General features: G+C 42.3%; 5 protein-coding genes across 9 annotated transcripts; 1 reads left to right on the forward strand and 4 right to left on the reverse strand.

The window, feature by feature from the left end:
• Window positions 1-2,418: 2,418 nt before the first annotated feature.
• Window positions 2,419-4,751, reverse strand: Nhlrc1 (NHL repeat containing E3 ubiquitin protein ligase 1). The gene has a single exon (XM_021224944.2). The coding sequence runs from the start codon at window positions 4,610-4,612 to the stop codon at window positions 3,425-3,427; it is 1,188 nt and encodes a 395-aa protein (XP_021080603.1). The 5' UTR covers window positions 4,613-4,751; the 3' UTR covers window positions 2,419-3,424.
• A 5,447-nt stretch (window positions 4,752-10,198) lies between these two features.
• On the reverse strand, window positions 10,199-28,130 carry Tpmt (thiopurine S-methyltransferase). Of its 2 annotated transcripts, XM_040755936.1 has the most exons (10): window positions 27,806-28,130; window positions 27,135-27,215; window positions 25,314-25,494; window positions 24,032-24,124; window positions 19,770-19,902; window positions 19,049-19,101; window positions 17,136-17,210; window positions 12,531-12,616; window positions 11,680-11,724; window positions 10,199-10,427 (listed from the first exon to the last, which is right to left on the reverse strand). In XM_040755936.1, the coding sequence occupies exons 3-10, from the start codon at window positions 25,448-25,450 to the stop codon at window positions 10,315-10,317; spliced, it is 735 nt and encodes a 244-aa protein (XP_040611870.1). In that variant the 5' UTR covers window positions 25,451-25,494; window positions 27,135-27,215; window positions 27,806-28,130; the 3' UTR covers window positions 10,199-10,314. The 2 variants fall into 2 exon arrangements, with proteins under 2 accessions (XP_040611870.1, XP_040611869.1); XM_040755935.1 differs by lacking the exon at window positions 27,135-27,215 and having other exon boundaries at window positions 27,806-28,127.
• A 116-nt stretch (window positions 28,131-28,246) lies between these two features.
• Window positions 28,247-70,936, forward strand: Kdm1b (lysine demethylase 1B). 4 transcript variants are annotated; one of them, XM_040755932.1, is made up of 22 exons: window positions 28,285-28,395; window positions 30,077-30,229; window positions 32,685-32,784; window positions 33,943-34,070; window positions 35,448-35,537; window positions 36,601-36,712; window positions 38,542-38,658; window positions 43,840-43,878; window positions 45,789-46,005; window positions 48,088-48,272; window positions 49,279-49,455; window positions 49,781-49,855; window positions 53,213-53,350; window positions 54,264-54,435; window positions 57,600-57,727; window positions 59,977-60,108; window positions 60,709-60,783; window positions 63,458-63,574; window positions 64,330-64,455; window positions 65,272-65,391; window positions 66,677-66,829; window positions 69,129-70,936. In XM_040755932.1, the coding sequence occupies exons 3-22, from the start codon at window positions 32,698-32,700 to the stop codon at window positions 69,210-69,212; spliced, it is 2,472 nt and encodes an 823-aa protein (XP_040611866.1). In that variant the 5' UTR covers window positions 28,285-28,395; window positions 30,077-30,229; window positions 32,685-32,697; the 3' UTR covers window positions 69,213-70,936. The 4 variants fall into 4 exon arrangements, with proteins under 4 accessions (XP_040611864.1, XP_040611865.1, XP_040611866.1 ...); XM_040755930.1 differs by lacking the exon at window positions 30,077-30,229 and having other exon boundaries at window positions 28,247-28,395; XM_040755931.1 differs by lacking the exon at window positions 30,077-30,229 and having other exon boundaries at window positions 28,248-28,395; window positions 65,275-65,391.
• On the reverse strand, window positions 28,338-29,186 carry LOC110340204 (collagen alpha-1(III) chain-like). The gene has a single exon (XM_021224898.2). The coding sequence runs from the start codon at window positions 29,184-29,186 to the stop codon at window positions 28,338-28,340; it is 849 nt and encodes a 282-aa protein (XP_021080557.2).
• A 161-nt stretch (window positions 70,937-71,097) lies between the features above and the next one.
• Window positions 71,098-99,143, reverse strand: Dek (DEK proto-oncogene). Its single transcript, XM_040755934.1, has 11 exons — window positions 99,033-99,143; window positions 98,507-98,663; window positions 94,965-95,066; window positions 94,631-94,740; window positions 94,141-94,235; window positions 93,296-93,416; window positions 88,601-88,789; window positions 76,176-76,314; window positions 75,721-75,869; window positions 72,835-72,903; window positions 71,098-72,488 (listed from the first exon to the last, which is right to left on the reverse strand). Exons 2-11 carry the CDS (start codon window positions 98,652-98,654, stop codon window positions 72,477-72,479), a joined length of 1,134 nt encoding a protein of 377 aa, XP_040611868.1. The 5' UTR covers window positions 98,655-98,663; window positions 99,033-99,143; the 3' UTR covers window positions 71,098-72,476.
• Window positions 99,144-112,648: the final 13,505 nt, after the last annotated feature.

Below are 112,648 nucleotides of genomic sequence, written 5' to 3' on the forward strand. Positions count from 1 at the left end.
CTAGAGACTTCTCACTGTGATCTGGCTTGTCCCTGGGATGCATTTCTTTTGTCTGTACCAAGCATAAGGAACATTAAATCTGAGATCATCAATGGTTCTTGCTCATTTTTCGGGGGTATATGGGATTACACTTCTTCCTCAAAAGGTTCATAGAGTTAATCTCCAGAGGGGTCTGCATCCCTTCCAAGTGGATCCACAACAGCTCTAAACAAGGACCTGCCAAGTTTGAGGTTTAAGCTCTTGGCACCAAAGCTAGGGTTGCTAGAAGAGAGGGTTAAGATTCTGAACCATCCTTAGAAAAATGCCAAAGGCAAAAGATGAGGAAAACCAGGTCTAAAGAGCAGAGTGAGGTCAAAGTCAGCTTTCAGTGCCAGAGGGGAAAAGGAGGAAGGTGATGTGAGAATACGCATTGGCACTGTGTTTGCTTCTGTGGTCTCACAAGATGGCATATGGCTGGTGTCCTGCAAGAGTTTGTTTCTTCCACTCTTTACACCTGGTCATATTTCTGCCCTCCTCCATCACATCGGCACCCTATATGGTCTTCCCAGACCATTTCTTCTTGATTATCTGAGAAGTCTTCAACCATCATCTTTAACCACCTGGACTTCAGCTTGCTTTAAAGAACACAGCATAGAAGACAAAATTTAGATCTATATCACAAGTTGGTGACAAGAGTCCCTCAGCCAGGGATGCTTGGAGATGAACGATCAAACTGCTCCATATCACACCGACTCACAGGAAGATATGCCCTAGATACTTTTTTGCTGTGTACTCTGATGCACCCTACTCCCAAGAAAGAGTACCAGTTACAGTCACCGCATCTCCAGGGTATTCCGGCACCGTGTCACAAACCCACACCTGATTCTCCACCTGGTGCCAAGCAACTCCTCACAGGCCTCCCTGTGTGCCCAAAAAGACACACAGAATATAGACTAAAAGATGTGATTGATAAGTTTTTAAAAAAATCTTGCTGGGCGTTGGTGGCACATGCCTTTAATCCCAGCACTTGGGAGGCAGAGACAGGCAGATCTCTGTGAGTTCGAGACCAGCCTGGTCTATGAGAGCTAGTTCCAGGATAGCCTCCAAAGCCACAGAGAAACCCTGTCTCAAAAAACAAACAAACAAAAAACCCATTTGAGTTGGGTCAATAAACATTAACATTATTAAAAATGCCATAGTTCTGAAGGAAAACATAAAATCAATCCATAGTTACCCTCCTTGCCATTGAACTCATCTTTTGCTGTGGACGCTTTTCTGGTACACATTAAAAGCAGTGGTGAAGTCACTGGTCCACTGGTGATAATTTGTTTCATTTGTTTGTTTGTTTGTTTGAGGCAGGGTCTTGCTGTGTAGCCCAAGCTGGTCTCAGCTTACTAAGTGCTAGGATTATAGGTATGCCACCATACCCAGCTGAAGGCTATGTGAGAGGGGAGAAGAAACCAGCCACTGGAGTTCCTATTAGAGGACCAATGGTGCTATGGGGCGCCCAAGATGTTACTATTGGTGTCATGTCATGTAATCAGTGAAAGCAATGGGCAGAGGGGGAGAGGAGGAAGATGATTAGTGGGTAAAGGTGCTTGCCACCAAGCCTGATCACCGGGGACCCGATGGTAGCAGAAGAGAACAGACTCACTCAAGTTGTCCTCTGACCTCCACACACATGATGGCATGTGCACCGACACACATACACATTAATGTACACACACAAATAGTAAATAGATATCATAGCTTTTTTTTAAAAAAAAAGCAACATGGACTTCTATGGATTGGCAAGGGAACTAGGTTTCACTTTGGGCTCCTAATGTCAGCTTCCAAATTTTTAGGAGGAGATCTTACTCATACTTTTGAGTCAGTCTTCAGTGGATACATCTCTCTTAAAACTCTTCATAGGGCTAGGATGTAACTCAGTTGGTAGAGGGCTTGCTTAGCATGTAGGAAGCCCTGGGTTCTCTCTACCTCCGGCACTACAGAACCCTGGCCATTTCGATGCAAGCCCATAATCTGAAACTTGGGAGATGGACACAGGAGGATCAGAAGTTGAAGGTCATCGTTGGCTACAGAACAAGTCCAAGGCCAACTTAAGATGTTCAAGACCTTGTCTCAAAAACAGTCTCCTTGTATAAAGGAATACTATTTGCTGACATAGCATCCACTATTGTCTACAGCAAACTGTCACCTTCTGAGAGCATCCCCCAGAAAACATTTCCCTGCTACTTTAGAGGTTTACGTCATTCGGTATAATTTCAGCAGCCCCAAACATGAAGACTTTTACACTTGCTTAGAAATAGATACATAAAACATACAGAGGATCAGCACTTTACCCCAAATTCCCTCCTATTCCTTCCCTTAATTGCAGCATTAAGGAACCCTTACATGGGCCAAGGTTATGCTTCAGTGCAAGACATGTTTACAGAGCTCTAAAAAGACAAGGGAACTGTTTATTGAGTAGACAGTGTTTGACTGCTATTTCAAAGTGCACAGAGAAAACTTCCATCACAAAGCGCATTAGACAGCACAGATTACCACAGAGCAAACAAATTCATTCCTGGCATGAATGTGCCGGGGCAACATCTCCTAACTAACACAGGTCTCATCTGTCCATGCCACTAGCAGCACTAGCAGGCAGAGGCTCCACAGGCTTTGCTCAGACCACTCAGGGATGTCCCCCGTGCCTGTAGAGAAGGAAACACTGACACCAATTTACAAAAAAAAAAAATTGTCGACATTGTCATTTAGCCCTAGCTTCAAACTAGGTAGCTGTAGATAGGATTGAACTCCAGACCTTCCCGAGTGCTGAGATTATTGGCATATACTACCAACCAGGCAACCTTTGCCTTATAAGGAAAGAGCTCAACTGTGTTTCTTGTTCAAGTCTTGGCATCGGTAACAATCCATCTATTCTGCCATTGGGGGAGCTCCCAGATGATACCCACACAAAATCCTTTTTCTCCTGAAAACTCCACGGAGACCCATTTCTTTTGTTTCTTTATGCACTTAACCAGTTGTTAAGTTACTTGTAGGGAGAGCATACCTAAGACATGCTCACTTTTTAAAACATCTGGCATCATATTTAAGAGCAAGGGGTTTGAAGTCAGAATTGAGTTTAATTGTGACTGTCCCAGTAACTATGCCTCGAGGAAATCATATTAAATTCTCTGCATCTGCTTTCTCATCTCTAAAATGGGACTAATAATAGAAATTACATCACTGTGTGTTAGGGGGCAAATGAGCTAAGCTTTGCAAAGTTCTTAACATTGGGAATAGACATCCACTAAAGGACAGATTTAATGATTAGTCTTTTATAACCGCCTCACATCCAGTACTTCTGTCAGGCAGATACCATTCCTCCTGCCTGGGTGGATGAGTGATGGTGACCCATCCAGGGTGCAATTCACTCCTGATGACACCCGGCCCCGGGACCCCATCACCCTCCGTTACCCTCCATCCCTTTAAAGACTTTTATAGAGTGGGATGCGGTGTCCAGCACAAGAAGAGACTTCTCCTTGGTGAAGGTCAGGGCCACGGGACGAGAGAGACCATGAGTGACCATGGGTTTCAAGGCTGGAAACTCCTCAGGTTTCCCCAAGCATATGATGGCTGGCCCAGAGGTGTCTGCTACAATCACATTTCCTTGGTGGTCGAAGGCCACCGCTGAGACAGTTATTTTAGAAGGAAAGAGGAGGTTCAGCCCGAAGCTATCCACCTGGCCAATCAGCTGCATGGCAGAGTTGAACACCTTCACCCTTGTGTTGTCACCTGCTGTCCCCAAGGGCCAGGGGTGTTCTAGGATCGCGATGGCCCCGGTGAGCCAAGACACGGCCACCCCACGGGGATTGCAAAGCTGAGCCTGCAACCTCTCAGTCCTCCGAAGGACCCCTTCGGGGAAATCTACTTCCAGCAGGTGTAAGGTCCCTGCCTCTGCGTCAGTCACCAGGGCCAGGTTCTGAGGGGTGACCTCCACACCCCAAGGCAGGGAAAACTGCTTTCCCACAACCAGCTTGATCTGGCCGAAGAAATCAAACACTTTGAGGGACCGGTCGCCAGCGTCGGTGACAATCACGTGGCAGTCGTTGGTGACGGCGACATCCAGTGGGTACTTCACGTCATGAGCTGCATCCCCCTTCTCTCCAAACTGGTGTGCACCTCCTCCTCCGGAGTCAAAGATCTTGACCCGCCTCTTACCGTCGTGCACGACCACGACTCGTCCGGTCTTGGGGCACAGTGCAAGCCCCGTGGGGTTCACCAGGGTCCCCCACCCTCCGAAGGCGTGCTGACAGGTGAGCACCCCGGGCGCGCAGGGGGCAGCGCTGAGGGCGGCCTGGGACGCGTGAAGAGTGGAGCCCAGGAGCTCCAGAAGGTGCAACACCGGCAGGCAATCGCTGGTGTCACAGGCTCGGCAGGCCCGCCGGCAGAAGGGACATTCGAGGGCCAGCGATCGCGGGTGCGCGAGGGCGGCCACGCAGGCCAAGCAGACCACGTGGCCACAGGGCAGGTTGCGCGGGCGCCGCTGCTGCCGGTGGCCGAACCTCTCGAAGCACACCTTGCACTCTAGCAGGCTGACCTCCGCCTCGCGCACCAGCTCGGGCCGCACCCCCGCCGCTTCCTCCCCCATCGCTCCTGCCGTGCTGCCGCAGCCCTGGCGCAGCCCTCGGTCACGGTCACGGTCACGGGGCGGGGCATCCGCTCTGACGTGGGGCTCAGCGCCTGGCCCGGTACGCGCTGCTGGTACGCGCTGCTGCTCCCTGGCGGGCGCACGCCGCAGTGGTTCGCATGCGCCGTGCGCAGACCTGGAATCATCATATCACGTCACCGGTGAGAGATGCCGGCTTTCCGTTCCCTGTTAACCTGTGAGTGGCAAGGCGAGCACCGAACCTAGTCTCCCAATGCTGATACCCAGCAGAGCTGCTCGTCAGCTGCGCTGGGTGCTGGTTAGCAGGGCTGGGCAGGAATAAGACAGGCTCCCAGTATGGGTCAACTAAGGAGAGTGATACAGGAAGGAAGATAACTTCAAGTGGGTGAGTCAGGTGTGCATACTTCTTTGGTGTGTTTTATCACACTTGTGAGAAGGTAGACACCCAACATTCGCAGCGCCTCTGGGTGTGGTAGCTGAAATCCCAGCACTGAGGAGGCAGACACTAGTGGTTAGAGGTCAGCCTAAGGCTATTTACAGTGTCTCAACCCTCCCATAACCCCGCCCCCCCCACACACACGAAAACAAACGAAAGAATACGTGGGAAATGGGTTTGTTTGGAAGGAATATTTAAAAGCTGTTAGTGCCTGGAATGGTGGCCTACATAGCGAGTTCCAGGCCAGACAGACAGACAGACAGACAGAGCTAGGTAGTGAGGCCCTGTCTCAAGCAAACAAACAAGCAACAGCAACAACAAAACAGTTAATAGCAATATCTATCAATATCTATAGAACGTATGTATCTGCCTTCTTTGCAGTGGTCTCATGCATTGTTTTAGTCAAGCCTCTTGACAACTGGAGTGGCTTGGATGAAAAACGGCTAGGCAGTGATTGGAAGCCAGGCAGTTTGACTACAGGACCTCTATCTTGCACTGATCCTCAAATATGGTTCTATATGACAAATGCTTGAGTCTCCTTGCCAAAGGCCTCATGGTCCTCCTGGGTGAGGGCTGGGCTGCAGGGAGCTGTGAAGGGTAAATTTGAGCCAGCGATTCCTTCCGTGTCTTCCAGACTCAGGCAAGATTGAAAGTAAAGGGACAGAAGAGATGGCTCTGTGGTAAAGAGGACTTGCTGCCCTTGTAGAGGACATGAGTTCAGTTCCCAGCACCCACACTGGGTGGTTCACAACCACCTGTAACTCCAGCTCCAGGAATTCCAGTGTCCCCTGCTGGTCTACATGTACTTGCACATATGTGCATGCATTCACACAAACATACACACATGCATATAAATAATTATAAGAAATATTTAAAATTGAAAACTTGAAAGTAAAGGTTATCTACATATATTGGAACAACCTTAAAGTTATGGTCACTATAATCTACAGGAATCCATTATGATGTTCAGATCTTCATATTTAGCTTATTATTCCTGCTCGTTTACAAGTTGGGATCATGATTGTTCACCCTCTTGTTCCATAGACTTCCAAGAAAATGGAGGACTCAACCCTTTGCTAATACTGAGCAAAGAAAAGCGTTTTATCAAGAGTTACATATCTCAGAGATCGAGATTAGACCAGAATAGCCAAGCTGATGCTATGGGTTCAGAGTGCATCTCCAGTCTAAGTAAGAAACCAATTAAAGCATATCGAATAGAAATACTACTTTTAAAAAGACTTATTTTTAATTGTGTTGTGCATGCATCTGAGTGTGAGTCCTTGGAGTTCAGAAGAGGGTGTTAGATATCTGGGAGCTGAAATTATAGGCAGTTTTGAGCCACTTGATGAGGGGTGATGGGATCCAAATGCAGGGCCTCAGGATTGAGCAATGAGTGTGTTTAACTACTGAGCAGTCTCTCCAGCCCCTCAGAAGTAATGGAAAATATTTATTTTATGGTTTTGTTTTTTGAGACAGGGTTTCTCTGTATTGTTTTGGAGCCTGCCCTGGAACTCCCTCAGTAGACTGGGCTGGCCTTGAACTCACAGAGATTCACCTGTCTCTGGCTTCCAAGTCCTGGGATTAAAGGCATGTACCACCAATGCCTGGTGGAAAAATATTTATTTTATATGTATAAGTGTTTTCTCCACCGTATGTATATGTACCACATACATGCTTGGTGCCCGAGGACTGGTGTTATGGATGGCTGTGAGCCACTATATGGGAACTGGCAATCGAACCCACAAGGGCTTCTCACTGATGGGCCCTCTCCAGCTCCTCAGAAATACATTTAAATCGGGAAATACATTCAGGATACAAAAACTGGACTGTTTTTAGAACCAGTCTTGTCCAACAGAAATATAATGAAACCCATGTTTTAAAATAATTTCCTTGTACCTCCATTTTTTTAAGTTAAAAGAAAACGAAATTAATTTAGTTGGACTTGTAATTACTTGAAAGTATGAAAGAGATATTTTGTACTCATTTTATGTGCTAAGTAAAATCACTTACTTGTGTCTAACTCAACCCCAATTCTGCTGACTATAGCCAAGCTTGTGTTCCCCAGAAATAACCAACAGCTAGCTCCCTGCTAAGCCTACCTTTTCTGCCTTCTCAGACCTTTGCTGCCTCCGTGAGGCCACTGGCAGAACTACACCACTAGCATGTTTGGGCAGCTTTGCAACATTGGACACACAATCTACTCCTATCAAGCACCCAACAATGAGTTTGATTTTTGTTTTGGTTTGTTTGAGACAAGGTCTCATGTAGCTTATGCTGGATTCACACTGGTTATGGGGCTGAGATTGGCCTTGAGCTCAGGGGCCTCCTGCCTCTACCACCCCAGTGCAGGGGTCACAGGTGTTTGTATGCCAGGTCCAAAATAGCAAATTAAAAAGTATGGCATTTGATTTTTAATATGGCATTTGGTTGGCAGTTAACGTTTTCTCAATTATTCAAGGCTTTAAGCTTCAGACATGGGGAAAAAACACCAAGATTTGAGTCTTTCACAGTTTACAGAATCATCAACTTCATAGTTTGCCTTTACCCCGTGGAATCCACCAGTTCCTAGTCCGGTGCACACGAGCACACACACATAAACACACATACGCACCCTAGTTACTTTTCTTACTGCTGTGATGAAATACTAGACATCAAGTTAAGGAAGAAAGGGGGGTCTGTTGGCCATGGTTTGAAGGACTACAGTCCATGGTGGTGGGGAAGACATGGTGGAAGACTTGGATGGAGGCAGCTGGAATGTCCTGCATTTGACTCTTCACTGGCACAAAAAGCAAACACGGAGAACCAGGGCCAGAACCAGGCCTGACTATAAGCCATTACCACCTGCCCCCAGTGACCTACTTCTTTCCGCTGGCCCCACCCCCTAAAGGCTCGAACCTTCCAAAACAGTGCCACCAGCTGGAGACCAAGTGTTCAGACTGTGATGGACAGTTCTCATCCAAAGCATGACATGCATGCATAAATACACATCGAAAATTGCTTCCTTTATGAAATAAAACAACAACCACAAATGTACCGTGGTAGTGAGTGGGCAAACTAATGTCTCTGTGAGCTAGTTTCCATTCAATCATGAGTTAGTTCCCTAACATCGGAGGCCACCTTCTGTGGTCCCAACCATGAGTCCCTTCCAGGACTAATCACCAGTCAGTCAGTGTAAGGTGTGGTTGCATTCCTTTCTGTGCTCTTTCCTTGATGTGGAATAAGACTTCTGTACACCGTGAAGATGTGCTGCTCTCCTTGTTAATAAAAAACAAAGCAAGCAAACAAAAAAAGGCATTTTTGGAAAATCCTAAGAATAATTCAGCCCCGGTAACAATGTATATGGAGTGTGTTTTAAATCTCAAGGCTTTTAAATTCAGGACACCCCCAGTGAGGACATATTTTACACTAAAGATTGATGACATAAAGTTATCTCACTTGTATCATGTAAGACTTTCTGGGTTTGAGCTATGGAAACAATTCTAGCTACTGCATGAGCAGGGAAGTCTATCATACAACATGAGACTCTCTTCCTCAGGCTGGGTATCAGGGCTTCTGGAAGGGTAAATTGGGAGACCAGAACACTGGTGGCTCCTCTACTGTTTGTGTCTCCACTTCTCATCTCTGTGGTAGCCATGGCAACTTGAGAGATCCTGCTATGCCCATTCGTTTTTGCCCCCTGAGCAGCTAACTTGTCTTTCCAGATTTGAGCTTTAAAAGAAAACTCTAAAGAGAATTGGATTGGCTCAGGTCAGTGGTCCAATACTGTCCGTTCAGCTGGATACAAAGGTGAGGTCAGATGCTCATGGCCTCTAGAAGTTCACTCTGTATACTGAGGCAGGTGTCAGAAAAGCAAGTCTGAACAGGATACTTGAATAGGTCAGTGGCAGAAGATACCCAAGGACAGCTGTTGGAGAGGACATTAAGTCAACATTGAACATTAAAGGAGTTCACACAAAGTTAAGTCTTTAAAATATACTTTCTATGTGATGAGTATTTTGCCTGAATGTATATATTGCACTACATGCACAGCTGGTGCCCACCATGGACAGAAGAAAGTGTTGTGTCCCCTGGAGGTAGTTATAGACAGCAGTGAACCCCCACATGAGTGCTGGGAACCAAACCCCTGTCCTTGGAAGAGCAACAAGTGCTCGTAACCACTGAGCCTTCTCTCTAGCCCCAAGTTTAACTGTTAAAAGATAATCTCCATGGAGAACATATACAGCTTTCATCAATATTAATGGTGTTCCTAATAACAGCCATTACCTTAGTACATGCACAAATATTCCCATATATACACAGTAACCTATTTTTAAAAATACACATTACTGTATTAACATGAGTTAAAAATATAAACCACTTTAGATGTTAGGACGTGTGGAGTTACAGATTGACATCTGATTAAGCAAAATGTGATTGTTATAAGAGCTAACAAATTCTGAGCCTAAGCTTTCACAAAAAACAGCCTTGAACCACTCATCTAAGTAAAACTAAATTAAAAGAAACAAAAAAAAATTTGCCATACTCAGAAAAAAATATTTCTTACAGGTTTTATTCTTACAGTTTGCAGAAAAAACTTTTTCCATATAGATTGGTTTAAAATTTTTTGTTTCTTAATTCTGCTAAATATAAAATTATACAAGAGAAAAAATAAGTAAAGATGGGGTCCCAGCACCTAAGTAGATTAAGATTTATAGTAAAGTATAATTAAAAATAATTTAGACTGCCCCTAACTCTATTAAAATCTTACAATTCCTCAGTGATTCTAATTCTCATACATACTATTTTTTGTTATTTGTTGTATAAAGTAACAAGCATTACATTTTTGTTTTTTAGTTATAGGAGAAATTCATGCTGACTATGAAAAAGACACACGATATTTAATGTTTGGCTACCAATCACACATTCTTCAAAGGATTGACTTGCAACATTTTAATGTGTGATTTCGTTTAAAAAGTTATGAGCAAAGGTAAGTATGTTGTATAAGAAAAAATTCAAATGATTATGTTTTCAAGCCTTAACATAATTTTTAATTTTTAAAAAACCCACACAGGAATTGACTGTTTTTGTTTTGTCTGGTTTTTCCAAGACAGATTTTCTCTGTGTAGCCCTGGAACTTGCTGTGTACATCAGGCTGGCCTCACACTCACAGAGTTCCACCTGCCCCTCCCTCCCAAGTGCAGGGATTAAAGGCATGCGCACCGCCACCACCGCCACCACCGCCAGCAGCAGCAGCAGCAGCAGCACTTTTTTACTTTTCTGTAAGGAGATACAATTTCTCCAAAATGGAGTCAATCCCCCAGGCTTTATGTCTTTCTTCAAAAACGTCAACCTCTTCAAGGCAGCGGATGCTGCACTTTGTACCTGAAGTAAGAAAGTAACAAGTTAGAACATTGTGAAGGACTTCTGGGTTGCCCTAGAAATGCTCTTAAGGATTCTGTGGCTAAAAATCTTCATTGTGTGTGTGTGTGTGTTTAGGAGGGGGGCGCTAATAGTTGGCATCTTCTGTATCACGCTCTGTGGTGATACATTATTTTTCATGTTACAACTCTCTAATTTATCTTTTAGACAGGATCTCTCACTAATCCCAGAGCTTGTAATGGGCCAGCTCTGGAATCTGCCTGTGCCCCCTCCACCGCAGCTGCTGGGGTCACAGTCATGAGCAACTAGGTCTGGCTTTGATGTGGCTGCTCCGTACTTGCATGTCAGGCACTTCACAGACTGTGTTATGTTCCCAGTGCTCCCCCTCCTGCTTTCTAAGATTTGGATCTCATGCAAACTAAGCTGGCCTTCAATTCATTATGTAGTGAAGGATGACCTTGAACTTCTGATCTTCCAACCCGTCTCCCAAATATTAGGACTACAGGTGGTGCCTTTATTATAAAGCACAGGATAAAAAGGCACACTGTGGAAACTAGTCCCTTTTCTAGGATAAAAGTCTTCCATAACATGGTCTCTACTTTTTACATTACATATACTTTAATTGCATGTACTAATAGTTCACTAGCAGCTGAACAGTTAACTGTTTTCTTTCTTGGTTTATTTTTATTTAATTCTATTTTTCAGACAGGCTTTTCTCTTTGGTCCAGACTCAGATTGGCCTGGAACTTTCTTTTCTCTTGATTCAGCTCCTGAGATCTGGGATTACAGTTGTGTCCATCATGCTTGATTTACTGACTTTATTTTAAAAGAACATAATTGGGCTGGGAGACAGCTCAGCAGTTAAAGAGCTTACCTCTCTGGCAGAAGACCCCAGTTTGCTCACAACTGCCTATTCCTCTGATTCTTGGAGCTCTGTTGCCTCTGGCCTCTAGATACATGTGCACATACCCATACAGACACATATACATACATATATAATTAAAATAATAAAAATACATCTCTTTTTTTAAAAGAGTGCACCATGCCTTTAATCCCAGCACTCAGGAGGAAGAGGCAGGTGGAGCTCTATGAGTTCAAGGCCAACCTGGTCTACAGTGTGAGTTCTAGGACAGGCAGGGCTACACAGAAACCCTGTCTCAAACACACCACACACACACACACACACACACACACACACACACACACACACACACACGCGCGCGCGTGCGAATATCAAAAAGGAATGTTAACTTACCAAATAACCTTTTAAGTTCAGTATCTGGAACATAAAATGGTGGGCCTAAGAAAAAAGAAGTGTGGTGAAGAATAGTTTATGGTTCCAACTCTAATTGAGAAAGCAAACAAATTCTTGGGGTTCACCTCTCAGCTTAATTTTGGTGATGTTATGGATACTTATTATATAGACTACTCAGGAATTCAGAGAGGTAAATATATAGCATGCCTTTCGTGTGTGTGTGTGTGTGTGTGTGTTAAAGATACGGTCTTAAGTAGTTCAGGCTGGCCTCAAACTAACTATATAGCTAAGGATGACCTTGAACTAGGGACCCCCTGCTTCTATCTCTCCCCCAAGTACTGAGATTATAGGCATGCACTGCCATATATGGTTTACAAAGAGCTAGGGATCAACCCAGAGTCTTTCTGCATGCTAGGCAAGAACTGTACCAACTGAGCTACATCCCTGGCCCCCCAGCCTTACTTTAGAATATCTCATATCAGAGATCAGAGTGGAGCCCATTGACAGGTTCCTCTGGGGTGTCCTTCATCTTCTAGCCACACAATGCCCATTGCAGGGCAACCACATTTCTTCCTCCTACTCTAGGGCTCTCAGGACACCTCTTCACATAAGGTCATCCATTTCCCTTCCTACAGTTGGAACTATGACTGATGACCAAAGCAGGAAAGGAATAAGAAAATGTATGTAAGAGCACAAAGGTCTGCTGTTCTCATTAGCCCAGAATTATCTTCATGCATATAAGCAGTGCACATCCTATGAGATAAGACAGGGGAAAAATAATCCTCACACGTACATAGAATTAAATCAGGAAAGTAGGCAAACAAACAAACAAAACAAAAAACACATGTTACCTGCATGTTTTGTTGGATCATAAGAAAGGATAGCCACAAGGTAATGAAACTCTTCTGTCAGTAGGGAGAGTATTATATCTGCATAGCTAGAAAGAACACAAAAAGTATGTTTCATTTCTCTTATACAGACAGAGGCAATGAAGGAAGCCAGCATTTACTATATATTACTATCTGCAGTGAAACTCTTCTAGTACCCATATAAGTCTGTGTGGTGGTTTGAATGAGAATGCCCCCCATGGACTCACAGATTTGAAGACTGGTCCCCAGTTGGTGGAATTATTTGGGAAGCATTAGGAGGTGTGGCCTTGTCGAGGAGCTGTGTCACTGTGGATGGGCTTTGAGGTTTCAAAAGTCCATTCCAGGCACAGGTAGGTTCAGTCTCTCTCTCTCTCCCTCTCTCTCTCTCTCTCTCTCTCTCTCTCTCTCTCTCTCTCTCTCTCTCTCTCTCTCTCTCTCTCTCTCTCTCTCTCTCTCTCTCTCTCTCTTCCCCCCCCTTCTGCAGATGCAGATCAGGATGTGAGCTGTGAGCTCTCAGCTACTGCTCCAGTGCTATGCCTGTCTACCTGCTGCCAAGTTCCTTACCATGATGGTCATAGACTCAGCCTCTGAAACTGTAAGCAAGCCCCCAATTGAATGCTTTCTTTTGTAAGCTGCCTCACTCATGGTGTCTTGTCACAGCAGCAGAACAGTAAATAAGATGATCTGGTTCTTGTGTTCCACTGCATTCACTGTGTAGCCGAGGTTGACCTTGACTTTCTGATCCTCCTGCCTCCACTTCCTAAGTGCTGGGATTATAGGCATGCAACACCACATATGTTTATGGCATGCTAAGGGTGGGAACATGGGCTTTTGTGAATGTTTTTTATTATTTCTGATGTGTGTGGGTGTTTTATCTGCATGGATGTCTGTGCACCACCGCATACATGCAGCTATGCAGGGGTTCTTCTTTTAGAAATTTGTTATTTTAATTATGTACAATTGTATGTCTGTGTGTTTGGGAAAGGGTGTATGTGTACATGAGTGCTGGTGTCCAGAGTGGCCAGAGGCTCTGATCCCCCTGGAGTTGGAGTTATGGGCAATTGTGAAACTCCTGACATGGGTGCTGGGAGGTGAGCTTAGGTCCTCTAGAAGAGCAGTATGTGCTCCGAATTCAGCTACATCTCCAGCCTCCAGGGGCTCTTATTTAAAAGCAAGAAATGCATGGAATAAATTATGTCCTCTGGCTCCCCACCCAAAGCTGGGAAACAGTAAAGAGAAGAATGAAGTTGAAGCCTTCTCCCAGGGTAGGTCAGACATGAAGACACCACAGGACAGACAGAGGCTGATGGGGTCCTAAGGGGTCTGGTTGACCTTGTCGGAATGCTTCCTGAAGGATCACTAGTCTACTGTGTGCTCAGGGGCCGGGGCTCCCAGGGCAGGTTGGGTATCAGAAGCACCAAGACACATGTTAGAAGCAAAGATGCTTGAGCTCTGCCCACAGACTGACTCGGTAGGTCTGCTGTTGGGCTGGGATGCTGACAGTTAAGTATCCTGTGTGACAAGGACATCCCTAAAGGCACACATGTGAGAAGGGACAGCAGAATCCCTTTCATCTGGTTTGACAGAGGTGAGACTAGTGTGCAGGTAAGTTTGGGGTGACAGACAAAGTTCTATAAATACGGCATTAACCACCAGTGCTGTGGATGACCCGTTAGTGGGCGCCCCAAAGAGTGAGTGACACAGCTTTCCAGCCATGTTGGTTCAGAAGTGGGTGTGACTATGATAAAACACTAAGACTGATCAGGAAGTGACCCACCTGATGGCTGTACTTGCACACCAAGTAAGTAGAGAGAGGGACTGACCGTGGTTGCTATAGTGAAAGCTGCAGTATCTGTGTTGAGTGATGCGGAGTGCTGTCAGTGACTCAGATGTGTGGGAAGAGAAATGACAGAAGCATGCTATGGGTGGTACACACCCACAATCTTAGCAGCTGGGAGGCTGAGGCAGGAGCACCTGAAATTCCAGGTCAGCCTGGGCTACATATGAGTTTGAGGATAGCCTTTGTTTCATCTTGAGACTCTATCTTCAAAATTAAAAAAAATAAAAGAAAAAGAAAGAATAAAGTAATCTTTTGAGCAGAATCCTTCACTTATTGACTTTTTGACACCCCCACCCCCAATGTAGCCTGTAGTCCAGACTGGCCAGGAACTCACCATGTAGTTTTATGCTGGCATCAGATTGAAAGCAATCCTTCTCCCTGAGCCTCTCAAGTGCTAGGATTACAGATGTGAGCCACCACAGCTCGTGTGACTCTTGTTCTTAAGAGTGGTGCGAAGAAACTTGTCCCTAGGATGGTGATCCACCAGAGTGGCTCAGCCATGTCTCCTGGAACTGGCAGCCACCAATTCCCTTGGAATGTGAACTTTCAATCAAACTCAAAAAAAAAAAAATCCAGAGGGCAAGGCCGGAGAGACAGCTCAGTGAGAGCACAGACTGCTCACATTGGTTGGCTCACAACCGCCTGCATCTTCAGCAACAGGGTATCTCATGCCTTCTTCCGACCTTGATGGCAGCCCACCATGTCTGCACACACATATACACGTGTGCATGCACATCCACATAAATACAAAATAAGTTAAAATCTCAAAGAAATTACTTCTGATAACAATATCCAACATGCTCGTGAGTGTGTTTACCCTGTGACCACAGACACACACATGCAGAGAGGGAGGCGGGGCAGGAAGAGGCAGAACAGGAGAACAGGGAGGATCATGACTCTCTGGCCAAGCTAAAGCTTCATTTTCCGTGGAAGCTTCCCCTTGGGTGTCACTTGCCTTGTTAGCCATGAGCAAGGGTGTCAGAGTCAACTAGGGTGTCCTTCGAAGCTAAGGACGGAGGATGTGATGCCGCAAGGACAGGGGAGCAGAGGCAGGAGATGGTGCGTTTGTCTTGCCTGATATACAGCTTGACTTTCTTCCTTTGGTCACAATGATCACAGAGGCCTTACCTGCACTAAATGTGAATCAACTCCTATACTGATGGAACAGCGGAGCCCAGTGGGCCTGCTTCCCCTTGGGTCTCAACTCAACATCCTGCTCTCTCCCTGACAGCCTGTAGATTTTTATAGAGCACTGAGTGTGCTCCACAAATACAGTGTGTTATGAAGGTGCAGGCGTTTGAGGCAATGCCTCGAGCGGATGAAGGGCAAACACTATGGGGAAATGCAGAGCATGCGCTGGAAATGTGATGTGGATGCCTGGAAGAGCTGAGTGACAGAACCGTCATGGCAAAAGCCATGCCCACCTTCCCAGCGCTGCACGTAGCTTACATCTAAAGATCCAACGGGAACATAATAAATAGCTATTGGGAAGCTGAATGCAAGGAACAGAACTCAACTGATCATTTAGGAACAAGCGTTGCAGAGACAAACCCAGATGAGGGTGCAGGGTGGGGTAGGAAAAATGAGAGGGAGAGGAGAGGAGAGAGAGAAATTATCAGTGAAGGAAAGAAAATATGTATACATCTGGTGTGGAATGTTATGGTTTTCAAAGATTAGGTTTGGCAATAGTCTTGCATATGAAGCAACTGATTTGTCTTTTTAAATGTGTTGCTGACATGGAGTTTGAACTTTTTGGCCATGTATGAAGAGTCTGCCTCTGTGTAATGAGTAATTCAGTATCTAACCTGCCAAATCCAAGGAGACACATTTGTGGAATTATTTACACAAGAAAATGGGATTGTACTTACCTCACATGCTTTCTTAATTTTACTTTCTTGTAAGGCTAGGTATAAACACGATCACCCAAAGTATCAACAAGTGCGTTTGTAACAACAGTCGGTTTTTTGGTGTCTTGTTTGTTTGTTTTGGTTTTTCGAGACAGGGTTTCTCTGTATTGTTTTGGAGTCTGTCCTGGAACTCACTCTGTAGACCAGCCTGGCCTCAGACTCACAGAGATCCACCTGCCTCTGCCTCCCCAGTGCTGGGATTAAAGGCATGTGCCTCCAATGCCTGGCAACAGTCAGCATTTTATAGTTCATTGGAGTTAATAACACATTTCTCACAGATTTCATTGTTCTTTTATTTAGGAGACAGAGTCTGGTGGTCTCATTATGGCCCAGGTTTGCCTCAGACTCCCGAGTGCTGGGATTACAGCTGTGTGCTGCCACACCTGGCTGACATATTTCTTTTCTTCCAATTCCCACAGCTCCTTGAGGTCATGTGATGTGGAGCTCTGAGCAAACTCAGCAGGTTAGAATTTCAAATGCCATGTGCCAGCTGTCTAACTTGGGACACAGCTCTTTGACCTTACATTTCTCATGTGCAAACTGGAATCAAGACAGCATCTCTGTCATAGGGCTGTCAGACTAGTTAAATGTGTTAGCACACACCGAATATTCCAAACAATGCCAGGACAAGAATCCCACAGCTGTCAGCAACAGTGATGGTGCTAGCAGAGGTCATCTAAGGTTGCAGAGGAGTGACCTGGGGCTTGGAGAATCACAGTACTTGGGTCAAGGCAGCAGAGCTTGCAAAGTGGCCAAACCACTGGCATCATACACACTTCAGCTTTCCTCAAACCCAGCTAAGCACAAAGAAAACCAAAGCAACTGAAGAAACCAACTTACCGCTCACGGTCACCTGGGTTGATAGCCACTAATGATCCTCTATCCCAAATCCTGTCAAACTTGCCAATATTCGCTCTGCTCAAGAGAGAGGGGAAAGGCTGTTACATTTTGTCTGAAGAAAGATTAAATCTCAAACAAGATATCTAGTGTTCCCCAGGGGACATGTTGGGACCTCACCCATCATCAAGGTATCAGGGTCTCATGTTGACTTTCCTTTATAGACTTTAGAGGGATGTACTGACCCAGTGTGGGGACTGTCCACTTCCTAACTCCTGCAGCAACCTCCTTGTTTTTCTGTGACTTGGGAAAAGGAGAGAGGGCAGAGGGTAGTTGTAGCAAGCTTTTTCATCGGCTACCACCTCACAAATAATGACATAGAAACTTATTATTTATTATGAAATCTCGGTCTTTAGCTTAGGCTTGTCTCAACTAGCTCCTACAACTTATATTAACTCATTTACCTTAATTTACATTCTGCCACAGGGTGTTAGCTCTCTTCTATCTTGCACCTACTGTTTCCTCTCTGGGTCTCGCTGGCGACTCTGCCTTTCTTCTTCCCAGAGTTCTCTCTCTGCCTGGAAGTCCCGCCTATACTCTCCTGCCTAGCTATTGGCCATTTAGCTTTTTATTACACCTATCAGTGCAATACATCTTCACACAGTGTACAAATATCCCGCAACAGGCAGTGAGTGACAGCTCTGTCCCCTGCCCCTTGCTCAGGCATCAGGCTCTGTCAGTTACTATATTGCCTCCTACACTTTGTAACTCATTTGGTTACAGGCTCAGGTGCCAGGTGGAAGACTCAGTTTTCCTCTCCCTGCCTTTAAATTGCTGCAGATTGTCATAATGAGTTTGAAAGTTTGGGATCTATCCCTATGAAGTGGAAAGATGGGGCTTTGGTAAGAACAACTGCAGAACAATAATTCTCATTGCTACGGAAGTGGACAGGAGTGGCGAACAGATCCCCCACCACACCCCAGCACTGCCAGCAAGGCCCACCCTCATTGTTACTCTGTGTGTGTGTGTGTGTTCGTGCACATGCAAGCACATGTATTCTAAGGTGTGCATATGAAGGTCAGAGTTAGTTCTTTCCTTCTACCATGGGTTTGGGGAAGTGAACTTAGGTCATCAGGCTTGAATGACAAGCATCTTTACCCTCTGAGCCATCCTCCTGGACCATGAACATCATCCCCCCTTGTTTTTAAGGCAGCATTTCATCATATAGCCCTGGCTGGCCTAGAACTTGCTATCTAGACCAGGTTGGCCTCCAACTCAGAGATCTGCCTGTTTCAAGCACTGTGTTCAGGCGTGTGCCACCATCCCTTTTTAAACGAACAAATGGGTGGTTCAGTGGGTGAAGCACTCACCATAGAAGCACAAGGACCTGAGTTCTGACAGCTAGAACCCATGTAAAAGCAAGACATAGTTGTAATACCGTGTAATATGGTGAGACGGAGGTGGAGCCAGGAGAATCCCCACAAGTGTGGAGGCCGGCTAGTCTGGAGTTCACAGTGGCCATGAAATCCTGTCTCAAACAGGTGGTAGACAAGGACTGGCATCTAAGGTTGTCCCCTTATGCCACTCATATGCCACAGCTGTACACACCCAAACATATACTCACACTCGCACACACTCACATGCAAAATGGGGCAGATAGAGCACTCAGTCACACTAACATTCACACACGCATGTGCTGACACACATTTACACATATACTCACACACCCCACTTAGGATTTCACGCACACTCACACACTCACATTTACATATACACACTAATTCACTCTCTCGAACACACATACTCACACAATGGTGCAAAGGGTTTTTACTCAGTCACACCCACACTCACACACCCACTCATTCATACTCACTCACACACTCATGTGATGGTGCAGGCAGAGTTCTCAGTCTTACCTGGGAAGATCAAAAATGCTGCAGCAGTACAGTGAAATATTCCCTGAAGAACTCTGTAGCAAAACAATATAAAACACTTATTTTTAAATGGTCAAAGAAAGGAAAACAGAGTTGAGACAAAGCCAAGGAGATAGAGAGACCGCACACTAAGCATAACAACTTTATTGGAGTTTAACATGTTTTCTTTTAAAAACCTGGATGGGGGCCAGCCAGACGGCTCAGAGGGTAAGGCTGCAGCCAAGCCTGACAACCTGGGTTTAATCCCTGGCCCTACATGAAGGAAGGAGAGGACTGACTCTCATATGCAACATGACATATGCATATATACATACATATATATATATTCTACTATCTATATATCTATTCCTAATATTAGTTTAGCTGTTATTTATCATATATGTGTTAAACTATCATCTGTATGTTTAGCCCTAATTCTATCATTTATGTTTACTACTTATCTATCATCTTTTGTTTTGAGACAAAAGTCTCACTCTGTAGCCTAGCCTAGCCTTGAACTCATGATCCTTCTGGCTCCACCCTCTGAGTGCTGAGCTGCCATCTGTACGCTGAAGCCGTAGCTCACTGAAGCAGATAACATGTATGTAATTGGTGGTAAAGAACACCCATTTGACACTTGTTTAACATCTTAAGTACTCATGGGGGGAAAACATCATTTTCTGGTGAGGCACGGGAATAATTAGTTACCACAATCAATACAAACCTTAAACACTTTGGCGCCAGCAATTTCGTTGAACGGTTCCTCTGTATATGAAAGATTCTGCTCTGCGAAAAATTCCCGAATCCCAATTTCACTGATCTCTACACCAACTACAGTGTGGCCCCGCTCTGCAAACCTGCAGGAAAACACAGTTACACTTCAGCTCTCCTTCACATACAGCACTGGATAAAAACCATAGTAAACACACAGCCCCTCTGGCTGGAAACAGTAACCAGAATTCCCACCATGCCTAAGGCCCTATGTTAAAAATGTATCATGAGAAGAAAGGAAATGACAAAAGAAAACAACTCTATCTTTTCCTTAATTTGAAGGGATTCACAGCTTTGTAGGCATTCCTATGAATGTGTTTGACCAGAGAAAATGCCTGTCAGTTCTCCAAATCAGCACTGGCTCTGATCCATTCTCTGTGATGATGGATATGCCCATCTCTGTTCTGTACCAAACAGAGCCACTAGACACACTGGTTACTATGCATCTAGGATGTGGCCAGTCCCATAGAAATGATTTTAAATTTTTAATTGGCTTATATTCAAATATGCAAATCTGGCATGATGTTATACCACCAATTCCATTATTGAGAAGACCGAAGATCTTAAATTTGAGGCCACACTGGACTATACAGCAAGAGTCTGTTTCAAAATTGGAAAGCATATCATTTAAATGAATTTTTAAAAATTGCCACATGTGACTAGTAGTTGCCATACTAGAATGCAAACTTGAAGTAATCTGTGCATTTTTGGTAACAAACCTATAATTTCCATTTATTAACAATAAGCATGATTGGGAAAATGAATCATTATCATATGCAAATAGTAACTTTTCCTAACAAGGTCTATAGTTACAGATTTCTGAGGATCTTAAACAGTAGCAGAAATCTTACTCAGAAAGAAAACAATAGCAGGTGCACAAATATTGAGACAAAGAAGTGAATTTATATCAAACTACATAAAAACTAGTCAGTTCTTCTATAATGCAACACAAGCCTAGCTAACTGTTACTATGCTATGAAGAGCCATGCATAGAAATCACAAGGCTGATGGGAAACTGATGCTTAGTAAACAATATGAAAACCTTTGTGAGCTGGGCATGGGGGCACAGGCTTGTAATCCCAGCACTTGGGAAATGGAGGCAAGAGGATCAGGAGTTCAAGGTCAGCCACAGCCATATAACGAGTTTGAGACTAGTTTGAGCTACAGGAGACTCTGTCTCAAAGACCCACAAAGGGGGCTGGAGAAATAACACAGTGGTTAAGAGCACTTGCTGCCCTTGCAGAAGACCCAAGTTCAGTTCCCAGCACCTGTATCAGGTGACTCACAATGGCCTATAACTCCGGCTCCCAGGGATCCGATGTACACACCAGCCAACAGATACTTAAGTCTTTAAAAAACACTACAAAACCAAAAGCTAGGAATGAGGCAAGGGCTCAATGGGTGAAGTGCTTGCTACAGAAGCAGGAGGACCTGAGTTCGGATCCCCAGCATCCATGGAGAGAGTCGGGCATGGCAGCCTGTACCTGCAATGCTGACAGGCAAAGACAAGAGGATCCCTGGGGCCTGTCAGCAGACTCCAGTTCAGTGAGAGATCCCGTCTTTAAAAAGACAGTGCAGATCAATAAAGGAAGATGCCTTGTGTGGACTTTGGATTGCACACATGTGTATCTGCACATATAACTACACACACACACACACCTGTCAGTGTCACAACTGCATAAATGGGAAAATGGGGCACTGCCCTCTGATGGAGACCCGGAGGTAGAAGGTGGGTGTCAGAAAATGTTCTGTTTGAACTGCTGTGAAGCGGTGGGGTGAGGGAAACTGAATGGGAAGTTTCTAACACCGAGTGTACAGAGGAAAGGCTGGGCCCAGGGTAAACTGAGGTAGCAGAGCACTGTTTGAACAGCAGCTTAACTAACCGTGGCAGAGATTGGTGTTTAGCTGATGGCTTGTGCAGATGAAACCGCAGGTGACTAAAGGTGAACGTCACATGGTGTTCCAACCATTCTCTCATATATTATGAGAATAGAAGGCACATTTCAAAACAAGAACAGGATGGACTGTGCCTATTATCCACGAAAGAGTGCATGTTCCCAATGTGGGCAGAGCATGGGCTATTTATAGTTCTAAAATGAAATGTACTAATAACGTGTCTTTCATACTGCCCAGAGAATTGTACTCTAGCATACAGAGGCTATTTCTTTCATTCTTCATATGTGGTTTTGAAGTTACAAAATATATGCAAAGGAGTTATCCAAACTGGCTGCATGTATTTGTATTTCCCAGTCAACACATACAGCATCTCCTAGAATACAAATAGGGCAAAAGTGATACCATAAAATAACTTTCCTATTTCATTTTAATGTTTTTTTGGCCCTGTTCCTAGTTAGTTCATCTGCTCATGTCTAATGCCTATACATACATAGATCAGTCACACGACTGAAAATTTCTCTAATATGATAACTTACATGAAATTATAGTAGCTTTTATTTCAATTTTTATTATTTGCAGATTTGGGGAATGAAGCCTGTGGGTGCTAGACAAGTATCCTCCCACTGAATTACATTCCCAAACCTCAATTTTTTTTGTTGCAAATGGATTGAGATCTCCAAAATATCCAATAACCCCCCCCCAGGCTAGCTAGCTATACAGTTTCAATAAAGTTGCTTAAAATCTCTGCTCCAGTCACAGAATTACCATTTCTGCTCATAGAGCTGTTTTCTCATAGGCAGTTTGCAAAGTCACTCTCTTCTTTGGTGAGATCCCATTAAAGCATTGTCTAGTAGGAAATACAATTCCTAATTTCATGGCCACACTTGAATCTCAGGTTATAACAGCCATTTAAAATTTTTATTTGTTATTTTTTTATTTATGTGTATGTCTCTGTATGTATGGTGTGTGTGTGTGTGTGTGCGTGTGTCCACAGAGGCCAGAAGAGGGTGTCACTAGTGGTTGTGAGTCACCTGATGTGGATGCTGGGAATTCAACATGAGTTCTCTGAAAGAACAGCGAGTGCTCTTAACCACAAAGCCATTTGTCTTGCCCCCTAACAGCCACTTAATATATGCTCTTAGCTACAAGTTGAGACAGTGTGGACTGCAAAAATTTTACTCTCTCTACTGGAGAATAGAATCAAATGCATATGTTTTGTGGGTAAATCATTGGTATTTACATGGGGGGGAGGCAAGATGATTTTAAAGTGAGTCTATTTACTAGACTTTTCCACCAATCTTTTGTTCTTTCCAGTCTAATGATAGATAGATGCTCCCAATATTTATATTTTTAAGGCAAATTCACATCTTGGAGGATGTATTTGTGCCTGTGCATTATCATGACAACAGTGTTTTGTGCAAAAAAACAATTTCTGGAGTTGTGACTCAGGGTAGCCGTGTAGTAATGGTGGCTTGCTAACTAGAGTGAATTCTTCTTGTAGAGGACTGCTTACAAGAGTTACTCTTCCTACCACTGGTTTTTATAACAGTGACTCACAACAACAAAAAGTCCTATTTGTTCGTGGGAGGAAAGGAGAGTTGAGCTGCACTATAAACACTACCCTGCTGAAAGCTTGTATTACAGTTTGTGTTTTTCTGTTGCCTTCCATTTCAAACATCCATAGTTATTGAAATTTCTAAGCTACTTATAGACATTAAATCCCATACAAAGATCCAGGAGATATGAAAAAGGAGGCTAGTGTTTCCCTATTGTTAGTTACAAATTAATTCACCCAATTGCCAACATCATAGGTATGTACCACCACCCTTGTTTTAAGCAATGTCGGATATGGAACACAGGGTCTCATGCCTGCTAGGTAAGTACTCTCCTAACTGTACTAAATCCTCAGGCCCCCAAACTATTTTTTTTTTTGGCCTAGGAAACAAAATGCAGAAAAACAAGATCATGCCTGACTCAGTTTGCACTCCTTTTGCTTGGAAATAGTATCTTTAATTTAATAACTATCACAGACTCTGTCTAAAAATAAAGACACTCTTGAATTTGAGAATGGAATTTTGTTGTTGATCTTTGTATGTTTGTTTGACTGGGTTTTTGAAACAGGGTCTCACCTAGCTAAGCAGCCCTTGAACTTGAATGTAGCCAAGTCTGGCCTTGAATTCCTGGTCCTCCTGCTGCCACCTCCCAACTATTATTATGGGTGTGTCCTGCCACACTTCATTCTGAGAGTGTGTTTCTTCTTTTTTTTTTTAACCTATATATATCTTGTTAGATATTTACCCCAAATACTACTCTGCTTACCATTTCATCTCAACTGCTTTTCCACACAGGGGGAATAACACTCTCAATCCACTCTGGCCTTTAAGAAATGTATCCAAATACTTCTTTAATAGCCTGGGGAGAAAAAGAAAAGTTTCCAAATGCTTGTTTTAACTAGCCCAATACAAAGGAGCTGGGAAGTAGCATCAATGAGACTAAGAACTTCTCATGTAGTATCTCAATGCTCCCAACAATGTAACAACAACATAATGTTACAACAATGTAATGTTACTTATTACAACCTCTGGTTTACACTTAAAGAAACAGGCCAGCTAAGGAACTTGTTTCATTACATAGCTACTTAGTATTAAATATGACTAACACAGAGTTTTCATGAATAGGAAGTAACTTCTTGTGCTTCCTTGAGTGATACATTTGGAAAAGCCTGTATTATTCACCACATTTAACTCTTATTTTAGTTGTTTCAAAAGTGATGCTAAGAAGGTGCTCTCTGAACGTATACATTTTCAGTACTTCACAGAATGACCTCTTTAAATGGCCTCTTCAATGAGCTTAACTCTTTAAATTTTAATTAATTTAGTGTGTGTGTACACATCTGTGTCATGGTACAGGTCTGGAGGTCAGAGAACAACTTCCAAGAGTCAGTTCTCACTTTCCATCATGTGGTGCTTAGGGACAGAATGCTGAGTGTTGGAATTGGTGGCAAGTGGCTTCCTCTGCTGAGCCAGTTTGCTGGCCCTCACCCTTGCTTTTGAACATTGGGAGACACAAGCTTACATGTTGCTTTAGCATTTGTTGCATGTATAAGCACCGTAACCAAAGCATGGGTGGTTTTTAAAAAGAAGAGACATTTCATTAATCGAAGATGCCACCATCCGTCAGTCATATCATATACAATGAAAGGAAAAAGTGATTTGTTAATTACTGTATGACGTGCTATGGATGCTTTCTGATTTCTGAGAGGCTGCATAGCATGAAATGATTACAGCGAAAATAAATCCAAAAAATGTGTATTTGTATATTACTTTTAAAGCCAGTTTCTTTCTTTTTCCTTTTCCTTTTCCTTTTCATGGAGCCAAGCACTGGCCTCAAGCTCACATATGTAGCTTCAACTTGTGATCCTCCTGCCCCAATTTCTCAAAAGCTATTACAGGCAAACACCACCATGCCCAATTGTGTTCCATGCTGCAGATCAAACCAAGAGGTTCTTGCATTCTAAGAGAGCTCTCTACCAACTGAGGCACACCCCCCCCCAGTCCATTTCTGATAAAGCATTCTCTGTCAGAGACCAAACATGTCTCACTGGTGTCCTTGTTCCTGATGAAATCCGATTTTTCGGGTCACCCATTTATCTTGCCATTCTCCCAGGCTTAGTACTCGGTTCTTCTGTACTTCAGTGTCAAAGTGGTCTTTCACATCAAGTGGAGTTGTATCATCCATAGTTTGTAGGCAATTTTTGTCCCAGAGGCTGCTGTCTCCAGTGCCTAAATGGAAAAATATATGCCATCATGTCACTCAGGAACTGTGACTCTATTGATGAACTATACAAAACCCCTTTACCTTTGGCAATAGCTTTTTAAAAATATATCAACATCAAAGCCAGGAGTGGTGTCACATGCCCCCAATACTTGGGAGACAGAGGCAAGAGGGTTGTTGCAAATACCAGGCCAGCTTGGTCTATATAGTGGATTCCAGGCCAGCCAACCTATATAGCAGGACCCTGTCTCAAAAACAAACAAGTGAGGTATGGTGGCATGTATCTTTAATCCTAGCACTAGGGAGGCAGAAGCAAGAGGCTCTCTGTATTCAAGGCCAGCCTGGTTTACATAGTAAGTTCTAGGCCAGTCAGGGCTACACAGTGAGACATTGTATCAAAACAAACAAACAAACAAAAAACCAAAACCAGCCAAGCAAAAACAAAACCCAGTTTTCAACACCCAATAAACCATACCAAAAATTAGACTTCAGTGAGTCTAGGACTAAGAACACTTCATTGTTATATATCAGGAAAGATGTCTTTAGGGAACAACCTGTACCCCACCCTACAAACTTGCAGATGTAAAGAGGAGTAGAAACCCTGCTGTAAGAAGGTAACAAAAGGAGCCTGCGATTTTAGCCTTTTCTGAACCAGAAATTCAAGCAACCAATGCCCTGGTTTCAGTCCTTCTCCCACTTCTGGGAGTAGGATCGTTAAAGTAGGAAGGTCCAGGGATTCTGAACTGCCACTAGTCATCCATTGGTTGGCTCCTTGGCTAGATCAGAATTCAGCTTGTTGGACCTGTGAAGTCTTTAACCAGCAGTCCTCCGATTTCTGGGCCCTTATATGTCCTTCCTTTAATATGGTTGTTGCATCTAAAAAATCCTAGCATTTGATAGAGCGTCAGGAAGGAACCGAAGGGGTAGGAACTTTGTGTACCTGCAGTTGCAGATTGACTATGTGAGGAGATGCCCGCCCTTCCAATTAAGCACACTATAATACCACGATTCTAGGGACTAGAGAGATGGTTCAGTGGTTAAGAGCACTTGTTGTTCTTGCAAAGGTGCAATTCCCAGAAACCACATGGTGTCACGTGAGAGTCTGTACCCCCGGTTCCAATCCCCCTAGCAGGCAAGTGTGTGTGTGTGTATGCAGGCACACAGGTAAGACATGAGTTCACATAAAGTAAATAAAAGAAATGTAAAAAAATTTCCAGATTTTTGCCCGGTCCTTTAAATCACTGGTGATCACATGACTTGAATGTAATGCTTTCATTTGTGAAACAGCAAGCATGTCACAAAAACAGCAATTTAAGGAAATGTCCTTTTGTTGCATGATTTAGATTCTGTGTTTAGGATTAAAGGACATCCATTAACTCTGGGAACAAAAATGCACTTCACAGCAAGTATTACTAACAAAAGGCCTTTACCAGGCCCTGATATCAGAGGGCAAAGCCCAGAATTGTGAAAGGTCAGCAGGAAGTGTGGGATTACTGTAGATACAGAAAAAAAGCAAGAGAATTGCTCTTTTCCCGTCTCTATTTTCTACCATCAGAAACTATGGTACCCAAAGTTGCCCTCAGAAAGAAGTGCTCTTCTGAACATAGAATAAAGCGTAATTTTTACCCTGCCCAGCCCTCTCTCTCACCGAATCTGGGACTGAAAGGGTCACGAATGCAATCACTTAGCTGTAATTACAGCGCCTCAATGTGGTGTTCACTGTTCATTTCTGGAGAAATAAAATTCTGAACACAATCAAAGTGCAAAGTACGAGGATGAGAAAAGAGGAAGCCACAATGTTTCCTCTCATAAACATTCACTTTCTGTATGCTCATTGGTCCAAGCCCTCCACACCTGAAAAAGCACTCGCTTCTGCTTTAGGAGGGTCTGTCTGGAACTCACTATGTAGTCCAGGCTGATTGATCTCTCTCTAACTCGCTGAGTTCCTCCTGCCTCAGCTCTCTCCTGCTGGGTTACAGGCCTGCACCATAACGCCTGGCTTCTGCTTTAGTTTTACTTTCAAATTTTGTTAAACTACGAAGTAACTTCAGTAAAGTCCACAGGGCTCAGGGAAGTATTTTATACTTGGACATGTGTTATCTGAAACTCACCACTAAGCACGGGGGCTACTTAATACAATGGACTCGAAGCATTTGCATTCTGATCTCTTCCCAGGTTTTGCGGCGCTTCCCGAAGCCCCTTTTCGGGAGGCGGGGAGCTGTCACCCATGCTTTTCACACACCCCATTCTGAAGAACACTGAAACAGACTTATAGAATCTTAGCGAAACCACTGCCCTTCTCGCCGGCTGGCAACTTACCTCGGCTGTGCCCAGCTGCCTTTCTCAGACCCTAGCCAGTCTTTCTGTCTGCTACAACCCGGAGCTCTGCAAGGACGCGCAGGCCCCGCCTCAGGGGCGAAGACCCCGCCCAATATGAACAGGTCACGCCCCGGAGACGACGTCCGGGCTCCAGTCCTATAGGCCCTGCCCGGGGTGAGAACCCCGGCCAGAACGCGCCAACGCCTGGGCACGCCAGACCACGCCCAAGACACTCAGGCCCCTTCTAGGTCGTATCGATCCCGCCTCTGGCACAAAGACCCCGTCCCAGGCACCCAGGCCCCGCCCCCAAACCAAAGCCTCTCCGCCATCCACCCGCCCAGCGCAAGGGCTCCACCTAGAGCGCGTAGGCCCCGCCCTCGCAGGTGCGGAGTTTGCGCAGTGGCGGAAATGGGCGGGGCGGGGCGAGCGCCCGGACCCTCCCACTCCCTGGGCCTGCGAGCTCCTCCCACTCCGGGTCACGCCGCGATAGGGGCGGAAGCGGCGGCGGCCGAGCTATTGCAGCTGCTGGTGCCTATCCCGCGGTCCTGGGCAGCCCGGGGCAGCCTGTGCCACCTGGCCAGCGCTCTGAGGTAGGGACGAGCGGCACGGCGGACGCGCCTGGGGGTGGCGGCGGGTTTCGGGTGACAGCGCCGCACAAAGCGGCCGGCTGCGGGGCGAGCCCGGGCGGGAGGCGCGCGCGGTCCCCGGGGCTCCCCGGCGTCCCGCGTCTGGAAGGGGTGGCGCGGGGGACCCTGTGCGAGCCGGGGCTTCCCGCGCTGGGCTGCGGGCTTTCCCACCCGCCGCTGTCTCCGAACCCTGCAGGGAGCGCTTGCGCCTCGGTCGGCCGGAGGTGAGTTGGGGCGGCGGCTGCACCTGGCAGGCTGGCGCCGTCTCCAGACCCAAACCGGAGGAGGGGACCACAGGCTGGGTTTCCTCCCGGGGCTGTAGGAACCCCGCAACCGGGAGGAGGGGCCTCACGCTGGGATCCCACCCCGGGTCCTAGGAACCCCTCAGCACGGAGGCGGGACTGCATTCTGAGCTCCCACCCGGGCTGTAGGAACCCGTTAGCCTGCAAGAAGGGACCCCCACGCTGGGCTCCCTCTCGGGGCGGTGGGAACTCCCCAGCCGCGGAGAGAGACCCTAGACCGCGTTCCCACTCACGGCCGTGGGGGACCCCGTAGCCGGGAGGAGGGACCCTAGGCTGTGCTCCTAGCCTGGGCCGTGGGAACCCCGCAGCCAGGAGGATGAACTCCAGACTGCCCTCCCCACTCAGGACGGCGGGGGATCCCCACGGCAGGAGAAGGGGCCCCAGGCTTCCCTTCCCACTCCGGGCAGTGGGGAGCCCCGGGCTTGGAGGAGAAACCCCACGCAGGGCTCGCATCCGGGGTAGCGGGCTGCCCCGCGGCCAGGAGGAGGGACCCCACGCCAGGCTCCACACCTGGGGGCAGCGAGATTTGCAGGTGTAGCGGGTACCCTGCGCGGCTACCCTGAGAGCTCCCGGGGTGCCTCCCCTGGGATGCACACTGCCAAGTCTGGTCCGAGTGACTGTTTGTTAGTCCTCGCAGCTGGCACGTGAGCGAGGAAGGCAGAAGCAGGCCCAGCTGCAAAAAGTTGGGGTTGAGTGATCTGGAACCCAACCACAGGGGCCCAAGCCCTTGAACTCGCCACAGACAAGTGTGTGTGGTGTGGGGAATCCCTCAGTTAACACCCCCCCTCAACTCACAGCAACCCTCCTGCCTCAGTCTCCCTGCTGGGATACAGAGCCGGACACATCTGCTTTGAATGTTTACAAAATATATTGTGGTGAAAGCCTTTCTGAGGGTAATTGTCTTCCAGGCAGGGAACAGTCAAGAAAAGGCACGGGGCAATAGGGAATTCAGAATTGAATTGTTGGGTTGGGTATTCAATATTAAATTATAGCACTGGGTCCGTATTTCTGAAACTCAGATTGGCATGGAAGTCTGAAGTGCTTGGCTTGCCTTCCTTATTTTAAGTGATCCAAGGGGATTTCAGTTTGTTAAGAAGTTTCTAGTAGTTTGCTTTGTTCTTACAGATAACACTGCCGCTGTCATGAATTTTTACTCTATTTTGGATTCTTTTGAATTCATGTTTTTATGAATTATACAGTTGGTGTTTAAACTCTTGAATAAGCTACATTCAGAACACATGGGAGTTATTTTAACAATTCTAAATATTGACATATTTCACTTGTATGTTTTTATCTTTGTTTTTAATAATAAAAAAACCCTAAAACTCTGCTTTTAAAATTAGGAAGAAATGGGCTTATTGACCACGAAGCAAATCCTGTCTTATTGGGTATCTTTACTGAAGAACCAGGTGGGAGGGAGCAGCTGTGTGTGGCGCTTCCCATCTGTAACCCCAGCATTCTGGAGACAGAGGCAGGAGGATTGTCAACAGTTAAGAGTAAGCAGGACTCCATGTAAAACCCCATGCTAACCAGGAATCCTGGTGGGAAAGCGTTCATTACACTTGTCTGTTGTAATAACACTTTGTTTCTAAGAGTATATTTTAAAACACAGTTTGCAGACTTCCATCTCAAACCATTTTCCCTGCATTTTCTCGAAGACCTGAGGCCTAAGCAACAGTGGAAATGCAGATTGCAAGAGTGGAAGCACATTGTGCTAATTGTATGCGTAAGGGGAAGATGCACTGCCTTCAAAACCTCAGCCACATTTACTAGCCCCTGCAGGGCTCTCTTCTCCTCAGGCGTTTCTTGATGCCTGTTTGTGCCTGTTTTCCACTAGATAGGTGGAAAAACTTGAAATTCCTTGAAACCATGCTTGATATTAGGAGCCATGCATTTCTGGCTTATGTTGAGTGTTGCATGAGTCAAGGCTAATTTCTTATGTTCCTGAACCTCACATTGAGCTTCAGGTGTTTTTGCTACAATACATGCATGTACTAACTGGGCTTCATGAATATAGAATATTTACATATTCTATTTGTGGCCCATTTTGTGAGTTCAGAATACATGTTTTACATGTATAGAAAGTTATGTATTCTTATGTATGTGAAAATTGTATTTATATGAATGGTTAATTTGGACAGCCTTTTTAAAAGTACAAATGAGGCATGGGATGTATATAGTTCAGTGGTAGAGTGCTTGCCTACGGTACAGCATGAAATAAATTAATTTTAAAAAGTGCAAATGGAATCTGGAAAGCCCTTTTTTGTTGTTGTTGTTGTTTTGAAACAGGGCTTTTCTGTGTATCCCGTCTTGGATCTTGCTCTGTGGACCAGGCTGGTCTCAAACTCAGAAACCCACTTACCTCTGTCTCCTGAGTGCTGGAATTAAAGACATGCACCACCACCACCACCACCAGGCTCAGAAAGCTATTATGTTACAGTAATTGAAGGTAGATGGTATTGCCACTATTAGTACTCTATCAATATAGTGGAGTCCATAGAACTAATTTTATTTTTTTGTGTTGGGGAATTTAATTCAGGGTCTCATGCATCCCAAGCTTGTCTTTTATCATTGAGTTAAACTGTTAGCATCCTCCACTCCCCACTTGGGCCAGTAAGACATGGAGATGGATCATCAGGTAAAGCCTAATAACCCGCGTTTGATCCCTGGAACCCACATGGGAGAAGGAGAGAACTGGTTCCTCCCAGGGGCAGACCTCTGACCTCCACATTTGTGCTGTGGTATGTGCCCCCTCCCAGTATATAAACATAAAGAAAAAAACACCTCTTTAAAAAATATTTTCTGCATCTTAGAATATATAGGACTTAATGTGTTTGTAGCTAGCATTGTGCTGGCTTTAAGAAAGTAATGAAGATAAACTGCCCACAATATTGATGCTGTAATTTCTCAGTGTGGATGTAAGAGTTTCCATGTGATGTTAGTAATTCATGAGAATTTGTCTTATGCACATGGATATAACTTACAAATGGAAACTGAGTATTACAAGATCTTCAGATTTTCTCCAAAGTTAATCTGGTGTGACTTAAGGTTACCGTCTTCTGTGCTGCCACTTCCTGCTTCCCATAACTTATCCAGACAGATGTCCTACTTATCTTTCATTCCTCCATTTGGTGTGTGTGAGGAGGCATGATAGGAAAGGTGAATAATTACAGATCCATAAATCATTATTTACCCTAAGCATTTTTTATTGAATATTTTCTAATAGCTCATAATCTTCCATCGTTTCAATGCCTAATTTATAGATGTAGGGTTTTGTTTTCTTGGTTTTGAGACAGTGTCTCGAGTCCAGACTGGCCTTGAACTCACTATGCAGCTGAAGCTAGGTATGAATTTCCAGTTCTCATACTGCCATCTCCTTCTCTGGTGAAATTGTAGGCATGAGTGGCCACACCCAGCTCGATGTTTGTTCTTAATGCTTGTCTAGCCATGCTGCTAACAGACTAGTTTGAAAATTCTTAAGATTTGTCTAGTAGAAGATAATAGTGCTTTTATCTAATCCAGATTCTTGTATTCTATGTAGGGGTATTCCTGTACAGTGCCTGGTATTTGTTAACTTGTACTAAGAAGAAATGAGTAAGTTTTATACTAAGACCATCTAGATTGAGGAAACCCTAACAAGACATAGTTAGGTGGAGGTGCTATAACAGAAACCAACAAGGTGACCCACGTATCCCTGACTGGCCTGGATTTGTTGTGTGGTAGAGGATGACTTGGAACTTCTGCTTCTCCTGCCTCTGCCTCCCAAGTTCAAGGCTTACAGACGCATAGTAGCATGCTTGGCTTGTTCTCATTTTATACATGACAACGCAGACATCAGGAGGTTTATTAACTAGAAGTGGGGGTTTATACTCAGCTAATCCCCTCACGACAATGGCTTGAAATATCAGCAGATGCTAATAATTTAATGGTTTATCTTACCCCCCCCCCCAGATTCTCCAAAACAATGGCAACACCTCGAGGGAGGGCAAGGAAGAGAGGCTCTTTGGAGCTTTCTGCGGATAGCCTGCCTTTGAGGAGCTCCGGGAGGCAGGTACTGTACCTGTGCATTCAAGGACACGGTGTTGATGGGGCGGTGTGCAGAGTTAGAGCTCATGGTGTGGTGTGTGGAGTGTGTAGCCGGAACTGGAGGATAAGGAGACTGTGGATCGCCAGGGGGGATGGGAGAATCACAGCTGGGGCAGCTGCTTCCAGACTGGGACTCCGTGGCCAGGTCATGCCTGGCTTGGATGCCATTCAAGGGAATTTGGACTTGAGCTTGTTATTGCTTGAGCGATGTTGGTAGGTTTGTTTGTAATAAAGTATTTAATAAAAGTCCAGTGCTCTAATTGAAAGATTTAACTGTTTTAAGTGAAGAAAAAGAATTCTTAATTTGTAAATGAGTTTTTTAAAAGATTTTTTTAATCTTATGTGTATGAACCTTTTGCCAGCATGCATATATATATGCTTGCCTAGTGTCCGTAGAGGTCAAAAGAGGGTATTCTGTTGTTGAAAGCTGCTGTTTGGGTGCTGGGAACCAAACCTGAGTCCTCTAAAGAGCAGCAAGTGCTCTTAACTGCTGAGCCATCTCTTCAGTCCCCAAGAATGACTTGTTTATCTTGACTGTCAGTTTTTCCCTTAAGAAAAGCTCATGTGGATGTTAGTTCTGAACCTACCTATCATTAAGGTTCCAGATCCTCTAATGAGACAGTGGGTTGGGTTTTTTTTTTTTTTTTTTTTTTTTGGCTTTTCGAGACAGAGTTTATCTGTGATGTTTTGGAATCTGACCTGGAACCCGCTCTGTAGACAAGGCTGGTCTCAAACACACAGAGATCTGCCTGCCTCTGCCTCCTGAGTGCTGGGATTAAAGGCCTGCACCACCAACACCCGGTGACAGTGCGTTATTTATATAAGCTGTTGCACTGGCCAACAATAGCCTATTGTCAGGATGCTGGTGACCTTCACATTTAGAACTTCTGGAGCTGTGGAAGTAGCTCGGTTGGTAGTGTTTGCCTGGCATGCATGCTTTGATCCCTAATGCTACAAACATAATGGCATTTAGAACTTCCAACTCCAACACAGAGAAACCCTGTCTCGTAAAAACCAAAAAAAAAAAAAAAAGAACTTCCAACTCACATGACCTCGGCAGCAAACCTGTCACCATCACCCTTTCTCTACCAGTGAAATCTTGACCTCAGCTGATTCTCTATAGGCAAAGAAGAAAGCAGTAGAGACCACAGATGAGGATGAAGACGGTTCATCGGAAAAGAAGTACAGGAAATGCGAAAAGGCAGGCTGTACGGCAATGTATCCGGTGTGCTTTGCAAGTGCTTCTGAGAGGTTTGTTTGAAGGGTTACCTTGGCCTTGGGCTTCTGCACGTGAGCATGTGCTTTGTGGGAATGGCATCCTTCATGCCACTCTTCCTAAAGACAACTGCAGGAATTGTAACCTGCTAACTCTGACTGCTTAGACAGTCACCACACACAGCTTCCTCGACACTGTGGTTGTCTCTAGCCCAGTGGGAGAGATCACATCCAGGTCAACTGTGCTGTAGCAGTTGTCCTCAAATGCACCCAGCCATCACTGTAGTCCTGGGGCTTGAGGTTCGAGGCATAGGATGCCATAGACTCAGGCTTCTAGTATGAACCCATGTATGTTTGCTTTTTGTCTTTTTTAATTTACTTCATGTAGCATGTAGCATGCCGGCCTCTTCCATGGGCTTGTATAGGCCTCAGAAACTGCAGGGCTGGGGTGAGGTAGCTGAGTTGCAGTACATGTACATGCTAGCATGAACCAGGAACTGGATTCCATCCCAGTACTCTGAAAAGTGGACATGCCAGCACACGGCTAGTAATCCTAACACTTGGGCAATGGAGGCAGGAGCGCTGTAGTTAATTCAAGGTCTTCCTCAATTACACAGCAAACTGTATGCCTGCCCAGGGTGCAGGAGAGACCCTGCCTCGAAACAAAAATGAAACCCTACAGTGCCAGCTGTAGTCTCACTATTTTTGACTGTTGTGACATAGTTAGGGTTTCTTCTTAATTCTATAGAAAAATCTTCAGTAATGGCTTAAGAGGCAATAAAATTTGAGCAAAGGAAACCCATTGGATCTGCACGTAGAATTGGCCATTTCGATGGTGCCATGACTTGTCACTGTGCTGTATCATCAGCTGCTTGGCCAGCTGTATGCTGGACTGTTCGTCTGCTGTTATGGTTGCAGCTGGTCAGATGTTGTCACAGTCTTCTCACTCACACGGAGCCTCATAAAACACCATCCATGCTGGAGTCCTGGTTGGACTCCAGTGCCTCAGGCAGCCATCCAGGTTACATCTGGCTGTCCTGAGTCCTCCCTGTACTGTCACTGTACCTGAGGTAGCAAGCATGCCTGTAATCTGAAATCTAAAATGCTTAACTCTAAAACTATTGAGTGTCAATAACCTTGATATTTGTATACGTTGGGTCCCATCCCCCTCGCATCTCACTGTGTATGGTGCAAGCATTCTAAAACCCACAGAACAACTGAAATCTAAAACAGTTTTGATCCCGAGCATTTCAGATCAGGGCTCTCAGCCTGTATGACCTTTCAACGCATTCTAGCTTCCCTTGTTAGCCCCTGGCTATTAGAGTGAAGATACTGCAAAATGGGCTGGTTAAATGAGAATGAATGAGAAGAAAAGTCTTTGTTACCAAAGCTGCATGATTCTGTTCTTTTCAGATGTGCCAAAAACGGCTACACCTCCCGATGGTATCACCTTTCCTGTGGGGAACATTTCTGTAACGAATGCTTTGACCACTACTACAGAAGGTTTGTTCACCGATATCTCTGTGGTGGAGGGATGTGAAGGGGCCTGGGAAGGACGATCACAAAGCTAAAACTTGCTGGGTTTACTGAGCTACTGAGTCATCCGATGCCTGTAATGACTGGAAGTGTGACCAGAAGCTCAGTATTGTAAGCACTACTTACAGTGGCTGAACCTGAGTATCCAGAAACAGGACTACATGGGGAAATAGATGCATTCAGAGTGAAGTCATATTATGTCTAGGAAAATGGATGCAACTGAAGATACTAATACTGGTCAAAATAAGGCAAATTCTGAAAGACAATTACCAAATAAATATACATACTGTCTCATTTGTGGTTCCTAGATTTTATATAGATATCAAAATCACATGAGTATGCCTCAGATAAACGTAGAAGCAAAACTGTCTAGAGTAGGGGGCTGATGATGGGAAGAGGGGTAAGAAAGCAGAATGTAATCAGTATACAGTGCATACATGTATGAAACAAGAGTAAACAATGTGGCCTAAGTTGGTATATGTGCGGGTCTATGTGTCTGCCATGACAGTTAGGTGTATGTAAGTTCTGGAGAGCTCAGCCACACTGCTGTTCTCTCATAGTGCATAGAAGATAGGGTGCAGAAGTCCGGGAGGGGCCTGCAGAGCATTTTCATAGCCTAGGCAGGACCTGACCTAGTGCCTCCACCCTGAGTAGTGGATTATACAGGCTCATGCCACTCAGCCTTGCGTTGGCTTTTACTAGTGGTTTTCTGTTTTCTGTTTTTCTTCTGGTTTTAATTGAATGTTTTATTATGTTGTTTCATTTCCTGATAAAATTTTAGTGGTTGCTATAGGACTTATTCTGAACATTAATAAGTTTTCCACCATCTGGAACTCTGCCCTTATTTTGTTATAGATCTATACTGTCCAGAGCATGCTCCTCCTGCTAGCCTGTTGTAGGCATGCCATTGTAACATGCCTCTGTGTGTCTAAGAATAGTGAAGTCTTTTATGTAAATCTGATCAAAGTTGAGTCTGAAAACTACAACTCAATCTGTAGGTTGACTTTTTTTTTTTCTGAATGGTTTCCAGCCACAAAGATGGATATGACAAATACACTGCATGGAAAAGAGTGTGGACCAGCAATGGCAAGACAGAGCCGAGCGTCAAGGCATTCATGGCAGACCAGCAGCTGCCCTACTGGGTAAGAAGGGACACTGCTGCCCTAGTGCACTGCAGAGCTGAAAGCATCAGCTGTGGTGACTATTGCTTTGCAGGAAGTCTTTCCTTGGGTGATTTCTAGACTGACTAGAGCAAATACTTTCAAACTGTGCAGAAATCTTGGCTAACTCAGTGTAGTCTAAGGAAGAAAGTAGTGTCACACACTGCCATCTGGCCTCATGCTTATCCACCCATCTTTTGATGGACACTTGGGTGTTTCCTCTTTCGGCTAGTATGAACAGGGTTTCTACAGTTCCTCAGGCATGTATGGTCATTCTGTGGCTGGTTAGTTTTTGGTGGTCCTTGCTAGGCCGTGTGCTGCACTACTAATGTACACTCACAGCCCTTCTCCTACTGTTTGTTTTGAGCCCAGAAGGCCTTGAACTTGCCATGCTCCTGAAAAACTGGTAACTCCCTGAGTCTCTAAACTCTTCCCATTTCAATTACCTTTCACTGTAGTCTACAGTGCATGGGGTCAGGTTTCTGAGAACCATTACCAACTCCTTTTTGTTTTTGATTTTTGTTGTTGTTTGAAAGACAAGTCTCACTATGTAGCCTTGGCTGGCCTGAAACTCACTGTATAGAGCAAAGCTTTCCTCAAACTCAGAGATCGTTTGCTTCTGCCTCCCTAGTGCTGGGATTAAAGGCCTGTGCCACCACATCCTACTATTTTTGCCTTTTTTGAAATAGGTCTCATGTAGAACAGACTGGTTTCAAACTTGCTAAGTGGTTAAGGATGATTTTGAACTCCTGACCCTCCTGCCTTCATCCTTATCAACTTTTGTTTGGGTGGTGAAGAGGTGACTCACTGTGGTTTTGTTTTTTAGTTCTTCAGTGCGTGCTGTTTGACTATTTGCAAATATGCAACTCTGCTCATTTTCAAGTTGGGCTTTTTCTTGTAAGAATTACTTACACATTCTGGATATAAACCCTCATTAGCTCTGTGATTGGCAGATATTTTTTGTTCAGGTGGTTTTTCCTTTGCAAGGATCATATAGTTCTGATAAATTTCAGTTTATCTATGCTTTCGTTGTGTCTTCGTCCCTGCTTGGAACTCATTGTCAAATCTGAGGTCATATAAAGTCCCATCTCTGTGTTTTCATAGATTTTTTTACTGTTAATAGATTTCACATCTAGGTCATTAATCCATTTTAATTTCTGGGTATGTGGGAAGGCAGATATGACTTCATTCATCCACATTGCACGTTTTCTGTTTTCTATTTCATATATGCAAGTTTTCTATTTTGGAATATTTAAGGAGCTTACAGAGATACCAGTAAAAGCTGTGTGCTCCTAGACTCATACCATGACTGTTTTCAGACTGAGAAGTTAACATGGATACAGTATGAAGAACTGCATTGACTGGCTGAATTTGAATTTTATCAATTTCTCATCCTTTCAGTGACTTAGAATCTGGGCCAGGACATCACAATTTACATTTCATGTCCATACTTTTTGAGTAATAGTATCTAAATTTAATTCATCATTTCCTTGGGCTTCAGCCAGAAAATTTTCCTGATTAAGTTTTCAAAACTTTTTCATTATCCTGTTGCCTGGGCTAACATTGAATTACCCTGATCACGTCAGAATGGGTATGATGAAAACAGGGAAAGGAAAGAAATACTAGATAAGGGATTTGGGGATGTACCTGGATGCTAAAGCAGTTTCCTACCAGGCACAAAGTCCCACGTTCAATTCCTAGGTTCAAAATATGGGTCCATTCATACGGAGACGGCAGTACAGTGAGTGGAGAGTAGATGCTATAGTTCAAGGGTAGGCAACTTATTGATCTTGCCTTAATTTCCCTTGTAGGTACAGTGCACAAAACCAGAGTGTGGAAAGTGGAGGCAGCTTACCAAGGAAATACAGCTTACTCCACACATGGCAAGAACTTACCGCTGTGGCATAAAACTAAATACTATTACCAAGGTAAGATTTCTGTGGTGGCCTTTTGAATTTGTTTATGCATCGATGTATTTGTAATTGTAGCCTGTCTTTCTCATTTTGTGTGTTAATCCAGTATAGGGTTATACGGGTCTGTATGTAAACAGTTTAACAATTGAGTTAATTTGACTTTTCTTTTACTATAGGCAGTTTGGTAATGGGCTATTCAAGGTTGGTTTAGTTACCCAAGAACACTGTCTCTTGTCCTTTAGTTTGTCTTCAGTCCTCAAGTGACAAGGGGTTGCTGTATCACCAGCCACTGGGCCTGAATTCAGAGCAGAAGAGAAGGAAAGTACAAAGGGCAAGAGTGGTATACTCGCTGAGTCTGCCTCTCTCTTATGGGTAACAGCTTACCTGTTAGAGTTTTACTCGTGTCATCGGCTAGGACAGAATTGTACAACTATGCTAGACTGCATGAGGACAAAGGAAGAAAAGCTTCATCACTGTGTGTTACCCTGTATATTACATCACCAGACAAAGCAGAACTTAGTCAGTAAGGAGGGCAGGATGAGTGGATATGATTGGCCATTAAGAATCAGCCATAGCTGATACCTGGCAGTTAGTATTTTAAAATGTGTTAAATGTACGGGTCCACCCAAATATCTCATACTTTGAATATTAAAGAATATTAGATAGCAAATCCCAGAATCAAAATAGTAGTTTGTTTTGTTCTTTTTAAGATTTATTTATCATGTATACAGTGCACGCCAGAAGAGGACACCAGATCCCATTACAGATGGTTGTGAGCCACCATGTGGTTGCTGGGAATTGAACTCAGGACCTCTAGAAAACAGTCAGTGCTCTTTACCCCTGAGCCATCTCTCCAACCCCTTGTTGATTTTTTCTAATTGAAGATCAGGGCAGATTGTGAACGATACTATTTCTAAAGCTTTCAGAGGTTTGAGGTATAGTCACACCACCGTTGCCAGCCAAGGGCTCTGACAATAAGTGCAAAGTTTTGTGAGATTTATGACCAAAGTTGTTGGCTTTTTTTTAACTTAAGGGTTCAAAGTGCAAATATTATTGGGTTGGGGATGTAGCTCACGGACACAGCATTTGCTTAGCATTCAAGTGGCCCTGGGTTTTATCTTTTGCAAAAGGAAAAATACCCCTCCCTCCCATGTGTGTTAAATTAAAATGGCCATACTTAGTGTGTAAAAACCATGTTGAGGCCTATGGGGAGAGTTTGGTGATGAGCACTTGCCTAACATCCTTTTGCAAGGTGAAATGACAAATATAAATATTTATGAGTCAGATTAAGTTTTCACATAGTATATTGTATATAAATGCTACACGACTATAACCTTTGGATTTAAGAAGAGCAGTTTGGATGTGTTTATAAATATGAACACATCTAAGTAAACTTCTGAGCCATCTTTTCCCTGTCTTCAGAAGTAAACTCTTGTGCTGAAGAATATGGCTCAGTGGTTAATGCTTGCCCAGCATACATAGGGCCCTGGGTATGAACTTGGGCTAGAGGAGGGTAGTCTTAATGATTCATTCATCTCTCCAGTACAGCTTTAAACATAGGCTTGATACAGGCTCCTTTTTAAGGCTTTAATAAGAGTATCCAAACTACTTATTTTAAGATTTTGGGGAAAAAAATGTGGCTCAGCTGGGCATGGTGGCTAAATGCCTATAATTCCAGCACTTGGGAGGTGGAGGCAGAAGGATCAGGACTTCAAGGCCAGTCAAAGCTATGTTAATACATTAGGCCATGTCTTGAGAAAAAAGAAAAAAAAAGTCTGAGGCTCAGAGTGATGGTATGAAAACTGTACCCAAGTTCAGTGGGTACTTTTGGGTTTTGAGGTGCTGGGAATTGAACCTATAGCTTTTCACATGCTCTACTGTGGAGCTCAACCCTAACCCCTAAGCATATTGGTGCTATGTTTAATGTATGAGAACTTGCATCTTGTTTTCATTTCTGAGAGATGACTATATACTGTAATTTTATTCATAGAACATGGGGTCTTGTTGGGTTTTAGAAAATGTCTGCAGTGTGAAACCAGAATACCAATCTAAAGGGCAGCATTAGCTACTTCCTCCCCATTCCAGAGTTAGCTGTTCTAACTCTATCCCCATAGATTAGTTTTCTGACTCAAATGTGATGAAACTGGAATCATCCAATATATGCCCTTCCAGTGTTTGATGTCTTTCACTGTATAAAAGACTTTAAAATAAAACAAAGGGGATTGGAGAGATGGCTCAACAGTTAAGAGCACTGACTGCTCTTCCAGAAGACCTGGGTTCAATTCCCAGCAACCACATGGCTACTTACACCTGTCTGTGACTCCAGTTTCAGGGGACCTAACATCTATGCCAAAACACCAATGCACATAAATAATAAAAGCAGCAACAACAACAAAACAAAAACCCGTCATTCACATTGTATGGATCAGTAGGGCTTTTTGTTTTGACTACTGCTTGCAATACTAGACATTGATCCTAGGGCCTCACAAACTGTATAATTAGTCCTCTTTGTACCTTTTTCTTTTTGAGGTAGTCTCCTTAAGTTGCCCAGACTAACCTTGAGCTCACTGTGTACATTTCAAGCAGACATTAGCTTGCTATCCCCCTGCCTCGGTGTTTGCAAGGCTGTGATACAGGCACTAGACAGCACACTTAGCTTGTTCAATATTTTATTTATACTTCTCAGTAGTGTCGCATTGTCTGTGTGCATGCCAGTTTGTTTCCACGGTGCTATGTGGAAGGACATTTGTTGAAATGTTTGCTGTGTGAGTGAAACTAGTGGTGATTCTGTGTGAGTACCTTGTGTTTCATTTGTGTGGGTGAGTTGGTAGTAGACCTGTGTCACGTGGCAGAATGAGGCTTGATTCCGAGGGAACTGTCTAATCACAGCTGGCTGTGCTCTGACAAGTGGTGGTGGTGGTGGTCCCTCCTGTTGTTTCTCTGCTGTGCTTATGTTAGTTCAGTAGTTTTGGATATTGAGTCAGCCTTCTGATTTGTAGGGGTTCTTTACATAATCTAGGTATGCATACATTTTGAGTATTTCCCAAGTCTATATTTACCCTTTCCATTTTCTTAGTCTTACACAAGGCAAGATAGTGGCAACTTTGAGATAGCTTTGAACTTGGGGTGGTCCTGCTGCCTCACCCTTCTGAATACTGGGATTATGGGGATGTATCTTTTTTGTTTTGTTTTGTTTTGTTTTGAGGCAGGATTTCTCTGGCTTTGGAGGCTGTCCTGGAGCTAGCTCTTGTAGACAGACCAGGCTGGTCTCGAACTCACAGTGATCCGCCTGCCTCTGCCGCCCCCCCCCCCCCCCCCCCAGTGCTGGGATTAAAGGCGTGCGCCACCAATGCCCGGCCATGGGAATGCATCTTAACGTCTGCCAAGAATTTTCAGCTGTTTGTTATTGTTCTGTGTAGCCCAGGTTGATTGATTTTAATTGACAAATTAAATATAGTCACATATATATTCTGGAATGTGTATACATGGTTAATTTGGGCTAATGTATGACTGTACACACACACACACACTTTATGAGACCACTTATAATTAGAATTTTATGAGACCACTTATAATTGACTTAGTGATATCGAAGACCACAATTAATTCTTTCTTAGCTTCATCTTCAGCTAGAAGGCCTCTAAATGGTAGAAGAGGAAAAAAAGTACAAGGGCCCAGGAAAGTGGGTAGGCAAGTCCCCTTCAAATTGAGAGGCTGCACTAGTGGGAGCAGGACCTACGGAGGGCCCTAGCGTGTTTCAGCCAGTGAGAACAGTGTGTGAGACACACATCTTGTTCTTCATCCTCTCCTCGTTTCACTCAACACCAAGGCGTTTGATGCCTAAAGCTCTGGTTTATTCTTGCTGAGTAGTGTCTGAATGGTGTGGGTCTACTGCACAGCTCCTGCTTCCCTGTTCAAGGAGAGATGGTATGTTTCTAAATCTTGTCTGTTTCTGCTGCGTTTCCTGGAGTGTTGTTGCCCTAGCTTGCTCAGGTCTCTATTAATGTAAAAGTTTCTTTGGCATGTATTCTGGAGATTAGAGCTGCTAGGTGATGCGTTCTCCAAACCTTCAGCTAGGCAGCATTGTGTTGAAACGGAAGTCACACAAATCAAAATGCCCAGGCAATGAATTTTCACAAGTACCTGCTTCTCTGACTCCTAATTCAGAAATGAAATACTCAGCAGGTGCCCTGGTGACCCCTGCCAGTAACAGTGTCCAAACTTGCTCCCCCAGAGTAAATTGCCTGCTTACTTTCCCAGCTTACAGTATTATGAATTTGGCTTTGCTTGTTTTTGAATCTCACATAAATGGAATCATGCAGTGTGCTGTTTCAGAGCTGCTGGTGAGATCCGTCTGTGCTGGGCATGTAGTTGCCATTTGTTCTTTCACTGTTGTGTGACATGGCATCACTTGAATATACTTCAACTCACCTCTTCTGTTATGATGGACTTTGGTTTGTAATTAGCTTCCTTCTGTCACAAATGTTTATTTGAACTTCAGAAATATATACATTGAATTTTGTTTTATCTTTTTCTGTCATTTGGGACTGGATTTTGCTATGTAGCTCAGGCTGAGTTTGGAGTCTGTGGATCACCCAGGCTGGCTTTGAACTCATTGTGTACTACAGGCTTGAACTTTCCATCCTTCTGCCTCATCCTCCAAGTGCTGAGATTACAGTTGTGTGCCACCATGTCTGGCTTGAATGTTTTTCCTGTTTTTGCGTTTTCTTTGGTAGAGTGCTGGGGATTAAACCCAGGGCTTCTGCATACTAAACAAGCAAACTCCTAGGAGCAGTATCCCCAGCCTTTGGTCTTTCTTAGAGTACATTGCTTGGCACACATGTTAAAAGGGTGTCTAGGAAATACACCAAGGTGAAAATTGCTGGGTATGTCTATCTGATACACAGCTTTAGTTCCATGTGATAATGATGCCAGGCCTCTGTGTCTTCCAGATGTGTGTCTTGTCATAGCCTTCTCTACCACTGGTACAGCCCTTTGTTTTCATGGGGGAGCATCTTGACGAAAGTACACATCTTCCTACACTGTCAATCTAGTGACATGTCAAACATTTTTCTTTGCCAGTTATATAGTTTAAAAATAAAAGAAGCTATCATATTGAAAGATACTGAAAGGAAATGAACACCTAAAACTGTATGTTATGGAAACATTTAATTTAGATTTGGTTTTCTTTTGCAGACTGACATCCCTGATCATTGTTCTCTCCCCGAGGATCTAGTAAGTATTTCTTTATGTTCTTCTTCATGTTCTGAATGCATGCTAACTGGGCCTTTACTGATAAGTTCACTAAGTAAATGACTAACATGTGACTGCATTGTGAAAATGCTCATAGTAATAGGTGGTGAAGGGGGTAGTAGTACTATAGATTTATTATCACCTCACAGTTAAAAGAATCTGAAGTTAATATTGTTTTATACTAAAGGGAACAAGGAAGATGCTTCCACCTTGGTGCCGGGATAAGACTTCATAATCTTGTTTGCTAAGGATGTCTGTGACCTTTCCTCCATGGAGTCCTTCTAAGACAAAGAGCAGGATGGCCATGGTTTGACTGTAGTGGCCTGGATTTGGCAGCGGAGAGGGCTCTGGTGCTTTCTAACCACAGAGTAGTCACTCTGCCCTGTCCCTGCTCAGATAAAGAAGCGGGTCTAGCATGCCCAGGTAGCAATCCAACTGTTTCTGGCAAAATTTTCTACTTGAGTTGGCAAAGTCCACTTGCTTTGTAACCAGATCTGGTTTAAAATGATTTTGAAAATTCTAAATTGCTAAACTCTAAGTCCTGATTTTCCATGATTCAGGACTGGTAGTTTGAGCTTGTTCTCATTGTCTCAAGTTCTAGGACCACAGTAGGTCTTCAGACACAGGGAGAAGAGACACACATTAAATCCACTTGAATCCAGCCTCTTCTTTGAAGGAGTTGTTCTGTTTTAGTTTTTATTAAGTTTCATTCCCATAGTAAAGCAGTGGACCAGGTGGTTTATAGAAAGATGGGAGAATACCTTCTCCATTGGCTCTAATATTAAGGCCATTTTATACTCAAAATTTGAGCCTTGATTTTAGAACAGAGGCTGCTATACTCATGAGGTAGAAGATTTGCATTGTTTTGCTTTTGTGCTGCTTGGGAAGGAACCCTGGCCTTGGGCATGCTGTGTATTTCCAGCCACGTGGGCCATTGATGCAGTCCTACACTGACGTCCAGGACTGACAGCTAGCAAGAGCTTACTGGTTGCTGTTTGTTCCACTTACAGAATGTGGGGACCAGTTTGGAGTACTACCCTTCATGTGGGGTTCCAGCAAAGAGAGAAGTAGAGGGTTATTTCAGGATGGCAGGGTCTGCTCAGTTTGCCTTCCGACCTACAGGATCCGGCAAATAGACTAGAACCAGTCTAGATTCATGATTTGTAAGATGCCATTTTCTGGATGTCAGTGCTGAATTCTTTGCTTGGAGCTGAGCAAATGTCTCATTTTCATTTCTGCTGCTGTGATAAAATATCCAGACAAAAAGTAGTGTAGGAGATAAATGGTTTATTTGTTGTACAGTCCCAGGTTTGGAGTCCACTATTGAGAGGAAATCAAGGCAGGAACTCAAGCAGCTAGTTACATCATAACTGAAGAGCAAAGAGAATAAACACATCCTTGCTTGGTTCTCTTTTTCCTTAGATAATTTTCTTCACACTTAACACAGTTCAGTGTTCAGCTTAGGGAATGGTGCCACTCATGGTGGGCTGGGTCAACTAGCAGTCAAGACAGTCCCTAACAGGCTGACCTGATCTCACAGTTCCTCATTTGAATCTCTTTCCTTAGGTCTTTTAAGGTTTGCAGAAGGTTGCCATTTAAAATGCAACCATTACAGCAATGGAATGGGGTTGTTGGAGGCAGACCTGGGATATTGGGGAAGCACCATGCTTATGTAGTTTAGTGGGTGTTTTTTGGTTCAGGAGGCTTTCTGTATTTGCGGAAGAATTTTACCTAAGAAAGACTGTCTCTGGGTATCCTGAGCTGTTTTTATTTGATATTTTGTATGAAACTCTGAGAATGCCTCTGAATGTGGGGGGAACGGGAGGCTGTGATAAAGATGAATGTCTACCCTCAGCATGTACCTTTCTCCTTTTCCTCACTGATAATCCCAGAGAGTGCTGGAAGTTTCCAACCAGTGGTGGTACTCCATGCTTATCCAGCCTCCTTTGCTGAAAGACAGCGTGGCTGCACCACTGCTCTCTGCCTACTACCCCGACTGTGTTGGAATGAGCCCCTCCTGTACCAGCACAAACCGTGCCACAGGCACCACCACCAGCAGTGCCAGCCCAGAGAAGATGGAGCCCTCCAAGGTGGCCTCCTCTCCACTTGGTGAGAGATGTTCTGGTATCCCCATCTTTCCATCCCTTGCCCCCTCCTTGAGAATTTAAGGGTAAGCCAACTGCAGAAGACTCTTTCAATGTATGGGACATGATATAAAGCTCTCACTGTCGTATGCATGTGGTTATGCAGTTGGCCTTCATATGTACCTGCACTACATCATGGGTTCAGCCAATCTGGATGCAGAGCTACTTAGGAAAAAGTTCTATCTGTACTCATTATATACAGATTCGGTGTAACAGATTTTATCTCGCGCGTGTGTGTGTGTGTGTGTGTGTGTGTGTGTGTGTGTGACCATGGAAGTCAGAAGAGAGGGTTTCTGATCACTAACAGCCATTTCCATAGCATTTGCATTGTATTAGGTGTTAAAGGTCATCTAGAAGCCGGGCGGTGGTGGCGCACACCTTTAATCCCAGCACTCGGGAGGCAGAGGCAGGCGGATCTCTGTGAGTTCGAGGCCAGGCTGGACCGATAGCCTCCAAAACAATACAGAGAAACCCTGTCTCATAAAAAAAAAAAAAAGGGCATCTAGAGATGGGCTTATACAAATACTGCACCATTTAAATGAGGGACTTGAGCATTTGATAGACTTGTGTGGGTAGGGGTAGGAGGTCCTAGAACTAATTCCCTAAGGATGCTGATGGAGGGATGACACAGTGGATCTAATGTAACATTGTATACAATGTGTGCTTACCATAGCAAACCTATAGCTAGGCTGGGAATTGGTGGCATTTAATCCCAGCACTCAGGAGGCAGAAGCAGGTGGATCTCTGAGTTTGAGGCCAGCCTGGTCTATGGAGTGAGTTCCAGAACAGGCTCCAAAACAATACAGAGAAACCCTGTCTCAAAAAACCAACCAACCAAACAAACAAAAACCCTATAGCTCCTAACTGTTGGTATTTGTAGAATTTGATGAGTGTTTCTTTCAGAATTGGAAAACTGTGCCATTTACTGATTTCACAGGCTCTGACTTATCAGAAAGAAGTTTTGGTCTGTGCAAGCACTGCTTTCTTTTCTTCTTCTTCTTCTTCTTCTTCTTCTTCTTCTTCTTCTTCTTCTTCTTCTTCTTCTTCTTCTTCTTCTTCTTCCTCTTCTTCTTCTTCTTCCTCCTCCTCCTCTTCCTCCTCCTCCTCTTCCTTCCTGCTTCCTCCTCTCTCCTCTTCCTTCTTCTTCCCTCCTCCTTCCCCCTTTACCCCCCTCCTCCTTCCCCTTATACCCTGCCCCCTGTAGAGATCCACTCTAAAATATTCAGAATTTCATGTTGGGACAGAATGTTAATTGGATTCAGAAGAATTCTAACAGCCCCACATTTTTTATTGGGAAACTAGATTTTTTGCATTCGAGACCCAATAGTAAATGGTCCCTAACAGTGGGGATGTGGGGAAGTCCAAGTTGGCGCTGCTGTGGAAGCTCCCAGTGTTTTGAGACTGCACTGAACTGGGCACTCAAGTACTAGGAGTATACCTGTGTGAAGACGGTTTGGCAGTGTGTAGCAAAGATGGTACAATGAGACTTTGAACTAGCAACCATTTCTTAAGATGCTGTCCTAAAGTCAGTCAGTTCAAAACTGCATGTGCAAAGAAATTAGCATTTGTATTGCTTATAATTGTGAATATAATATGTATGTGTAATATGTGTAAATGCCCAGGAGAGGGGAATGGCTTGAAAACACCTTTATTAGCATTTATATAAAAACTAGCATCTAATGTGTTAATAATAAAACACTCTGGATCTTGGAACATAGCCTAGCATGGGACATAATCAGGGCTTAGGGATTCTACTTTATAGTCAGAAACTGCCAAAGGGTGAATTTTTTTTTGTTCCCTTTTAATTCTAAAAGTTACATTTATGTGTGTGCCACAGCACATATGGGAGGTTCTCTCCTTCCATTTGGAGGTTGAACCAAGGTTATCGGGCTTGATTGTAGGAATCTTTAATCTTGCCAGCCTGTGTGTGTGTGTGTGTGTGTGTGTGTGTGTGTGTGTGTGTGTGTGTGTGTGCGCGCGCGCGCGCGCGCGTGCTTCTTACAGATTTGAAAGTTACATCTTACAGAAGCTGCTTGTCACCTGTCAGTTGTAGGCATGAACTGGTACTTCCAGCCATTTTACCAGCCCAATGAGTGTGGTAAAGCTCTGTGTGTGAGACCGGATGTGATGGAGCTGGATGAGCTTTATGAGTTTCCAGAGTACTCTCGAGACCCCACCATGTACCTGGCTTTGAGAAACCTCATCCTCGCTCTGTGGTACACAAACTGCAAAGTAAGTGGGAGCATGCCACACAGCATCATGGGAGTAGAGGGCGACAATGAAGGAAAGGAGTGCTTGACTTGGGGATAGAACCTGTAGACAAGGGCTTTCCAGAGTGGCACTGTTGCCATTTGGGGCACACGACTCAAGGGAGCAGGGAGGCTGTTCTATATACAAAGGAGTATATTTGCAGATCCTGGCCTCTCTGGAGGCTCCAGTACCACTTGCATGTTGAGACAACTGAATACATGTTGACAACCTCTTATCTAAGACACTTGGGACCAGAAGTGTCTCTGAATAGGCTTCCAGGCTGTGCATCCCAATCCAGAAAGCCTTCAGATGCTCTGAAATCTGAAACTTACATGTTCTCCTGGCACTCAGAACTCAGAACAGTTCAGTTGTCATGTTCTCTAATTAGAGATGCTTCATCTGGATGAGTCTAGGCATTTTCAAGTAGAGACAGGGTCAGCCCCTGATAAGAACAGCTTTGGACCATATGGAGTCAGAATGCTACAGTGCATGAGAAAGTGCAAGACTTGGTTCAAATAGCAGTACGGGGTATTGCCCCGAAGGCAGAAAGCAATCAAAAAGGGGATTCTAGCCCTTCAGCAAAGGTCTTTGTTCAGCTCTGTCCCTAGCCAAGCAGGGCCAGTGCTTTTTAACTCTGTAGAACTGCATAAATATTTGGGGCATCAACACAGCATCTGCTTGAAGGACTGAAGGTAAACTGGAAGCAGCAGAGCAGGAATGCTACATTTAAAGAAAGCAAACTAGGCAGCCATGTGACACTCACCTTTAATTCCAGCACTTGGGAGGTAGAGGCCAACAGATCTCTGTGAGTTCAAGACCAGCTTGGTTTGCGTAATGAGTTCCAGGCCACCTAAAGCTACAAAGTGAGAACCTCATTCAACAACAAAATGTAAAAATAAACTTAGCTCTAGTTTTTGTTGTTTTAGATTTTGTTTGTTTTTCAATTGGTGACTTTCCTGCTGCTGTTTTGGTTTCTTCGTAAACACAGGAAGCTCTTACCCCTCAGAAGTGCATTCCCCACATCATCGTCCGGGGCCTTGTGCGCATTCGCTGCGTTCAGGAAGTGGAGAGGATTCTTTACTTTATGACGAGGAAAGGCCTCATCAACACAGGAGTTCTCATCGTGGGAGCCGGCCAGCATCTTCTTCCTAAACACTACCACAATGTAAGCAACGGGCTGCATAGTAGCTCTGCGTTTGATTGTGGTTAGAGACCAGTGTGTTGCTAAGATAGAGCTAGAAACCAGAAGGAAGACTTGTGAAGACTTTGCCCATGGAAGAGACTAGAAGCACAGTTTCTCCAGGCTGTAAGAAAAAAAGACATGACTTAAGACAGGTACCATCATGTACTGGAAGAAAACAAATCCTAGTGACACCAAAGAAATGCAGACTAGCACTGCTTGGCAGGTAGAACCTTCCAGAGCAACTGTAACAGCACTTTGTCACCACTGTTCTAACTAGAGTTTTGTGTTTTGTTTTTCCCTTTTGAAGAAATCAGTTCTGGTTGTTGGGGCTGGTCCAGCAGGCTTAGCAGCTGCTAGGCAACTACACAACTTTGGGATGAAGGTGAGACTCTGGGGAATTGGGGGAGGGGACAGATGGTTCACTGTGCCTTTGCTCCAAATTTTATAAGACAAGTTCCTAAATTTAGTGAAGCACACTGCTTTGAGACAAGGTCTCACTATGTAGCCCAAGCTAGCCTAGAACTGGAATCACATGCCTGCCTCTCGGGTGCTGACATTAAAGACCTCATCTTTTTTACAGTCAGAGCAGGTAGAACTTGGAGAGTACTAGACTACAGGAAGGAACTCAGATATTCTAACCTGGAATCCACAGTTCTTGGCAGTTTATTAACCAGTGGAGGTGATGGGATAGTTTGGGGCAACAAATGAAAGCACAGAAATTCACTGTCTGTTGGGGGAGTTTTGAAACACCCAGGTAGCTTTTCTCCTTTTCTCCCCCTCAGCTCCCCATCATTGAGCATGGAACCCAGGGCTTCTGTTATGCTAGGCAGACACTCTGCTCTAGCCCTCAGATGTCTTTATGCAAACCAGTTATCCTCGGAATCTTTCTCAGAACAAACGAAAGCCGTGGCTTTTGAGAGCAGGATGGAGTGACCACATGGCTCAGCTAGAATTCTGATTTCTTAGCACCTAGGGAGAGAGAACAATGTGCCAATTGCTGGTAAATGCCCTACTCCAGCTCACAGCCAAGATAGAGACTGCTAGGGTGGGATGACATGGTTCAGTTGGATACAGAGGTACACAACTTTAATCTCAGCACTAAGGAGACAGAGGGCAGGTGAATCTGAGTTGGAGGACGTCCTGGTTCTAGGCCAGTCAGGACTACATAGTGAGACTCTGTCTCAGAATTTGGTATCATTTTTATCAAATCAGGAACCTTCCCCTAGCTTTCTCTGATTTGCTAAGTTGGACACATTCTTCTGTTTAAAACTTTGCAAGGACTTTGGTTTTCAATGAAGGCAAAACTAAATACAGTTTTTGTTTGTTTTTTCTTTTTTGTGACAAGGTTTCTCTGTGTTGCCTTGACTCTCCTGAAACTCACTTTATAGACCAGGCTGGCCTCGAACTCAAGAAATCTTCCTGCCTCTGCTTCCCAAGTACTGGGATTAAAGGCATGCCAGGCAGGTTAAATATAATTTAAGATTTAGACAGTACCTTCTTTTTGATAAGGTGTTCAAAGTTACATTTCAGGTTGTCAGAGAAGTGTTCAATAGCCACACCTAAAAGATTTTTTTTGTCCCAGGTAGACAGAGGACTCACATTGTGGATCTTGTCACACAACTGGCAAGACAGGAAAGTCAGTTGGGTTAGAGGAAGTGTTTGTGGCAGGAAATCCCTTCTGTGAGCTATAGAATGTGTTTGTTTTATTTTAGTATTAGATGTTAGGCTCATTGTCTCTTGTTTGCTTTTTACTTGGGAAACCTAGAGATTATATTACAGGTAAAGCTATTAATATCCAAGTCTGGGGAGGCTGCCTTTAATGTTTAGCCCTTGTATACTAAAAAGAGAGAAACACGTGGCTTGCTATTAAATGAAAATCAGAGAAAGAGGGTGGGGCAACAATGCCCAGAGGACTCATTACTCTCTCAAGTGATTGAGATAGCCTAGGAGACCATCCATCCCCCTTAAGGTTAGACCGTAGAGTGCTCTGGGTAACCTGAGCAGTGGGGAACTGGGAGCCAGCAATTCAGAGTAGTGCTTATGAGGGTCCCGAGGTGAATGACTGCTACTGCAGCAAGGAGCACTCACATTGCACCTACTGCAACCCCCAGGGCAAGGGCACTTGGAGTCCTGGTGTTACATACAGACCTTGCCTGCTCCCGGAGAGCAGTTCTGCATCTCACTGGCATTAGAAACTTGGAGATGGGTGTGGGACTCACTGGAGTTGGCTGATTGTTAAGTGTGGTATGGTGATATTTTGTTTATGATCTAACAAAGTTTGCCTGAAGATCAGAGTGCAGAGCTAGCCACAATAGTTAGCCATAGAGTCAAGGCAGTGGTAGTGTATGCTTTTAATCCCAACACTCGGGAAATAGAGACAGGTGGATCTCTTTGAGTTCAAGGCCACCCTGAGTTACACAAAACTGATTCAGTCTAAAGAGAAAGAGCTCACACAAAGGTGACCTCAGCATTTGGGACAGAGAGGAATATAAGGTGGGAGGAGACAAGAGTTCAGTGCAGTCTGAGATTTGGTGGAGACAGATGCAGTCTAGAGACGCAGTCTGAGGACGGGATCACCCCTTTGGTCTGAGCATGGGTAGAGGTGAGAGCTCTCTAGTGGTTGACTGCTTTGCTTCTCTGGTCTTCAGCATTAACCCCAATATCTGTCTCTGGGTTTTTATTATTAATATCAACTACAATTCATGCTACAGTTAAGGACATACTTACATAGTTGAAAAGGTCCTAGCAATAATGAGGAATAGGTATTTCATGGAAAATTCAGCTCTTGAACATAGTTCTTGTTTGCTTTGGTTGACAGGGAATCCCCATGATGTAATCCAAAATGGCCTCACAATTGAGCTTCCTACCTCAACCTCCAAAAAGCTGGGTTTACAGGCACTTGCCACCATTCATGACTTAGGCTATGCTTTAATGTGATTTCTAGGGACTTGGCTATGCAGATAAATTGTTTACTGTGTAAGCATGAAAAATTGAGTTCAGATTCCCTACATTCATATAAATGCTAGATGTGGCAGCATGTGTCTATAATCCCAGCATACTGGGAGAGTAGAAGCAAGGTGAATCTAGGAGATTGCTGGCCAGCCAGTTAAGGTACAAGGGAGAGCTCCAGGTTCATTGAGAGATAGCCTGTTTCAAAAAATATGGTCAAGCATACCTGAACCATATATGTATACACATAAATATGCCCACTGCCACACCAATTAAAATTGGAAAAAGAAAAAAACTCACATAGGGGCTGGAGAGTTGGGTCAGTGGGTAAGAGCACTGGTTACTCTTATAGAGGACAGAGGACCTAGGTTTAATTCCCAGTGCTCACATTGTGGCTCACAACTAACTGTAACTCCAGTTACAAGGGGATCTGATAACCTCTTCTGACCTCTAATGGCACTGTATTGCATGTGGTGTATTTTAACAAAATACATTAAAAAAATTTTAATGATTGTAGAATGCTGTTTATAGTTTCAGTGATGAATTTACTCATTAACCAAATCTCTTTTTATTATCTGAGATAGAGTCTCACTCTGGTGGAAGACTACCCACCCACTAAAGCTAAGCTGGTTTAAATGTGTACCTGGGTTCTCTTCATACGAAGTTGTAATTGTTTCTGTAGAAATATGACAGTGTCTAAGCATGGAGTGTTTAACACTGTCACTCAACATTGTTGTAATTTTGCATCTGGTGTGACTGCTCTGTTTAGATTCCCCAATTATCTTTTTAGGTGACTGTTCTGGAAGCCAAAGATCGAATTGGAGGCCGAGTATGGGATGATAAGTCTTTCAAAGGCGTCGTAGTGGGAAGAGGACCCCAGATTGTCAATGGCTGCATTAATAACCCAGTAGCACTAATGTGTGAGCAAGTGAGTGTCTTGAAGGACTGGTATGTAGGCAAAGAGAAACGTTATCTCTGTTGGCATAGGGTGTTGATATGAGATGGGGATGGCCCTGTGGTAATAAAGCACCTGTCTAGCATGTGTGAGGCACTGAGTTCCATCCTCAGTGCTGGGCGTGGGCTTAGGGTATATTAATTTGCTTCCAGAGTAGACAGCATGCATAACTTCCTTCATACCCTCTGCCCAGTATATAAGAATGGTTACACATATGCCTTTCCCAGTAGGCACTTAAAAGCCTTTCCCCAAGATCTTTTATTTGTGGGTCATTTTCAGGCCACTTAGTTAGTTCATAATCAAACCTAGGATTGCTAGACATAGCAGCGGAAAATATAGGGCTCTTAGGTAAGTTTGTCTTTCAAACAAGTAATTATTTTTTAGTTTAAGTATGTCCCAAATATTACATGAGGTAACTTACATGTAACATTTGGGGCATAATTAATACTTTAAATAGAATGGTATTTCCCCAAAAGTCAATCTCATAGCACCCTGTCTATTGTCTTGCCAGCCTGGTAGGTCTAAGGTGACTGTTTTTCCCAGCAAGGTTTCGGCTTCTCTGAGTGTATATGATCATTTGCGTGAAGATCTGAAGTAGAGACAGAATGTTTAATAAGGACAGGTAATCCACAGCACCTGAAACATGAGCCAAGAAGTTAGAGTGCATTGCCAGGTGTTGTTGTCACCCTCATAGCCCATAAAGTGGGGTGTTTCTGACTTCATCCTATTTTCTGTTTCCTCGCTCTGCTGTCCCCTGTGAGCACACAGCCTCTGGTTTTGAGTTCTTAGGCTCTTCTCACAAGAGCGCTGCCTAACTTCAGCTTAGAACTTGTAGATATTTTTTTCCAGGAAAGACTTTCACCCTGTTCTTCTTGTTATTTTGAAGCTTGGCATCAGCATGCATAAGTTGGGAGAAAGATGTGACTTAATTCAGGAAGGTGGACGGATAACTGACCCCACTATTGACAAGCGCATGGATTTTCATTTTAATGCTTTCTTGGATGTTGTCTCTGAGTGGAGGAAGGATAAGACTCTGCTCCAAGATGTCCCTTTAGGAGGTATGGGGAGAATGGTGGTGTGATGGTTCCCTCGTAGTGTCTGCAGGAGGGCCAGTCTTCGTATATATTACTCTCACCGAACACTGCAGATTTTCTCAGAGGTGGGCAGAACTTCCCTGGGGACCTTTGGCATTGGTGTGCATGGGCGCATGCGCACAGACACAGACACGCACACACACACACACACACACACACACACACACACACGAACCTTACTTTGAGTTGGTATATTGTTTAACAAGATTATCTAAACTTTTATTTCAGTCTCCCAGAGAAAGTTACTTTTATAGAAACCTGTGATATCCCTCCATGTATATGGTTACAGTTGTTGGCACATATATGCTTTCTGAAGGTTTCTGAGTATCAGGATTTCTTTCCTTTCTTTGACTTCAGTTGTAATAGATAAGTTGGTGGGGTTTTTTTTGTTTGTTTTTTTAGCATGTTTTGCTTAATGCATGTTTTAAAGTAAGGATATAAAATCAGAACTTTGACTGTGGTACTTAAGTGGGCAATAGTAATCACAACTCTCAAGCCCTTGACTGCCTGTGCGACCCATTTCCCTAAGGGTACCAGCTGGGACCTTACATTTCTGTTTATGTAACCCCAACTTTGTGATCTGCATTTTTCATTTGTAGTTCTTGGAGGCATGGTATTTTTTGAAGTGCGAATATTTGAAGTCTGTATTTGAACTATGTATTTTGACAAGCGTGTTGTCAGTTCTTCAGCTGATAATGTAGCTAAGTGCTTTTGAGTTTCCTTGCTTTTCTGTGATATACGCTGACAAAAAGCAGCTTAGGAGAGAAGGGGTTTATGTAGCTTAGGCTGTAGTCCCTCATAGCAGGAAAGTCACTGCATCCACACTCGAGAGCAAAGAAAAAGAAACGCACAAGTGCTTTCTGCTCAGCTTGGCGTTTGTACACTAATAATACAGTCCCTGTCCCTCAACGCAGGAAGAGTGCCGCCCACTTTCAGGGTTTGTTTGCCCAGATCCATTAGGAAGCTGAGACAATCCCCCCAGACATCCTGGTGTGTGTAATCCTCACTGAATGGCTTCCCTTCCCAGGAAATGCTACTTTGTATCAAGTTGATAATTAAAAGTAGACACTGCTCCTCTGCCAACTTTGAGAGACCTGACTCACAGTCAGATCCCTGTTGGAAAAAAGACGAACCATGACAGAATTTCCAGAAATGCCCCCCAGACAGCAGGGCCACTGAATCAGATGTGTAGTACTCAGACCAGTTGATCAGCTGCTAACCTGTTGGAACTGAAATTACTAGCCTGACTTAAGTCTCCAAATTTTACTTCTTTTCGTTTTGAGATAGTCTCACCATGCAGCCCAGGCTGGCCTTGAACTTGGGATCCTCCTGCCTCAGCCTCCAGAATGCTGGGATTTTAGATGATGTCATCACACCCAAATCTCTTCTCAATGTTTTACACCTGTATGGTAGACACTGGCTGGGTTCTCTTTACACTTCTTTCTTAGTTACCCACCTTGTTACAGCTTTTTCTCTTGGCCTTGCTTTAAAAAGTTAAAGGAGGCCCAAGAATAATTTATAAGTAATTGCTTAAGCTTAACATTTATTTTTAAAAGTTTTGCTAATGCATATATATCTGTATGGAGTTATGGTTATAGTCTGCCTATCAGCTCAGTTGTTTGTACTCTCACTGTAGTGAGAGAGAGACAGAGAGAGAGTGTGTGTGTGTATGCTTTGGGACTAGAGGTCATTTCACAAGGACTGTGTACAAAAATTTTAAAAGATTACTTATGTAAAAATTAGGTTAACGCCTCTCTTAGTCTGCTTATGCTTAATTTCATTCTGGGCTGTAAACAATGCTGTTTCTTTCCTTTCCACAAAGTGACAGGAATGTAGAGACTCTGTCAGCAGGCAAGAATGGGGCTGCCACAAAGGGCCCTGAAAGTGACAAAGAGCTCAAGACACCAGGCAGAAACCTGGCACAAACCCAGGAGCCTTGGCTATCTCGATAAATTAGTTAAGAATTACAACATGCTAGTGAGAATTTGGAGTTGAGGCAGAGTCATGATCTCCAGTTACACACACACACACACACACACACAGCTGTGTACTGTTAATACATATGTACCTTGTCTCAGAAAGCCCGAGGGCTCAGACTGGTGCTTAGTAGGAGACCATTTGTCTACCCCACCCTAGGTGCTGAGTCAGTTTTCCATGGCTGAAAACAAAACAGGTGCTCAGGAGTGGTTGTACAGATAGGTACACAGCACTTCACAGAAACATGTGAGTGATTATGGTCACTAAATAGGGGCAACCTCTGTACTAAGATGCTTACAATTAGACATGAGGCCAGAGTCCTCAGACACCAAGTGTGCACCCACTCTTGTTATTGTCTAAGCCAACTAGAACAATTCCACAGGAATGCCTATAGTTAAAATTCCAGTAGAATGGCATAGGTAAGTGCTGCAATTGAAGCACAGGCCTGAAACCCAGCACTGGGGAGGCTGAGGCAGCCGCTAGATAACACTAGACTGTAAGGCAGGGGGATCCAGGTGCTGAAGGGCGTACTTAAACTAGACCGCAGGAGAAGCAAGGCCAGCAGGGCTAACCTTACCCTGGGAGAACTGTGTGGCCAAGCCTCAAAGTTGCTACATGGGTGAAGCCAGCAGGTGCCCACCCTGCTCAGTCAGCTTTTGGAACTTAATTGTCTGTTGCAACAGGGATTCATTAATGGTTTTAAGGAATATGGCTGACACAGCAAAAGGCCACAGTAGAAACTGCAGCCTAGCAGTCTTGTATTCCTCCATTTGTAAGGGAGGTGTGGGAATGCCAATGCCATGGCAGTCCCAGCAGAAAGGGCATGGTAAGCCTGTCTTTGCATGTGTAGGATTCTTTTGTCCACATCTTGAGCAGGGAGGAAACAGTTTCTCAACTAATCAGGAACTTGACATGTTTCATGAACAGCTTCCTCTGTAGTTTTCTTTCCATTAAGATTAAGTGTTTGCTTGTCGAGGACTCGGCCCCATCAAGAGCTTATTGCTTATTACTTACTCTTGGGTTTGCTTGGGAAGACTGGAAGTTTTGGGCTCTGTTGGGAAAAGCAAGATCCGGATTTGGACAGGAAATTACTTCTCAGCTGATTTTTTTTTTTTTTTTTTTTTTTTTGCTCTGATCCATTCCTACCACAGAGAAGATAGAAGAGATCTACCGAGTGTTTGTGAAGGAATCTGGCATCCAGTTCAGCGAGCTGGAGGGCCAGGTGCTGCAGTTCCACCTGAGTAACCTGGAGTACGCCTGTGGCAGCAGCCTGCAGCAGGTGAGCCTGTGTCCTGAACCACCCTGGCGTGCAGCTGGGGCGCTGGCTCACCCAGAGAAAGAAGTGCTACCGCAGAAGCACGTGGGTCTGCGTCTGGATCCCCAGCACCCATGGGAAGGCCAGACATAGTGGCATGTGCTCATGATCTCAGTGCTGAGGGTGCAGAGACATGTGTAAAAACACTACTCCAGGAAACCAAAATAATGTAGCATTACAATTTTGTTCTGTTTGTTTTGTAGAAGTAAATTTCAGGTTTGCCCAACGCATTTAACCAGCTGTGATGTAGAGCTCCACTACCTGCTTAGAAGCACGGTCGGTCGTGAGGACACCTCCACCTCCATGCTACTCTGCATTACAATTTGAATTGAACCATTTCCCCCAAGTATGCTGGGTCTTGGCCTCTATAGAGGCCTCCTCTTACCCGTGTTGAGGAGAGAAGTTTGGCGTATTTTCCTGTGGAGTTGAACAATGCAGTTTGACCTGCGTACAATTTGCCTTGCCAGAGTTGGTGATGAAGGGACATAGCTCACTCAAACATGTGGCTCTGGCAGGTCTTGCCCTTCCCCTTGGTTTGCCTTCTCCCTCTGCCTTGCTAAAAACCATTACATTATATTCCTAAAGCTAGACAACAAGGTCTATTTCCTTATTTGGCCACTCCCTCTTCCTGAGGCTGACTACCAAGGTCCAGGAATCAGAAGCCCCCTTTGGTTCACCTAATTAATGTGCCCAAATAAAATTAAACACTTTGCCGGGTGTTGGTGGTGCACGCCTTTAATCCTGGCACTTGGGAGGCAGAGGCGGGTGGATCTCTGTGAGTTCGAGACCAGCCTGATCTACAGAGCAAGTTCCAGGACAGGCTCCAAAACAATACAGAGAAGCCGGGCATTGGTGGCGCACGCCTTTAATCCCAGCACTCGGGAGGCAGAGGCAGGCGGATCTCTGTGAGTTCGAGGCCAGCCTGGTCTACAAGAGCTAGTTCCAGGACAGCCTCCAAAGCCACAGAGAAACCCTGTCTCGAAAAACCAAAAAAAAAAAAACAAACAAACAAACAATACAGAGAAACCCTGTCTCGAAAAATTAAAAAAAAAAAATTAAACACTTCATCCTACCATGGGGTTTACCTTTATTTTTTTATTTTAATTTTAAATAGCTTGTTTTACATGTCAATCCCAGTTCCCTCTCCCTCCCCTCCTCCTGCACCCCCCCCATCCCCCCCATCCTCCCACCCTATTGCCAATTCCTTCCGCATAGGGGATATCTAGAGTCTGTCACTTCACTCAGGGTAGGGTCCAGGCACTCCCCTAAGAGTCCAGGCAGAGAGAGCATCCCTCCTTGTGCTATGGACACACGATGTCTGTTTGTATTCCAGGGATAAACACTGATCCACTGCTCAGGTTTACCTTTATAAACCGTCATTTGCCTGTGGGCCACGTCTGTCTCCCTTCTACCCAGAGGCATCCTTTGTCCCTCTGAGACAAATGCCCGTCCCTCTTCCTTGTTCCTTTCCCCTTCTCCCTTGTCCCCTTCTCCTTTTTACCACAGCATCCTAGCCCATTCTAACACAGACCTCCCCTCTCTTCTCCTCTTAAAAATGACACCTGCCAGGTCATTTGCTGCTGTTTTCTCCTGAGTCAGAGAGCAGCCACGTTTACTTTTCTTCCCCTGTGAATAAAGGATCTCTCTGGGAAAACAGGTGTTTGGGTGTGGCTTGTATCCAGGGTCTGGGAGGGAGCCCCCACTGCAGGAGTCCCCTTCAGCTATGTATAAAATGAACATTTTTTCTTTTTTTGTTTTAAATCAATGGTTGGTACCCATTCTCATATTATTTAAACCTTCGTCTCTCAGTTGTCATGTGTGGATGTACACGTGCATGGGTAGGCCATAGAACCTCTGATACTGTTCCTCAGGTGCTGTCCAATGTATTTGTTTTGAGACAAAGTCTCACTCCATAGTCTCTGGCCTGGAATTTAGGACAGTGCCTCAGTTTTCTAAGTGCTAGAATTAGAGTCATGAGCCAACATGTTTGTTTAGACTTTTCATTCTAAAGGAAGCTTTTCTGTGTGTCCGAGTTTGTCCTGCCCGGACAGTGTTGTACACTGGGGCTGTTGGTTGTCCTCACCTCCTCTGTGATTGGTACTCTGTCCTCTTGCCTTGGATGTTTTTTCCCACCTGGAGCTTCCTTTTGATGTCCTCAGGGACAGCTTGTAGGTTTACATCATGGCTTCCTAACATGTTGTATTGTTTCCCAGGTGTCTGCTCGCTCCTGGGACCATAATGAATTCTTTGCCCAGTTTGCTGGTGACCATACTCTTCTAACTCCTGGATACTCCACTATCATTGAAAAACTGGCTGAAGGACTGGACATTCGCCTCAAGTCTCCGGTGAGTTTGGATGGTGGGAAGCTCTCGTTTTTTTGCTTGCTTGGGAAGGATGTGAAGTTTTGGGAGGCTGTAGTTTTGGGACTGTGATTCTCAGGAGGTAAGTGTTTGGACAGTTGGCCAGTATCTCCCAACACTTTGAGGGTGCAAATGTAGCCTAAGAATCAACACATCCAGTCAGTTAAGCATTGCCTAAGGTTTGGAAACTAGAGTGTCCTGGGCACAGTTCACTAATAATAATAATACAGTGTTTGAGTAGCTCATGACCTCACTAACCCTAACTCAACACTTCAGTTCTTCATCCCAGTGGGCTTACATCATCAAGTTTCAGAAATGACCTGTCTTACTTGTGCTATAATAAAGGGTTTTCCATTAGCCTAACATGTTTATAAACTTTAACCTCAAATTCAGCTGTACATACTCAAGATTGCTGCATGCCCAGCACTCACTGATCCACATAGCTTCAGTAGTACGTGCACACGCACGCATGCACAGGCACACACACACACACACACACACACACACACACGTGTGAGCGTATGACCAATGGTAGTAGGAAAGGCCCTGACCCTCACATTGTTTCTAAATGTTTGTCTTGAACAGGTGCAGAGTATAGATTATACTGGAGATGAAGTACAAGTTACCACGACAGATGGTATAGGGCATTCTGCACAAAAGGTAGGTGCTGGGATCCTACTAGGATAGAACACCATACTGCCAAGGGCCTGTGGAGAAGAGAACTGTCTTTGCCATCAAGCAGTTTGTCCTTGGCAGTCTGCCTAGAGACTTGTTGGTTTCTAATAAAGTAGGTCTACCCACAAGTTGTGGGTAGCTTACAAATCTGAAATAGTCAAGCACCATCTAAACAGGTGGCAGGTGGAACTGTGTGTTCCTTAAAGTGGGTTCTGTAGTACATTGGTCCTAATAACTGAATAAAAAAATTCCCAGGGTTGACAAATGAGGAGCTGGATGTCATCTCCAGTCTTCCTCCTGAAAATGCCTTGGTCACATGAGTTTGGGAAGTCTTATATAACACAACCCCCTTAGGGTTGAAAGGGATGCTGAAATGGCTTGGAGAAGTTGTGCACTGAAGAGACCTGTTACTTCAATTCTGTACTTTTACCATGGAACCCTTTCCAAATTCAGATTTTTGTCTTGCAACTGTGCACATGGAGAGTGTACGTGCTTTGATGTACCTTGAATTTCTGGTAAACAGCTTCAGTGGGTGAGAGTGCAAGGTGCTGAGTCTAGTTCCTGACATCACAATGTGAAGCCTAGTACTGGAAAATAAAGGCAGTTACTCGGTAGGGATTGATAAACCCTGAAAGCTTGGTTATTTCTAGAGTTGGACCCTGTCACCTGTTGGCAGGTTAGCTTTGCTTTGTCCTCTTTGTTATCTGACATCTGTTCACAGTCCTGAATATTGACACAAAAATAAAGGATTCCATGTCACACAGGGAGGACAGAACCTAGAGATGCAATGGGTTTGTGGGTGTCTTAAAGCTACTGTCATCAGCTCGCTGGAAGGGAGTTCTGTGTGTCTGCATCTTAGTGTCTAGGACAACATGGTACTTGGCGTTTCCCTACCTGGTCACCCTCACCCTCTGTTGTTGGCTAGACACATGCACTCCTGAGCCTTTGTACTTTGAAATGTTTAGAGCAAATGTTTTTATTATATGACTAGTACTCATCACATCACAGTTTGTACTGGATGTCTTCTTGAACATGTGAGTGAAAGCTTTGCGACCCAGCTGGGGAGATTAAAAACTTGTGACAGACTGTAACTCAATCCAGGTTGCTTTCGCAGAGAATGAGCCTCATTGTCCAACTAGGGTGAGTTTATACCACTGGCCGAATGGCTTACTCAAAAGCTTGAAAATTTTGTTAGTAAGACTTCTAAGTTTTACTTAATTTTTTGCAGTTGTCATGTCAGCTGTTGTTTGGCAATGACTATTTTGTTCATGTAGATGCTAATACATGTGTGAATAGATTTTAAGCTTTAGGAGAGCCAACATATTTTATAATTTAAGGCTTTGAGATGGCAGAAAGTATAACAAAACTCCCAGAAGAACTCTGGGCTTGCTTTGATTCTGGATTTGGTAGTAAACCACATATATGTAATATTTGAGGAGGGGAGTAAATAGTGAGAGTTCAGTTGCATTCCACCTGCATTGTCTCATCTAGTCCTATGGATACTGAAAGGCAGAGATATTTCCTTCCCTCCCTCTTCTTACAGACTCCCTTGCTGCTAAGGTTTTCCTTGTGACATTAACCAGTCATATACACATCTGGGAGGTGTAGCCTGCCTGGCTTTGACTTACAATCGCTGCCTCTGCTAACAGCACAGTGGTTAAGGTACTTGGTTCTGCTGTAGCAGGGATAGTGGAGGTCCCACAAAGTCAAAAGGCAGGGCAGGAGACAACTGTTTTTGCTGAGTTAGGTATTTCTATATGTAGGTAGCAGTACTAATGACTTCTTGGCTGATTCTGGAACTAGAATTTTCTGAATGGTAAGGTAAGACAGCAGTTATCCTTGATGGCTTGTTTTTATTATGTAGTCTCAAGGGTTCTGTAATTTTTTCCCAGTAGGTCCTTGGTGTGTAGCCTTGATTGGCCTTAACCTTCTAAGTGCTAGTATTATAGGTGTGTGCTATCTCTGCTATACCCAGCAGAGAGTTCAATTTGACCTTTATTTAAAACTACTTTGAGACCTTGTAGTAAAGTGCTTACTGCTTAAAAAGTTCTCACGTAGTTACATAGTGTATAACCTAATACTTTATGATATGCTTCTCAATTACGGGACATATTGTTACTTCCTAGTTTTAAGTAGTACTCTGATTCTGAGGTCAGTAGGGGCAAGCGTTTCCTTTATTGTATAGACTGTTGACAGGGATAGTATTGAAAATGACAGAACAAGCTCTGATTATTTTGGGCCCTCCCTTCCCCCTCCTTTTCTTCATTTTTGTGATCAAGATCTCACTATATCCTCTTGTCTGTACCTCTGGAGTGCTGGGATTACAAGTGTTTAGCACCATGCTTGGCTAGGCCATTTCCATAAATAGTGCTTCTTTGCAAAGATGAAGTATGCTACACTCCTGACCCAGTGTTATCATTAGCCATCAAGAAGGTTCTGTATGTACATTTCTGTGTGGATGCTACTTCTGTCCAGCTAGGCACTGTTGTGCAATCAACACCCTGTGTGATCTCACATAGCACCCCTTATTCTTAGAACATAAAGTGGGATGTTGACAGTTTTACAACTGGAAGTAGAGCAGAGAGAAATGTTCAGGTTTTGGTATGAGCCACTGAGAAGTGTGGGTGGTTTCAGATGCTGTCTTAATTGTTCCCCACAGGTATTAGTCACTGTACCATTGTCCATACTGCAGAGAGGTGCCATCCAGTTTAATCCACCATTGTCAGAGAAGAAGATGAAGGCCATCAACAGCTTGGGCGCAGGCATCATTGAAAAGGTGACCTAAATTATCTTAGCTTCAGAACTCAGAGATCAGTGCTGGCTGACAGTTTTGTTTGAATAATAACCTTTTGTGTACAGTTAGGCAAATAAAAGGGACTAAGAGTAAACAGAATGTTTTATATACATGTATGAGTTGTCAAAGAACCAATTTACTTAGTTAAAAATGGGGGGAGGATATTAAGAAAAAGTTTAGCCTTATTTTAAAATTTCTGATATAATTTATATTAAAAAAAGGCCAAGTGAATTCCATTTTGACTTTTAGGAGAGTCAATGCTCTCATGTAGTCTAAACTGCCTTCAAACTATGTAGCTAGGGGTAGATTTGAAGTTCTCATCTTCCTGCCTCCATCTATCAAGTGCTGAGATTATCCACTTGCCTACCATGCCTGGCAGGGAAAGAGTCTTGTTCTGCAAGTTTGACTTTGTTATAGGCAGTTCTTACTTTGTTTTGTTTCCTGTGTCCATTCTCTCTGACTCTCTTGGTTCCAGTGAGCCCAGTGGTTTTGGTTTTGTTTTTTGGGTTTTTTGTTTTTTTTGTTTTGTTTTGTTTTTGGTCTCCTTTAGTAGTCTGCAGATACTACAAGGCCTTTTAAATGGTGTATAGATTATAGAAGCTCAGGGCTAAATAGGTGGAGTTTTGAACCTAGTATAGTTGTTTCTGAGTACAAACAAGTAGTTTCTGTGTTGTGTTTAGAGAATGGCATGTAGCTGACACAGGGAGTGCTTAACTTTCTCTCTGCTTGCTTTCCAGATTGCCTTGCAGTTTCCATATAGATTTTGGGACAGTAAAGTTCAAGGGGCTGACTTTTTTGGTCATGTTCCTCCCAGTGCCAGCCAGCGAGGGCTCTTTGCTATATACTACGACATGGACCCTCAGGTAAAATTTTGTGGTGTGATTTGAATTCCTTTCTTGAAGGTTAGGGTTTGTGAATTATGTGCTGTTTGCAGGAATCAATCATGATTGTACAGATTGTGGTATGCTTATATTCTGGGAGGGTACATTTACTGGGATTTTTCCTTTAGAAAGAAGTCCAGTCCTTGCTGCTTTCTTAAAAGCATCAGTTCTGCTCTCTGGGGTCTGACCTGATGCCCATGAGAGCTTCTTGCAGGTTGAAAGTGAATTGCTCAGGTAAGGTCCCAGCGACAGCACAGTAAATAAGTGGACCACATTTCCTAACTGTTGGCTCTACTGAGCTAGGGTGGGGATGGGAGGTCTGTGATGGGAGTAGATGTGAAGGGTAGAAACCAGTTACCGCCCTGGAACAGAAAGCTCTAGGAACATCCCTTGTAGCTGTGCTGCCGAAACCAAGGGACCCAGCTACCGCTGCCTACTTTTCCTCACTTTGAAGAAATACTTTAAGGGGGTTTTCATGTGGGAGCCATGGAAGGTTTTAATTATTCCTGTGGATTTCTTTCTCAATCTTTCTGCTGCATCTCAAACGAAATTTCATAACCAGATAAGGGAACCTTTAATTTGACATTTTATTTCATGAGTGTTTACTTCTTTCCAACAGGGGACTGTAGTGTGTGTGTGTAGGTAGGGGGATGAGTAATGTGCATGGAAATGGATAGGCATTGAAGATAAAGAACAGTGGGACACAATGAAATTCAGCTTAGGAGAATAAGGCCCTTGTGTGTGGAACTGAGCCTTTACAGCAACTGTCTTGTGCTTTTCCCCGTGTGCCTGCAAAAGCAGCAAAGTGTACTGATGTCGGTGATCACAGGGGAGGCAGTTGCATCCCTCAGGACCATGGATGACAAGCAGGTGTTGCAGCAGTGCATGAGGATCCTTCGGGAGCTGTTCAAGGAGCAGGTGAGAAAACCCCTCCTTGATATTGTGGATATGATCTAAGCAGGTGGAAGTGGAAACCAATCTGCATTACTGAATATGAAAGGATCAGGACAGGCCACGTTGGTTTTCCTGGCATTTTCCCTCTCCACCTGAGTACCCAGCTGCATTATCATGACTGCCGTAGCAAACTGCCACCACACAGGTGCCAAAACTTAGTCTTTTAGAGTTCTGCAGGCCTCAGGCCTAGGATTAAGATATCTAGGTGGGTTGGTCTCTGTAGGACTCTTCATGGTTTACAGATGTTTTCCTTGGTATCCTCAAATACTTTTCCTTCTGTACTCTAAAGACAGAAGCTGGTCATACTGAATTAGTCCTCCTCTAATACCCCTGCTGTTATCCAGTTACCCATTGAAGATTCATGCTTCCAAGTTCCTTCTGATGGACTTAGTCCTTAAACTTGGGTCTGCAGGGGCTACAAAGCAGCAGTCTACAATATGGCTGTCTTTCTTATCACATGATTTACACTTATCTTCCTAAGACTGTAAAAGGCCATGTTTTCTTATAGTTCATGTTTACCCAAGCTATAAGACCTTTGACTACATTAAGAAAAAAAATCTTACGTATATAAACGTGCATGCCATCACACATATGTATAGTTCAGAGGATAACTTCCTTCTACTATGTAAGTTCTGGAGATCACTCAGGTTATCAGGCTTTAGCAGAAGTGCCCGCACCCACTGAGCTATTTTAAAAAGGGATGTTTTCTAAAATTTTCTATTGTACCACATAAACAAGTCTCTCTACGAGGAGGTCAGGGTGCCTTCTATTTTTTGAAGATCTGGAAGTAGCCATGACCTGTCTTCTAATTAAGAGTAGAAATAGAAGTGAAATGACTCAATGTAAATTTGAGGTACATTCAGCTATTGCCAATCCTTTGTAAAAGATCTAACTAGTCATATAATTCTGTCACATAGTCATTCTCAGCTTGGGTTTTCAGTTATCTGGAACAACAAATTATAGGGAAGTGTTTCTCATGTCAGAGGCCAGTGGACAAAATTTAGCGTACAGTCTCTGTATCGATTTGTTGTACAGGATGTGTCTTTGGCAGGTGAGGCATAGAAGTGAAGGGATTGGGTTTGGCTGGGGAAGGGAAAGGTCACGGGAAGGAGGGACATATTGCTACTTAGGAGGCTACCACAGTACACTCAGGTCTAAAAGGAGAACAGCTTATTTCCAAATGGGTTGTGGTATATCCAACTTCCCTTTTTATCCTTTTAAAAAAATAATTTATTTGTTTGCACATAAGGAAGTCCCAGATCCCACCAAGTATTTTGTCACACGGTGGAGCACAGAGCCATGGATCCAGATGGCATATAGTTTCGTCAAGACATTTGGAAGTGGTGAGGCCTATGACATCATTGCTGAAGAGATACAAGGAACTGTCTTTTTTGCTGGTGAGGTACATATCTTGACATCAAATTCAATCCTTTTTATTTTCAATTAAAATGGCTCAGTCTTTTTTTTTTTTTTTTTTTTTTTTTTTGGTTTTTCGAAACAGGGTTTCTCTGTATTGTTTTGGAGGCTGTCCTGGAACTTGCTCTGTAGACCAGGGTTGTCTTGAACTCACAGAGATACACCTGCCTGTGCCTCCTGAGTGCTGGGATTAAAGGCGTGCACCAACGCCTGGCTTGGCTCAGTCTTAAAACCCAAGCCAAGTGTGTTAGAAAGTCTTGTGACTGCTCATGGTGGAATCCCTTTCCATTCTGAAAGCTTGCCTTATGTTTCTGCTGCAGCTATTTTTAGCTGTCTAGTTTCCTGTGATCAGATCATTTTTATCTGTCTTAAAGTATCTATATTGACATTGTATGATTTAAGTATTAGACTCTAGCTTGCTTTGTTATATTAAAAATATAGCTATTTTACTTAATTGGTATCCATGCTCCAGGTCTCACTCGGATTACAGGATTGCAACAATCCTCCTGCCCCATATTCTGCTGAGATTCTAGGTGTGAGCTAAACACACTTGGTTGATATCTGTTGTTTTAACTGTCATTTGCAATGTAATGTTGACATCTGAGTTAAGGTGTTCATGGACTCCATTATTAAACAGGTTTCTGCTTTCCTGGTAGCTATTTTGGTACCTGTCTCCACTACTCTTCAATTATCTCCAGTTCACAATTCACTAATATCTCCCACCTAACTGGCTTGTTATCTGAAACCCTCGAGTATGCACTGTTAACTGACAAGAATATATAGTACAGTCTTCTGCCGGGCGAACTCTTAAAACTCTCTAGTCCTTGTAATTAAAAACTAGTCTTCCAATCCAGCAATTTACTTCTGATCGCTTTCTCCCATTTTCTTTATCCTTTACATCTTCTGTTCTCCTTCAAACTCTTGGATTGCCAACCTTTCTTTCCACTTTGAAATGAATGTTTTCTTGTCAGTTTTTATTGCCGTCACTGAGAATTGTCTCATTGGTTATTTAAGCTTTTGAAAACTGTTTCTCGTTTTCCTTGCTGGTTGTGAGGCACATTTGAAAAGCCTTCACAGCTCCAGCAGTGACAGCACTGCCTGGGGAACATTTCCTTTTGGTAGCAGCTTTGCTTCTGGCATCTTGGATGCTAGAAAGCTCATTGGTAATTATTAAGGATAATTGTTTGTTTGGAGACAGGGTTTCTCTGTGGCTTTGGAGGCTGTCCTGGAACTAGCTCTTGTAGACCAGGCTGGTCTTGAACTTAAGAGATCTGCCTGCTTCTGCCTCCCAAATGTTGGTTGGGATTAAAGGTGTGCACTGCCACTGCCAGCACCACCACTCGGCTGAAGGATTTATTGAACATAATACCTAGATTTTTGCAAGAAGAAGGGCATGTTTGAGGGGTAAATATGTGCTAGAGCTCAACTTCAGATGTGTCATTCCTTTGGAGCTGTCCACCTTGGTTGTTTTGGAGACAGGGTTTCATAGGCCTGGAGTTTACCAAGTGGATTATGCTTGCTGGGCAGAAAACATAATCTAGAGACCTAACTTCCTAGAGTTGAGTACAAGGGTGTGCTTTCTAACATGTAGATCCTTGTGTTTGAAGTACTTTACCAACAACAGGAGGGACGGCAGCATCAGCTGCCTGGATCTAAATGCTTTGGAAACCAGCTGCTGCCTGCACTGCTATGCTTTCTCAGGCCCCAGACTGAAATTTCCCCAAGATTCTTTGTAAAAATGTTTTTGTCTTTTGTTAGTTCCTGTCCTCCATCCCATCATAAAGGCAGCTCTATTACAAGTTTACCTGCAGATCACAAATCTGGTTTGATCAGATAATGTTAGGTTTTGTTGTGTAATTTTTTGTCAAGAGACATCTTAGGTCAGCTGTGCAAGTTGCACATAATGGCCATATTCCAGGTAGCATTTTTCATCTGCTTCTAGAGATTACAATTTTAGGCTAAGATGGGATTTCTTTAGACTGACTCATCTTGCTTTCCCTGGATAGTTATTCTCACGTTCCTCTTTTAATACTCATTTATGAGGCTTATGCATACTTAACCTTCACTGTTCTAGATACTATTTCCATGGATGTCACAGTACTTGGAAGGGACATCAGATACCAGATAAGTCTGGTAAAGCATTAGCAAAAGAAGCCAAGATTCAAGGCTCTGTCATGAACACATAAATCTTTTTCGGTAAACCAGAAAAAGTATAAGGTCATACAACCTGCAATATCATCAGTTCTTTATGCACAGTCTGAAACAGTTTCTTTTTTACCCCACAGGCAACAAACAGGCATTTCCCACAAACTGTTACAGGAGCATATTTGAGTGGTGTTCGAGAAGCAAGCAAGATTGCAGCGTTTTAAAAAGAACACATCTGGACCTAGCTTTCTTCTGTGTCCCAAATGGAAAAGTTTGAAACACAAATAAGAGAGAGGGGACTCTGTATAGTAAAATTGAAATGTTTCTATGGTGATAGGAAAATGTAAACACATTTCATTCTTCTGAAATCACTGACCCTCAAAATCCTTCTAGGCACTTATACTTTATTTTTCCATAGGCCCAATTAGTGCTAAGTCCTGTGGTTTTCAGAAGTGGCACAGTATACCCTAACACTGAGACCCTGGTTCGGGTTGGGAGTTCCCTTCATACTGGACATTCTAGTTGGCAGATTACTTTTCATATATTGTGAAACCAAGTAATACAGCAGGAGTCACTAGCAAACTTAGAGAAAGCCATGTGTTTTTCTGTGACAATTTATCAGTACCTTTACCAATGAGCCTTAATATTTTTACACAACTCCGATCTTCAGGCTTTCCTTAAAATTTTCAATTCTTTTTTTGATACAGCAACTTGAAAGTATGACATGAAGCTTCTAGGCTTTTTTATACTACATATATTTCTTTTCATTGGGTATTCAAAACTTAGATTCAGGTATATTTTGATATTTTAGATCTGTGCTCTCATCAGAAACACAAGACTCAAAATCCCTTAACTGTGAGTGAATGTTTTCACACTATAAAAACATTTTTGGGGCGGGTAGCACACTTGAAATTTGGCAAATATCTTCAGTGTCTAATATTTTATATAGTTTACATTATGTTTCCCATAGGCAGGTCCACTGGAAAACTGCAGAAAAGCTTAGTTATCTTGGTACATAGCACATACTTTATAAGCCATATGTTAAAAGTCTAAACATGGCAAAACTTTTCCACTTAAAGATTGTTTAATAAACATGGGTTTCAGGGTCTTTTGGATACCTATTCTGCCAAGAAACTTCAGTTGACAAATTAGAAATATGCTTTTGTTTTAAAAAGTCTTTGAATTACATTATCTGCTTTTAAAAGGGAGCTACAAAGGACTTTAAAGCCACTTTTTGAAATATTAGGTATTTCTGAAATTCAAAATTAGCTTGTTTAAAGATCTTATATAAAGAATGTACAGTGAAGTGAGCTCTAGACAGCATAGACACCCTCCCTGTCAAAGTGTGATACAAACCAGTAACTACATATTTAAAGTTATTATTCACTGTGCTTACAGGTTATTTGTTGAGACTCATTGGTACTGATAAGGGAAGTATTCTGCTTTAAAGTGTAAGTAATTAAAATGTTTAGCATGTGTGAAGTGATAAATGCAAAATGTTAAAATTTCAGTCTAAGTTATTTAGTTTCTAGGCACTTGTGCTTATATTATGACATTTCATATAAATGTGTATTTAATTTTTCTCCCTTTTTCAGGTGACAACTTAATTTCATATTTTGTTCTACAGGAGCTCTGGTACTTTTGAGTTGCTATGCTTTTCAACCTCTTAAGATTTTTGTTAATGAGAGCCGGGCAATGGTGGTACATGCCTTTAATCCCTGTGAGTTCAAGAGGTCAGCCTGGTCTACAGAGTGAGTTCCAGGACAGCTAGGGCTGTTTCACAGAGAAACCCTGCCTCAAAAAACCAAAAAAAAAAAAAAAAAAAAAAAAAAAGTTAATGAGCAGAATTAGTGATTTAATTACACGTCACAAATAACTGGTTATGTAAAACTGCTTAATAAGAACTTTTGCAAATTCCCTTAATAAATGGTTATAGCATCACTGTCAACTTTGTTTCCAATCCTTTCAAACTTTTGGTTATAAGCATTTACTAAACTATCTCTTCAAAAGTAGTCAGTTATTACTTGGAGTTCTTCAATAATAGGATTAGGGACTAATCTTCCCACACCCCAGAGAATGACACAAAAGCAAATAAACTGAAAGACTAAATACAAGACATTTAAAACATCAATTTATTTTTATTGCCAAGATTTATAACAAATTATTTAAAAGTAATGCCAATTTTTAGTCCTCATTTAGTTGTTCTATTTCACGCTAAGTATATATATATATATATATATATATATATATACTAAAGTCAAATATGTGAAAATACCTGTTAATGCTCAACATTATTTTAATATATCTGATCTATGATGTGAAAAATTAAACACTCAGTTGGTACATCAATTGTCACTTTGTCAAGCAGCAGCTTATTATAATTCAGAAATAGGTTATTAGGATAATCAAAAGACAATTTAAATTCAGGGACAGTCCATGTTTATCACCTAGAGTCTTGATTGACCAAAATTTAAAATCAAACAGCCTTGATTCTCTAATACTTATACATTGCCAGCATTACAATCTGATACTTTTAATCAGAGATACATACATTGTCCACATACCTTCTGGCATTATATCTGGTACTTTTAATCATAATTACGAAGGTAGTCAGTTTCCTGTATCAAGTTTAGTTATTATCAGCTCACTTATATAAGCCAAGTGTGCTCACCCTTTCCCAGTTTTTGAAACTCTGATGTGTTGATTTTGGTTTATCCTCAATATAAAAATTCTATGACACTTAAGTTAACATAGATAGTTAACATACATAACTGATGACACTTTCGGGGCAAAGCAGAACTGGACAGTCCTTTAGTGTTGCCACCACTGACCTGACTGCTCTGTCATTCCACCTAGATGAACACTGACATTCTTTAGTTACAAGTGTAAAGACACCTACCTACATGAGTTTAAAAACCGATCTGCACAAAAGAAATAAAAAAAATTATATACAACAAATTGGTTTTTAAAAATACAAAAATAACATCTGTCACTTCTGTCATGCTGACAACCTGACATATATACACATGCAGAAAAAGTCCCAACTCAGTCATTTGAACAGCTGTGCTCTAAAAGATGAACAAACTGCCACTAAGTTTTCACACTGACAGAAGGTGTATTCAAAATATTTCATATACTAAATACTGCAATAGTCTCTGCATGTATAAATGCTGGTTATAATAGTTTTTGCTTTGATTAAAAGTATCTTAAGCTAACATTAAGTGCACTAAAATTAATAACAGTTCAGAAATCTGTGACCTTACAATAAAGAAATCCAAAATGTACAACTATAGAAAGCAAGGAACAATTACTGCCATGCAAGACTGAAAACTGCAAGGAAATGCAATTTAAAACAGCAAGCTCAAATATACGTAACACTCAAAAGGGTCAGCAGCGAGTTCTACCAACAATAGACTTAAAAAAAGAAAATACATTCTCTTTGCTGGTATAAATCAGATCTTCAAATCTGAGAACAAGCCATCTGTCCTCTAAGAGATTAGCTGCAATGAAAAAGAAAACCATTTTACCACATCCAACACACAAAATCAAGTATGTATTACATCATATAGTCTTACTTGCATCATATTAACGTGACCTTAGGAAACCATGGACTAAATATGAAACAGTGGCTACTGCTGACCTTGTACCTTGGAGTGACTTGCCTTGAAGCTAGTGAGTACCTCAGGAATATAAAGCTACCCTGTGCACTATGAACCTATCTTAATCTAGCATAAGGTTTTATCAAAACTGTTCAAATTTACTAGATATATTTCCCCATCCATGTTTACTAAAAACTCTGAGGTATCAAATGTAATTACATGAATAGTCAGAAAAAGAAATATTTACCTCTTTTACAGTTGTTTTAATGAAATCTTTCCGCTCAGTTAAATCATAAGCAGGATAATTTTCATATACCTAAAAGCATTAAAAGCAGATTTAAAAGTCCATTGTAAATGGAGTTCTTAATTGGTCTAGATAATATAAAGCCAGAGTCAGATATAGAGGGAAATTCTGAGAGATCAGAGAGAAGTAACAAGCCACAGCACATTTTACCTCCTTAGCATCTTAGCAGACTAGAGAGCGACTTCCTGTTTCTCCCTGCTTACATCTTGTTTCTTCCCAGCTACCTCATTTCCTGACTGTACAGACCTCCAGACCTCTATGGTTAGCTAGTGGCAAGCTCAATTCTCTGACCCTCAGACAGGCTTTGTATAAACAAGATATCACCACAGTCCATAATATTTTAAGTGTTTTCTGGATCACCAAAATTGTGCCTGCAAGTGAGATTTAGTAATATTGTCTTCAAAGCAATAAAGTCAACTGACATCCTCAGTGCTTTACTACTTCCAAGCAGTACTGAATCAAAAATACAGGTAGGGAGTATTGGCAGGCTATCTGCAGAGTGGCTTTTAGAGGTCTTAGTCTTCAATATAACCCAATATTCTTGAGATTCTACAGTTTCAACTTCAACCGCTACTCTATACTCAATCCTCTTAATTAAATCATGAAAATCCAAATGGTCTCATGAGTGCTTTACTCCTAGAATTTAAAGGAACCTGTTAATCTCAAATATATTGATTAACTTCCAGTATGAACTCTTACCCTCATAGGGTTTATAACTTTTGCTATAAATAACTACAACCCCTAATATATTTAGTAAGTTATACTACTCATTTCCTTACTGATGGTCATTTACACAGCTTCTGATTTTTCACTATTTATACACAAGTTGAATGAACATTTTCGGCATCATATAACTATGCCTTAAAGGAGAGCCCTTGACATGGCACCACTAGATTAAAGGGTATATGCAATCTAAATTTCAATACACTCTAAAGAAGTCCTTTAAAGAAGCTGTTACAACTTAAAACACAAGAAGTACTTGTTTTTCTGCATTCTTTAGAACCAATGAAAACTGTCAATCTCTATAGTGCTCCCTTCATTCTAATAAGCAAAACTATTATTTCCTTCTATGTCTGATGAAAGGCCCCTTCAATATTTACAAGTCTTATAAAGTATCTCCTAAAATGGAGAACCAGTGTTCATTTGCATGTTCCAAGAACTACACCTCAAAGTATCTAAATAAAACATCTTTTAAACTCTGTTCTAGTCTCAAGTATGATTATGGCTACCTGTGATTGGTGGCATCCTCAATGAAGAAGCCTTTAATTAGGCTCTGATTTCTGGCGGGTTAAGGCAATCTTATGGCTTGTTGGTAGCAAGTATTCTATCACTGAGCCACAAGCATCCCCAATTTCATACCTATTACTTTATGACATAAACTGGATTTTCTGCCTCTACCATCTTTTTTGTCAGATCATATTTTTTGATGTTTGAAGGATAACTTTAATGTAAGTATCGATGGTTGGGATGGCACACGCCTTTAATCCCAGCACTCGGGAGGCAGAAGCAGGTAGCTCTCTGTGAGATCAAGGCCAGCTAGTCTATAGAGCAAGCACCAGGTCAGGATCCAAAGCTATACCTGTAAACCCTGCCTCCAAAAACAAACAAAGGAACTATTGAACCTGGAGTAGTTAGTATACACTTTAGATCCCAGCACTTAGAAGACAGGTAGATTTCTGAGTTCAAGACCAGCCTGGTTATATAGAGGTCCTGTCTCAAAACCAACAAAAGCAACTATTGTTATGTCCCTTTAACTATCTCAATATTCTACCCAGATTCTCAATTCCCTAGTTTCAAGAACACTGAAGTTAGTTCCAAGGCATCTACAAATTTTGAAAACTCTAGTAGTTCTCTCCTTACGTCAGTAAAGACTAACTTGAAATCATAGTTTTGAGGCAAACTGGTGTTTATTTCAGTGACTTTGCCATTGTTCTTCAATAATAAAGCAGTAGTTTTTAACCTGGGAGTTGAATGACCCTTTCAGAGGAGTCACCTAAGACCCTCAGAAAACAGGCATTTTACATTACAATTCATAGCAGCAGCAAAATTATAGTTATTAAGTAGCAACAAAAATAATTACATGGCTGGGAGTCACCACAACATGAGGAAATATATTAAATAAAGGGTTGAAGCATTAGAAAGGTTAACCACTGCTGCAGAGAAAAGGTGATGTTCTACTATTTTGGGACTCAGTAAATAATTCTAGATGCTTTTCCATATTCTTTAAAGCCCTAGCCCCCAGGTAGAAATGTTTGTTCTGTGGTGCTGTGCTCCTCCCAAAGTGTTCTAACAGTTTGCACACAGCCCTCTGTTGGAATGTCTTCCTCTACACCTCACTGAACTGCAGGCATATTTAAGGACAAGCAATGGCTTCTCTGCTTTATCTCTTAACACCCAGTCCTAGCTTGGCATCTAGTATAGGCTCCATGGAAGGTTTATGAAAAAATAATTCAATAAAAGCATAGATTCTTTTTACCTTTGGAGTATTTCAAATTAAACTTCACTTAGTCATAAGAAACTAGATTTTAAAATCTTCAACTATATCTTCAATATGGATAATGACTCATTCAAGACTATTTCCAGAGATGTATTGAAAGATGTCCAGAAGTTTAAGTTAACAACATAATCTATAACAGCAGTCTGCACACTAAGAGAGTAAGGTGACTCCTAGGATTCTCTTTAAACCAATACAAGGTAAGGATACATCATTAAGTTTCCACACCAGTAAACTGAATGAATAAACAAAAACATGTACTAACAGTTTCAAATTAAATAGGTAAAAAATTCCTAAGTCAGCAGGGACTAACTAGAACCCATGCCCCTGATTACCTCTTTGCAAATCTGCTTCATTGTGACTTCTTCCAAGTTAGCATTAGCCAGTAATTTCTTTACTGTTTCCTTTAACTCTTCATCTGTAGGTGGTTTTTTCAATTTTTTAATTAATGGTTCATCATCAGAACTGTCTTCAGATTCAGACTCTAAAAGTTAAGATATTAAGTGTGAATAAGTTTTTTGCATACTAAGGTGTAAGACAAGAAGGAGAAGTTTTTAAATTTTCAAAAGAACATAAGCCCTTCCTGGTTATAAATCACTTAAGTTTTAATTTTAAAATAAAAATTTTTACCTTAAAATTACATACAAAGCATACATTGAAAACTTTTTTTAGCTTTGAAAACTGCTACTTCTCCCCAATGTACTTTGCAGTTTACTGTTTTCCATACACACTTAAATATGTACATGCATATGGCGTACCCTTACAGTTGCTGTCATCATGTCTAACATACCTTTTTTGGAACTGTTTTGATTCTTCTTGGTGGTGCTGCTATCTGCCTTCTTAACATTAGCACTTTTTGTAGATTTTTTACTTTTAGCAGCAGCTTTCTGTTTTGCTTTTTCTTTTTTAGATGTCTTTTTTGGTGGTTGCTAGAAAGGAAAGCAAATATGGATGAGTCACCACTATACTCCTCCTCCTTTCTCACAGTAAACACTAGCTATTGGAGCTTAAACATTACTAATTACCAATGGTTTCAAGGACTTGTACTTGAACAGTGTTTATTTTGGTGTAAACAAGTCATCAACATTATTCCATTTAATTGAGGCTGAAATATAACTCAAAATATAAACTATACAGTGGTTGTTTTTTGTGAATATATGAGGAAACATACTCAGTGAAGTCATGTTGTTCACAATCACATCAATACAAGCAAAGAGTCAAACATACATGTAACCTCAGAGTACATGCTCTTAAACACCAATCCAGATTCAACAAAAGCTAAATGCTGGACATTTGCAATCCAAATTACACCTTAGAAGTACTTTGCTTCAACTAAAGTCTCTGAACCATCCTAATTAATTCATTTAATTAACATTCCCAAAGCAAAGTATTCCACATAACAAAAAAAACCTAAGATAAATTCTCATCTTTATACATCAAAACCAACACAAATAGCTAGCTAGACACAGAATGTTTTACACTCTTAATTTTTTGGAGTTACAGCATCAAATCAGCTTTTCATTGTTCATGAGATAACTGCTTCACTACATACCAAGACTAGATGTTTCTGCCTTGGCCACTACTGCCTTACATTACAGGTATGCTACAGTCACTGAACTCGCTCCCTCCCACACCTCCCCCCCTTTTTTTTTTGAGACAGGGTTTCCCTATGTAGCTTTGGAGCCTGTCCTGCTCTTTATAGACCAGGCTGGTCTCGAACTCACAGAGATTCACCTGCATCTGCTGCTCAAGTGCTGGAGCTAAAGGCATGCACCACACTGCCCAGCACTCACTGAACCCCTTTAAAGACAAGTGTTCTTTTTTATATGTCCTTCAGATAAATGTTTCAAAATCTAGGTGGATTTACACTATTATATCTAAGTGAAATTAATTCAATTTTTAGTGTCTTTTTCTTTGTTATACACCATTGCACATATCTACATAAACCTAGACTCACCTGTATTAACTTGGTAGTATTTTTTAAAAGATTATTTATTATGTATGCAGCGTTCTGCCTGCATGTATGTCTGCAGGCCAGAAGAGGACACCAGATATCATTATAGATGGTTGTGAGCCACCATGTGGTTGCTGGGAATTGAACTCAGGACCTTTAGAAGACTTAACCTCTGAGTCATCTCTCCAGTCCTAACTCAGTAATATTCTGTTGGCTGGGCACTAGCAGACCTTTCTAATTTGTATAATACTAATAGTATTTAAGTGGTATTAGGAAGCTGATAAAATATGGGAGCTTTACCAAACAACACCAACGACTGGAATTGGATTTCCCATGAATCACTTAAGCTAGTATTTTTTAATTAGATGCCCATAGGGTTCATATAAACTGCAATAGGCTCTTAAAGGGAATAATAAAGGTTCAACTGTTGTATCAATACTCTTATTACACAGAATCATATATTCACTATCACTCTTCAAAGGCTAATAAAATCTGAAACTATTATACTATCCAAAGGGTTGCGAAAAGGAAGCAATAAAAACAACACACCTCATTGCTACTCAATCCCATTACATTAGGTAATTAGAATTAAGTAATTAAACCATTTCCAGAGCCATCTAAGGTTTCTGATTAAACTTTTAGAAGGCATACACAATATGATTAATTTTAAACTTATTAATTGGTACAAGTTAGTGGTTTAATAAAGTATAACATCTGAGGTGATAAGTGGGTAGGGGAGGAAATGAAGCCATTGTTATAAAATGTTGCTTCTGCACAAACATATATCTTTCTACATTTAATATCATCTTCTAGAAAGGATAACATTCTATCCAAAGCTTTAAGAACAACTAGCCTACTGTTGATTAACAAAATTTAGTTCTAAAAGAGTACAACCATACCACACAAGTACTACAGAACAAGATAAATTATAGTTCAGAGTATAGTCTTGAGGCAAGCTGCTTACTTTCAAATTCTAGCTCAGTTCATCTCCAGGCCCTACTTTCTCCACCTATCAAATAAAGGAACTGATTTCTAAGTCTTTATGTGGGGTTAATGTTCAACTTGTGAAAATACTTTTAACAATGCCTCCTGGTATATAGGAAACAGTATCACCCACCATTGCTACCAAATGCCTCCTTCTGTGATTAAGAATTTCCTCCAATACACAAATCAATTTCTCCTAAAATATGATGTTGTAAATAGTCTTTAAGTACAAGGTAGCTATTACAGAATGGAAATTGTAAGTGATACCTCGAGCTGGGCATTGGTGGCGCAAGCCTTTAATCCCAAAACTCAGGAGGCAGAGGCAGGCGGATCTCTTGTGAGTTTGAGACTAGCCTGGTCTACAGAGCGAGTTCCAGGACAGTCTCCAAAACAATACAGAGAAACACTGTCTCGAAAAACCAAAACAAAAAAAACCAAAAAAAAAGTGACATCTCACTAACCATGACATATCACATTATGGTAGATATGATTTGATTCATAAACATCTCAAGTCCCTTAAGTTTATACCTGGTTTCCCTTATTTTCATTAATCAGTTGTAAGTTTTCTGTGACACACTTGAGATGTGAACTGATTTAGACTTGATGACTTAGGAAATACTCAAAACTGAACTGTAAACCAACAAATCCAGACTTAAGTGGTACCCAAGATCTTGGGCATAGTAAAAGCTGATGAACTCACATCTTGTCTTTAGTTCCACAAATGTTAAGAATCACTTTACCTACCCTGAAGATTAAATTATTAGGTACAGGTGATTCTGGAAAAAATGAGTTTCAAACAACATCTCAGTTTTGGGAAACAATGGACAGTTTTAGCAGTTAAGGCAAATAAAGGTCACTGGTGTTTGGAGATAAGGATAAACAATGGGACAACTGAGAGGACAAGTTAACCACACCCATTTAAATTGTAAAACCTTATGAAAATCTTAAAAATCCAAAGTCAGCTGAAGGATCAACCCTTTAAACATCTCACAATGCTACATATTTGATTATTTCACATTCCCATAATACTTGGCCTATAAATCATTATTCCCAACTTTGTGGAAGATATAGTACAGAAATGAGTAAGAACATGGCTTACAATCAAGCTTAGTTTTAAATCCTGAATTCACTGCTAATTTTGGCTTCTCAAGCAGATCACTTACCCTTTCCAGTCCTCTTTCCTGGAAATAGTAAAAATGGAGGTAAGAATGGCCCCACTCTTAACACTTTTCCCAGTCATTTCCATCTCTGTGCTCGTCATTGCCTGCCTCTGCCCCCCCCCCAAGTGCTGGGATTAAAGGCGTGTGCCACCACCGCCTGGCAAGGATAACATTTTATAATTACATAAAAATAATGCCTTAAAGACAATGTAGGTTTGATTTAGCTGTTTTACACAGCAATTGAGGATAAACTATATAAAATGCAACAAAACATACATGTTTATTAAAGTCATTTACACACCTGTTTCCACACTATACTGCCCTTATTTAGTGCTACTGGTCCCCAAGCAAGCAAGCTATTAGAGGTTTATAGTTTATCACAGCCACTCTCCTTATGTTCATCTCTACTGTACTGTTTGTAGGACGTGGTCCTTGTAAGTAAGTTAGGAGATAGTAGAAAGTTCAAGAGGAAAGAAAAATGCATTTTCATAATGCTGCATCCACACATTGTCATGCTCAAAACAAAGATCAAACCAAATTCTTTAATTCGTTATAAATGAGGAACTGCAGTAGTAAAGTGAGTCAAGATCTTCCAGCTACTAAGAAGCAAACATGTCCTATTAGTTCTGGAAGAATAAAAACCATCCACCTATGTGTTCCTTTAAGCTAGGGATGAAACTATAAAACTAAGTTACAGGATATAGGACCAAACTAAGTGATATACCATGGCCTATGTGCTGAATATAGATTTTTCTATTATAGAAAGCAGTCCAATAACAGATGTGTACTGACTCAATTTCATTAAGTTTGGTTATACCCTTTTTCTCCTAATACTATGTGGTCAGCCCTCTCTCACTAAACTATGTAAGGATACATATGGCTAAAGACTGTTAATAATGTCTTTTTTTTTTTTTGGTTTTTCAAAACTAGGGTTTCTCTGTGATGTTTTGGAACCTGTCCTGGAACCCGCTCTGTAGACCAGGCTGGTCTCAAACTCACAGAGATCCACCTGCCCCTGCCTCCCAAGTGCTGGAATTAAAGGTGTGCACATTGCCCGGCTTGTTAATAATGTCTTGATCTCTATTACAGAACTTAGAACTAGTGCTTAGTAATTGCTACATCATTACTAAAGTGGGAAGTGATTCTTGAGAACTAGATAAACCTTTAAAAGTTACATTTTGTCAGTTATCTTGTTAAACCAGTCTTTTAGCCAAACCTCTTGATTTGTAACACCACTGTCTTCTGGTATAATTTACATGTATAGACTGTATATTTGAGAAAGAGGAAAGGGGAAAAAAAGACCATTGTATCAAACCATCAAGAGGACTCTCGTAATACTTGAAATTAGGGAGGCTGAGGTAATAGATTACAAATTCAAGGCCAAGAAGAAATAAAACACTTTAAGAAAAGATAAAGGGGGCTGGAGAGATGGCTCAGAGGTTAAGAGCACTGGCTGCTCTTCCAGAGGTCTTGAGTTCAATTTCCACCAACCACAGGATGGCTCACAACCATCCATAATGAGATCTGGTGCCCTCTTCTGGCCTGCAGGGATACATGCAGACACAATACTGTGTATATATTAAATAAATATTTAAAAAAGAAAAAATAAAAAAGGATCATAATGCCTAAACTATGAAAATGCACCTCTTACTTCTCAAAAGACAAACAAGAGTAAAGAATTAATGAAATCTAAGAAGTGATTCTTTTTCTGTTATTTGTTTCAAGATAGGCTTTCTCCGTGTATTCTTGGCTGTCCTGGAACTCCCTGTAGACCAGGCTGGCTTCAAATTCAGATTACCTGCCTCTGCCTCCCAAGTGGTGGAATAATTAAAGGCATGCCCACCACACCCAGCTTTGGAGGATTATTCTTCTCTCTTTTTTTTTCTTCCCATCTTTTCAAGACAGGATTTCTCTACGTTATAGTCCTGGCTGTCTTGGAACTCACTTTGTAGACCAGGCTGGCCTCAAATTCAGAAATTCACATGCCTCTGCCTCTGGGGTGCTGAGATTAAAAACATTCACCGCAGCCATCAAAAGATTCTTAATAAACACCTTTGTTATTTAATCAAGCAGATGCTAAGACTGGGTCTTTTTAACAAAGTGAATGTGGAAAAACTAAAGTAAGAAGTTTCAAAGGGAAGAAAATTCTAGTTTCCAAACTAATTTTTTCCTAATCGTACTGTGTGTGTGTGTGTGTGTGCGCGCGCGTGTGTGTGAGTGTGTGTGCTGGTCTGATTCCTGACATGTTTATTTGGGATCTAAACTTGAGTTCTCTGGAAGAGCAGCAAATGCTCTTAATGGCTGAACCATCATCTCTCCAACCCAAGGTATTAAGACATAAATTTTCAAAAATTTAAAGAGGATTTTCCATGTAGAATCAAGAAATGGCACAAGTACTTTTTTGCCAAAAAACAAAAAAATCTTGTGAGAACAAGGCTTACCTATCTGTTATAGGCAGCAGGGCTCTTGAAGGAGGGTCACCAAAAAAGATGCCTGTCACAGAGCCAGAATTCTGTCCTCACAGCAGAAAGGTTGTACTAAGTGAACAGATGAGCAAAATAAAAAAAAATTAGCTAAAATATAGGATTCTTTTAAATTGGCTGAGAAAACCCAGAATGACAAGAAAAAGGAAATGTGCAATTTTAGTTAGAGTTCACAAAATTAAAGTGTAAATGGATTTTTAAAGTGATCTTTCAACTTTGACTTCCAGTTCAGTTTTATAATTTTCTCTGTTCAAATGATGAAGTTTCTTCATTTCTAAAAGCATTATTAAGGAATACCAAAACATATATGTCCACATCCTACCACTATCAAATGTTTTCAACAACTAAAAAGACAATTTAACAACAAGTGTAACTGCAGGTTTCTTCAAATTATCAGATAACTAAATGAACAAGAACCCCACTTTTGGCTGTTGTCTTTTTCCTATGAAGTCAGGAAATGTAATAACAGCTTCCCCCCAAAAAAGTAAATCCACATTACATTTGCAGTATAGCAGCCACCAGAAGTGAAGTACTAACACCTGGTTCTCTTAACTGTTCCTCACATCTAAATAGTCAGGGACCGTTCTGATCAGTGCAACATAGACTGAGCCTCTGGTTAAAGATATCCCTTCCGAGGGAAAAAGGCAAACACCATCAGACAGTCTGTTGCCTTGTTCTTTGTAACATGGATGCAGTATCTAGACATAAAACCATTACCTTGTAATTGGGATACAGAGAAATCAAGACGGAACTAAACTGGAAACATGTTCCCCGTCCTTGCCCGCTGATGTTTGCTGTCAGAAGCTATAAAAGCTATTGGGGAGAAAACGCATCAAGGCTATTACCCTGCTACAGAGCACATGTGCACTACAATACTAATTTGTCAGGCAAGACATGCCCACTAATGTAATGGTGGCAAAACTATTTTCCAGATGAACCAGTCTGATTCGAGGCCTACAACACAGGAAGGAATATACACCTGACACTATAAAAACTTGGTCAAAAGCCTATGGCTGAGAAGGGCCTGGGCCCACAGAAGGAACATACTACTAATGTTTACCTACATGAACATGTAGTCAAACTGCATTCTTAGTATTTGTGTTTATACCTAGATCAGTGCAGCTCTCAGCCCAGGGCAGGAAAAGTTAATTCGTTGAGTCCTATCTAGTCAAAGCACCGAAGTTATGAGTGAGTACCCAACCCTTAAATGGGACATCTGTATCAACTCCCACCCAAGGCTCACAGAACATTACAGAGAACAGAATGAATTCAAGAACTAGAGGATGGGGATGGTTGTCATGAAACAGCCATCCAAACAAGATACTACCACTGCAACCATAAATATATAAGAGCTACGAATACCTTCAAAAGAGTGGCCTTCCAACTTTCCTCCATAGATAGAGGTGACCACAAAACCCATCCACCCCTTGCTTAGGAGCTAATGGCTATTAGTGACTACAGGAGGAGGAATCATTTTTTCTAATATAAGCATTGGAAAACTAGATGGGAAGGTCTCAGAAGGAAAGAGGAACACCAAAGGGTAATGGGAGGTGTTAATAAGCAGAGTACACTGTATATGTTTATTAAAAAAAAATAAAGGGAGAAAAAGCGTAGACACAGTTTCTGATGACCTGTTTGGTCCCACGGCCCTTAGTCTCAAATAAACACACAGAGGCTCATATTAATTATAAATTGCTTGGCCAAAGGCTTGGGCTTCTTACTGACTAGATCTCTCTTAATTATTTGCTCATATCTATTAACCTGTATATCTCCATGTGGTTTTGGCTTACTGGAGAATGCTGGAGCATCTTGCTTTCTCGGCAGGTACACTCTTTGCCGCCTCTACCCAGAATTCTCATCTGGAAGCCCTGTCTATATTTCCTGCTTGACTACTAGCCAATCAGTGTTTTATTCATCAACCAATAAGAGAAACATATATACAGAAGGACATCTCATAATCAATGAGTTATCACAAAATACTATTCATTTTCTCAGAGCTTACCGTTCTTTGTGTGTGTGTGTGTGTGTGTGTGTGTGTGTGTGTTTGAGACAGGGTTTCTCTGTGTAGCTTTGGCTATCCCGGAACTCACTTTGTGGACCAGGCTGGCCTTGAACTCACACAGAGATCTGCCTGCCTCTCCCTCCTGTGTGCTGGGATTAAAGGCGTAAACTGCCACCTCCTGGCTCAGAGCTTACCTTTCTAAGTCAATTAAAACTTTCACAGAAACTAAAACAGCCATAAAGTATTTGAGGTAGTTCTAAGTTTAAACGGCTTTTAGGGCAATATAAAATTAATCTTACTGGGGCTGGAGAGATGGCTCACAGTTAAGAGCTGCCTGTTCTTCCAAAGGTCCTGAGTTCAATTCCCAGCAACCACATGCTGGTTCACAACCATCTGTATGTAATGAGATCTGGTGCCCTCCTCTGGCCTGCAGGCATACATGCAGAAAGAACACTTTACATATAATCAATAAATCTTTTTAAAAAATTAGCCTTACTGGAGGGAAATTTACTTTAAAAAAAAAAGAAAAAAGTGTCTATATAGACTTTATTGGAATTGTATCTTATAAAGTCTATCAGGACAAACCCATGCAGGGAAAAAAAATCCCCCTACATCCCCTACATTTTTATATGGTGTGATCTGATGCACTTAATGTCTACTAGGTATTTCCTTCATTCTCCTCCATGGATTTCCACCATTTGACTAAGGTTTCCTAGTTTGTGGCACAGGAGAAAACCCCTGATTTGCATTGGACAGTTTATCCATTCCTCTTCCTAGACTGTATCTTGGCAACAAGACTAGATTTAGAAATGCAATAGTCTTCTTTTGGGGAGAAAGGGGGGGGCATTGAAATAGGAGTTTCTGTGTAGTTGTGGTTGTCCTGGAACTCATTCTGCAGACCAGGGTGGCCTCTGCCTCATGAGTGCTGGAATTCAAGGCAAGAGCCACCATGCCTGACTAAGGATTCTAATAGTAGTAATACTACCAACTAATGCAGAATATATATTGCCAGACTCTTGGAAGTCATTTAATATGGTCCTATGAGGTTGCTTGCAATTTTATTAGCGGAAAACTAAGTATAGAAATTAACTTGCACAAAGTCACACAGTAAAAAAAAAAAACAGGAGAGAGCAGGAATTTGGACCCAAACAGTTTCCAAATTCTTGTTTTATGAACACAAAACAAAAACCAAAATTTATATTCTATAATAACTTTTCATAATTTACCCTTTTCATGATTTGTCCTGAGCCGAGCGTTGGTGGCGCACGCCTTTAATCCCAGCACTCGGGAGGCAGAGGCAGGCAGATCTCTGTGAGTTCAAGGCCAGCCTGGTCTACAAAGTGAGTTCCAGGACAGCCTCCAAAGCCACAGAGAAACCCTGTCTCGAAAAACCAAAAAAAAAAAAAAAAAAAATTCTGAAGTAGAGGTTTCAGGGATGGCATAGTGGTTAAGAGCACTTGCTGTTCTTTTAAAAGACCCAGTTTAGTTTCCAGTACCCATGTCAGGTGGCTTACAGTCACCTGTAACTCCACCTTCAGGGGATCTGATGCCCTCTTTTGAACTCAGAAGGCACTGTACTCATATACACAGACACACACATGCATATAACTAAAAAAAATTTTTAATGTATGAAGCACCTGAAAGATTTGTAAAAAACATTCTCACATTATAAAAGTAGCTCATACTTAGTTTCATTGGCACCTTTAATAACCCTGACATTAGGAGCTGGTGAGATGGCTAAGCTGTTCCTCCAAAGGATCTAGATTTAATTCCCAGCACCCATATGGCAGCTCACAACCCTGTGTAACTCCAATTCAAGGGATCTAATGCCCTCTTCGGGCTTCTGTGGGCAAGACATTAAAACAAGCATGAATTTTAACTATCTCAGATCATAAACACACACACACACACACATATATATATGAATAACATTTATATAAAACAAGTTTACTACATATCTTTAAAAAAAGATTGACTTTATTTTTATTTTTTTTTTTTTTTGGTTTTTCGAGACAGGGTTTCTCAAAGATTTACTTTATTCTTCATTATAAGTATGCATGTGTTCCCATGTGAGAATGTACAGATGAGTGTAGGTTCCTGGCAGAAACCAGAAGAGGGCACAGTAACCTCTAGAGCTGGAGTGACAGACAGTTCAACCTGGGTACCAGGAACAATCTCTTAAACAATTCAGCCACATTCCAAGCCCAAAATTACCTTTATCTTCTAATTCTGTGGTGTTCAGTAGATAAAAAGCACCCTTCCTGACCACATAAGAGACAACTGTTAGTACTTAGAGACATTTCTGACAATTGCAACTGTGCAGTGCTTCCCACAACAAGGAATTATCTAGACTATAATGTCAATCCAGGGTTAATCAAACCTATACACTTCTATCATATTCATAGAGTAAGTTCTAACTCCTAAAGAAAAATAAAACAATAAAACATGGCATATATCATTAAGAACAGAAACTTACCTTCTGTAACTACTTTCCCTGACCTTGACTGAAGATATAGCAAAAGCTAACTGCTACAATAAGTATTCCTCCTCTCTCATATTCACTTAGGAAGCATTTTACAAATAATTGCAAACAGAAAATGTTCCATTTCTAAGTGACATAACCTTCCAATGGGGGAAGTCCTTCTGAGTATATGTTTGTCTGATTGGTTGATAAATAAAGCACTGTTGGCCAATAGGGAAGCAAGATAGGTGGGACTAGGAATCGAGGAAGATACTGGGAAATGTAGTCAAGAGAAGAGAGTCACCATGTGATCCCAGGAAGAGTGATGGGGGAAGTCCTTCTGAGTATATGTTGTCTTATTGGCTGATTAAATAAAGTACTGTTGGCCAATAGGGAAGCAAGATATGTGGGACTAGGAGTCAAGGAGGATTCTGGGAAACAGAGGCACAGTCAGTCACCATGTAGGACACTATAAGAGTAAGAGGTCCAGACCCTTTCTCCCATAAGAGAAGACCACGTGGAAATACTCAGACTAGCAGTTATGGGTTAATAATCAAGTCAGAGCTAGCCGACAAGAAACCAAGCAAACAGCCAACAGCCTCATAATTAATATAGTATTTTGTGTTATTTGGGAGCTGAGACAGCTGCATGACCCAGGCAGCTATCGGGAAGAGTACACATTACAAGAGAGGATGCAAGAGGCTACATCCTTGGTAAGATAAGACCTTATAAAATATATACTAGTAATTATGAGTTAATAATTAAGTCAGAGCTACACTAACATCTTCCTCCTACAGGATCCCATGAGGTTATTGTCGTTCCATTTCAGCAGGAAGTAATTTTGAGAATACTCTGTCCCTTTTCCCTACTGTTGATATTGTAGCATAATTTACACCTGCTAGGGTTAGTTTTCAATTATTTAGGGTTGGGATTGGAAGGAGGTGTACAGACTTGGGCATCTCTTTCAGGTTAAGTTTAGGGTTTAGATGGGATAGATATGTTTAGTATAGGATATAGGTAGATTATAACTTGTTTATCACCTTCTATTTATATATGCTTTAAATGTTTGAGACAATTTAGTTTGTTTCAAGTCTAAATTTCTTTAGACTAAAAGGGGAACTGTAGGTAGAGATCTTACGTACCTGCAGCACTGACCATGCCCGTTTGGGCATTGTCACAGGGGAAGAGGCAGGGATAAAGGCAAGGAAGGAGGGGTCGCCCTTCTCTTGGGACTGTGATCAAGGTCAGAGACGAGCAGAATGCTAACCATAAGTGACTCTCTCTCTCTCTCTCTCTCTCTCTCTCTCATAAAGTATCATACAACTTCCTTGCCTGATATCCTTGGCGTGCGTGGTTCGTTTTCCATCAAACTTCAAATGCTCTTACACTCCAAAAGGTTGGAGGAAATGACAACCTTTAACACTTTATTTTTTGCATGAAATTAATTCAGTTCAGACCAATTATAAAATTATTAATATACTATGAAATAAACCTCTTAAGAATGTGCTCCCATGGGCTGAAGAGATAGCTCAGTGACTAAGAGCACTGGCTGCTCTTCCAGAGGATCCGCATTCAATTCTTAGCACCCACAAGGTGGGAGCTCACAGTCATATATAACTCCAGTTTCAGGGGATTCTGATGTACCCTTCTGGCTGCCGTGGGTACCCAGAATGCATGCATTGCAAAGACATACTTGTAGATGAAAGACCCATACATAAAATACTAAAAAAGAAAGACAATGCTCCTCTGTGTTTCTGTTTAGAAAAGTATACAAATTTGCTGTTTCCTTTCACCATTTCCTTCCTTTAGATGATGAGAGTCAGCTCAAGGCACACTTCAAATCTAGGTCACAAACTCAACTGTTTTGAAACTTTAATGTTTGATGGGATATAAGTCTGCTCAATGATTTATGTAGCTGCACAATGAAAAAGAACGGACATTGCCTTTGATCGGACATTGCCTTTGATCGCAGCACTAGGAAGGCATAAATGGGTGGATCTCTGTGAGTTTGAAGCTAACCTGGTCTACAGAATGAGTTCCAGAATAGCCAGGGCTACACAGTAAAACCTTGTCTCAAAATAAAATAAAAAGAACCAACATCAACTATTTGTTTATTTATATAGCAAGAATATTTATCTCTGATAGAAAATAGTTAAAAATATATGTTTTACCTCCTCTTCACTTTCTTTCTCTTCATCTTCTGAAGACTCTTCCTTATTTTTCTTCTCATCTTCATCACTACTAGATTCATCCGATAAAATTTCAGGACATTTGGTTTGCTTTGACTTCCTTGTTGTTCCAGAACTGTTCCGTTCCTTTTTACTACCTTTGCTTGAAGATTTTTTGGATTTTGGCAATGGCTGTATGTGTAAAAAAAAACAAACAAAAAATGTATTAACTGTAACATTGATAAGGATATTTCTAAGTCAATCAACTCCTTTGGGTAATTACTTATAAACTCAAATTCTGTCAGAAAGTAATTACAGGCTTAGCAAAAAAACCATCTTTAAATGTGTCAGGCTACCTAAAACTGCATTACCAGTAAGTATTCTTTACTGTCTTGTAAACCCCTGGCAAGATCATTGCAAAGGGTACTCTTGGTTCTGAGACAGGAATACAAGTATGAATTGTAATGAGTTCAGGTAGTGTTTACATTTGATCAAGAGAATATCTGAAATTAGACTTAATTTATTCAATTTTTATAAGCACTAAAGATGCCATTACTAGATGCTTGCTTTAATCAATCAAAGGAGTGGAAGAAACTACACACTGAGAAAATAAAGCTTAGCCAGCAATTATATACCCTAAATTAAAAAAGAACTGTACCACCTCTTTCAGTAATGCCAAGTTCTCAGTGATATCCTTCAGTATGCAATATATGTTAATTATGAAAGAGGCATGAAATAGGTAACTTCAGTTAAATTACCATATCCATTTCTCATCACATGAGGAAAATGATTTAATCAACCAATGAATTGATTTTTAAATGCTTTCTTAAGAGTATTCGCTAAATTCCAAAATTTAAAAACTATGTAACAGTCCTATATAACTATTTCCTCAATCTGTTTCCCTTACTCCAATGCCTTCCAGACAGAAAACACTGGAGTGTGGTGATATCGTTCTTGTACAAATAAAGCCTGTCTGGAATGACAAATAATTAAAAGGAATTTTAGAAACAAAAGAAGAGACAAGCATGACTTCTTAGTGGCAGCATTTTCTCAGGTGGGCTCTGTTTTGCTAGACAAGCAGAGATTCACTAGGCTCCTTTAAGGGAATCTTCCTGACTCAGCATACACGGAAAAACCGCATGGTTCTTTTAAGAGGCCCTGCTAAGAATTGAATGGTGAGTGTGAGCAGCTGGCAGTGGCAGTGACCACATCTCCAAGTGGCAGCATTCTGCTTGATGGTAGCATAGTCCAAGGTGGTGAGCACAGTTCTCCGTGCTAGCAGTAAGCTTATGCCTGCCATCTCGGAAAGACAGTGGCTAAAACAGCCACTGATTTAATTAGCAATGTTGTTTAGCAGATAAAAGACCACGTAGCCAGAAAAAGGTAAAGATGTACAGTAAAGTCAGATTCAGATGACGAAAAACCTCTAAAGATTTACAGTGTGTTTAAAAATATACATAGGCAGTGGGGTGTTGGTGGCACACGCCTTTAATCCCAGCACTCAGAGAGGCAGAGGCAGGCGGGTCTCTGTAAGTTCGAAGCCAGCCTGTCTACAGAGCAAGTTCCAGGACAGCCTCCAAAAGCCAATACACAGAAACACACACACAGAAACACACACACACACAGAAACACACACACACACACACACAGGCTTGGGAGAGAAAAAGAAACAGGATAAAATGGAGGAAGGAAGGAAGGAAGGAAGGAAGGAAGGAAGGAAGGAAGGAAGGAAGGAAGGAGGGAAAGAGGGAAGGAGGGAAGGAGGGAAGGAGGGAAGGAAAGAAGGAAGTGTCTGGGTATGGTGGCACACACCTTTAATCCCAGCACTCAGGAGGTAGAGGCAAGCAGATCTCTGTGATTTCAAGGCCAGGGTGGGTAAAGAGTGAGTTCAAGTACAGCCAAAGTACACAGAGAAATCCTGTTTCAAAAAATGAAAAAGTAAAAGAAGTATAGTAGTAATAATAAATAAAGCCATGTAAAGCTGGAAAACAGAGAGTCTGGATACTGTATGCTATTGTGTTGTCTTTGAATTGTTTGAAAATGAAAAAGTAAAAGAAGTACAGTAGTAATAATAAATAAAGCCATGTAAAGCTGGAAAACAAGAGTCTGGATACTGTATGCTATTGTGTTGTCTTTGAATTGTTTGACTACTGAGGAAATGGCAGCAACTGTTTTAATCCAATTTATTTATTTTAAATATGCCTTGACTTCATAAGAATGTTACTTTGGAAGAGATTTTATTTGTGTTTCCACAGAAAATAAAAAGCTGTGAATTCCTTCCAGAATAATATGGTTTGATGAAGCAAGACCCCCTGAAGCAGTGGCCCAGGTGATCCAACTCAGAACAGCTGGGATAGGGCAGCCTTGCAGACCACTACAGCCAGGATTTCTGGGTTTTTCTAAGGATTCCCATGACAGCACCTGGAACAGCAGGAAGCAGTTGGGAAGAGAATGACACCCACATTCCCAAATATTGTTTATAAACGTTTTCATTTAAATGGGATTGGTTAGGAATGGTAATGATCACAGTCAACCTCTTTTTAAAGCAATATAGAAATGAATACTTTGTATTGGAATGGATTTTCATTTGTTGATACATTTTTTTTTTTCCGAGACAGAGTTTCTTTGTGGCTTTGGAGGCTGTCCTGGAACTAGCTCTTGTAGACCAGGCTGGTCTCAAACTCACAGAGATCCACCTGCCACTGCCTCCCAAGTGCTGGGATTAAAGGCGTGCACCACGCCAACGCCCGGCTGTTGATACAAATCTAAGGTCAATTTTGTTTGATGTATATTTCTCCTCTTGTTTAGCTATTGTGTTTATATAGCTCTTTTTAAAATGTAATGTATAATTAAATGATAGTCATCTATAATAGTCAAACTTATGTTAGTTTTTCTAGATATAAAGAGGTATTTCAAATGGACAGATATTCTCCACACCTTTCAAAGACCTTCAGAATATGGCATTTAAAATGGTTTAGGGTTATTCATGACAGTGAGACACAACTGCTCCTGCACACCAATTACATCAGAAAGGAAGATGGGCATCAAAGAAACTCCTTATGGAGTTTGCCTTTGACATGGTAAGACTAGCCATTTGGGCAAGAAACTGCTCTTGCCTGAACTGTTTCACTGCTGCTGTATAAACTGGGCATGTAGGACCCACAGGAAATACTGCTGAACTTACAAAACAAGATGGACAGTCCTGAAGGATTCCTGCTTCATGCAAGAGTCTGCCAGACATTCTGCAGGACACAGAAACGTGACCGACAAACTGCCAAAGCAGGGGTACAGTTTTAAATTTCCTGCTTTGCTGAAAAGTCTTCCAGACACACTGTGGCTTATGGACCAAAGATGGATGTCCCAATGTTATAGAAGAACTATGGGGTGACTGTCCAGGTAGCAAGATGTCTGTCAATTCTAGAGTTTATATATTATCATTCTGTGGTCTTTGATGGAGTTGAAGACAGATAGTCGTGGTTATAGTTTTCCTTAGTTATAAAAGATAAGTTACATATAAGACTTTAGACTCACAAAGATAGGATAGATGATAGAATACTTTCTTTAAATCTTGCTAAATGCTAATGGACTAAATATTGTAACTATAGTTCTTACTTTACAACTGCTTTGTTATACATAGTTTGACTATGTTAAAGTTAAAACACTTCTTTTTATTTAGACAGAAAAGTGGAGATGATGGGGGATGTTTTTCTGTATATATGTTTATCTTATCAGTTGTTGAATAAAACACTGTTAGCCAATAGGGAAGCAAGATGGGAAATGTAATAAAGAGAAGTTGCCATGTGATCCAGGCAGTAAGTGACATAGCGGGGCAGAATCAGCAGATAAGCAGAGACAAGCAGGAAATCGTTCTTTTCTCTGCTGAGACGCTGGGCAGATGTGATGTAGACCTTAATGGAGTAAGGGGCCCGTACCGTTTCTCTGGTAAGATAAGGCCATGAGGAAACACATAGATTAGTAATTATGGGTTAAGAATAAGAAAGCCCAAGTCGCGAGTCAACAGCTTATAACTAATATAGCGTCTGCATGTTTCTTTGGGGCACAAAAGGGCAGTGGGACCTAGCAGGGTCAGAAAAAAACCTCACATTACACTGGAACCCTGGTTTATCTTATGTGACATTTAGGTGCTCTTGTTACATTTTTTTTTTTCAGGGTTTCTCTGGGTAGCCTTAACTGTCCTGGTACTTATTCTGTAGACCAGGCTGGCCTGAACTCAGAGACCTGCCTGCCTTGCCCTCAGAGTGCTACAATTAAAGTGGGATAAAAGATATGTATCACCACCAGCTACTTTTCTTTCTTCTTCTTCTTCTTCTTCTTCTTTTTTTTTTTTTTTTTTTTTTTTTTGAGACAGAGGTTCTCTGTGTAATAGCCCTAGCTATCCTGGAACTCTGAGATCTGCCTGCATCTGCCTCCTAAATACTGGAATTATAGGCATGAGCAACCACCACCCAATTACTCTTCTTATTCTTGTACAACTCACATTTGATTTGAAGGACAATGTACTATTTAATTTATATTATGAAAATATTGCAGTTCTGTCAATGAAAGTCATATTTTAAATGCAGATGACATCACTGACTAGCAACACAATTCTCTTCTTGCATTACCATTTCAGTAAGAGAAAGAAAGGAAAGGATGTTAATACCTAACTTACTGAAATAGTAAAAAACAGATCCTTACTTTGCCAGAAGGCTTTGGATGCATTAAGAAATTCAAGATCCTCTTCACCAGTTCACTGTTCACACCTGATCTCTCTAAATCAAGAACCTCACAGATGCTCTTTAGCATGGCATTTCTAAACCTGAAACAGAAAGCAGGGGAAAAACAAGGTTCATAAATACTCTTCATGACATAAAGAGGCAAGAGCCAGCAAAATTGGTCTGCTTTGTCTCCACAGCAGTTACAAGTATATCCCTGTAGCTTACTCTTAATCACCTGACCAGTGTACAACCATGAAAAAACAATGCATATTCACCAGTAGTTTAAGTAAACTCACTGGAAAATTATCTAACTTTCCAATACTACAAAATTCATGGACTTGAAAGTTGTTTAGGTTAATGATTCAGCATTATAATGTCTCAATGAAGCCCTAATCATTTTTATTTAAATTATTCATCTATAGGCATTTAATAAACAAAAGTTCTAAAAGTTTGTCACTTTGCTGGCACTATAGGAAGTGACAAAATTTCAAAGAATTATTTTCAAAGCAAATAAACATAAGAAGAAGAAACAGTAACAGCAAGAAACAGGAATACATTTCCTTCAGACTGTATGAACTTTGAACTCTGAAAGATTACTTATATATCCTGGAAAATGAAATTTTAAGAGTTTTCAATAATTTTAACTGTGACTATTTACTAGAACATAAAAGATAACCCAAGATGATTCTATGAAATGCTTGTCAAATCCTGGCACCTAAATTAAACTTAGCAATTTACTAAAAAGCGCAGGTATTCATTTTTAAATTATTAAAGGTAAGCTTATAGCATTATCAACCTATCACAATATTGACAAAAATAACTTACTTTTTCAGCATTTCTTCCTTCTTTTTATACTGAGTACTGCCTTTTTCAAATGGAAAGCCACTGAACTGACCCACATTCTTCTTTAATGAAGACACCTGAAAATGTTTTTATTATTGTTAATGCTACTATCCAATAATATACAAATGAAAAAAAATTCAACAAATTTCATTTCTTTTTTTGTTTTGGGGGTAGTGCTGTTGGAGATCCAACTTAGGACCTTGGGCATGGCAGATAAGCAATCTCTGAGCTACTCCTCTAACCCTAGCTGGGAGGTAAAATGAAGGAAAGTCTTAGGTATTACAGCCTTGTTAATAACCAGCTACCTTTACTACAAAGTAAGTGTCTGAATTTACTCACTGGTATCATACAGAAACTGAACTACTTCATCATTAAAATCTTACAGAATTAAAATTACGGTTCTATACTTAAGTATATTAAAATATATCCTAAGTATCAAAAAACATAGTAAAGATGTTTTCAAATGTCTTACTGTTCCTGGTCTGTTGTAAAGCAGTTTGTGTAGATTTCTAAGTTCATCTGTTTTTTTCTTACTCAGAAAGAAATGGATCCTTTCAATTTCACAAAGTTTCTGGCCCTTCCCTGGGGGGAAAAAAATCACAATTAAATACCCAGGACTTATTAGTATATGGCTAATAAAAATTATTCCCACAGCATACTTTGTGCTAATAAGGAAAATTAAAATTATATCAAAATAAATCATTACTTCCTAAACTCTAAGTATGCTGCTATTATCAAGTATTTGCTAAATACTTTTTTGCCTAATTGAGCATTTTCACTGTAAAAGAAATATAGACCAGCCTTACCTTGTGCAATTGTAAATGGCTCTCTTTGTAAGGAAGACACTTGCATTGTCAATCTTTCTACTTTCTTCTTTTCTCTCTTGCCTTCCACAATGAGACTCTTTTCTAGGAATTAATTGAATAGTTTTTAAATTCTTTTTTCTTTTTTTGGTTTTTCGAGACACGGTTTCTCTGTGGCTTTGGAGGCTGTCCTGGAACTAGCTTTTGTAGACCAGGCTGTCCTCAAACTCACAGAGATCCGCCTGCCTCTGCCTCCCGAGTGCTGGAATTAAAGGCGTGCGCCACCAACGCCCAGCCTAAAGCTTCTATTTTTTAAGGGTAACATTTAATTAAGTTTGTCAAGCACCCAGTCTAAAATAACAAAAACTCTTATACAATTACATTTATCACTACTAAAATCTAGTCATTTGACTTGTGAAAAGAAAAATCACTTGGCTTCTCACTAATCTCACTTCTTTTTGATCCCAAGAGAAACGTATTTACATGTGTTTAGCATGTACTAGTCAAGATGACTACTGTTTCAACCTTATTATATCATTCTGTCTGTGGGCCTTTGAACTTTTAGTTTTTCACACAAACATGTAATAAATTACTTAAAACTAAGCAGTTATTCTGCTATGCTATAAACACCAGAACTTATTTCTCCTATCTGACTGTACTTTGTCCTGTTGCAAGACAGCTGGCTGGGAATTACTTTGTAGTTTGATAATTACGGTTCAGGACAGCCACAAGTCACTCTGACAAAGTTTAATACTGTGTAGTCCAGACTTCTTTTTTGTTTTGGTTTTTGAGACAGGGTTTTCCTGTGACTTTGGAGGCTGTCCTGGAACTCGCTCTATAGACCAGGCTGGAGTGCTGGGATTAAAGGCTGCACCATCACTCGGCTAGTCCAGACTTCTAAGAAACATCCAGGAAATACATTAATGTATATAAAGGTTAAAGCACTGTTCTTGTTCTATTTAACAAAAACTTGATTAAAATCTAGTCAAACTATATTTTGTTGCAGGTTCTCTCATTTATTCGAATGAATATCTATTAGGTCCAAAAATGTTCCTGATATTCAAAATGATATTACACATTTTTTAAATTTCTACTAGGAAAATGAAAACTATACTTAATGTAAAAGATGATAACAGATCTTTAAGAAAGATACAAATAGGGGATAAGGGTATAGTTCAAAGATAGAATGCCTAAAATGTTCAAGTCCCTGGATATACTACTCAACTTTGGGAAGAGAAAAAAAATAAATATAAAATTTGTGAGCCTGGCTGTCCAGATAGCTGGGCATGTAAAAGTGGTTGCTGCCAAGTCTGGTGACCCAAGGCCTAAGCCCCAGAATGAATATGGTGGGAGATAACTGATTCCCTTAAGTTTTTTGACCTCCACATGCACCACCCCTGCCACACACAACAAATGAAAGCTACAAAATGCTTTGTGAGGGACTGAAGACATGGCTCAGTGAGTAGCACCACTTACTGCTCTTTCAGGATCAGTTTGACACTCAGCACCACATGGCAGCTTACAACCATCTCTAACTCCACTCCCAGGGGCCATGCACTTGGTGTACATGTGTACATACATACGTAGGTACACACATACATACATACATGCATGCAAGCAAAACACTCATATACAGAAATAAAAATAAACATTAAAAAAAAGTTTTGTGAGTTGAAGAGGAATTATATTGGGGCCAGGGAGGAAAAAGGATCAAAACAGTGTAGGCTTTAAAGATAGTTCAGATTTGGGGATTTAAGGAGTTGCAAACAATGAATGGAGTAAGACAACACTAAGTATGTTATACAACAGCTCCTATTATCACTCAATTTCCTCTTCCTTTGTAGTTTCAGTCATTCACTTGCTTTGGATCTGGATCTACAAACTCTTAAGTTCTTAGTCCAACCCTGGTGCAGAGCTTTCAAATGCATGCCCGGCAGTAACCTGGACAGCTCCCCCACATCCTACAGGAACCCAAGCAACACATCCAAAAGACCTCATAACCATATCCAAGTTTGTTCACTTCTATATTTGTTTCTAGAGAATAACAGCATCACCAAACCCTACAGACAAAAGCTGAGAATTAAGTTCAGTTTCTCTCGTCTTCCCGAAATCATTTCCAAGTCCTGCTATCAATGCCTTATTTCACAGACTTCAGTAATTTCATTGTCATGCACCTTTCTATCATACTAAAGGTAAGTATTCTGGCTAAACAGAATTAAAAACTTACAATTCCAGTGTCCCAAGCACCTCAAAAGAGAAAAATGACTAATAATGAATCAGTTCTCAAACTGTTAAGGACTAAACCCACAAAATCAGTTTTTAAAAACAACAAAATCCAGGATGCTACGAATTATTGTTAACTTCCCAAACATTACTGTTTGGGCCTTTTATAGTATATTTACATAACTTCTCAATTTTTTTTTCTGCCCAAGGAAACACACAACCTCTAGTATCTCAACTTTACTCCCCAGGAAGAAAAAAGTAAAATGTCAGAGGTACAAGTGTTATGAAGTCTTAACAATATTGATATTCAGCCAACTTTCAATTATATTACAAATAACCTAAAAGTGATTTAAGAGACAGTGCTGTACTTAAATGGCACACTCCGATAAGGTCTTGGGGCACAAACCACTTCAAATAAATTATACCTTGTCCTCTTAAGCCATGTTATATTTATACGAAGAAGAAATGACAGTTTGGGAAGAGCACTTTAACCTTGAGACCTGCTCCCAAGCTGGGCTGTACTAGTGCAGCGAGCTGTAAGGAGCTGTGCCTTGGGTTTCCAATAGCTGAGAATGTCTCTGGGAAAACTGATGTACCTGTAGAGGGACAGCACAAGCGTCCTAGAAAACTGACACATACTCCTGCACATCTCTAGTCAAATAGTGGTGGTTAATACCACCTTCCTTTAAAGAGAATTAGCTCCAAAACCGAGACAGCTGTGGGTTCAACTTCAACTTTCAGTTCAGTTTTCTCATTTTTAAACTACTTTCTCCAACAGCAGCAGCAGCAGCTTCCACAGGCAACTCCTAGGCAAAGGAAAACGCTTCCACAAGAACCCTTACTTAAAAGTCAGCAGATACAGAGTGAAGATATGAAAACATTTCCAGGATTAGCAAGAGTACCTGTAGTGTTAGGTTACACTATGGACCCTGGGGTAACTTCAAGAGGCAAACGCTCCAGAATGGAATTAGCACAATTAAAACACTGGTGTAGCAACACAGTACTGGTGTAAAAGGCAGATCTCGGACTTAACAAACTTCCCGTGGGGTGACGAAGTGTTCCGAAGGCACAGCGGGGAAAATCAGCTACACTCGCCATCGAAACCCTGGCAAATACCCAAAACAAAACAAACAAAAAAATTCCACAGATTCATCTGCCACTAACTGTCAGCAAATGCACACGACATCATTCGCGTGAAATCGACCACAACGACTCGATGCCTCTAAGCGCCAAAAAGCAAGATAACTGCTTCCCAAGGGAAGGGGGGGGGCAAACTTTTGATGTGACAAATCCATCCGAGAGGGATGCGCGTCCCTGCCCACCTTTTTCTTCCTCGTCGTCCTCATCCTCGTCGTCGTCCTCTTCCTCCTCCTCACTCTCGTCCCTGGGGCCCGGCATCTCGGGCTCCTTCTCGGACGCGGGCTGCGCTGGGGCGTCCTCTCCCTCCGCAGCGGGGGCCGCCGCCGACATGCTGGGTGCCTGCGGGCGGGGAGGAAGCCGCACGCTTCGGTGGCTGCGCTCGCACCTGCAGGACCGTGGCGACTGCCCGGGGCGCGGGGTGGGGAGCTCCCTTCCAAGTCGCCCACTCCGCTCCGTCACTCCACCCGCCTCCCCGGGGATGCCCGAGGCGGGAAATCGCGCCGCCCTCCCGCCGCCGCCGGCGCGCGCGCTCCCGCCCGGCCTGCGCTGCGCCGCCCCGGGCCGGGCCAGGCCAGTCCGGCCGAGCCGAGTCGAGCCGAGCCGCGCGGTGCCGCGGGTCCCCTCCCCCGCGTCGGGGCCGCCGTGCGAATGGCCGCGTCCCCTCCCCGCCGCTGGGCAGCAGCCGCGCCTCCCCGAGGCCGTGCTCACCGCGGGTGCGCACGAGGAGGCCGCCGCTGACAAGAAACCTCGCGCCGCCGCGCGCTCCTCGCTCCGCTCCTCAGAATCAACAAGATTTTCAAAATGGCGGTTCGGGAAGCAGAGCGGGAATGCGCCGGCCAATCAGCGCGCTGCGCTGGGAGTTGGCGCGCGCGGGCGGGCCGGGGAGGCGGGGCGGCGGCGGCGGCGGCGGCGGCGTCTCCCGCGGGCAGCCGGGCGGGGCCGCGAGGGGCTTCGTGCGGCAGAGGACGCGGTCCCTTCGCGGGCTGCAGGGCGCTCGGAGGGGTGGCGGGCCGCGAGCGGGGCTTCCGTGCTGCACGGACGGACGCTGTGGGGGCCTGCGAGCTCCCAGTCTCACCCGGCCGTACTGGGAGAAGACGACCGGCCTCCCTGGGCCGCGGAGACGGGTGGCGGCCGGAGGTGGCAAAGTTGACGGCATCCGCAGAAGTCTCTCTCCCAGACGTAGAAGGGGTCGACCGGGAGCCTTCTCGTTTGCCTCCTTGAGATCGTTCTGGAGGAAGGCTCCCAAATGTGACCTGTTTGGGAGGATTCCTGTCGCCTGTACGCTGCACCGTGACATGGACGTTAAGTGTTCGCACCACCAGTGACATAAATGGGTTTTATACCCGTGATTGTAAAGGAAATTCATTCTCTCCCTTTCTCCCTTTTGGTCTCTCCTGTTATGCAAATACGGTATTTGTCCAGTTCACACCCTCTGTCAAGAATTCTAGGCAAACGCCTTTAATCCCAGCACTCGGGAGGCAGAGGCAGGCGGATCTCTGTGAGTTCGAGGAGAGAAACCCTGTCTCGTAAAAAAAAAAAAAAAAAAAAAAAAAGAATTCTACACACTTCAAAAACTCAGTACTAAGTCACGTGCTCCCCTATGTGTAATGGTCTTCATTTTCTCCCTACCCCGAGAACACTAGCTGCCCCATTGACCCTTTCTTTTTGTTTTTAATCCAGTAGACTTGGTGGAAGTATCATTATTTACAGTTTTGGGAATGGACTGCAAGTTGCAGGACTATATATATATATATATATATATATACATATATATATATACATACATACACACACACATACATATATATATATATATATATATAGAGAGAGAGAGAGAGAGAGAGAGAGAGACTTGTCTTTTGTGTGCCTGTTGGAAGCACAAACTAAGTCCTGTTGTTTCTGCTTTCTGATCTTAGGTCAGTTACCGTTCTACTGATTCTGCTCTTCAGTTCAGATTGCAGCATAGCCAGCCATTGGCCTGCAGCATAGCCAGCCATTGGCCTGCAGCATAGCCAGCCATTGGCCTGCAGCATAGCCAGCCATTGGCCTGCCCTTCCAAACACTAGCCTGTCTCCTCCACTAGTCACACACCAGCCAAAGCAATTTTATTTAAGTTGACACTCTGTTACTTAAAACTTCTGATGGCCCCATCATACTTGGAACAGCCTCCAAATTTCTTATCACAGTGTGTAAGACGCTACATAATCCAGCTGCTGGCCTACGTCTGACAGCTCTCTGACGTAGCTGACCATTTGTTCACACAAGACTTCATGACGTTCCTTCACAGGACTGTCTTCCGTATCATCTGGACTTTACACAGTAGGACTTTACCCTTCTACTGCCAGGGCTGGTCTTTCCTATTAGTCTTCATTAATTAATTGTTCCTTCCCATCATTTATTTCTGCTCCAGTGGTTTTCTTCAAGACCATCACTGTTTTGACACCATTCTCCTTCACTCATTTGTAAGTAGGAAGTCCTCTGTCTGTCACTAGAGCCTCGCTGTCTTGAAGTAGACTGTAGTTGAGACAGTCACACACAGTGTATGGCAGTGATATAACGGCTAAATGGAGATATGGAGTACCGTGGGGGAGGTGGACTTTTCTCTTAACAGCTCGAGCATTAAGGGAGGTTTGTTAATAAAATGACATCTGAAAAAAGAACTCAAACGAGAGCCGAGAGATGAAGTATGCTCTGAAGAATTATCTAAATTACTAGGTGTCGGAAATGAGAATAAGAGATCAAGGATTACTTACTGGATTTTGGTTCAGACAACTGTAAAAACAGAGGACCTATTGGCATGTGAAAGACTTAAGGAAGTGGGGTGTGCAAACTTTTTTATTTTACGGAGGAGCTTGTGGGGGATATTTGTTTTAGCTATGTAAGGATAGAGATTTATGGTCATCAAAATGGAAATTCACACTAAACAATTGGATATGACTGTCTAGCATTCAAAGGAAGAAGCTGTCACTCAAGATAGTAATTTAGCAATTGCCAGCATGTAGTTGGTGGTTAAAGCCCTGACACTAGATGAGGTCACAAACAGGATTAATTAATTGATGAGAAATTGATATAAGGAGCAAGGAGAGAGCTTCAACACTGAACCTCTGAATGCTCCAGGGTTTATAGGTTCAAGAGAGGAAGGCAAGCCAGTAAGAAGCTGTAGAGCAGCAGCAGTTCATGGAGGAGAATCAAAGCTGTGTCCCAGAAGTCATGGCACTTCTTAACAAATAGGGTCTTCCAAGGAGAGAGTGACCAATTGGGGAGATGTGAGCAGAGAATTGACTTGGATGTAACAACATTCTCAATGACCCTGCAGAGCTATCTCTGTTAGGTAGTGCGGATAAAGGTACTGGGATGGGAATAAAGGCACCAGGAGTCGGGATAAAGGTACCAGGAGTGGGAATAAGGGTGCTGGGATGGGGATAAAGGTACCAGGAGTGGGGATAAGGGTGCTGGGACGGGGATAAAGGTACCAGGAATGGGGATAAAGAGCCAAGTGGACAAAAAGGAAATTCAGACACTTCAAAGGAATCTGCCTTTACAGTGGATCTAAGAGAACAGTAGTTCAAAGGGACTCTGCTTTTCAAGGAGGGAGATGTGACTGTAGCGTGATAGGATTGAGTTGGTAAAGAGTAAAATTGATGACACAAAGGAAAGAAGGGGCCGCAGCTGGAACCCCTAAAGTAGGTTTGTTGGGTTGAGTTCTCTATGAACAGAGGCAGAAACAATTTGGAGCACTAAATATTCCTTTAAGGGGTAAAGACCTGTAAGAGGAAGAAGAAGAAAGCAAGACAGGATAGAGAAAGAATGAAGCCTATCCCATAATTGTCAGCCAACCCCAGAGTTCTGGAGTGAGTGCAGCTCTTCAGAGGTTCCAGGAAGACTGGCCCCCAAACTGCTCAGTCCTTGCACAGAGACTGCTCCAGGAAGGGCATGAGTTCAGGTGGAATGACGGCATTTTATACATCCCAAAGGAGATGACAAATGGAGGTTGTCTACTGAACTCAGCTTCACAGCTGGAGAAGGATCTGAGTGGCACCAGTCCAACTCTGCCATAGAACATAAGAGGGCACGGGCTCTAGGACACAAGTGGAAGAGTTGTTCTTAGTAAGAGAGTAGACAGCTCCTACATATGCCTTAATCTCTTAAATGCCTGGGACGAGGTAATTGATAAACAGTAGAGACTTACTTACTTTATGGTTCCAGAGGCAGAGAAGTTCAAAAGCATGGTGCTAGCAACTATGAAAGACTTCATTGCTGCATCAGTATATCAGAGTACATCATAGAGACAGAGTGGGTATGCTAGGTCAGATCTCTCTTAAAGCCTTTTCCAATCCTGTTTTCAACACATGAACTGTGAGCAACACATTCAAACCATAGCAACAGAGTAACGAGGGAATTCAAAAGTTGAGCATGCATTCAAATTCAGGCTGGTAGACACTTTTAGAAGTTCTGATTCCTGTGAGTTTCTTGATACAATTAAGTATAAAGTCACTAGTAAAGAGTGAGTTCCAGGGAAGGCTGCTGGAGAGTTGAGAAGATTGGAAATTGAACTAGTTTTGTAGGTTAATGGAAGAGGACAGGATTAAGCAGATAGCTTTGCCGGGCAGCCGCAAGGAGCCACTGAGATTAGTGGTTATAAAATCAATGACTTCAGCTTTATTCTTCCTATGTCTGGGTACCTAGTCATAGGTGTAAAGATGGCAGGCAGGAAGGAAGAGAGGGAGGCAGGGAAGGAGGAAGAGAGGGGGACAGAAAACTTTTAACAAGGTTGGGATTTTTCTAAGTAAACAGATAAAGGGCAAAGGTTGACTGAGTTGAGGATATGTACAGATAAGGAAGGCAGTGGACTACAGACTCTCAGTAAGAAGAGAAGTAAAGACAAGAGATTAAACTTAGAAGGGGCAGGATTAGTGAGATCTTTCTTTGTCTTCAATGACATTTTTATCAGCAACTACAAATTCTGTTTTACATCTGTCTTCCTCTTTAAAATGTATCTCTCAGTGCTGGAGAGATGGCTCAGAGGTTAAGAGCCCTGGATGCTTTTCCACAGGTCCTGAGCTCAATTCCCAGAAACCACATGGTGGCTCACAACCATCTGTAGTGGGATCTGATACTCTCTGCTGGCTTAAAGATGTACATTCCAATAGCGCACTCGTATGCATAAGATCAACAAATAAATCTTTAAAAAAATGTAGCTCCCAGTTGGTGGTAGTGGTGGTGTACTCCATCAATCTCAATACTCAGGAGGCAGAGACAGTTTCTCTGTGAGTTCGAGGATAGCCTGGTCTACAGTTCAGGACATCCAAGGCTACACAGAGGAACCCTGTCTTGAAAAATCAAAAATAGTAGTAATAATAAATAAATAAATAAGTAAGGTGCTGCAGGTTTCTTTGCCTTATTCATCACTCTATCCACAGTGCAAAAACCCTTGTCTTAGTAAGTAGCGTTTGCCTAATGAATGAGTACAAGCCAAAATAAACTTTTACTACGAGGATCCAGAATGTCTTTTTTATAATGGGCCTGAAAGCTGTGCTATTCAAGATACAACAAGCTATTTCAGTTGTCTGACTGTCAAGGTTTATTTTTGCTCTATAAAACCCTGGTCTGTTCAGGCAGCTCTCTAGGGCTACCATTCATGAAATGTATTCATTGCTCAGGCTACTTTGATCTTGAAGCTCTGCCGTCTCAGCAAGAGACCTTTATATTCCAGATAGTAGGGGAAGAGCAAGGGGTCACCGCTGCTGCTCCTTTGTAGTTAGTGGTCAGTCATAGGATTATACCCAGCTCCAGATCTAGCCAGCATGAAAGCCTGTAGGGAATAGCTGGTGAATATTGCTGCTTCTGCCATGGAAAAGGGACAGTAATTGCAACCTTACGTGATACAATCGAGACGAACAGAAGATGTATTTGGTATCAGCTTTATTTGGGAAATTGTTAAAGTAGTCTTACATTTTTATTTTGCCTTTGATAAGTTTTAGCATCCATCACATCTCTATAACAGTACTTCTCAGACATTTATCAAAGTTGCACACACACATCTATTCTAGAAAACATAAGCTTTCTAGGCAGAGACCATGCCCATGCCCATGCCTTTATTCTCCCAGTGTTGGCATAGGGGCCTGATAGTTTTTGAATACTTAGTTACTACATTCTACCCCATTTTAGTACTTAGACAGTGGCACAAGTCTGTTGTCTGGATGCTATTTAAAGATTGTTCAACAAAATTAACTCAGTGTGGGCTAGCATGCTTTGAACAAACTGATGACCAGTTCTTTTTTAAACCTGGTCAGAAATGTAAATATAGCGACACATTTGTTTCTTCTAAAAACAAGATATCCTACTACTCTATTTTGGTAGAAAGAGTCAGCCAAAATACACATCTTCATAATTCAAGATGAGGGTTTAGACTCTGACTGCAGCAGTAGCCCACTGATTGATGATAACTGGCTGTTCTAGCTTGCCAGTGGCCAGAGAAGACTACTCCAGGGAAGCACTTAGATTATATAAGAGAAATTACAAGCCCAGCGGTGGTGGCACACGCCTTTAATCCCAGCACTAGACCAACACCTCTGGGAGAACAATTGTTAGGGTGCACCATGTAGTGCGGATCTGTTGAAGAAAAAAAGGCCCTCCAAGATGAATTTTTAAGGCCTTTTTTTTTTTTTTTTTTGGTTTTTATGAGACAGGGTTTCTCTGTATTGTTTTGGAGGCTGTTGGTCCAGCCCGACCTCGAACTCACAGAGATCCGCCTGCTTCTGCCTCCCGAGCAAGTTCCAGGACAGCTAGGGCTGTTACACAGAGAAAACCCATCTCGAAAATCAAAAACAAGCAAACAAAAGTAATGGTCTACCGTGAAAGAGAGCAACAAGCAGACAGACAGGCATTTTTAAAATGTGTAGTTTGTCAAGAAAAGGAGCTAAATAACTTTAAAGTTGCAGCCAAGACCTGTACTCAAAACAGGCTGTAGTTACAATTGTTAAAGAGAAACCATCAGCCTCACAATGGGCCAATAAGAAAGGAGTCCTGCTGGCGAGACTCCACCCATCAAAGGTTTCAACTTGAATGCCAGTCTTCACCGATCTGGGAAAGCTACTGTCTGGTGAAGTATTTACCTTGGGTAGGCACACAGTGGCTCCTGTAACTGGTTCAATGAGTCCAGGCTCTATCCTTAGCTGGTAGCGAAACTTGGCAGGGTTGTCCACATGGCCCTGGTTTTGCAGGCATGGAAAGATGCAAGACTGAAAGGTTGTGGAATCTTGCAATGATGGTTTCCGAGAGCTAAGGAGGCCAGGCAATATGTGGCAGGGTTGGAGTCCTTCAAGAAGGCTATGATAGGCTACTCCCTGAAGATGAAGCCTAAATTGCAGTGGAGATACAGGGTTTTGGAGACACCGGGACTTTGGGATACCTACTGCGGAATGTTGGAGGTGTAGAGGGGGTTTGGCCCAAGAGAAAGGCTATGAATGCTATAGGCAGCAGACGGAAAGGGCTGAGCTACCCAAGCTCTTTAGAGCTACCCAAGCTCTTTAGAACCCAGATTCCGTCATGGGCCCCAAATTCCCTTTTTGGAATGAGAATGTTTACTCTGTACTGTTGCATATTGGAAGCATGCAACTTTTTAAAATACGCTCTCCTAGTTAAGAGAGTGCCTTGTATCTCTGATGCTACTGAAACTTTGGACTTTCAAACAATACTGGAATTGTAAAAGACTGGAGCCTTTTGAAGTTGGATGGAATATATTTTGCATTATGAGATGGCCATGAACCTGTGGGGACAAGGGATGGGAGGTTATGGCTTAAAAGTGGTATGTTTGGGTGTCAAGTTGACGAGGGGTGGAGTTATAATGGTTAATACTGATTGTCAACTTGACAGAAATTCAGGTCACCTCTGTGAGGAATTATCTGGATTATTAGTTAGTCTCTGAGGTTAATCAAAGTGGAAAGATTCACCTCACCATTCCATGGGCTGAGGTCTGAGACTGAAAAGAAGGAGAAAGTTGAAACACTAGTATTCATCATTCTTGTTGACTGTGGACACAATGTGCCCAGCTTCCTTAAACTGCTGCCATCAAGTCTTTCTACATCGCAGACTGGCGCCTGGGATGGACTCTAACTTTGAACCATGAGGTTTCCTTTTGTCAGGTATTTTTTAACTGTGAGAAAACAAGCAGTTAGAAAAAGAAACAACAGAACTTGGATATATTTCATCTGTTTCTTTGTTTGGCATAAAATAAGATCATCTTTATAGGAGAGGCCTTTCTCTCTGTGTGGACTACCAACCAGTACTATGGATGTCACTATTATAGGCCAAGTCATAACATCAAAGTAAGAAGAATGTTTGCCAATATAAGCTGCTTAGATATCCTTACCACAGGACTGTCAAAATAATGGTATTTTATTAGATCAATATGTCCACTGCTAAGACAGTCCTATAAATATTATTTTGAATCTCTACTTCTACAAATAAAGCATTTTTAGTTTATTCTTTAAGATTTCACTGAACGGCTATCCCAAAGACATTTTAAAAAATAGCCGGGCGGTGGTGGCGCACGCCTTTAATCCCAGCACTCGGGAGGCAGAGGCAGGTGGATCTCTGTGAGTTCGAGGCCAGGCTGGACCGACAGCCTCCAAAACAATACAGAGAAACCCTGTCTCATAAAACAAACAAACAAAAAAAAGCAAATATCTTCAAATGATGAAAAGATAAATAAACAAGTGTTGTACCTCCCAATATGATTTTGAAAAATAATATCATCCCTGTCTTGCATCTGCACGTGTGTTAGTCAATGTTTTGTCACTATAGCACATACTTGATGAAATCAGCTTGTGAAGAGAAAAAAAGAGTTATTTGGCTCAAGGTTTCAGAGGTGCCAAGTCCATGATTGGTTGGCTTCCCTGCAGCTCTTAGGCCTAGAGTTGGGCAACGTGTCACACAGTGTGAACATGTGTTCAAGGCTGCTCACCACATGGCCATGAGGGAGAGGACAGAAGGAGAAGGGGGTAGTTTTGGCTTTCATACTGGGGAGAGGTGCTATCGCTATCTAATGAGATGAGGCCAAGAATGCCGTTAAACATGCAGTGCCCAGAACATCCCAGACAATAGACATACCTGCTACAAAATGCCAAGTGCTGAGAATGGAAAGCTGACCTAGTGTAATTCCACTGCTTCACCAAGACGGTCATTCTAATGATAACAAGCTCCAGACCCAGACAAGAGCACTTGCTTTTAGTTCTGGAATATAACTTAGTTTCCCCTCCCCTCCCTTCTCTTTTAAGAAGGAAAAGAGCTATGCTATGCTACTGTCTGAGCTCTTCATTCTTCTTCCTCAGCTCCCCAGGAATTACAGGTGTGACTACCAAGGCCAGCATATTGCTGAGTTTCTGTTCAGCTTTGACACTGTTTATCATCTCTCTATATACATTGTTTTTTTTTCTACATAATATTGGTTTCTATGGACTCTTTTCCTTGGCTGGCTAGCCTTAGCTTGGTGACCCCTCAGTGTTATTCAGGTATCCAACATAGGCACTTAGTTCTTTTTGGATTCATTATACTCTTGGGTTATCTCATCCATGCGTGTAATAACGATGGATTCTAGAGTTTTAAAGCCTCAATCAATCTGTCAACTGGCTTAGTCAGGGTTTCTATTGCTATGAAGAGACACCACGACCATGGCAACTCTTATAAAGGAAAATGTTTAATTGAGGTGATGGCTTACAGTTCAGAGTGTCAGTCCATTATCATCGTGGCGGGGAGCATGGCGGCAGGCAGGCAAACCTGGCGTTGGAGAAATAGCTGAGTGTCCTACATCTTGCAGGCAACAGGAAATTGACTGACAGTCGCACTGAGGGAAGCTTGAGCAAAAGAGACCTCAAATCCCACCCCTATAGTGATGTGCTTCCTCCAACAAGGCCAGACCTCCTAATAATGCCACTCCCTTTGGGTGCCATTTTCTTTCAAACCACCACAGCAATTTACTCTGTTCTGGTATCATACTAAGGTACAATGTATTATCAACTGCTTGCTAGCGGTCTTCCCTCTGTATCTCACCAGCATTTGAAGTTCAACATGGGGAGGGGCTATTCTCTTGCAAATCTCTCCATTTTTTATAGTTGTTCACCATGTTGCTCAGACTTGACCTTTCCCACTTTTCAACTCCTTGGGTCCTTTGGATTCTATACCACTAAATAGCTCTTACATTCATTCTATTTTCTTTCAGGCCATATCACAGATCTTAACTAAACTTCCTGCAAACCTTTCTCTTTTTTCTGAATTACCAAAAAGTGAGCCCACCAAACAGGTAATAGTTGTGTCCGTCTCTCGAACTAGCTATGTATCTGACACAGATTCTTAAAACCCAAGCATTAGCCGGGCGTTGGTGGCGCACGCCTTTAATCCCAGCACTCGGGAGGCAGAGGCAGGTGGATCTCTGTGAGTTCGAGATCAGCCTGGACTACCAATCGAGTTCCAGGACAGCCTCCAAAGCCACAGAGAAACCCTGTCTCGAAAAACAAAAAACAAACAAACAAACAAAAATCCAAGCATTATTTTTCCCAATGAAGCATCCCTCAAGAATCTGCAGTCAAAATACCTTTCCTTCTTGCCCGCACTGTGCTTACCTAGTATCTCCATATTTTTGTTAATTTCAATTATTTATATCTTTGTCCTTATAGTAAATATCTAATGAGTTGTCTTTCTAAAGAACTTTTTGTGGAAAAACTGCCCCATCCTCTCAACCTCCTGCGATAATTCCCTCTGGTTTCTGATTATAACAAATGCCAGAGATAAATGAGGATTGTTTTGTTTTGTTTTGTTGTTGTTGTTGTTTTGAGACAAGGTTCCTCAGTGTTGCCCTGGCTGTCCTAGGGCTCACTCTGTAGACCAGGCTAGCCTCAAACTCAAAGAGATCAACCTCCACTGTCTCCCGAGTACTGCTCATAAAGGCGTGTGCCACCATTGCCCAGCTGATAAATGAGTTTTGTTGTTATGGTTTTTTTTTTCGAGACAGGTTTCTCTGTGTTGCCCTGGTTGTCTTTGAACTAGCTATGTAGATCAGATTGGCCTCAGACTCACAGAGATCTGTTTGCCTCTGCTTCCCAAGTGTTAGGATTAAAGATGTGTGTCAGTGTGTCATGATGGCCAGAGATAAATGAGTTCATTTTTTCAAAGATTTATTTATTTATTTATTATGTATACACTGTTCTGTCTGTCTGTATGCTTGCAGACCAGAAGAAGGCACCAGATCTCATTATGAATGGCTGTGAGCCACCATGTGGCTGCTGGGAATTGAACTCAGGACCTTTGGAAAAGCAGCCAGTGCTCTTAACCACTGAGCCATCTCTCCAGTCCCAATAAATGAGTTTCTTTTTTGGTTTTTCAAAACAGGGTTTCTCTGTATTGTTTTGGAGTCTGTCCTGGAACTCACTCTGTAGACCAGGCTAGCCTTGAACTCACAGAGATCTGGTGGCCTCTGCCTCCCTACTGCTGTGGCTAAAGGCATGTGCCACCAATGCCTGGCTAATAAATGAGTTTCTAAAGGGTTTATTTTTGCTCACAATTTTGGAGGTTTTCATCCATGTTTTTTGGACCTGTGGTTGAAGCAGGACATCAGAGCAGGGATATGGGGAAAAAGAAACACTAACCTCATGGGACCCAGGAAGCAGAGAGGTTGAGGTCCAAATGTCCCCTTCAAGGGCATGCACCCAGTGACTCAGCTTTCTAGCACCAGGTCTCACTTCCTACAGTACCACCAGTTTCCAATAGTGCCAAAGGCTGGTGGCCAAGCACAAGCCACACGGGCCTTGGGGGAGCATTTATCTAAAACAGCACCTTCCTTCTTATTCCAGCCCCACATCTACTCCCCGCCATGGTTCGAGGAAGGAGTCTGTAGGCAGTTTTGTATGACTTCAGTTAGGTTACTTAACTTCTTTGGGAGTTTGAGATTGAGAGATGAAGTGAGTCTACTTGATCATGACATCTATAACACAAAGTTAGGGGGTCTAGGGCATGTTTTCCATCATGAAGTAGAGAAATCCTAGACTCCAGGGAGGAGAAATGAAAGATGATGAAGACAAGGCTTTTTATGAGGCGCTCAGATATGAAGTTAAACTTTACTTCTGGGTGTGTTGGTGAGGGTGCTTCAAGCAGAGATTAGTATTTTAATTGGAAAACAGGTAGTTGTTTTTTGTTTGTTTGTTTTTACGAGACAGGGTTTCTCTGTATTGTTTTGGTCCAGCCTGGCCTCGAACTCACAGAGATCCGCCTGCCTCTGCCTCCTGAGTGCTGTGATTAAAGGCGTGCGCCACCACCGCCCGGCTGGTAGTTCTTTTCAATGCATACATAGGTACCAATCCACTGAGGGCCTGAACCGAGTAGAAGGTGAAGTAAGGTTGAGTTCATGCTGTAAACTGACACACTTATCTTCTTCTTTAGTAATTCTGATTCCTGGAAGTTTGCCATCTTTTCTGGCTCTCAGGTCTTTGAATTTTGTCAGGTTTTCTACAGTCTTCAACTTGGAGATAGTGGACTGTAGGACTTCTTGCATCCGGTATCATATGAGTCCATCTCTTTCAGTGACTATACCACATGTTTTTCACTGTCTCTCCACATATGAACCAAACACATGTGCGTGTATGTGTCTGTGCATGTGCAGTTGTCTTTACACATGTATGGGTTCTATACCTTCAGGTTAGGGATTGAATTCAGAGATGCAACCAAGCATAAACTAAAAAAGGTGGTTAAGTGTTAGTGAGATGTCTTGGCAGGTTAAGGCACTTGCTCCTATGCCTGATGACCTGAGTTTGGTTTCCCAACCCATATGGTGAAGTAACTCCCATGGTATGCTCACACACACACACACACACACACACACACACACACACACACACACACACACAAAGTTAAATATGTGCTTAAGCTGTGATGGTGGCATCTATGTTGAACATGTGCATACCTTTGTCTTATTATTCCCTAAACAACAGAGTGTGACTGCTGTTTATGTCAAGTCTGGTATTATAAGCCATTTAAAGATGATTTAAAGTGTGGGGTTGGAACCAGACATGGTTTCATCTTGGCACCTTGGATATGGATGCAGAAGCATCAACAGTTCCTATATAGCTAGACCCTATCTCCTAAACAAATGACAGCAAAAAAAAAAAAATAAGTATAGGGTTGGAGGTGAATGGGTTATATGCAAAATGCAATTACTGTACCATTTTATAAGGGGACTGGATATTCATATATTTAGTCGTTCTGGGGATCCTAAACACACCTAAGTATTGAGATATTCATATTCTACATTAAGATATTCAATACATATACAGTTTATGTTCTAGTTAGGGTTTCTATTGCTGTGACGAGATACCATGACAATGTCTACTTTTTTTTTTTTTTGAGACAGGGTTCCTCTGTGCAGCTTTAGAGCCTGTCCTGGAACTTGCTTTGTAGACCAGGCTGGCCTCGAACTCACAGAGTTCCACTTGCCTCTACCAATACTCAGACCTAGGGAGTGATCCACCGAACCTCAGACTGCTTTCTGCCTATGCTGCATCAGTCACTACTGAACCTCAGACTGCTTACATAGGTCCTATCACCCCCCCTCTCCTCCCGCCTTATAGTCCTCTCTAGTGCTGGGATTAAAGGCGTGTCATCCCAAGTGCTGAGATCACAGGCCTGAACTCTGTCTCTCTTTTAGACAGATTCAATCTCATGTAGCCCAGGGTCGCCTTAAACTCACAGAGATCTGTCTGCCTCTGTCTCCCAAGTGCTGGCATTAGATGTATGGTCCTCACTGCCTGTCCCCTATGGCTAACTAGTGGCTTTGTGTGTGTATGTGTGGGTGTGTGTGGCTAACTAGTGGCTTAGATTTTTTTTTGTTTTTATGAGACAGGGTTTCTCTGTATTGTTTTGGAGGCTATCGGTCCAGCCCGGCCTCGAACTCACAGAGATCCGCCTGCCTCTGCCTCCCGAGTGCCAGTGGCTTAGATCTTAACTAGGTGTGTGGCTAACTAGTTGTTTAGCTCTGCACTCTGATCTTCAGGCGATCTTTATTAGATCATAAACAAAATATCACCACATCTGCCACTCCTCTCATCCTCATCCATTCTCTGCCCACAGCCATTCATTTTTCTCAAATAAAAATCTGACATCACATTACTGTGCTGATATATCGGTGCCTCCTCCTATCTGTGAAATAAGGTGCAGCTTTTGAAAACATGGTCTAGAAAATGCTGCATGATCTGTTCTCTGCTGATTGCTCCCAGCCTTGAGTCCACTCTTCCCAACCATTTGTATTCTCACCCCCAGGAGATGAACTTTAAGTTCTT

The sequence above is a fragment of the Mesocricetus auratus genome, unplaced genomic scaffold (assembly GCF_017639785.1).
Source record: "Mesocricetus auratus isolate SY011 unplaced genomic scaffold, BCM_Maur_2.0 Super-Scaffold_100013, whole genome shotgun sequence".
NCBI lineage: Eukaryota > Metazoa > Chordata > Mammalia > Rodentia > Cricetidae > Mesocricetus > Mesocricetus auratus.

Bases quoted from the DNA above. Each gene is read 5' to 3' on its own strand.
- Dek (XM_040755934.1), bottom strand. From the start codon at position 98,654: ATGTCGGCGGCGGCCCCCGCTGCGGAGGGAGAGGACGCCCCAGCGCAG. The intron at 94,741-94,964 runs GTAAGGCTGGTC...TTTTCCCCCCAG, and splicing joins GCCATTTACAATTGCACAAG to GGAAGGGCCAGAAACTTTGT. The intron at 76,315-88,600 runs GTAAAACATATA...TTTCCTTTCTAG, and splicing joins AGAAAGAAAGTGAAGAGGAG to CAACCACCAAAAAAGACATC.
- Nhlrc1 (XM_021224944.2), bottom strand. From the start codon at position 4,612: ATGGGGGAGGAAGCGGCGGGGGTGCGGCCCGAGCTGGTGCGCGAGGCG.
- LOC110340204 (XM_021224898.2), bottom strand. From the start codon at position 29,186: ATGCGAGCCCTGCGTGGGGTTTCTCCTCCAAGCCCGGGGCTCCCCACT.
- Kdm1b (XM_040755930.1), top strand. From the start codon at position 32,698: ATGGCAACACCTCGAGGGAGGGCAAGGAAGAGAGGCTCTTTGGAGCTT. The intron at 46,006-48,087 runs GTGAGAGATGTT...GTCACCTGTCAG, and splicing joins GGTGGCCTCCTCTCCACTTG to TTGTAGGCATGAACTGGTAC. The intron at 54,436-57,599 runs GTATGGGGAGAA...TTCCTACCACAG, and splicing joins CCAAGATGTCCCTTTAGGAG to AGAAGATAGAAGAGATCTAC.
- Tpmt (XM_040755936.1), bottom strand. From the start codon at position 25,450: ATGGATGATACAACTCCACTTGATGTGAAAGACCACTTTGACACTGAA. The intron at 19,903-24,031 runs GTAAGCAGAGTA...GTTTTCCTGCAG, and splicing joins AAAGCAGTTGAGATGAAATG to GTTTGCAGAGCGGGGCCACA. The intron at 17,211-19,048 runs GTAAGACTGAGA...TCTCTTGAGCAG, and splicing joins AGCATTTTTGATCTTCCCAG to AGCGAATATTGGCAAGTTTG.